At 42.5% G+C, this 144,179-nt stretch overlaps 1 protein-coding gene across 1 annotated transcript; it reads right to left on the bottom strand.

Annotated features, from left to right (window-relative positions):
* Nucleotides 1-60,022: 60,022 nt before the first annotated feature.
* On the bottom strand, nucleotides 60,023-115,222 carry LOC145398676 (histone-lysine N-methyltransferase SETMAR-like). Its single transcript, XM_080271481.1, has 2 exons — nucleotides 115,035-115,222; nucleotides 60,023-60,710 (listed from the first exon to the last, which is right to left on the bottom strand). Exons 1-2 carry the CDS (start codon nucleotides 115,220-115,222, stop codon nucleotides 60,023-60,025), a joined length of 876 nt encoding a protein of 291 aa, XP_080127607.1.
* Nucleotides 115,223-144,179: the final 28,957 nt, after the last annotated feature.

The raw sequence follows: 144,179 nt of genomic DNA, 5'->3' as shown, positions 1-144,179 counted from the left end.
GTTATGATAAGATTTCCTCCGTTGTAATTTAGGTTAGGGACAATGTCACTGATGGCATTCCAAATATGTATGATGATGTATCTTTCTCTCCGTCTTTCTAAGGAGTACAGCTTCAGATGCTTCAACCTCAGCCACTAGTCCATTGCATTAGTGCCACGTATTTTAAATGCGATTGTTCTCTGCAATGCTTCAGATTTTCTTATTTGCTTTTTCGATCTGCCCGATGGTAACAGGGTTCCACAATTGGCTGCAATATTCGATGATGGGTAAAACCATTGCTCTGTTATAGAATCAGTATCGCATCTGGTTCAAAGGTCTTGAATGTACGGAGAATCCAACCTATCCGTTGTCTGGCCTTGGAGACCATTTCATTTATTTCTAGTTCGAATCTGGCATGATTACTCATAATGATTCCTAAATCTTTTGTATTAATGGGACAGCTAATGGTCTCGTTTTCTGGGGTTCTGTACTCGTAGTTGATCACGTCAGCTTTCGGGTGTCGGTACCGAAGCATCTATAATTTGCTGGTGCTGAATTCCATGCTGTTGTTCTTCGCCCATTTAAACATCGACTTAAGATCTTGCATTTTGGTTCAGTGTTGTTCATTCGATATTTTGGCTAACAGTCTAGTGTCATCCGCGAATGAACTTGCTCTGCAGTATTTCATATCCTGATCTATATCAATGACAAATGAGGAAAAACACGGGGCTTATAGCAGAGCCCTTGACCACTCCACTGAGCACTTCAGTACTGTCAGACTGAACTCCTTCTACGATTACTGACTGGCTTCTGTCAGTGAAAAAATTATTAAACCATTCCAGTATCTTTCCTTGGATCCCCATTCGGTAGAGCTTACTTAGCAATGTGTGCTGATTCACATTATATGCCTTGGAGAAATCTAGGTAAATAACATCCACTCTATGTCCGGACTCTAGTTTTATCAGAATTTCTATGTGATGCTGTGAGAGTTGTGAAAGACACGACCGGCCTTGTCGAAGTCCGTGTTGCTGATTGTTATGAAGGGAATTGTTCTCCATAAACGTCGATAGCTTTATAGCTTTAATCCTTTCAAATATTTTTATAAAGTGACGTTAAGTGCACCGGTCTGTAATTCCTCAGGTGCAGTCTGTTACCTCCTATATATATAGATGAGGTGATTCCATGTTTAAGTATAAGAGGTATTTCTCCAGTGTCCAGGGCGCTCACAAATACATTTCAGGAATTCCCTAAACTACAGCTGAACTTTCCCTGGATCACCCTAAAATTCCCAATGTAGAAGTACTTATTATATATATATATATATATATATATATATATATATATATATATATATATATATATATATATATATATATATATATATATATATATATACCTAGGCTGCTTCCCCCAAGGAAAGGGAGGTAGCCGAGACAGGACGACACACTCCCCATTTACTCATCCATTCAAACACATTCATTCGCATCTTAGCCCCAAAGGGGAGAACGGACAGATCTTCACCGCACCACACCGCACAAGGGTCAACTGCGCAATGCAATCAGTGACATCCGCAGCAGGGCCCGACAGCAGAACTGGTTTACCCCTGCCACATCATAACAGACCCATCCCCTTACCCGCACCTGACCTGACTAGCTGATCAGACCAAATACGGGAGCATATCCCCTCAGGGCTGCGTCATCACTTATTCATTCACAATTTCTCTCCATTTATTTCTGTCACGCACAGCCACTCTTCCTTGCTCAACAGACATCCCTCTCGCATCCAGCGCTCTCTTCACACTGCCCATCCATCCTATTCGTGGTCTTCCACTCAGCCTTACACCTCTCACATCAGATCTAGTTATCTTTTTCACCAATCGCTCATTATCTATTCTCTCCATATGCCCAAATATATATATATATATATATATATATATATATATATATATATATATATATATATATATATATATATATATATATATATATATATATATATGTGTGTGTGTGTGTGTGTGTGTGTTTGTGTGTGTGGAGAGAGAGAGAGAGAGAGAGAGAGAGAGAGAGAGAGAGAGAGAGAGAGAGAAGTTTTTGTGAAATAATACGACGATCTTAGTGGCTATATATTTATAAGATATATTCCATCATCACTACACCGAGGATTATTTAAATTGGATTATATATATTTATATCAATCTCTGACTGTTACAAATAAATATAGTTCAGATCACTTTCTGAATAGAGTGAACTTTTCTAAAACACAGCCTGTGTAATAATGAAAATACACCGTTAATATAATTTTAAGATTACATGCATTTATAAATTTCGTGAGTTTTTGAAAATGTTCGTATTTGTATTCAGCAGGGAGCAGGTAGAGTCCCGGAGGATTGGAAGTCAGGTATAATTATTCCCTTGTACAAAGGAAAAGGGGAAAAAGAAGTGTGTGGTAACCATAGGGGCATTTGTCTTCTTAGTATAATAGGAAAAGTGTATGGTAGGACACTTATTGACAGAGTTAGAGAAAGAACAGAGAAATCAGTTGGAGAAGAACAGGGAGGCTTTAGGAAGGGAAGAGGCTGTGTAGATCAGATATTCATTCTTAGATCTTTAGTGGAAAAGTTTCTAGAGAAGGGAAAGAAGTTGTATGCGGCTTTCATGGATTTGGAGAAAGCACATGACAGGGTGGATAGACAAGGATTGTGGAAAGTATTAAGAATATATGGAGTAGACGGGAAGTTGTTGAATGCTGTGAAGAGTATGTACGATGGTGCGAAGGCTGCAGTGCGTGTGGATGGTGAACTAAGTGAATTTTTCTCTTTGAAAGTTGGGTTGAAACAGGGATGTGTCATGTCGCCATGGTTGTTCAATCAGTACATGGATGGGGTAATAAAAGAGGTACAAGGTAGGGTAGTGGATGTTGGAGTGGCCCTGGTGAGATAGGATAGTGTCTGGAAACTCCCTGTACTGTTGTTTGCGATGATACTGAGTTGTTGAGTGAAGACGAAGGGGTGCTGCAAGGCTTGGTGGCTGAGATTGGGAGAGTGTTTAAGAAACGGAATCTAAAGGTAAATGTAGGGAAGAGTAAAGTGATGGTCTTTGAGAGAGGTGAAGGCAGTGAATGTACGGCGAGCTTGGATGGCGAGGAATTGGAAAATGTGAGTACGTTTAAGTACTTGGGTAGTGTGATGATTAAGGATGGAGGTTTGGAGGGTGAAGTGCTTGAAAGGGTACAGCAGGGAAGAAAGGTTGCTGGTTCTTTGAAAGCAGTGATAAGAAACAGGGAAGTGATCATGGAAGTGAAAATGTTACTACATGACAGTATTGTGATACCAACTCTAATGTATGGAAGTGAAGCTTGGACGTTGTTGGAAGTACACAAGTCAAGAGTGAGAGCAGTGGAAATGAGTTATTTAAGGGGAGCCTGTGGAGTCACATGGAGAGACAGGCTGACGAATGAGGATATAAAGGAGCGTTGTGGTGTGGATGTGGATGTGATAGGAAGCGTTATGAGGAACACACTGAGGTGGTTTGGCCATGTGGAGAGGATGGAGGGTGAAAGACTGACGAAGAGAGTGTATGTGAGTAAGGTGGAGGGGGAAGAGGGAGGGGGAGGCCGAGGATGAGATGGAGGGATGGGGTGGAGAGGTATATGAGAGAGGGGGGTGTGAGTTGCGAGCAGGGCAGTGAAATGGCGGGGGACAGGGCGACTTGGAGGCGATTTGTTTGTGGCCACCCCAAACGGGATTGAGGCGTCTGGCAATAGATAGATAGAGATAGATTATTCAAGAATTTAAATCATCAACTCTCCTAACTGAGGAAATATTTTGCATTATATAATTCTGATATATCGTTATAAACAGGGTGGCAAGTAGGAAGAATTTTGTTTTTTTAACAGGATTGCAATTCACTTAATTTGCTTGAAATGGGCGGTGAAAAAATATATTTCCTGGAAATTTTTGTCTTTTTGTTCAATTTACATTACCTAGAATCTGAAGCCATATAATACACCAGTTTATCTTGAATGAACTAGAAAAGATTTAATGTATTTTTGGACTGCTTTGGTTTGACCCCTTGGTTTGACACCCTGGTTATAAGTTCTTACAATTCTCTTGTTCAGTCATTAAGGTTGCATTTTCATTGGTTTAACAACATAAAAATTCACTGCACGATAAAGAAATACAAACAAAGAAACTATAATATTCAATAAAACAAAAAGTATAGGCCTATAGAGTCCTGTGTTTGCTCATAGTCTGATACAGTATTCAATATATCACAGAGTTTTCAGAATTAGTAACTATAATTCAAAAATATGAAGTATCATTTCTGATACTAAAATTTGGGTATAGTTTATAACTTTTTTTCCTGAAACGTGCTTTCAGCAACATAATTAAACTACGTACATTACCAGACAGTAAGACCAATATTTCAGGCTTTCAGAATATATTCATTTTGCATTTCTTAGCTTATGAAAGTAGTTACTCATAGAAAATACAGTTCCATAAAAATAGCATTTGTGATTGGACGTTTGTTCATGTAAACTTTTTTCCAGCAAAATAAACAATTAACTGAAATAATCATTTCTGGTTCAAAAATTTTAAAAATTTTTAAGACACCAGTTTTTCAGCTATGATATCATGAGCCTCAGAGTCTGTAGCATTGCTTTTGACATTTTGCATAAGTTTGAGCAATTTTGGATCATCTTGAACATTTAGTTGATCTGCTGACATCCCAAGTGAGGCCATTCCTTATTTTCCGTGGAGTAGACTTACAATACTTTCTCTCATAAACCTGTTTCTTTGATCTGTCTTGATTAGCTTTAATGTACTAAAGAGTATTGCAACTGGAGCGTTCACAAATGGTAATGACATCATGCACCCTATTACATTACGAAGGTTTCCATACTTCAGCTCGCCACTGATGTTCTTCTGAGTTAGCCTCTCTCTCCAAAACTGCAGATCAGTAAGACTGGGCTTCAAGGTGTGAGGTTCTTCTATAGCCTGTTTTCTCCACTCCATGTCCACCAGATCTAGTTGGGCAACATCTTTCAAAAATTGTAAAGGATTCATACAGTCCAGTCAAAATGGAAGGATAGCATTTCACTGCATTTGATGGCACTAAGAAATCAAGGTGATCACAGCACTCTCTCTTTATTTCCTTAAATCTCCTCCGGATTTGCTCCACCAGCTCCACCATGAAGTTCCTGCAAGCTACTCTAACCTGCCTCACTCCATTTGGGTCTCTTTCACTGCACTCAGAAAGAGTGGCTGTCGCAGCTACACCAACATACACATGATCAATGTCTATTGTGTTCTTGATCTTGTGGATGTCAACTTCAAAAGGATCATGATGTCTAAGAACATCAGTTTTGAGAAAATCACAGAGCACTTCCTTTAGGAGTTTCATGACCTCTCCCTTAGAACGTGAAGAGCTGGTTCTTTACTTTGAAACAGGGTATTGAAGGAGTTAAGTCATTTTAGCTGAAAGCTCATAAGTTCCAGCTGAGCTTTCATGAAGTTGTTATTCAGTGTTTGCAGAATCGGTGTCATTGTATTTGAGGGATCTTTCTTCTCTGCTCGTTCGTGTGTGAAATATAGCTGAAGAGCTGCCCATTGATCTAAAACTCTGTTTACTACGTTTTCCATGGACAGCCAACGTGTTTGTGACAGATTGAGAAGCTTATGAATAGCTGCATTGCAAAATCTTTGAAATTCTTCTAAGCTATGATTTCTTTGGCTCAACCGACTGAAGTGGGCATGTACGTTCCTCAACAAGTCTTCCAGGGATACTGAAATTTTCAAACAGGCATAGAAGCACACAAGTGAATCATATGACAACTGCACCTTATTGTAATGACATGTGGAAGATCTCTCTACAGCAAAGAAATTACACTCTCCTTATCTCCAAACATGACATTGGTAGTATCAGATAAGTAACCAATAAGATTATTCACGGATGCCTTTCTCAAGCAGTGATTGTTTCATTGCATTATATAATCCTTCTGCTGTACAGCTGTTTACTTGAATAACATCAAAGACCTGAGTGACAGTGTCCACTGTTTCATCATTAAAATACATAACAATTATCCCAAGTTGTTTTCCTGTGGACACATCTGTGGTCTCATCTGGTATTATGCTAAATTTTGATTCTCTTAATTTTGCAAATAACTCTTTTGCAAAATATAGTCTAAGTCCATGCCTAACTGTATTCAAACACTTTGTGTCACTAAGTCTAATCTGTATTAAGGTATTTTTTTTCTGCAGCATTTGATGGAGCTCATGACTGAATAAGGTTAACTAATGGGACAGCCAGAGTGAAGGGTAAATTGTGTTCAGCTATGAAAGCAGCTACCTGCAGTTCTGTGTTTTCCTTGTAAATGCAGATGGGATTTTTTTTTTTTTTTTTCAAAAACAACCTTTACTGACGGACTGCTCTGCTTAATTTTCACGTTAGTTATGTGTGTTTGACTCTGTGTTTAAGCAAAGATGATCGATGACTAGGAACAATCTTGTTGCATAACGAAGACCTTGCATCCCTAATGTCCTTTGCTGTTGCTGTCAGCCAGCCTTTGAATTCCTTCTGCTACATCCACTCAGGGCGAAATTTCTGGGCATATGTTTTAGCTTTCTTTGGGGCAGGTTTAGTCTCATCACTAGGTGATGTCTCTTGGACAATTGCCATGATGTCCTTGTTACTACAGCACCTAACGATGATAATTCCAGACAGGTGAGTCCATTAACCTACGTTAAAAGAAACCACAGTATTAAAAAAAAAAAAAAAAAAAAATACAGGTATGTACTTTCTGATCAATAAAAAAAAAAGTTTTCATTTGCCCATGTCACACCACTCCAGAAAACGTCATGAAATTAATTCAGGTACTTTTTGAATCCTGTGTAAAGTTAGAATAATTGGCTTTATTTACAGTCCTCAAACACAACACTCGGGGGAATTTCGTTGCTGAAGGCCATGTACAGTCAACAGAAACAGATAAATGTAATCATACGGTTTTAGTCTCTGCTCACCTCATTTCTATTTACTGTCATAAAATAAAGTAAAAACTAATTATAAAAATATTTGTGAAAACATTTCCACCGAACTTTCGAAAGAACTTCTCCTTGCTATACTTAAGTCATTCTTAGCTACTGTATTGACCGTCATATATTGCTGTAGCCATCATTAAACATTTATATAACTTATATGTTCTTGCATGTACGACCGATAAGGAGCCAGATATCATAAAACATAAAAAAAAAAACGTTCAAATTTATGAACTTACCAGGTATGTGTTACCCACAGGTACAGAGTATAAACACACTGACTCACTGAGGCTCTTGTGGGCTCAGGGCGGAGGGATGTGATTGGTCGAGTTCAAGACAGCTAAACACAGTAGCCAATCAAAATTGTCGATACAGAATATGCCGCCAAAAAACAGCTGATGGGCCTTTTCTTTTGCATGGGTAAGATACTGATTCTAGGTTGATATTTATCTGATACTATTAAACAAATGCATACAAAATCCGCAAGTTTTCACTGAAAACTCTCAGAAATCCCCAGAATTTCCCCCAGAAAGCCAATCTCCCCAGATTATCCCTAGAGTACTTCATAAATCCCAGTCTGGGGACTAAATCCCCAAAAGTGAGAGCGCTGCCCGTGTCTAGAGACCGACGCCAGAGCAGCAGCAATGGCAATGAGATAGCTCCCGCGCACTTCCGCTGTAGGAAAGCAGGTATATTATCAGGGCCCGTTGCTGCATATATGCTGATTTCTGAAATGGCATGCTCTATGTCCACCGATCGAAATCAATGTCCCGTAGTGTATTATCATTATCCCTCTCCTCCTGTTCGTTTGATTTGTTAGCTTGTTCACAATGACTGAACACAGACTTACATAGATCATTCAGGGCATCACCTATCTGTTTCGGCTCGGTGATTAGCTCTCCATTGACTTCTAAAGGGCCAACCCTGCTTTGAGATTTGGCCTTTGATTTGGATAGCACACACACACACACACACACACACACACACACACACACACACACACACACACACACACACACACACACACACACACACACACACACACACACACACACACACACACACACACTGTACAGTCAACATCAGAATTACTGTCGCCTCTCTTGCTTCCAATTCCATGGTCTTTGAAAATTAGTTTGGTGAATCTGCACCAGGTGACACTGAAGCCACCGATCTGTGGTGCAATACATTGATCACAGTATGTTGTGGATTGAATTTACTGATTTTTAAAGCCTGTGGTGGGGAAAGCAGGACAGACGATGGAATTTTTGATGCCGAATGTATACTGTAGGGATATACATATTGTACTGTTCACTCATGCGCCATGGTTTCTCCTTATCGTCATGCTACATTAGGCAGTAGGGAAGTCTCATCCAGGGTTTCACACACAGTAATGACCTATTGCTGAGTGTACGAAACCTTTTATGACTAAGAATAACAGTGCCGTCGCCAGCTATCGTTCGTGTAGTGTAACAAAGCTTTGAACTCCTACCTTAATAGTGAACAAAAGATCGTCATACGTTGTGAAACCATATACATGACCGATGTAAAGCTTAGAACTTGGGCAGCGGTTGGTCAGAAAATCTATGATCTGTGAATTAGTATACATCATAGAAGATATATAAAATATACTGATAATAATGATACAGGTCATATAAACCAAATACCGTGCTCATCATGTATTCAGCTGTCGCATGACTCACTTCAATGGCTTCACACCGAACTAAACTGGTAATTTTATATATTTTTATCGCTGAAATGAAAGGCAGAAGAGACTTGCTGACGAGACAGACTAAGAGAGAAATGTGCATACAGGGAATGATAGACTGAGCGTTAGATTTGCCCGTGATTACGATGACCAAGGTGTCGACAGAATAATAAAACTTGATCGATTTAGAACAGCAGTTCTCAAACTATTTAGTGTGTGAACCTATTGGGAATATCTCAAGGCTTGGCGACCCACAGGGTACAAAAATAAAACAGAGAGAGAGAGAGAGAGAGAAACCAGTAGCCTATATAGCCTATCGTAGTTATTATGAATATTCTAATCGTGTAGTAATGATAATTACGATTTTAATTCCGTAAATAATACACTCCATTAGGCCTATTCTATGTCCCTGCGACCCATCAAAATTCTTCTCGCAATTGAATATTGAATATAATTAAATATTCTGGCGGCGCAACTGCCAGGGTCATATGCCGCGACCCATAGTTTCAGAAACACTGACGTAGAAAGACGTTTATAAAAACGTGTAAAGGGCTAGAGAGACAGAAGTGGAGAGCTGGCTAGATCAACTGCTAGAGAGGAAATGATAGATAAATAGATTGATACGAGTAGATTGTGTGTGTGTGTGTGTGTGTGTGTGTGTGTGTGTGTGTGTGTGTGTGTGTGTGTGTGTGTGTGTGTGTGTGTCAGGTTTCCTTCTCTTGTGTGTGTGTGTGTCAGGTTTCCTTCTCTTGTGTGTGTGTGTGTGTGTGTGTGTGTGTGTGTGTGTGTATGTGTGTGTCTGTCTTCCTGGGTGTGCGTATGTGTGTATGTATGTATGCCTTCTTTCCTGCCAGTGTGTGTGTGTGTGTGTGTGTGTGTGTGTGTGTGTGTGTGTGTGTGTGTGTGTATGTATGTAGTATGTATGCCTTCTTTCCTGCCAGTGTGTGTGTGTGTGTGTGTGTGTGTGTGTGTGTGTGTGTGTGTGTGTATGTATGTATGTATGCCTTCGTTCCTGCCAGTGTGTGTGTGTATGTGTGTGTGTGTGTGTGTGTGTGTGTGTGTGTGTGTGTGTGTGTGTGTGTGTGTGTGTGTGTGTGTGTTTCCTGATTTACTGTACCCTGTAAGTAACGCACCTTTTGAATGCTCCCAGCCGAAATGATGGCCTTGGGAGCTCTGAATCTTGGGGATCAGAGAAAGACAGAAAACGTGGGAGAGGTAGAAAGGATGAGGAAATATAGATGAGGTTACTGAGGACGAGGCCAGGTATAAGAGAGAGTATGAGCAAGAGTTACTGAATACAGAATAGCTGAGAAAGCTAATTATGGTCGTGGGATGTGTGAGAGAGGACTACAACACGTATAGAGAACTATGCGAGGATATGTTTTATATACATGTGTGTATCAAGCACGTGCTGATTTTGTAGGTAAAATTTATTTGTTAATTGGGAAATAAGTGCATGTAAAATGAAACTTCAGTAACGCTTTTGTTAGTCAGACTTGTGGTTTGATTGGTTGACTTCCCATCGAACAGGGATTTGGTCGGTTCGTACATACTGACCTCCGCTCTGTGGTAAGTGAGCTGGTTAGCCTTCTCGCAAGCAACAACTAGGTCAGTTCCGAGTCTGCAGGAAAATATTTGCATAGTGTTATATGTACCATATATTTTTTTAAATATAACGGAGAGCAGTTGCTTGAATTAGCTGGGTTGTCCCCATCACTTAACTACAATGGCCGACATTGAAGACTCTCCCCCACTCTTCAATCTGGCTGTGGTTCATCCCACAACCACATAATTATCACTACGGCATGCTATGTTTCATATTTGAGTGTAGAGGATGCCAATGTGTCTGAAATATGTGCACCAATGAGACTGAGTCGATCCACCAAAACAGCTTCTGTAGTTCTGCCTCAACACAGCTGGCCACCTTGTTCACCACGAACTATCAGGACAGTACTACTACATCTTGACCAGTGGGCTTGCTTTTTATTTTTTTATGTACATATTGTACAGGGTTGTGGATAAAGGTGGTGGTGGAATTTAGTGTTTAGTGTTTACAGGTTAAATTAAAGAGTTATGAAATGTTTGTTTATGCCTCATTTGCGCTTCTCTGACACCCCATAATAAGAATCAGGTATTTAAATGATAACTGAATACAGGCTGGCGTACTGGGGAAGATATAAGGAAAAAAGAGGTACTGAAGCTTTAAGAAAGTGAATTTTGGTGAGGTACGTGAGAAAGCGAGGTAAAGTATCAGGAGAGTATAAAGTAAGGAAGATGAGAAAGTAAGGTAATATGAAGCGAGGTAGCTGAGTGAGAGCAAGGTACAGGCTCAGACACAAGTATCTTCTCAGACTGACGAATACATAACAGAAAAATCGTACCATCTGAAACACGCAACGGTAGTGTAGGGTTTTCACTATATATCTCCAGTTGTAAATTTCGTCAGACGGAGCTGGGAAGAAAATTGTTTCTGTGACTGAACTTTCTGAAGGTTAGTTTATACGAAAAGGTAGAAGAGAAGTATCTGAAGGTTAGGTGCAAAGAATGTCAAGATTAGGAATAAAGAATGCTAATGCTTGGACAGATGAGTGTCAAGGTAAGGGCCACAGTTAGGACCAGAGGATGCCAAAGTTAGGACCAAAGGATGGCAAGGTTATCAACGACAAAAGCCATGTTAGGAACTAAGAAGGCCAAAGTTATGACCGAGAAAGACCAAAATTAGAACAGAAGGATGATTTGGAATGAAGGATGCTAGGGTTAGGACTGAAGGATTGCAAAGGTTAAAACCAAAGAATGCTAAGGTTAGGACTTAAGGATGCCATAATAAGGATTGAGAAATTCCAGTGTTAAGGGCTAGGAATTCCAGGGTTGGGTAAAATGATGCGAAGTTCAGGACCAAATTTTACTAAGGTTAGGGCCATGAGGTGACGAAGGTTCCGACAAAAGGATGCCAAGGTTAAGAATGTGGGATGATCAAGGTTAAGGCCAAAGAATGCCAAGGTTAGGACTATGGGGTGATCAAGGTTAAGGCCAAAGGATGTCAAGATTAGGGATATGGGATGAACAAGGTTAATGTCAAAGGATGCCAAGGTTTGGATCAAAGGTTATTAAGATCATTTTGTCCTTTTATTTCTTTTCAGCTTGAGGACAGTTCACCTGCGAGCATTTACCATGGAACAGTGTGGGTGAATTCATCCCTACATCTGATGATGTATTGAATACTTAATTAATCCTGTCTCCAGACATAATTTGTCGAAGGTCAAGCCACCGGGCAAAGTGATATATTGTGGTAGCGGGTATTAGATTGAGCGTTCCTTTGTGTGTGTGTGTGTGTGTGTGTGTGTGTGTGTGTGTGTCCCATGCGAACTGACTTGTCATGGTGGGAGGCATGAATATCTAGTAAATGTGGTGGGCAGTACCAGACCGGAGAAATCCCTCCCCCTCCCTGCCACAGCAGGAGGACAGGGTAACCATGCTGGAGGGGCCATCAGTCAGAAGTCAAAGTTTTCCCAGGCCCATTGCCTGTTGGATTGCCCTTGGATGGGTTAAGGCTACGGGACTAAACCCCAAACGAAAAACGCTTGAATGGAATCCCACGGAAGGCGGGCCTTGATAGACAGAGTTCTCGGCAGACTTCTGCAACCCTGATCAGTTGATGGTCTTTGTGAATCGTCATGCCACCATCACCTGCTGAGAAGGGCCAAGTCATGTAGTGGTAAGGACTGTGCACTCTCACCATCACAGCAAATCTAATCATTGCACAAGTCCATTGCTATAGTCCCCTCGCATTTCATCCATTCATCAGAATCAAAAGACCTGTGGTGACAGGCTAGGGTGACGGTGACAGGTCATGGATGTGGCTGGAAGTCGCTAGCTCAAGTATTATACATAGGCGGCACTAAACCAGCGGTCACTGGCATGATGGCATTAGAGTATGTCATGCATTTTGCAATATTTTGTGCAACTTACCAGGGGAAGCAGGTGGCAAACTGCCTACCCCTGATGAGGAGCGGTTTAGAAAGGATAACCTAAACATCTGCTGCTCCTCACCACCTGGAAGAAAACCAGGTCTGCCATGGCATTGCACACTGTGGTCAATAATACAAACAATCCCTCTGACTCTTGCTACCTGGAATATAAGAAATTTGCTTGATACTGACCAAGATTCACGATCACGCCGTAGGACTGCCCTTATTGCCCGTAAACTGAAAAAAAATAAAATTGACATTGCTGCTTTATCTGAGATTCACCTCTCAGGAGAGGGCAACTAAATAGAAGAAGGAGAGTATACGTACTCGTATTTCTCAAGGAGATACTCAGACAATGTAAGAGGAAACGGTGATATTGTGTTTTCAGTCTGAAGCAACTTACTGCAGAAGGTCCAGGAATCAACTGTGAATTTATAAGAGACAATAGTGTCATGGTACACACCACTCTCTAAAGGCCAATATGCAACACTCATCAGTGTCTGTGCCCAAGGACTTGACTCTGAGGACATTGTCAAAGATTCCTTTTATGACTCACTGGATGTTACCATTCGCACAATGCTACATAATGACAAACCCATCCTGCTTGGAGATTTTAGTGCATGAGTAGGAAAAGGTAATCACCTCAAGCAAGACATCTTAGGCTGCCATGTTGTTGGTAACATGGAGAACAATGAATGGCCTTTGACTGCTTTCCTTGTGCTTTGAACACAGTCTGATCATCATCATATCATTTTTCAACATAAGAACAAACTTCATATCACATGGATGTCCCCACGATCTAAACATGGCACCTAACTGACTATACCATTATAAGGCCGAGAGAACAGGGAGAAGTTTTTATAACCCAAGCTATGAGTGGTGCTGAGTGCTCAACAGACCATATCTTATAATAACCAAACAGCAACTAGTCATATATCCACAAATGCACTGTAGATCATCCTCCAAGAAACTAGACTGTAGTATTTTTAAGGATGCTGCAACTTTGAACACCTTCTGCAGCACTACTACAGACAAGCTCTTTCAATGACACAAACAACAATGCAACAAACCTAGACGCAGAGTGGCTGAACATTACGATACTGCATCAAAGCACTGCTGAAGAAACCTCTGGCTTCTCCACATGCAGCCATAAGGGCTGGTTTGATGAAAATGCTAAGGACATACATGACTTTCTTGCAATGAATAATAGACACATAACAGCTGGTTGGCTCACATCCCCCCCTCCTTTTTTTTTTAATGTGTCCGACATTGGGCAAAGGCTTCAAGGCCCATCCCAAGGCCCAGAAGTCCTCCTACAGACCTCCACATGTAACACTTCATTGCTGACACCCACTGTCCATTTTGAATACATACTAGGGCTGTCTCATATAGGACTGGTGTGCTGGTGACAGTGGACATCTTTAGATGTCGGCTGGTCCTCTGGTAAATCAGTAAAGTCTGCTTTAATGAAATTCAAATCCTTAAACTATCCCTTGTTCCAGCCGGGATTAGATCCTGGGTCCAGTATGATGGCAGGCTGCCTCACTACCGATTCAGCCAACGTCTTCACTAGTTCCTTAACCCTGAAAATCGAATTCAAGAATTTCAGAAGTGAAACCCAGAGAAAACTGCATTTGATGAAGAACAATTAGCGGACTGGGCATGCAAAAAAGCTGCAAAAACTGGATGATAATAATGATCATCATGGATTCTACATGTCCATTAAAATCATTGCAGGGTCAGCCAAAAGCAACATTGCCCCTATTCAGTCAGCCAAAGGAGAATTCCTGAAAGACAAGCATGCAATCCGAGAAAGAGGGGCGCAGTACTTCAATACCCTGCTGGATTTGTGATTTGAGAGTTAGTGATATTAGACTTTGTAAATGGGTGTTTGAGTGTTAATGAACTGTGAAGTGTTAAATTATCTGCATATGAATGGATGGGATTGTGGGTGACAGATAAGAGATCATTAATATGAACCAGGAACAGGGATGGGTCAGAACCGATCCCTGTGACACTCCGGTGTTAAAAGAGTGGAAATTGGAATATATATACTCATCTACTGTAACTCTTATTTTACTGTTGCTGAGATATGAGTAAAGCAGGGGAACAAGAGACGTTAGTCTATAGCAAGGGAATTTGAACAGCAGAGAACGGTGCCACACTCTGCTAAAAGATTTAGAAATACCAAGGGCTACTGCATGAGTTCCTCCATGTTGGTCGATTGATTGGTGGATGGTATGAGTTAGGAGATTGAGTACGTCAATAATGGATCTTTCGTGACGAAAACCATATTGTCTATCACTAGTTAAGTTGTGGATTCAAGGTGTTTAACTATGAGCTTATTAATCACAATTTCAAATGATTTACCAAGAGAAGATGTGACAGCTATTGGTCTGTAATCAGAGAGGTCAGAGGAACTTCCTTTCTTTGGAATTGGGAGGATACTGGCTTCTTTCCATGAATTAAGGAATGAAGAAGTATGTGTGAATAACCTGAATAATTTAGCTAGAACAGAGGCGAGTTCTGGGGAACACTTTTTCAAAACAATCGTAGGAATTCCATCTGGGCCTGGAGCTTGGCTGGTAAATTGTCTGGGATGGATATTACGTATCTTGTCTGTATTTTAAGTGGAAAGATTTAGGGAGAGTCAAGTTCTAGCACTGGGACGTTTTGGCTGACATCCTCTATGGTAGAAATTCAGGCAAAATTACCGGCAAAGATATATGCTTTCCCACGCGCATCATTTGTAATGTTGCCATCTGAAGATTTTAATGGAGGAATCGATGGTGACTTGTTAAAGTTATTATTGAAAGAATTAAGAGTTGACCAGAATATTCTATTGTCAATAGGGTTGTTAAGTAGTTCTGATGCTTGATTTTGAAGAAAGTTTGATTTAGTAAGATTTATTACATGGTTCCATCAATATTATATTGATAGAGTGATTCAGATGTTTTTTATTTTAAGTAAGATTTATATGCTAATGACTTTTGGGCCGTTGCTCTGGAGAGTTCGATCTTTTAGTGAACTGTTGACTTGGTATGAACAAATCCGTACCAGCTAGTATTACGTCATTAATGTGGGACATGGCAGACGGCCGGCTCTACCATGGGTGGGTAGAGTCGATACCTTTGTGTGGGAAGATGGAGCCGGCACAGACGGCTCAAAAACCATCTGTGCCAGTGTGCAGGAGGATGAGCTTACCCCTAGGCCCGGGACTATTAGCAGTTTATCAGTGCTATATTCACTACTATCATGCAATTCCTGGTGGAGGAAATAACTTTCCACCAGGCCATGTCTGTGTGGTGGCTGGGCGCGGCTGCCAGTGAGAGCATGCACATGCGTGACTGGATACCTGTGGAGGTGGGAGAGATGCTTATGTGAGTAGCCCTTATCACGTTGATGGCGCACATAAGAAAACATGTGCTCCATGATTATTGGTCGGTTGATGAACTCGTGGGAACACCTGTCTTCACTAAGTACATGGCCCATGACAGGTACCTGGCCATCCTAAGGTCCTTTATTTCAATAGAAATTACGAACCTGCAAAGTATGACAGGTGGAGAATAAGACTAATCCTGACAATGCTCACGGAGTCATTTGCCAGGATTTTTCGTCCGTTTCAGAAAGTGGTAATCGACGAGTCGGTGGTATTATTCTGGGGCAGGCTGGCATTTGTTCAGTATGTGTCGTCGAAGTGTCACTGCTTTAGCCTCAAATTCTTTGTCCTTTGTGACTGCAAAACTAGATATGTGCTGGATGTGATATTTTATTCAGCAACTGCTGTGACAATACCCAGTGACGATCCTCATGGTTTCTCGGCATTAGTAGTGAAAGTGCTCATGGAAAGATATTTCAACAGGCACCACATTCTGTATACCGATAATTATTATACTGCCTGGCGTTGACCAAGTATCTGCTTGACCATGGTACTGGGTCCTGTGGAACTGTTAGGGCAAACAGAAAGAATTTCCCAGTATTTCCAGTAAATACTGAGAAAGGAGCCCTTCTGACCAAGAAATGTAGCAACATGTTAGCCCTTCTCTGGCATAACAAGAGATGGGTTAACATGTTGTCTACAGTACATAAGGGTGTGTTTGTGGAAACTGGAGAAACAGATTACAGGACCAGGAAACCCGTGGTAAAGCCCAGTGCTGTCAACGACTATAATATCAACATGCAGCTTGTTGATAAATCGGACTTGCAAATTGGTGAGGTTGGTTGCCTATGTATGTCTTGCAGGTGGTATATGAAGGCGTTTTTACACCTTGATATTGCCGTCCTGAACAAATTCACACTGTTCAAGGAGCTCATCAGGAAACCTCTCTCTCTATGAGAGTTTAAGAGAGAGCTTGCACACAAACTCCTTGAAGAATATTCAATCGCACAAGTGACATGTGCTAGGCGGGGGACAGTGGCTACAGCGGACAGGATAAGCTGCGCCGAGTATTTCTGGTAGGACAGGCTATTAGAGATTGGTCATACGACAGAAGGTCGTCAGACCTACTGGCGGTGCCATGTCTGTCGCACGACCAAACGCCGTCCCCCAGCATGAAAAGAGACCTCATACCGATGTGCAGAGTGCAAGGTCCCCCTATGCCCTAAATGTTTTTCCAAGTATCACTCCAAGTGTGGATACTGAGTAGGTGTTTTTTTTTCTATGTGTCCGATTCTGGGCATAGGCTTCACAGTTTGCTGTCAAGGCCCAGCAGTCCTCCTACATACCATACAACTCTTCATATCACCACTTCGGCGCTAACACCCACAGCCCATATTGACTACATGCTAGGGCTGTCTCAAACAGGACTGGTGTATTGGTATTAGCGGGGGTGTTTTTAATACATGTCGGCGGGTCTTCTGGTAGATCAGTAAAGCCTGATTTAATGAAATTAAAATCCTTAAACTCTTCCCTGCCGCAGCCGGGATTTGAACCTGGGTCCATTAGGACTGCAGGCCACCTCTCTACCGATTGAACCAGGAATGCACAAGTGTGTGTGTTTTTATAAATAAGTGAAATGTTGGATATTATAAGTGATTTATAGTAAGTACTATGTTATAAGTGTTTTATAATAAGTCCTACAAGTGCATTGCAGTAAGTGTTACTGTTTATTGGATACTGGTGAAAAAATTATTGGAAATACCTTGAGTTAGCCTACCTGTTACCTGAAAGAAAACCACTTGTGAGCGTGCCAGGAAGAAAATTACCTGGTTGGCAATAACAAAATTATTTCATTATATACTCAGGCAAATTGTGCTGAGTATGAGCATCAATGTATCCTACCTGTTATCTGAAAGAAAACCACTTGTTAGCTGGCCGGCCAGAATATTACCTGGTTGGCTATAACTAAAATATTTCACTTGATACTCAGGAAAATTGTGATGAATATGAGCATCAGCGTATTTGTGATGGGAAGTACAAATAATGTAAGTTGTGTATGGTATAACATAAGATATTCATGATGCCCCTGATAGTACAAATATGTCCAAATTATAGTACAAGTAATTACCTCATACTCAACGGTACTGCTTGAGACAGCCACAACATTTACTTGTCAAAGAGCAATTACCCATAATCCTGATGTCAAGTGCAATTATATGTATCCTTGTAAAAGAAATTATTATAACTGACGGAGGAAATGAATACAGAAAAACGAAGAGATATTTCCTTTCCCTCACACCTACGGGGCCTAGTGGCGCTATGAAACGGGTGGAAAACCGTTTGGGGAGCCACATGGACAGGGTAATGACTCATCCTTATGGTGGTGAGTAGGGGAAAGTCAAGGAATAAGTAGAATTTTCCACATTCCATCCAAGGACGCCCAGGTAGTGTTACAATCACCACTGTAGACTGTAGCACCAGTCGAGCAGGGCAATACTCCTGAGGTGGATGGAAAGCTGATGACAGGGAGTGCTGGAGCTCCCGTTTCATCAGCCCTCGGGACTAGTTCCTGACCATCCCCCTTTGCTGAACTTTTTCAGTGTCTCAGTTACACAGAGAGTAGGCCATCATGCTCTCCAGTACAAATTTCTCTAACTATCTTCACCAAACTACATGCACAGAACACACTACACTTCCTATTCAAAATTCACCCAAAATGGCGTCAATTCACCCAGCCTCGGAGTCCCCAGGGGGGGGGACCATAAATGCCCCCGCCATCTGCCCCTCTCCCGGTGACGACTCGAGGTGCCTGGAACCACTGTCTAACTCTCTTCTTCTTCATTTCTGCAACATTCGCGGCCTTTCATCTAACTTTCGCTCTGTTGAGCACCACCTCTCCTCCTCTAAACCTCACCTTCTTTTTCTAACGGAGACTTAGCTGTCTGAGGCAACTGACAGCAAACCCTTTTCTGTATCCTCCTACTTTCTCTATATTCATTTCAAAGCCAAAGGTGGCTGTTGTGTATACATGCGCAACGACTTATCTTGCTCTCGTGTTCCTGAACTTGATTCTTCTGAATTCTCCACACTCTGGCTTCGGCTTTCCTGTCATTCTCTGACTAAATATATCTGTGCTGTTTACTTATCCCCTAATTCTACTGACTATCAAAAATTCTTCGACTATCTTACTTCTACGATGGAACACATTCTGTCCATTTCTCCTTTCTCTGAAATCTCCATTTTTGGAGATTTCAATGTTCACCACCACCTTTGGCTCTCCTCTCCTTTCACGGAGCCACCTGGTGAACAAGCCTACATCTTTTCTATCCTTAATGACCTAAAGCAGCTTGTACAGCACCCTACCCGTATCCCTGACCGCCTTGGAGAGAGCTCCAACATACTTGACCTCTTCCTCACAACTAATCCTTCTGCTTACTCTGTTAATCTTTTCTCTCCGTTGGGCTCCTCCGATCACAACCTTATTACCTTAACCTGTCCTATCACTCTGGTACGGCCTGTGGACCCTCCAGGGAAACGTCGTCTGTGGCATTTTGGAGCCGCGGACTGGGAGGCCCTCAAGCAGTACTTCTTTGATTTTCCCTGGAATGATTATTGCTTCCATGGCCATGAGCCATCTGAGTGTGCCTTGCACATTACGGAGGTTATTCTCTCGGGCATGGAAGCATACATTCCTTTCTCATATCCTTTGACTAACGCAAGAAAGCCTTGGTTTAATCACGCTTGTTCTAATGCTGTGCGCAACAAGGAGAAGGCCTACAAAAGGTACCGGAGCCAACCCACCCCTGAATCACATAATCTTTACGTTTCTGCCCGGAATCGTGCTAAGTCTATTCTTCGCTCTACTAAAAATAATTTCATCCATACTAAATGCTCTAAACTCTCCAACTCGAATTCTTCCCGCTCCTTCTGGCACCTTGCCAAAAATCTTTCTAACAACTTTACCTCATCATCCTTCCCTCCTCTTTTCTACTCTGATGGTTCTGTAGCTATTTCTTCTACTGATAAAGCAGATCCCTTCGCACAGACTTTCTCCTCCAATTCCACCTTAGACGATTCCGGTGCTGTTCCTCCATCACTTCCCCCCTCTGACTTCCTCATGGCTGACATTAAAATTTCTTCAGTTGATGTATTTTCTGCCATCACTGGCCTCAGTACTAACAAGGCATATGGGCCTGATGGGGTCCCTCCTATTGTTCTCAAGAACTGTGCTTCTGTGCTTACACCCTGCCTAGGCAAACTATTTCGCCTTTGTCTATCAACTTGTACCTTTCCTTCTTGCTGGAAGTTTGCTCTCATTCAGCCAGTCCCAAAGAAGGGTGACCACTCCCAACCCTCCAACTATCGTCCAATTGCTTTAACGTCCTGTATTTCAAAAGTTTTCGATTCAATTCTTAATAGAAAAATTTTAAGGCATCTTTCCTATCACAACATTCTTTCCGATCGTCAGTATGGGTTCCGTCAGGGACGCTCCACTGGCGATCTTCTCACCTACCTTTCAGACTCCTGGTCATCCTCCTTTCGGGACTTTGGCGAAAGCATCTTCCTATCACAACCTTCTTTCCGATCGTCAGTATGGGTTCCGTCAGGGACGCTCCACTGGCGATCTTCTCACCTACCTTTCAGACTCCTGGTCATCCTCCTTTCGGAAATTTGGCGAAAGCTTTGCCATTGCACTTGACATCTCAAAGGCTTTCGATCGAGTCTGGCATAAATCTTTAATTTCCAAACTGCCCTCCTACAGTTTCTATCCTTCTATCTGTGCCTTCATCGCTAGCTTCCTTTCTGGTCGTTCTATAGCTGCTGTTGTAGACGGCCATCGTTCTTCTCCTAGATCTATCAATAGTGGTGTTCCTCAGGGCTCTGTCCTATCACCAACTCTCTTCCTTTTATTCATCAATGATCTTCTAAGCCGTACATCTAACCCTATCCACTCATACGCTGATGACTCCACCCTTCACCTTTCCATTTGGTTCCCGCAACGCCCATCTCAACAGTTACTTCAAGAAACAAGGGATGAGGCTATGGCACACCTAATGTCTGACTTGGCTCATATCTCTGACTGGGGTAAAAATAATATGGTTGTCTTTAATGCATCTAAGACTTAGTTCTTACACCTATCAACCCGACAAAATCTTCCACAGGTATACCCACTAATGTTTAATAATATTCAGCTTAATCCTGCATCATCCTTGAACATGCTTGGGGTTTCATTTACTCGGGACTTATCTTGGAAAGATCATATTACATCTCTTGTAAAATCTGCTTCCAAGAGATTGGGTGTGCTAAGCCGACTCCGCTCTTTCTTTACCCCTGCACAATTGTTGACTCTATACAGGGGTTTTATCCGCCCCTGTGTGGAGTACAACTCTCATGTGTGAGGGGGTTCCCCACATACAGCTCTTCTCAATAGGGTGGAGTCAAAGGCTTTTCGTCTCATTAACTCTCCTCCTCTTACTGACTCCCTTCAACCTCTGTCTCTTCGCCGCACTGTTGCATCTTTATCTCTTTTCTATCGCTACTTTAATGGTCACTGCTCCTCTGAACTGTCTGCTTGCATTCCTCCACCTCTACGACAGGCGCGTAGCACCCGTCTGGCAGCAAACTCTCATCCCTTTTCTGTCCAACTCTCTAATGCAAGAGTTAACCGTTACTCCCAGTCTTTCATTTATGCAACAGGTCAGCTCTGGAACTGTCTCCCTCTGTCTGTATTTCCTGCTGCCTATGATCTCCAGTCTTTCAAACGTAGTGTGTCCAGGCATCTCAAAATGATCGGATCTTGAATTTGGCTCTCTATTGTATTTTGTTTTTCTCTTGGAGGGAACTGTTACTGCGGGCTCATGGCCTTTGGTTCCTTCTTCCTCGCATAAAAAAAAAAAACTCCAGTCAGTGCTGCCAACGCTAGCCAGTGAGGCCAAGGCCACAGCCAGTGGCGCGCGCTCAGATCCACCCTACCAAATGTGAAAAACCACTCGTCTTCAACTCATCCTTACTCATCGACGGGACCAACTAGAGACCTCAGGATACCTTCATTGGAAAGAGGAAGAGCTGATGTGTCTTATGAGTTTTTATTTGCTTCTCTAGCTGTCACAGTTTGGCAGACATTAGGGTTTGAAGTAAGGGTATTTTTGCCAAAATCTCAGAAATCCCTCATAGGGAGGTGTGTGTGTGACGGCTGGAAACCCCCGGCAGCTAAGGGTTAAAACCTTGGATTTCAAAACTAATTTTTTACCATCTTGAAAAGCTTGCTTGTCAACATGAATGTTCATGCTTCCACAGGCTGGAGCAAATCCAAACCGTTCAGTGTGGAATTTGGAGTAAAGCAAGGATGTATCCAGTTCCTGCCACTTTCAACATCTATCTCACTGTAGTCATCCTTTTAAGTCGCCAACAAAATAATGAACCCTGGTGGTCAAATAATAATCCAATTCCGTCTAGAGTAACTTATTTAATCTTACACATCTTCAAGCACAAACAAAGACTGAAATGGCTCAGTTCCTTAAGCTACAATATACTGATGACTGTGCTGTCCTTACATTTGCCCTAGAAGCCGTATAACAGAGTTTCACCATCGTCTTCACTATATATCATGCACTGAGACTGACCCTAAAACGTGGGGCGTCGCGTTTGCGACGCTCGCCGAAAAGGACATAATGGTGTATCGTCGCATTTGCGATTCGAGTTAATTTTGAATAAACGCGGGCAAGCAGGTTCAAGCTGGTATTGTCTATTTGTACCGCCACCCTTTAGCTACTATTAGCATACTTGACCTTTGTACCACTGACCTCCATTGTTGCCAAGTATCTTTTTTTTTACCCACCCCTCCACCACGGCCCGGCCACCCTCGCTGTGATATATGGCAGCACGCTGACTGCTCAGAAATGTCAATCTGCGCTTTCCTCTCACAAGCAGTTTATGCTAATTGGAAACGCTTGTTTCCCCAGTTGTCACACTAGCTTTTTTTCACGCATTTTGCCCCTGTTTAGCATCAGTTTACCGCAGGCTTTCAAGGTGACATTATGTTGAATTCTAGCTCTTCCGAGTCAGTGCCTTCAAGCCCTCCGAACAAGGGCTTTGTGACCTCTACCCCTTCAAAACCCTTACTAGGGGGTGGAAAGGGCCTGAGTGAGTCTGCTATAGGCCTAGAATTACTGAAAGCCTCTATGGACTATGGTAGTGACGTTGCGGTGTTGTCGAGCCTTGTGGAATCAGACACTTTATCGAGTGCTGAGTCTGAGGTGCAGGAAGAGACAATTGCTGTGCCTAGCACCTCGTCAGGCAAGGCTCCAGTGCAGAAGGGAGTGGCATATGGCAAGGGGGCAAAGAGGAAGCGAAGTGGTGACCCCGGTTCCCAGTCATTGTTCTCCTCAGGCCGGCCATTGTCCCCAGCCTCAGGTCACGCCACCGCCATACCGCCTCACACTCCCAGCCCCATTCTCTCGTCATCATCGTCTGCTGTGCTTTCTCCAGAGTCTTCGGAGTCTTCTTCACCACCTCGGAAGGGAAGTAGGCAGTCTGGTACTCATAGAGGTTTCCGTAGGCCCCGTGTTTGTGCTGGCATGAGTAGAAAAGTGTCTCCTAGTGCTAAAATTAGTGGTAAGGTTTATCGCACTAGGCAACTCACCACCCAGCCTACTGCGAGTGACCTTGAACCTTCTCCCACTCTCCCCACCACCACCACAACTGCACATGCCCGACCTAGCTCACCCACTGCCTCACCGCCTGCTTCACCCACTGCCTCACCGCCTGCTTCACCCACTGCCACACGACCTGCCTCACCCACTGCCTCACCGCCTGCTTCACCCACTGCCACACGGCCTGCCTCACCCTCCGACGTACCCACCCACTCCCAGCCTAGGCAGGGCACTCTGGACGCCTTCGTGTGGTCTGAGGGCTCTGATTTTGTGCCAGAGGATCTGCCCTTTGATTCCACTGGGTGTGGGATCCAGGCTGACTTCCCTGTCCCCGAGGGTGGTGAATGCTTGGACTACCTGTTGGCCTTCCTGGATGACGAAGTAATGCAGCAGATTTGTACCAAGACCAACAGGTACGAAGGACAATGTGCTGCAGTTTGTGAAGGTGAAGGTGCAACGCCATCCACGTCGCGGATGGCAGCATGGGTTCCTGTGACGATCCGGAAACTATTTGTATTCACTGGCTTGATGCTTCTGATGCCACATAATTGGAAGCACAAGCTCGAGGAGTACTGGAGTGCTGACGACCTTTGCCCCACACCCATCTTCAACAAGTACATGACTCGGGATCGTTTCAGGCAACTCATGACGTACCTTCACTTCGCAAACAATGATGAGCCTTCCCAGACTGACCCCCTATGGAAAGTGAGGGAAATCCTGAACATGATCAAGGACAAGTTTATGACGTTCTTTCGGCCCTTCAAGAAAGTAGTGATCGACGAGTCCTTGGTTTTGTTCAGGGGCCGTCTTCGGTTCGTGCAGTATATTCCTAGCAACGCCACCGCTTTGGAATAAAGTTTTTCGTGCTATGCGACTGCAAGACGGGGTTCATCCTAGACTTCGTTATCTACACCGCCAGCAATGTGGACTTGGACAAGACCGACCCCCTTGGATTCTCTGGCTCTGTGGTGAAAGTGCTTCTGGAAAAGTACTTCGGCGGGAATCATGTCCTGTATACGGACAATTATTATACAGCACCCAAACTCGCCAAGTACCTTTCAGAGCACGGCGTCGGCTCCTGTGGCACTGTCAGGAGCAATAGGGCACACTACCTGCCTTCCCCGAGGCTGCAAGATCAAAGCGGGGAGATGTGCACCTGAAGAAATCAGAGAAGATGCTGGCGATACGGTGGCACGACAAGAGGATCGTCAATATGCTCACCACAGTACACAAGGGGGAAATGCAAGCCACAGGGAAGGTCGACAGAAGGACTGGCGATCCTGTGATGAAGCCTGATGCTGTAATTGACTACAACGTCAATATGCAGCTGGTGGACAAGTCTGATATGATGATCGGAGAGATTGACTGCCTGAGTAGGAACTGGCTCTGGTACAGGAAGGTGTTCTTGCACTTGCTGGATATGTGCATGCTGAACGCCTTCATCCTGTATAAGATCAAGAACAGGAAGCCAGCTAACTACTCTCTCAGGCGGTTTTCAAAGACTTGTGTCTACCAGCTGTTTCAGCGTTTTGGGCAGGTACTGCCATCAGGTGCCAGGCGCCACTCACAGACACCTCCAGACCGCCTACAGTGCCAGGACTACCTTCAGCGACACCGCCTGGAGCCACTGCCTAGCACTGCCAAGAGGGGGAAAGCACTGAGGAGGTGCTATGTTTGCAGCCACACAAACCGGCAAGAACGAACTTTTAGACGCACCTCCTTGCAGTGCAAAGGGTGTCAGATTACCCTGTGCGCTTACCCGTGTTTCTTTGATTACCACAGCCTCACGAGATATTGAAAATAAGGGTGGAAATATGTAAATAATACTGAGAGTGACAGTGATACTAGCGTTTAGTTTTCTTGTATGTACTGACAGTGACAGTCAGTTGAGTGTAAATTAGTGTATGTAGTTGTAAAAGCACTGACAGTGACAGTGATTTCAGTGTAAATTATTGTACATAGTAATAATATAAGTATTGAGAGTGACAGTCACTCCAATGTAAGAAGTTGAAAGCATATTTTTCTATTCTACGTTATGACAGTGACAGTTTGGTGTGTAGGAAATATTATATTTATAAGTAATGACAGTGACAGTGATGAATTAGGCACTAAACTGACAGCGAGAGTGAAAGTGAGCGATAAGAATGAAGTGCGAGCGGCCGACAGGAACGAGAATAAAGTGACTGGCGTAAGGCAGAATAAAAGCGCGCCGCGGTGGTCTTTCTCATTCCCGCTTCACAATACTGGCAGTGACAGTGATTTTTATGGCCGTAATAGTGACATGCGAGCCTTTGGGAAGTAGGCTACTATGATGGAAAATAATATAGTATACGTGTTTTTAGCTGTGAAAAGGGAAATGTTTGTTCAGTGACGGGAAGACCGCCGCCGCGCTGCATGTCGGCCGTACGCTCCGTTGATTTTATCTTTATTTTCAGTGCTTATTGTACAAATACGGATTCCAAACGACCTGTACGTTGTAGTAAAAAATGTACTGTGACAGATTGAGGCTGTGGTAGAGGGGAAACCGGGTTGCTGGAGGTGTGAAAGTGAAGATTTTGTTACCCAACTTTGCAAGTGTCCACAAGTCCTTGGGTAGTCCATAAAGGCTCAACATCTGTCTCTGGAGAAAGCTGAATGTAAGTACTATCTGCCATAAAAGTTATAATGTTCTAGGGTTAATCTCTGATTTTTGGCAAATATTTTCCTACAGGTACTCAGACCGCGATACAACTCCGCCATAGGGGGAGGGTCGGCTGTCGATGGCCGCGCTTTTGGGGTTAAAACCTCATTCATAACATAATTGATTGTATGGGGGGAAAACTGCAACATTTCTGCTAGCAAAATACATTAAGAGTACCAGGATATCTTTAAAACTACAACAGCAATGAAACAAATCATTTTAGAAAAAAACTTTGATCCGCTCTCCTGTAAAATCGTTAAAATCGAGTTACGCCACTACGTTTCGATAACGTCGGTTTGTGTATGTATGGATGTACAGGAAAACTATCTTCCCATTTCCGTTCGAAGAAACTTAACACCTGGCGAAATGTAATGAAAACCCTGTCTCTATTGGTGCTTGTTTCAGATGGTTCGATTTTTCCGCTACATATTCGTCAAACTTTGGGAAGATAGTTATGTCTTTGAATGATGGTGTCTATCAGTGTATATATGGTAAAAAAATATCGTGTCTGAGCTTGACCTACTACGAAGCAAAGAAATGCGACCACTTTTTTTTTTTTTCCTCTCTACCGTGACGCGCACAAATACATACTTTGTTCAAGGTTCTGTGAACAAGTGACAAAATATAGATGTAAATGGATCAAAGGTGAAAGGACGCTTGTCAAGGCCAAACTTACCTTGCAGCATTAGCTCATGATTGCCACCAAACTTCGATTAAAATTCACGAATATTATGTCTGTGGGGATAGGAAAAAATTATTAAGTTTTGATGCAGAACAATGATATAAAGTTAAAGCTCAGTCGCCGCGTTCCTCTCTGTCCTCCCTATTTGTAGTTTTTTTTCTTCTTTAATGCGAGGAAGAAGGAACCAAAGGCTAGGAGCCCACAAAACAATTCCTTCCAAGAAAAAAAAAACAATACAAATGAGAGCCAAATTCAAGATCCGTTCATTTCCAGATGCCTGGCCACACTGCGTTTGAGAGACAGGAGACCATAGGAAGTAGGAAATACAGACAGAGGGAGACAGTTCCAGAGATGACCTGATGCATAAATGAAGGACTGGGAGTAACGGTTAACTCTTGCATTAGAGAGTTGGACAGAAAAGAGATGAGAGTTTGCTGCTAGACGGGTGTGGTAGAGGTGAAGGGATGCAAACAGACAGTTCAGAGGAGCAGTGACCCTTGAAGATGCGACAGAAAAGAGATAAAGATACAACAGTGCGGCGAAGAGACAGAGGTTGAAGGGAGCCAGTAGGAGGAGGAGAGTTAAACAGAGGAAAAGCCTTTTGACTCCCCCCTGTTGAGAAGAACTGTATGCGGGGAGCCTCCCCACGTATGAGAGTTGTACTCTACACAGGGGCGAATCAAACCAGTGCATACTCGACGACTGTGCAGGGGTAAAGAAGGTACAGGGTTGGCTTAGTACACGTAATCTCTTGGAAGCAGATTTTACAAGAGATGCAATATGATCTTTCCAAGATAAGTCCCGAGTGAATGAAACCCCAAGCATGTTCAAGGATGATGCAGGACTGAGCTGGATATTATTACACATTAGTGGGTACTCTTGTGGAAGATTTTGTCGGGTTGACAGGTGTAAAAACTGAGACTTTGATGCATTAAAAACAACAAGATTATTATTACCCAAGTCGGAGATACAAGCCAAGTCAGACATTAGGTGTGCCATAGCCTCATCCCTTGTGTGCTGAAGTAACTGCTTAGATGGACGTTGAGGGAACCGAATGGAAAGGTGAAGGGTGAAATCATCAGCGTATGAGTGGATAGGGTTAGATGTACAGCATAGAAGATCACTGATGAATAAAAGGAAGAGAGTTGGTGATAGGACAGAGCCCTGAGGAACACCACTATTGATAGATGTAGGAGAAGAACGATTGCCGTCTGCAACAGCGGCTATAGAATGACCAGAAAGGAAGCTATAGATGAAGGCACAGATAGAAGGATAGAAACCATAAGAGGGCAGTTTGGATATTTAAGATTTATGCCAGATTCGATCGAAAGCCTTTGAGATGTCAAGTGCAATGACAAAGCTTTCGCCAAAGTCTCGAAAGGAGGATGACCAGGAGTCTGAAAGGTAGGTGAGAAGATCGCCAGTGGAGCATCCCTGACAGAACCCATACTGACGATCAGAAAGAAGATTGTGATAGGAAAGATGCATTAAAATTTTTCTGTTAAGAATTGACTAGAAAACTTTTGAGACACAGGATATTAAAGCAATTGGACGATAGTTAGAGGGTTGGGAATGGTCACCCTTCATTGGGACTGGCTGAATGAGAGCAAACTTCCTGCAAGAAGGAAAGGTACAAGTTGATGGACCAAGGCGAAAGAGTTTACCTAGGCAGGGTGTAAGCACAGAAGCACAGTTCTTGAGGACAACAGGAGGGACTCCATCACGCCCATATGCCTCGTTAGTATTGAGGCCAGTGATGGCAGAAAATACATTAGCTGAAGAAATTTTAATGTCAGCCATGAGGAAGTCAGAGGGGGGAAGTGATGGTGGAACAGCACCGGAATCATCTATGGTGGAACTGGAGAAGAAAGTCTGAGCGAAGAGATCTGCTTTATCTGTAGAAGAAATAGTTACAGAGCCATCAGGCTATAAAAGAAGAGGGAAGGATGATGAGGTAAAGTTGTTAGAAAGGTTTCTGGCAAGGTGCCAGAAGGAGTGGGAAGAATTCGAGTTGGAGAGTTGAGAGCATTCATTACGGATGAAATTAGCAGAGCAAAGAACAGACTTAGCACGATTCTGGGCAGAAACAAAAAAAAGATGTGATTCAGGGGTGGGTTTGGTCTGTTACCTTTTATAGGCCCTCTCCTTGTTGCGGACAGCATTAGAACAAGTGTGATTAAAACATGGCTTTCTTGCATTAGTCAAAGGATATGAGAAAGGAATGTATGCTTCCATCCCCAAGAGAATAACCTCCGTAATGCGCAAGGCACTCTCAGATGGCTCCTGCCCATGGAAGCAATAATCATTCCAGGGAAAATCAAAGAAGTACTGCCCGAGGGCCTCCCAATCTGCTGCCAAAAGTGCCACAGTCGACGTTTCTTTGGAGGGTCCACAGGCTGTACTGGAGTGATATGACAGGCTAAGGTAATAAGGTTGTGATTGGAGGAGCCCAACGGAGAGAAAAGTGTAAGCAGATGGATTAGTTGTAAGGATGAGGTTAGGTATGTTGGAACTCTCTCCAAGGCAGTCAGGGATATGGGTAGGGTGCTGTACAAGCTGCTCTAGGTCATTAACTCGCCACATTCCAGCAAATTTTTCATCAATAACCCCCTCCATCCCAACAGATTATTCAAAAGTTGTTTTTTGGCTAAAACCTCCACTTTTTCTGAGAAACATCGAAAATTCAGAAAGAAAGTGCTCAGTTAAGTTTAGAAATACCAATAAAATAACAGTGCCGTCACCTTGGTACCGTGTTCTCTCAGGCCAGGCTCCAGAGGGGTAAGTATACCAAACCACTCATTATATGTAAATATTTATTTATTTGATACGATTTTATATATAATACAAGAATATATTGGTTTTCATACAATAATGTAAATATTTATTCATTTGATACGAATTTATATGTAGTACAAGAGTATATTGATTTTCATGCAGTAATATAGGCAATATAAGTGCTGTTCTCTCACCAAACACATCAACACATGGCATCTTCCTTTACGACATTGCTGCCTCATCACTGCTTGTTTCTTCCTTTGGCTTGTTTCTTCCTTCGGCTTGTTTCTTCCTTTGTCCTCCACCTCGGGAATCACATTCGTTTGAATTTCGTCATTGGAGAGACTGTGGTGCGACATACCTTTACTGGCCAGGTCACTGCTGAGAGGTGAGTTGCTGAGAAAATGGCATGCAGGGGGGGGGGTTCAGGTGGGACCAGGCATTATCCCTGCCTGGCATTGGGTAGAGGAAGGTCTCCCACATAAGTCTACCAAAAATCACCCCTGAAACTTGAAAAATGTGCAAAAGATGGACCTCTCAATTCCAAAATGTATGGATACGTTGTTGGGTGTCACCGTGACAAAACATGGCAACGTATCCATACGTCATCGGGACGCCTTGGGTTAAGGATAGAAAAGATGAAGGCTTGTTCACCAGGTGGTTCAGTGAAACGAGGAAAGAGCCAAAGGTGGTGGTGAACATTGAAATTTCCTAGGATGGAGATTTCAGAGAAAGGAGAAATGGATAGAATATATTCCATCATAGAAGTAACATTGTCAAAGAATTTTTGATAGTAGAGTTAGGGGATAAGTATACAGCAAAGATATATTTAGTTAGAGAATGACAGGAGAGCCAAAACCAGAGACTAGAGAATTCAGAAGAATCAGCTTCAGGAACACGAGAGCAAGATAAGTCGTTGCATACATATGCACAACAGCCACCTTTGGCTTTGAAATGGTTATAGAGAAAGTAGGAGGATACAGAAAAGGGTTTGCCGTCAGTTGCCTCAGACAGCTGAGTCTCATTTAGGAAAAGAAGGTGAGGTATAAAGGAGGAGAGGTGGTGTTCAACAGAGAGAAAGTTAGAGGAAAGGCAGCGAATGTTGCAGAAATGAAGAAGTGAATCAGACAGTGGTTCCAGGCAGCTCGTCGAGTCGTCACCGGGAGAGGGGCGGATGGTGGGGTCATTTATAGTCCCCCCCCGGGGACTCCGAGGCTTGGTTAATGTGCGCTATTTTTCTTTTTAATTTTGAAGAGGCAGTGTAATGTGTACTGTGCATGTAGTTTGGTGTTGCAGGTAGAGAAACTTGTAATGGAGAGCATGCTGGTCTACTCTCAGTGTTACTGAAACACTGATAAAGTTCAGCAAAGGGGGATAGTCAAGAACTGGTCCCGAGGGTTGATGAAATGGGGGCTCCAGCTCTCCCTGTCATCAGCTTTCCATCCACCTTTTTTTTTTTTTTTTTTTTTTTTTATGCGAGGAAGAAGGAACCAACGGCCATGAGCCCGCAGTAACAGTTCCCTCCAAGAGAAAAACAAAATACAATAGAGAGCCAAATTCAAGATCAGATCATTTTGAGATGCCTGGACACACTACGTTTGAAAGACTGGAGATCATAGGCAGAAGGAAATACAGACAGAGGGAGACAGTTCCAGAGCTGACCTGTTGCATAAATGAAAGACTGGGAGTAACGGTTAACTCTTGCATTAGAGAGTTGGACAGAAAAGGGATGAGAGTTTGCTGCCAGACGGGTGCTACGTGCCCGTCGTAGAGGTGGAGGAATGCAAGCAGACAGTTCAGAGAAGCAGTGGTTTTGATGAGAGTACTGCCCTGCTCGACTGGTGCTACAGTCTACTCCTCATCTGTGACTGTGTTGGTAATGATTTTGTGATGATTGTGCTGATGTCGATGATATGGTTCTGATGGTGCTGGTGATGGTGTGATGATTGTGGTAGTTCTGATGGTGCTGGTGATGGTGTGATGATTGTGGTAGTTCTGATGGTGCTGGTGATGGTGTGATGATTGCGGTAGTTCTGATGGTGCTGGTGATGGTGTGATAATTGTGGTAGTTCTGATGGTGCTGGTGATGGTGTGATGATTGTGGTAGTTCTGATGGTGCTGGTGATGGTGTGATAATTGTGGTAGTTCTGATGGTGCTGGTGATGGTGTGATGATTGTGGTAGTTCTGATGGTGCTGGTGGTGATTTGGTGATTGTGGTAGTTCTGATGGTGCTGGTGATGGTGTGATGATTGTGGTAGTTCTGATGGTGCTGGTGGTGATTTGGTGATTGTGGTAGTTCTGATGGTGCTGGTGATGGTGTGATAATTGTGGTAGTTCTGATGGTGCTGGTGATGGTGTGATGATTGTGGCAGTTCTGATGGTGCTGGTGATGGTGTGATGATTGTGGTAGTTCTGATGGTGCTGGTGGTGGTGTCATGATTGTGGTGGTTCTGATGGTGCTGGTGGTGGTGTGGTGATTGTGATAGTTCTGATGGTGCTGGTGGTGGTGTGGTGATTGTGGTAGTTCTGATGGTGCTGGTGGTGGTGTGGTGATTGTGGTAGTTCTGATGGTGCCAGTGCTGGTGTGGTGATTGTGGTAGTTCTGATGGTGCTGGTGATGGTGTAGTTATTGTGGTGTTGTTGGTGGTGATGACGGCATTGTAATTGCTGTAGTTCTGAGGGTGATGTTGTGATGACTCTGGTATTTGTAATGGTATCTGCAGTGGTGTTGTGATGGTTGTGGTACCAGTAGTTCTGATAGTGATGGTGGTGGTGTGATGATGGTAGTTTTGTGATGATGGTGGTTTTGTGATGGTTGTGTTTTTGTGATGGTGGTGGTGTTGTGATGGAAGTGGTGTAATGATGGTGATGGTGTTGTGATGGAGGTGGTGTTATGATGATGGTAGCTTTGATGATTTTGGTGGCGATGTAATGATGGTGGTGGTGTTGTGATGGAGGTGGTGTAAAGATGATGGTTTTGATGATGGTGGTGGTGGTGTGATTATTATGGTAGTTGTGATGGTGGTGGTGGTGTGATGATTGTGGAAGTTGTGATGATTACGCAAGTTGTGATGGTGTTGGTGTGATGATTTTGGACGTCGTGATGTTGGTGGTGGTGCCATTTTTATCGAAGTTGTGAAGATGCTGGTGTGGTGACTGTGGTAACTGTGATATTAGTGGTGTGATGACTGCGGAAGTAGTGATGTTAGTGGTGGTGCCATTTTTATCGAAGTTGTGAAGGTGTTGAAGTGATGATTGTGGTAATTGTGATATTACTGATGTGATGACTGTGAAAGTTCTGATGTTGGTGGTGGTGTCATTATTGTGTGCGGTGTGTTGGTGATGTGATGGTTGTTGTACTGGTAGTGGTGGTTTCAGTGCGGTAGTGAGGGCTTTGTATTGAGCCTGTGTGACTAGTAATGGTGCTATGATCATTGTGTTTGTGGTGTTTATATTATCCTCTGGTAAATTTGGGAATAGTCCACTATGTTTCAGTAATATTCCACTACTGACTCTACTACCACACACCAGCAACCAGACCAGCCTTGCCTGTGTTATTGTCTACACACACAAACAGATCTGAGATAAAGGCCAGACCCACTAATTGTCAAAGTGGTGGTCCCCCTTACCCCCTCCAAAGCACAGCACAATACAACCCTTGGATGTCGTATAACCAGGGGTCGTATTCTCGTTGGTCAAAGAGGCTCCCCAGCACCTCATCCCTACCAGTTTATATTTGTGTCGGATATATATACTCATATGTTATTTATGTAATCTGGGTTTATATAAAAATGATGCAAATAGCCCACAAGGTAACAAATTGTAATATGCAAAGTACATCGTTAAGGAAGAGAGGTGCTAGGAAACCTGTAACACGTTAGCTCACCAGACTATGGGCCAGGTCACCTCTGTTTCTGAAACTTTTCTCATGAATTATACCCGCGATAGAGGCCAAGCCCATGGATTTTCGCGGCCAGCTTCTCCTGAATCATCACAGATGGACTGTATGATAATAACAGGGTCATCTTTGAGTGCAGTTCACTGCACACTGTTAGACTGTAGAAAAAGCACAGTCAGTTAGTTTTAAAACTTTCATCCTGTTAAGCCAACAAATCAGAGATGTCGAAGCTGAAATTTAACTACCGCCTTTTTGTGCTTACTTTTAGTCAGCTGAACCTCTCAGACTCAACGAGATGCCCTGACTGAAAGAATAATAGAATAAAGGTCATCATGCTGTACAGACATATTTTGTAGTTCGATCTTACATTGTTGAAGATAAGGTACGGCTCTATGTCCTATCACTAGGACTTCTTCGTGAATAGTATCATATTCTGTTGGCACAACTCTGCAATTAAAATGGTGGGATTGAAGGGTTAAACCACTTTAAAATACAAAAAAGTCTAACAGCATTGCATTACAACATTGCACATTGCAAACAGACGATTTTAGTAAGGTTTTCTGGAAATTCCAAAGAAAATGAAACTGCAAAACGTGCGATAGTTTGTGAACCATTGAAAGGCAATGCAAATTTTTGATGATGTAAGTACTGACGAAATAGGCGTAAAAGAAAAAAAAACACATTAAATAGAAGGTATATCACTAACACGAAAATGTGAATGGTCGTCAATTCCCGAGGAAAAAATTAAAAAAGAAATAAACACAACAAAACCTTGAAATTTAAAACACGGAGCTGCCCGAAGACTGAGAACCCCCTGCAGGAAAGAACAATAGTGAGCAATTCTGTTGGACAAAAGGGCGCATTTTAGCTCAGAGAGAGAGAGAGAGAGAGAGAGAGAGAGAGAGAGAGAGTTTGCGTTATGGTGCCTTGTATTTGTACGAGTTCCGTATGTAAGAGTTTTTTACCCGTCCCCGCCCCGGATGGGCTCGGGGAGGGGTACTGCTTTCACTCGGTTTGTCTGTTTGTATGTCTGTCTTTCTGTTAACAACTTTGCGCGAAAACTATTAGTGCGATTTTGACTAAAATTACAGAGATGGTGGGCTACGACCTTCTGATCACCTAATTAAGGTTTGGGTCAAATTGGACCAAGGCCCAGGCTGTTGGCCCAAAAAATGTAAAAAAAAAATCGCAATAACTTCTTTCAAATTCGTCATATCGACATGAAAACTAAATTTAAAGGTGCATCTTTCACACTGAGAGACGGAAGTTGAGAGACAGAAGAAAGAGTTATATGTAGAGAGGAAGAGAGAGGTGAAAAGATTAGTAAGAGAGAGTAAAAAGAGAGTGGATGAGGAATTTGGAGGGAATTTGAGTGTAAAGTGGAGGGAATGTAAGCAATAGTTCTGGAAAGAAGTAGAGAGAGACATGGTGGCAGTGAAGTTAGTCGGGAAGTGAAAGATAAAAATTGTAGATTTTTTTTTTTTTTTTATGTGTCCGACTCTGGGCATAGGCTTCACAGCCTGCTATCAAGGCCCAGTAGTCCTCCTACACACCATACACCTGATTACTAGTGGACAAGGGAGAAAAAGTGAACAGATGGAGAAAACACTGTAAGGAATTATTGAACATAGAGAATGAAAGGAATGCGAGTATAAGTGGCTGGGGAATGGCAGGTAGAAGGAGGTATGTGAGACGAGAGGAAGAAATCAGTAGGATGGAAGTTGTGGAAGCAATAAAGACAATTCAAATGGAAAAAGCCCCAGGAATTAATTGAGTGTGTGGTAAAATGCTGAAGCATGGGGGAGAGATAGTAGTAGAATGAATGTGGAAGATGTGCAGATTGGCCTGGGAGGAAGATAGAGTCCCGGAGGATTGGAAGTCAGGTATAATTATTCCCTTGTACAAAGGACAAGGGGAAAAAGAAGTGTGTGGTAATCATAGGAGCATCTGTCTTCTTAATGTAAAAGGAAAGGTATATGGTAGGATGCTTATTGACACAGTTAGGGAAATAACAGTGGAATTAGTTGGAGAAGAACAGGGAGGTTTTAGGAAGGGAAGAAGTTGTGTAGATAAGATATTCATTCTTAGATCTTTAGTGGAAAAGTTTCTAAAGGACGGCAAGAAGTTGTATGTGGCTTTTATGGTTTTGGAGAAGGCATTTAACAGGCTGGATAGACAAGCATTGTGGAAAGTATTAAGAATATATGGAGTCCATGGGAAGTTGCTGAATGCTGTGAAGAGAATGTATGAAGGTGCTAAGGCTGCAGTGCATGTAGATAGTGAACTGAGTGAATTTTCATTTTGAAAGGTTGGATTGAAACAGGGATGTGTCATGTCACCATGGTTGTTCAGTCTGTATATGGATGGTTTTATAAACGAGATACAATGTAGGACAGTGGATGTTGGTGTGGCTCTAATGAGAGAGGGCAGTGTTTGGAAACTCCCTGTTCTGTTGTTTGCAGATGATACTGTATTGTTAAGTGAACACGAAGGAGAGCTGCAAGGCTTTGTGGATGAGTCTGGGAGAGTGTGTAAGAACCGGAATGTAAAGGTGAATGTAGGGATGAGTAAAGTTATGGTCTTCGAGAGAAGTGAAGCCAGTGAAAATATAGTGAGGTTGGATGAGGAGGAAATGGAAAATGTAAGTGCGTTTAAGACCCAGGGTAATGTGATGAGTAAGGATGGAAGTTTGGTGGGTGAAATGCTTGAAAGGGTACAGCAAGGAAGAAAGTTTGCTGGTTCCTTGAAAGCAGTGATAAGAAACTGGGAAGTGAGCATGGAAGTGAAAAAGTTACTACATGTAAGTATTGTGATACCAACTCCAACGTATGGAAGTGAAGCTTGGACCTTGTTGCAGGGACACAAGTCAAGAGTGAGAGCAGTGGAAATGAGTTATTTGAGAGGAGCATATGGAGTCTAATGGAGAGACAGACTGACAAATGAGGATGTGAAGGAGCGTTGTGGTGTGGATGTGGATGTGATAGGAAGCGTTAGGAGAAACATACTGAGGTGGTTTGGCCATATGGAAAAGATGGAGAGTGAGAGACTTGTCATGGGGGGATGAGAATTTAAGAATTAATAATTACTAGATGTTACTTAAAAGTAGAGACAAGGGATTGACTTGTGAAAGTCAAGTAGTAAGTTTTACTTTATTTCGGCTTACTTAGCCAATTCTCTAAAGACGAGAATTTATAAACATTCTCAACAGTACACAGCAGAGACTAATTATTCACGAGTGCTGTTTGTAGGACTGTTAGCCTCGCGGGAAAGTGACTCCACCGCTGACAAGCAATAACTAATGCTAATAATAATAAACAGGTTCTTGCCAATGCATTAACTCCTGGCTGGCACAACAGATTTAAGTCTGATACAAAAGAACTGACCTAAGTACCTGTTATGAATAATGTAAAGGGATTGTGCAAGCTAGGAGCAGCAACTAAAATAAGCTTAATGTGGAGAAATAATTACATTAAGCTCAAAGAAAAGGACTGTGAATTTATTGATTACAATGAAATATATTTACGTTACATGAGTCTCACAAATGAATTCAAAATAACAAGGAGAATACACTCACTCGCTCATTCAAAAGCTAAACACACTTAAGCCCAGAAAAACGGAAAGAAATACTAGTCAGTGGAGGGGAGCCAAACGAGTAGTCTGGGCGACTGTGATGAACATCAAAACGCTGCTATTCGCTAAGCCAGCTTCTCCAATTCACTGTCTAGGTGGAGATTCAGAAACTCGCTGTAGAACGGAGGCGCTGCTCTTCTCTGGGCACAAACGGTCCTATTATCTCGACGACTCAAAGCTGACTAACTTCAAAAAGTTGAAAGGGGGCAAGAGATGGCCGTGTTCGCCGGAAGTAGGGCATGGCCTAAGTCAACGGTCAACGAGAGAGGGTGAACGATATACGCTCACAATAAATCACTCAGTGAAGGCACTAATGTCGTGCATAAGAATGATCACGAGAAACAGTGAGAAATGTTCTGAAAACCATCCCAATCAGAGTGAATACGAGGCCGGTTGAACTGAGTGATGCGCAGTGGGAATTCCACTAGAATTTGTGTTTTTTTCAACGAAGTACAATGTCTCAAATTCATAAATACGCTCGAGCGAATTCGTGACATTACACCCCATCAAAATCAAATTTTTCTTCAGAAAAATTTTTGATATACGTACATATATTTCCTAACTCAGTCACACAAGATTCACACCGTGGTGTGTGTACTATCCTGCTGCAGGAGAAAGTCACAGTCACCCATGAGCGTAAAATCCTCGTATTTACGTTAATAGGAGCAAGCTTGAGGAAAAATCTCCATGATGACGGTGAAAAATCCTGTACTCAGGTCAAACTGAGCAAAAGTTCACTACATTTACATTAACAACTAACTGTTATGTAGAGTGATTTATGTAATACACGGTGTAGGTGTGACAGTTGTGGTGTAACTGTACCTACGTGTAAAATTATATAATACAGATCAATAGTAGAGACGACGAGGCAGAGAAGAGAGGCGGCAGCATGCGACAAAGACGATCAGCTGATCTGCACAACATAATTGCTACACCCACCAGCTGCACCTGCAAGAGCACTGAAGGTGGAGCATCAAAAGTGTCAGTGCAACAAACAATTAAAATTACAATTTCTCTCCCTCTGCCTAGCAGTCAGTACTTATGTTACAAAAAGTACACTATTATTTTGTTAATGGATACATTATTAACCAGGAAACGTAGTCTTTGGATTGCTCAAATCTCTGAGGACCCCTGTAGTTTATTGATTAAACCTACATTATTCAACAAGGAAATGTACTACTCCTTGGACTGCCCAAATCTCTCAGAATGGCAGCTTACTGGTTAAACCTACATTATTAACCAGGGAACGTGGTCCCAGGACAGAATCTCAAAAGACCCAGTTTATTGGTTAAACCATACTCTGCACTTACAATTAACATTGGCAAGCTGAAAATCCCTGCGCAGTCTCGGGCAGGTCACATTTTAACACCCACCATGGGTGTGAACACTCATGTGGATAACGTGCACTCTCCAGGAATCCTCAGAGAGGCGCACAGCTCGAGACACCACAAGGTAATTAATACGCAGCCTCAAATTGTCCTTACGGGGGTCTCGAACTTCCCCTTAACCTAAGGTATACATGTATACACAGTTCCTGGACGTAATGTGTCCTGTGGGACCAACAGGCGAGACGTCAGGTCTTACTGGTACACTTTTAACTGGGAACCAGGCTGGTCCTTGGATTGCATAAAATCTCTGAGGACGCCTGTCTTACGGAACCCAGTTTACAACATTTGCCCGTGTTAGTCATCAGTTAACAGGCGAGACATCAGGTCTACGCCTACATTGTCACTTCCCTTGATGTATCTCACAACAAAGTTAAACTGCCGCAAATACAGTGTCCAGCGTGTCAATCTTGCATTAGCCGTCTTAGTCGTGCTGAGACTAGTGAGTGGCATATGATCAGTTTCCAGAGTGAATGGTGCTCCATATAAATAATAGTAATATTTCTTAACACCATCAACCATGGCCAAGTGTTCCTTCTCAACAGTACTGTAATTCCTCTCAGTGGGTTTTAGCTTACAGCTGTGGTATGCCACTTGGAAGATTCCACCTTCTGTTTCTTGCATTAATACGGCACCTACTCCATCTTCTGAAGCATCAATGTGCAATATGAAAGGTTTGATGGAATCAGGCAACTGCAAGATAGGCCCCTTACACAGCATATTCTTAAGGGCGGCAAAAAATCTCTCTTGCATTTCTCCCCATTCAGTGGTGTTTGGAGCATGTTTCCGAAGCACCTCGTACTATGGTTGGGCAATGAGAGCAAAGTTGGGGATAAAACTCCTGTAATACCCCACTAGGCCAAGGAATGCCCTAACCTGTTTCTTGGTCACGTGTCTCAGGGCTTCCCTAACCTTCCTGATCTTGTCACCCTGACACCTGCAGCGATTGTTGCCAAGAATATGTCCGAGGAACTCCACCTCACTGTGAGCAATTTTACACTTGCTAGGCTTCACAGTCATGTTGAAACTCTGGAGTCTACTGAAGACAATTTCCGAGAGTCTGAGGTGCTCCTCCAACGTGGCAGAATGAATGAGGACATCGTCAACGAACATTTCTACTCCTACAATACCATGGAGCACTTGTCTCATGGCACGATTGAATACTGGTGGGGAATTGGTAAGTCCAATTGGGAGGGCTTTATACTGATACAACCCCCTAGGAGTAGCAAAGACAGTGAACTGACAGCTCTCAGGGTGAAGGGGAATCTGAAAGAATCCCTTTGCCAAATTGAGCTTTGTGAAATATCGTGACCCTACCAGCTTGGAGAAGATGGCAATGTGGTCAACCATTGGCTCAGCATCCACTTTGTTGATTGGATTTTGCCTCCTATAGTAGCCACAAATCATGACTCTACCATCCTTCTTGCGGACTACTACCATTGGACTACAGTAAGGAGATGAGGACTTTTCAGTAATACCCGCAGTGTCCATGTCAGCAATTTCGTTGTCTACTGTGTCCAGTAGTCGCATAAGAATCGGATATGGCTTAACCTTTATGGGAGTATTGCTGGTCGACTCAATTTTGTGACAATCAACCTTTGCGAGTCTAGGTTGGTCAGAAAAGACATCAGCGTACTGACAGAGCAGTGACCTTATGGCATTCTGGTCACCTAATGCTAAGTCATTGTTATGTAAGACATCTCCGACAGTCTCCTCCTGACGGGACTGAACGGTTAAGGGCTCATCATGGTCATCAGCTGGAAACACCGAGGCTGCCCCGGTTTCTTCCAGTGGCTGGTCGCTGTCAGCAGCCACTTGTGGGCCAGTCTCCTCGGGGTTTGACTCATGTTAAGCCTTCTACCTGTTAACGTGGAACCTTTTACGAAGATTCCCTATCTGAATTATGTAGTTGAGATCTGAAATGCATTCTACTATACATCATATGGACCCTTCCACTGTGCCAACGACTTGTTCTGGGCAGTAGGGAGTAACACCAAGCACTTATTGCCTGTACTAATCTTCCGAAGCTTTGCCTTCTTATCATAATAGGCTCTCTGAACTTCGCATGCCTCGATCAATTCTTCCTTAGCTAACTCGCACGTCGACTGGAGGCGGTCAGCTAGATCAAGGACGTAGGTGTAGGTGGTCTTGACTTCAGTGTCAGGTTCTTCATCATCCCATAACTCGTGAAGGACTTGAAGTGGTCCACGGACCGACCTTCCATACATCAGTTCAAAAGGTGAGAACTTCAAGGAATGCTGTGGGGCTTATCGATAAGCAAATAGAAGAGGAGTAATGAACCGCAGCCATTCCTTTGGCTGTTCAGTGGCCATGCACTTTAACATCTTCTTGAGAGTTCCACTGAACCTCTCACACAACCCGTTATATATGGGATGGTAAGGCTTAGTTCGCAGGCCTCGGATGGACAACAACTTGAATGCTTCATTCATCATTGCAGAGGTGAACTGTGAACTCCAGTCACTTAAGACCTCCTTGGGGATACCTACGCGACAGAACACTTCAATCAATGTCTCAGCAACAGTGACAGCCTCTGTATTCTTATGGGCCATGGCTTTAGGCCACTGTGTGCTGAAGTCAATGATGGTGAGGATTTACTTTGATCCATCACTTGCCCTAGGAGAGATTGGCCCAACAATGTCAACTGCTACTCTCTCGAACGGTTCAGAGATTATAGGCATTGGTTTCAGTGGCGCAGAACGGATACGTCCCCAGTCAGTGGTACGCTGACACACATCACAAGAATGCACAAGCCTAGTTATTTCCTGTCCCATTCCTGGCCAGAAAAAGTCAGCATGGATGCGGTAAGAGGTTTTCTTTTGACCCATGTGACCTCCCATCACTGAACAATGACCTAATTCGAACACTGCTTCGTGATACTTTGCAGGAACGATGAACTGCAGTCAAACCTCGCCCTGGGGTGTTTGTGATTCACAGTATAGCCATCCTCACTTACGAAGGAACCTGGCTTGACCTCCCGGTGAATACTTAATCACTTTACCCTCCATCTTCTTATGCACTGAGACAAGTGTCGGGTCAGACTGTTGTTCTTGGACAACATCTTGACTACGAATCAGATCTTGTGGCCTTGTGACAGTCAATGGAATGACACGATTCGGAGCCTTGGCCATGGCTCGTGTTACTGCAACAGCCGAAGTCTGAGTAGCAACATCTACGGTGCAACCATTTTTGATGCCCGGTATGTTGCCGATAATGAGGTCAAACAAAGGTTCTGGCATGACAACAGCAGCTGTCAAGCCAGTTTAGAAAGATGCCACCTGGATACGTACCTCAGGGAACAATCTCACTGATCCATCAATAAGTCTAACTTGGATCTACTTACCTGTGTGCTTGTCAGGCCGAACTAAACTTTGCTTGACGGAGCAACCTGAGGAACCATTATCTCTCAGAACATTCACAGAAACACCTCCCACAAACCCTGGCTGAACAAGAAAGGCAGTGTTACTGGTGGAAGGGTCTGAGGAGGTAGCAGCCAGTCATTGGTGAGACTGCGGAACGAACGATACAGCAAATTTGGTGCCCTGAGAACTAGATGCCTGAGGGGTGGTGCTCGCCATCTTAGTTGGAGCATTGACCTCCTGAGATGGAGAGTTCACTGTCGCTGGGGTACTAGTGAACTGTGGAGAAGTACCTGTACTGGTGGGGTTGGCACCAATGTACGCTTGTTGAGGAATGAAGGCTGCATTTGCCTCCTGCCTCCGATGCACAAAAGTCGATTGTTCTGACTGAGGGTTACGTGGTTTGTCCTTGCCCTGCTGCTGCTTGAAATACTGGTACTACTGCTAGTTAGGGTTCTGCTTGTTGTACTGCTTCCACTCAGATTTCTGGGTATTTTGCCCCTGGTCCTTCTTCTGCGGTTTGTTTGGACCTTGGCCATTATTCTGAGAACGGCCTTGTTGCTGGGGTTCAGTCTGAAACGGTTTCCCAGATTTGTCAGCTTTCCTGTTCCAGGTGTGTTGCTTACGATTTTGATACCTGTACGCAGTGAAGAATGCATCAGCCTTCTCCACCATTTGGCTGGCAGCCCTTACCTGGCAGATCTTCAGCTGTGCCATAAGTTCAGCAGGCCACGACTTTTCTAGCTGGATGCGCAGCATAAGGTCAATTATCCCCTCGTGCGTGGGAGGAGTTTCATCTTTCTCCATCCACTCGCCTAAGTAAGCAGTAAGCCGATCGAGGAACTGAACGGCAGTCTCCTTTTCTTGTAGATACGCCCTCATAAACTGACTCCTGGCATCGTCAACTGTGAGACCATATGCTTTGACGAGTGTGGCCTTCATCATCTCATACGTGAGACTGTCTCCACAAATTCTGTGGAGAATATTGAGAGCAGGGCCCTCAAACAAGCTAAGAAACTGGAGCCGCTTAGCTGCCTCATCCAGGTGGTACAGCTGAGCCATGTCTTCGAAACGAGCTATGAATGGCTCGATTCACTCACCTTCCTTGTACGAAGGAAGCTTGATTAGTGGGGTCGCCCGTACATGTGCAGGGAGAGCGCTTGTGGAGCTTGGGTTAGCTGCACCAGATGTGTCTGAAGCCAAGGAGTCTCACTTGAGATTCAGCATCTCAAGTTCATGTTTCTCACATGCCTCGTGCTTGGCACGTTTGTGTTCTCATTCTCTCTCTCGTTGTTCTCGCTTGTGTTCACGTTGAATTCTATGCTGTTCATGAGCATCATTCTCACGTTGCTGCTCATAACTAAACCGTGAGAGCACGTATTCCTTGATTTGTTCGGGGTCACTAAGCCCCATATCTTTGGCTTCCTGTACATAGATATTAGTAGTCATGATGCTAACTCAACTAAGGCTGAGTGGGCTAAAGACTGGGTACCGACTAATATTTTGCAGAGAAATGCCAATAATCAAGAATAAAGAATATAGGCACAGGTTGGTGGTTACCAGTTTTATCTAGTTAAACTGGTAAAGAGAGAAAATTAAAAAAAAAAAAAAACTTTCTGGGGAAACTATTACGTAAATAAATAAAATGAATCAATAACTACCAGTACGATAGTGCCTTAGACTTTAATGATAAATACCTAGGTGTGGGTGAGTGAGTATTATCTCATTAATAACTTTAGAGCTAGGAGTTAATATCCTGGTGAGGTCGCCAGATGTCACGGGGGGATGAGAATTTAAGAATTAATAATAAGTAGATGTTACATAAAAATAGAGACAGGGGACTGACTTGTGAAAGTCAAGTAGTAAGTTTTACTTTATGCCAGCTTACTTCGCCGATTCTCTAAAGATGAGAATTTATAAACTTTCTCAACAGTACACAGCAGGGACTAATTACTCACTCGTGCTGTTTGTAGTACTGTTAGCCTCTCGAGAAAGTGACTCCATCCCTGACAATCAATAACTAATGCCAATAATAATAAACAGGTTCTTGCCAGTGCATTAACTCCTGGCTGGCACAACAGATTTAAGTTTGATACAAAAGAACTGACATAAGTACCAGTTATGAATAATGTAAAGAGTTTGTGCAAGCTAGGAGCGGCAACTAAAATAAGCTTAATGTGGAGAAACAAAACATGATTCTAATTATATTAAGCTCAAAGAAAAGAACTGTGAATTTATTGATTACAGTGAAATATATTTACGTTACATGAGTCTCAAAAATGAATTCAGAATAACAAGGAGAATATACTCACTTTGCTCATTCAAAAGCTAAGCACACTTAAGCCTAGAAAAACGAAAAGAAATACTGGTCAGTGGAGGGGAGCCGAACGAGTAGTCTGGGCGCCTTTGATGAACATCAAAACGCTGCTATTTGCTAAGCCAGCTTCGCCAATTCACCATCTAGGTGGAGATTCAGGAACTCGCTGTACAACGGAGGCACTGCTCTTCACTGGGCACAAACGGTCCTATTCTCTCGACGACTCAAAGCTGACTAACTTTAAACAGTTGAAAAGGGGCGAGAGATGGCCGTGTTCGCCGGAGTAGGGCGTGGCCTAAGTCAACGGTCAACGAGAGAGGGTGAATGATATATGCTCACAATAAATTACTTAGTGAAGGCACTAATGTCATGCATAAGAATGATCACTTGTGAAACAGTGAGAAATGTTCTGAAAACAATCCGATCGGAGTGAATACGAGGACGGTTGAACTGAGTGATGCGCAGTGGGAATTCCACTGGAGTTTGTGGTTTTCTTAATGACGTACAATGTCACGAATTTATAAATACGCTCGAGCGAATTCGTGACAAGACTGACGAGGTAAGTGTATGTGAGTGAGGTGGGGGGGGGGAGGAAGGGGGAGGCAAAGGATGAGATGGAGGGATGGAGTGGAGAGGCATATGAGAGAGAGGTGTGTGAGCTGGAAGCATGGCAGTGAAATGGCAGGGGACGGGGCGACGTGGAGGCGATTTGTTTGTGGCCACACCTTACGGGATTAGGACGTCTGGCAATGGACAGATAGATAGATGGATCTTTCAGATCTCCGTCTTATAACGTGCCTTATTACATCAGGGGGGGTTATCCCCCAGTTAGTGGTAGAGGGGGGTTAATGCCAGGTGGGTAGGTGCTAAAAATTTCAAATGGGCGTAAAATTTTAACCCGATTTACTCTAAGTTTGATATGTGACATCTTTGACTAGATATCCTGTTGTACTTATACGTCAGTACTAAAATGACTGCCGGGGACGGGTTTCCCGTTCCTTGGCACCACTTTATTTTTTAATGAAATACCTAAAATATGTGCAATCTAGTATGACTGTCGGAGAAATACACTAATTAGCTTCACAATGATTAACTCTTTATTTTCTCTTTTTCTGAATATCGCTCTTGCAATGTTGCTCAACTTATTTTTCGAGCCAGAATGGTCAGTTATACTCTTTAACTGCCACTCATTACATAACATCTCTCAAAAACTGAAGAAATATTACGGTGAAACCTAGAACGAAGTGGAATTGATCCCCTAGGGTGAAGGTGCTAAAAGAGAAGCATTATAATACCAGGATAGAAGGCCAGAGTAAAACCTCATTTTGTTTGCTGCAGAGGTTAGTGAGAAATTTAATTTTCGATGGAGGACCAAGAAACGAGTGGTGTGAACGAAGAAACTGTCTGGGATAGCTGGAATTTGTGTGTGTGTGTGTGTGTGTGTGTGTGTGTGTGTGTGTGTGTGTGTGTGTGTGTGTGTGTGCAGTTACTGATATAAGTAAACCTGAGAGTACGTTCCCTGTGTCCCAGCAGTCCTACGTTAATACCTTCACATGTCACCACGTCGGCCGTAGTACTTCCTGCTCTTATTTGTTATGTACCAGAACTGTCTCATTCTGGGAGTTCTGTTTTTTTTTTTTTTTTTCTACATGTCACTGGGTCTTGCTAAACAACAATAACTCTCTTATAGGGAATTTTATATTGTCAGACGGTTCCCTGCTCTAGCCTGTGATTGAATTCCCGTCCTTTCGAATAGCAGACCATTTCTTAGACAACTTGGGCAGTGGGGCAGGACAGGACCAAGTTTTAGAGAACAGTTCTGTAGACGATGGGCTGGATAAACACGGGCCATGAAGACGAGCGTTGTAAAGGCCGTGTTCTAGTTGACAGTGGATTTTTTGTTGCGCCTCTGAGGTAGTGAATTTATTCGCTACCTTTTTTTTTTTTTTTTTTTATGTGTGTCCTACTCTGGGCAAAGGCTTCACAGCCCGCTCCCAAGGCCCAGTAGTCCTCCTACATGCCATACACCTCTGCTTAGACCCTAACTTTGTATAAAGTTATTTACATCGTTATAATATCGACTATCGTTTGCACTAGTAAAATACTGTACAGTCGATATCAAGGTTTAATGGGCAAAATAAATCGCTAAATAAGAAATGTTATTGATCCTCCAAAACCTCATGGGATGCAACATCATGGGTGTAAGAAAGAAAGCGTTTATATTGTGAAGATTACCTGCAACTGTTCGACGACGGGAGTCAGAAGAAGGATGAAGTGGGTGGAGAGATGAGGACAGGATGGTCTGGGATCGTAGTATGTGGTGTAATAGGACGGGGGAAATACACCCTGAAAAGAGTGCCACTATGCTTCGGAGTGTATGAGTGTGGTCTTGGTATTATTCACCGTTTCCTCTCAGTAAAATAAGGTAAGCACTAGTCTCTCAAATGTGGAGGCTTACGTAGCAAGTAATAAGCCAATATGGCGATGATGATGATGGTGGTGGTGATGATGATGATGATGATGATGATGATGATGATGATGAGAGAGAGAGAGAGAGAGAGAGAGAGGGAGGGAGGGAGGGAGGATTATAGACAACGAGCAGAGGACGGTAAGGTTTACCGAATGAGAAAAAGACTTTCATAAACAATAGACTAGAAGACAAAGGAGAGAGAGAGAGAGAGAGAGAGAGAGAGAGAGAGAGAGAGAGAGAGAGACCATGACAGTGTAAGTCAGACCTATGGCATCAAGAGACGTGTAGGGTGAGTGCAGAAGAGTGGGTGGGATGGGCTAAGCTGATGATGGATGGTGGGGGCAAGAACACCTTGTGAAGATTGGTGCGATGAGGGGCGGTGTGGCAGTGGGTCCAGGCATCTCTTTAATGTTCGATGGTTGGAGGGAATAAAAAAAAGAGAGAAAAAAGTGAGTTGCTAAGAGTCATAGGATATCGTAGTAGGTGTAGGGGCTGGCCTAGGATGTTCGCTTGTGCTGTGGCCCCATGTTAATCTGGAGTGTGAACCCAGTGGCCTGCAAGATTAAGCTGCCTTCCTCCTTCTACCGTCAACAAATCCTCCTTCTTGGGGATAGGGAAGTAATTGAGATACGTTTATATAACCATACAGTGGAGCAGGGCAGTTATATCGGTGCCACCATATGAAGGCATCCTTCCCCAACCTAGACCGGGAACAATACGGCAATGGTTCCTGTGATTATGGGTGCTGTAGGTTGGCCGGCATGGGTGAGACGATGGCTTGATTTAAATTACTAAGCAACAAAAGGGTTAGCCTACGACTGTCATGTACGTGGCCTTTTTGCGACGCAGGAAATAATGCGTCTCTATATTAACCCCTTAAATCCGATAACGTATTCTTGTAAGTTATTCTTGCTGTCCCCAGATGATTTTATTCAACTTTGGACTCGTCTGTGGTAGTGAAGGGGTTAATGAATCATTTATCTAACGCCTCCAGTCAGAACAAGTTTCTCTGGAGTTGGATAGTATCGTCTGGTGGTAGCTATAGCATAATAATGTATTGTACGTACATAGTTGGAGTGAAGGTCAGAAACAGAAATGGAATTTCACGAGCTGTGTACTGCAGTTAATTTAAGTTTCACGGATAACAACCAAAACACACACACACACACACACACACACACACACACACACACACACACACACACAACGAGAATGATAACACCGTCCAGTGGTTTAATTGAGGTCAATGAGTGGAAATAAAATCCAGTAAGCAATAAACAAAGGGATCTCCATCAAACATTCCAGTAAGGACTGGTCACAACACGGTTATTCAGAGGTCTCTTTATTTTTTCTATTTATTTATATTTTTGCAGCTTGAGATGCGTTCAGTTATGAGCACCGTGCGTTGCGCGTGTGTGTGTGTGTGTGGCGGGAGGGGAGGGGATGTTATAATATAACTTCTTCTTTTTTTAGATTTCAGAGGAACTAGGTGGAAGGGCTGAGGAACAGCCCACGAGGAATATGATTGATTTTACTAAAAATGAGTCAAATGTTAAGATCATAGGATAAGGCAGGAATGAAACGAATCAGCCTTGGGAAGAATTAGTCAAAACTGAAGATCGCAGGGCAAGGTCAAAGTTCGACACGTTTGTATGAATTTGTAAATTAAATAACACAAAAAATTTTACTTTGATTTTAGCCAAACTTGATGAATGGTTTAGGATTAGACGTGGACTAAACTCATTGTTTTTTCTAACAATAGGTCAAACGTCAAGAGCATAAGGCAAAGTCTACTTTTAAAATTTTATCCTACTTCGACCAAATTTTATGGAACGGTTGAAGGTTACGAGTGTCCATCCATCTATCTATAGCCCGACGCCCTTATCCCGCAAAGGATGGCCGGAGACAAAACACCTCCAAGTCACTCTGTCACCCACCATTTGACTACCCTTCCCCCAACTCTCCTCCCCCTCCCTCATATACCTCTCAACTCCATTCCTCCACCTCATCCTCGGTCTACCTCTCCCTCTCCCTCCCTCCACCTCACCTACATACACCCTCTTAGTCAGTCTTTCATTCTCCATTCTCTCCACATGTCTAAACCACCTCAGTGTTCTCCTAACTTTCTCTATCACATCCACATCCACCCCATAACGTTCCTTCACTTCTTCATTCGTCAACCTGTCCCTCCATGTCACTCCACATGCTCCTGTCAGGTAATTCATTTTCACTGCTCTCACTCTTGACTTGTTCCCCCTCTAGCAAGGTCCATGCCTCGCTTCCATACGTCAGGGTAGGGATCACAATACTATCATGCAGTGACTTCTTAACTTCCATACTCACCTCCCTGTTTTTCATCACTGCTATCAGTGAACCAACAACCTTCCTTCCCTGCTGTACCCTTTCAAGCACTTCATCCCCCAAAGTTCCATCCTTACTCATCACACTACCCAAGTACTTGAATGCACTCACATTCTCCATATCCTCATCATCCAACCTCATTGTGCATTCAGCGACTTCATTCCTCATAAACACCATAACTTTACTCTTGTTTACATTACCTTTCAAAATCCTCTTCCTATACACTGTCCTAGATTCATTCACCAAACCTTGCAACTCCCATTCATCTTCACTCAACAATACTGTGTCATCAGCAAACAGCAACACTGGAATCTTCCAAATCTCACCCTCATTCATTAGAACCACCCCCACATCCACTGCCCTACCTTGCAACTCCTTTGCAACCCCATCCATGTATATATTAAACAGCCATGGGGACATCACACAACCCTGTTTCAGTCCCACATTTAAATCAAAGAACTCACTCAGCTCACCATCCACTCGTACCGCATCCCTAGCTCCTTCGTACATACTCTTCACAGCACTCAACAATTTCCCCTCCACTCCATATATTCTTAATACCTTCTACATACCTTGCCTATCTATTCTGTCATAAGCTTTTTCCAAGTCCACGAAGGCAGCATACACTTTCTTTCCCTTCTCTAGATACTTCTCCACTAAACATCTTTGAACAAATATCTGATCTACACACCCTTTTCCCTTCCTAAATCTCCCTTGTTCTTCTCCAACTAGCTCCTCTGTTATATGCCTAACCCTGTCAATGAGTATTCTACCATATATTTCACCAGTCACACTAAGAAGGCAAATACCCCTATGGTTACCACATATTTCTCTCTCCCCTTTTCCTTTGTATAACGTAACAATTATACCTGATTTCCAGTCCTCTGGAACCTTCCCTCTTCCCAAGCCTATCAACACAACTTCCATATCCACTCCACAACAATCTCACCCCCATACTTCAGCATTTCACCACACACTCCATCAATTCCTGTGGCCTTTCCCATCTTGATCTTCATTGCTTCCACTACTTCCGCCCTATTGATTTCTTCCTCCCTCCTCACATCTCTACTTCTCCCAGCCATTCCCCAACCACTTATTCTCGCACTGCTTTCACTCTCTACATTCAACAAATCCTCAAAATGCTGCTTCCATCTCCTCAATTTCTCTCTCTTCTCCACCGACAATCTATTATTCCTATCTGTCACTCCCCTACTATTTCCCCTTTCACACTGTCTTACTTTCTTTACCTCCTTCCAAAACAATTTTCTATTCTGCCTCCATTTCACACTCACATTCCTCCCAAACTCTTCATCCACGTTCTTCTTACTCTTCTTCACTAATCTCTTCACCTCCCTTCTCCTGCTCATATATATACCTCTCTCTTCTCTCTCTCATCTTCTCCCATACCTCTGCTCGCTAGCCATTCACTATATTCCTTCTTCTTTTGTTCCACAGCTCGTTTCACCTCATCATTCCACCATGCTGTCCCTTGCAGCACACCCCTGCATCTCCTTCTTACTCCACAAACCACCTCACACGTTGCGCCTATCTCTTCCGTGAATATCTTACATACATCTTCCACCCCTTCCATCTGCTCTAAGTCATACCTTCCCAGTCTTTCTTCCATTATGCTCTTATACGCTGCCATTTTCTCACTATCTTGCAACTTCTCCATTCTTCTCAAAGTAGCTGTTTCCTCCTGTCTTCCCCTTTGTCTCTTCACCCATTTTCTTTGCAGCCTTACCTTGGCCATCGTTAAGCGATGGTCAGAGATTCCATTCCCCCACCCTTTCCACACTCTTGCATCCAACACTTGTCTTCTCATTCGTTCATTCACACACACATAATCTATCATTGCCTTTCGTTCAACAAGTTCACCGTCCATCCTCCTCATGACTGTCCTCGTATACCTGTGGATCATCTTATGCCGAAGGAAGGTGTTGGCTATTACAAACCCCTTACCTGCACAGATGACCATCAAAGCATTACCATTCCTATCTACTTCAGCTGGCACACCCCACTGACCAACCACTCCATCCGCTCCTAAATTCTCAACTTTGCCATTCATGTCTCCAGTCAAAAACACTCTCTTGCTCCTCTCAGACTTGTCCATACATGCTTCTACACTCGCCCAAAAGTCATCTTTCACTCTTGCCACTCGGTCCTCTGTCGGCGCATACACACACACAATCGCCCAAGCTTGTATACCTACTTTCATCCTCACCCATACAATCCTTGCACACTGTTCCATACTCTCTTATATTCTCCTTCCACTTTTTGCTTATCATCAGACATACTCCCTCTCTTGTCCTCTCGTTCTCATTAACTTCCGCACATATTCGTAAAGTGTATTCCCATTCTCTCGCACTTTCACTTCCCCGTTTAGTTTCAGTCAATCCACATACATCCACTCTTGCATCCTCAAGCACCTGAACAATCTCTCTCTCTCTTTCACTTCATCATTCACTCCTCTCACATTCCATGTCCCCACCCTTAGAACGAGTGTACAAGTACTAAAGATTCCATGCTGAGTAGAATCAGACAAAGGGAAAGGTCAGCTCCCAAGCAAGGTCAACTGAAGCATTTCTTATCTGATATTAACCAAACTAGTGCAAGGGTTAAGGGTTATACAAGAAAAGGGGAATTATTTTTGCAAACAATCAGTCAGAGGTGAAGGTCACAAGATAAAGTAAATTTTCGACCCGTTGTCTGTGTGTAAACTTAAAACAAAACAAAACAAAAATACAAATCTTGATTTGGTTTGGCTCAAACTTGATGGGGAAGTTGAGGATCACCTGTTGCTTTTAAGAACAAGAGGCCAAAAACCAAAATGAAAAAGGGGTACTGTAGATTGGTTGGGGATCTGATGCAAAAAATTTATATGCATGAGAAAATGCCGGGCGGGTGGAGAGAGAGTGTATAATTGCCTATCAACAGCGTGAGAAGAGACATCTAGGATTGTACTAATTATTTAGGGATAAAGTTCATGTCGCATACGATGAAAGTTTGGGAGAGTACTACAGAAAGTAGGCTTAGGGATGAGAGAACAATAGGAGAAGAGCAGTTTGGTTTTATGCTGGGTAAAGGGACGACATACACAGAGATGATGGAGAAGCCTTGGGAGAGGCTGAATGGGTTACATCAGATGTTTCTTGACTTGGAGGTGGTCTGAGAAAGAATTCCACGTCAGGAAATCTACTGGTTTATGAGAGAGAAGGGTGTGCTGGAAAAGTATGTGATGATTGCACGGGTTATGTATGGGGGAGCGAGAACCCAAGTCAAAAGGAGATTTGGGTTAAGGATAAAATTTTCAGTCAGAGTTTTTCATCGAGGATTTTGTTCTAAGTCCTTCCGTTTTTAATATGATTATCAAAGTGCTGGCTCGAGGGATAAGAGGTCGGTTCCGCTGGTGTCTGAGCTTTGCTTATGCAGCACCAGGGGAGAGGAGGTGGAGAGAAAATTAGAAGATTGGAGAGGACATATGGAAATCAGAGGGGTGAAGATAAGCAGGATGAGAGAGAGAGAGAGAGAGAGAGAGAGAGAGAGAGAGAGAGAGATTGAAAACAGTAGAGAATAAATACCTACAACAGAAGGTGGCTGAGGCGTTTGACTTGGTGTCGTAAAAAAGACACCGAGTGCAGGTGGGATGAAGGAACTGGATTAAAGTATCGGGGGTGCTGAGTGATGGATGAATCAGCATACAGATTAAGAGTAAGGTATATAAAACAGTAGTAAGACCAACACTGAGGTATGGAGCGTGGGCAGTGAGGAATGTGCACGACGAGGAATTGGATCTGGCGGAGATGAAAATGTTGAGATTGACGTGTGGAATAAAGAAGTCTGATAGGATTAGAAATGAGAGAATAAGAGGGATTGGGAGGGTGAGTGATGTGTCCAGAAAGGTGTACTAAAGAAGACCAAATTGGTACGGGTATGTGATAAAAGGGAATGAAGATTACGTGGGGAGAATAATGGCAATGGAGGTACAAGGAAGAAGAAGGGAAAGCAAAATAGGAGGTGGATGGACTGTGTGAACGAAGATTTGTGAGAGACGGGGCTGACAGGAAAGGAGACGCAGGATCGATTTGTATGTCGAATATTTATCAAATACATCCACCCCCATATAAAAGTGGGAAGATGAAGAAGGTTTGTTAGGTGTTTTTTAAATAATGAAACTTTGAAAGTTGAGCCTCCCAACCCTTCATTTTGTTCTAATGGACACTTAATATAAGATTACTTACTTTTTTTTTTTTTCAAATAAATTTATTTAGGGGTCGTGCAGTAGGGGTAGTTTCAGCATTTCCAAAGTTTCCAATGAAATTTCAATATAACTTCTGAACCAGAAGAGAGAAGTGGCTAGAGTGGATACAGGACAAGGGATCGGTTGAAATAACAATGAATATATTGAGAGCAAGAAGCACATAAAGAGACTAGTGAAGGGCAAAGAGAAGAAGATAAATGATGATCATGGACGAAAATTGACAGAGAATTACTCAGAAAATAGGATGTTTTTTGGAAAGCAGTGCGGAAATGTAGAAGTGACAATGGAAAGAAATGTGAAAATGTGAAGGATGTAAGTGGCAGATTATTAACCCATGGGGATGAAGCAAAGACCAGATGAAAAGAATATTTTGAAATTCTGGTGATTGGGAATGGAGAGAGCAAAGCAACAGTTAACATGATTGGTTTTGAGAGTGTACAGAGAAATAATGCAATGCCAGGAAACGTGACACTAGCAGAAGTGAAGGACGCTGTGAAGCGCTGAAAAATGTGAAAGTAGCTGGGGCTAATGGGGAGTATGGAGAGATAATTAAGTTTAGTAGAGAGAGCTCAATGAAGTGTTTGTTGGTGATATGTATGAAGGCATGAATGATTGAAACTGTGCCACTAGAGTGGAAAAAGCAAGTAACTGTACCCTTGTACAAAAATTAAGGTGAGTGAAATGAGTGCAAGAATTATCGTGGCATATGTCTACTGAGTGTTCATGAGAAGGTATATGAAAGAATTATTACAAAGAAAGTAAGAGAGGTATCAGAAATCCTAATGAGTGACGAACAGGGTGGCTTTAGGAGTGGCAGAGGACGTGTGGATCAAATATTTGCAGTGAGACACATTGTGAAGAAGGCTTGTGAGAAGGATGATAAGGTGTTTATGGCATGTATGGATAAGGAAAAAGAATAAAACAAGGTAGATAAAGAAGGATTGTGGAAGGTGTTGCCCATGTACATTGGAGAGATGGTAAGATGCTAGGTGCCGTCAAGAGTTTTTATGATGGTAGTGAGGCATGTGTATGAGTAACTGGAAATCTAAGTGAATGGTTCACAATCAGCGTGGGCGTGCGACAAGGTTGTGTGGTGTCCTCATGGTTGTTCCATGTGGATGGGGTGATGACAGAATAAAAACACGAGTAATGAAGGGGGGGAAGGCGTTGGTATTGAATGGTGATAGATGGAATATCTCAAATTTGTTGTATGTCGATGATGCAGTGCTACTTGCAAATACCTGACAAAAGCTTCGTAGACTTGCGCAGAGTTTTGCTGATGCCTGTGAGCGCTGTGCCTTGAGAGTAACTGTAGAAAAAAGTAAAGTGATGGTTATTGAGAGAGAAGGTGACTCCCAGTGTGATGTTACAGTGAATGGAGAGAGACTGGTATTGGTGTAAGAGTTCAAATACCTAAGTACAGTGATAGAAAAGAGAGGAAAAATGAGCTAAAGAAGTGGAAAATACAGTAATGCAAAAAAGGAAAGCAGCTGGTGCTATGAAGGCCTTGATAAGAAACAGAGACTTGTGCGTTGTGGCAGCACGAGGATTAAATGAAGGAGTGTTAGTGCCAACTTTAACACACGGATGTGAGACTTTGGTGTCACATGAAAATGAAAAGTCAAGAGTAAGAGCAATGGAGATGGTACTGCTGAGGAATGAATGTGGAGTACAGGGAGTAGATAGGATACGGAATAATGTGATATGTGAAAGATGCGGAGTGAGGAAGTCTGTGGACACCAGAATCAAAGAAAGTGTGATGAGATTGTTTGGCCATGAGGAGAGAATGGGTGACAAAGGAATGGTGAAACGGTATATCTGAGCAAATCTGAAGGAGGAAGGAGGTGTGAGCTAGGAGCAGGGCAGAAAAATGGCGGGGGACAGGGTGACATGGAGGCGATTTGTTTGTGGCAGCCCCTTACGGGATTAAGGCGTCTGGCAATATATATATATATATATATATATATATATATATATATATACCCAGGCTGCTTCCCCCAAGGAAAGGGAGGTAGCCGAGACAGGACGACACACTCCCAATTTACTCATCCACTCAAACACATTCATTCGCATCTTAGCCCCAAAGAGGAGAAGGGACAGATCCTCACTTCACCACACGGAACGAGGTGTGGCAGGTGGAACACAATCTGGCCGCACTATGGGGTGATACTACTACTGTACTCTCCGGCCAGGTTGTGTTAGGAAGAATACTGCCACCGTATTCCCTGCGTGTCATAAAAGGCGACTAAAAGGGGCGGGGTGAGGGGACTAGGGACCCCCTCCTCTCTTTTTTTTTTTTTTTTTTTTTTTTTAAGTTCCTAAAAAGAGACAGGCCAGAGAAAGGGATATATATATATATCTATATATATATATATATATATATATATATATATATATATATATATATATATATATATATATATATATATATATATATATATATATACAGTGGCGTACCCAGAAAGTTGAAAAAGGGAGGGGGGGGGGCTTTTTTCTTATCTTTATAACTGTGTAGCCCATGACTTTGGCGAGCGCAGCGTGCCCGTACAGATCGGGGGTTTGGGACGGGGCTGTAAGCCCCCCCTCCGAGATAATTTTGCATTTGGGCCAATTTTATGATCATTTTGAAGCCTAATGGAATGGGTATACGACGTAAACATAGCATAATCTGAAGTCATTTTTAAGTACTGTATGCCACTGAATTATGATTCAGTTTCTCCAATAACCTTATACTACAAAAAATCAAACGCTCACATTTCGATCAAACAACTATACTACTTTAATAAACTAATAACAAATTATATATATATATATATATATATATATATATATATATATATAGATAGATAGATAGATAGATAGAGAGATAGATAGATAGATATAGATATGTGTGTGTGTGTGTGTGTGTGTGTGTGTGTGTGTGTGTGTCCATCAGCATATACAGACATCTAAATCCCGGAGGGCGAGGCCCAAACTAGTCTCTATGCTATACTTTTCTTCAGAGTCAGGCTGGCCTCACTCCAACTAACTCCAGTCACATTCACATTCCTCTACACCCTGTCCCACCACCTCATCCTCGGTATTCCCTCATCCCTATTCCTTCCATCTGCCTTGCATACATTATTCTGGTTAATCTATCTATCTATCTATAGCCCGACGCCCTAATCCCGCAAACGGTGGCCGCAGACAAAACGCCTCCAAGTCGCTCTGTCACCCACCATTTGACTACCCTCCCCCAACTCACCCCCCCCTCCCTCATATGCCTCTCAACTCCATTCTCCACCTCATCCTCGGTTTACCCCTCCCTCTTCCTCCCTCCACCTCACCTACATACACCCTCTTAGTCAGTCTTTCATTCTCCATTCTCTCCACATGTCCAATCCACCTCAGTGTATTTCTCCTAATCTTCTCTATCACATCCACATCCACCCCACAACTTTCCTTCACTTCTTCATTCGTCAACCTGTTCCTCCATGTCACTCCACATGCTCCTTTCAAGTAACTCATTTCCACTGCTCTCACTCTTGACTTGTTCCCCTCTTAAAAGGTCCACTCCTCGCTTCCATACGTCAGGGTAGGGATCACAATACTATCATGCAGTGATTTCTTAACTCCCTATTTCTCATCACTGCTTTCAGTGAACCAACAACCTTCCTTCCCTGCTGTACCCTTTCACGCACTTCATCCACCAAAGTTCCGTCCTTACTCATCACACTACCCAAGTACTTGAATGCACTCACATTCTCCATATCCTCACCATCCAACCTCACTGTACAATCTGTGACTTCATTCCTCTCAAACACCATAACTTTACTTTTGTTTACATTAACCTTCAACTTCCTCCTCCTACACACTGTCCCAAATTCATTCACCAAACCTTGCAACTCCTATTCATCTTCATTCAACAATACTGTATCATCAGCAAACAGCAACACCGGAATCTTCCAAATCTCACCCTCAATCATTAGAGCAACCCCCACATCCACTGCCCTACCTTGCACCTCCTTTACAACCCCACCCGTGTATATATTAAACAGCCATGGAGACATCATACAACCCTGTTTCAGTCCCAAATTTAGATCAAAGAACTCACTCAGCTCACCATCTATTCGCACCGTAGCCCTAGCTCCTTCGTACATACTCTTCACAGCATTCAACAATTTCCCCTCCACCCCATATATTCTTAATACCTTCCACATACCTTGCCTATCTATTCTGTCATAAGCTTTCTCCAAGTCCATGAAGGCAGCATGCACTTTCTTTCCCTTCTGTAGGTACTTCTACACTAAACATCTTAGAACAAATATCTGATCTACACACCCTTTTCCCTTCCTACATCCCCCTTGTTCTTCTCCAACTAGCTCCTCTGTTATATGCCTAACCCTATCAATGAGTATTCTACCATATATTTTACCAGTCACACTAAGAAGGCAAATACCCCTATGGTTACCACATACTTCTCTCTCCCCTTTTCCTTTGTATAAAGGAACAATTATACTTGATTTCCAGTCCTCTGGAACCCTTCCCTCTTCCCAAGCCTATCTACACAACTTCCATATCCACTCCACAATAATCTCACCCCCATACCTCAGCATTTCACCACACACTCCATCAATTCCTGTTGCCTTTCCCATCTTGATCTTCTTCATTGCTTCCACTACTTCCGCCCTACTGATCTCTTCCTCCTTCCTCTCATGTCTTCCTCTCCCAGCCATTCCCCAACCACTTAAAAAAATAATGACATAAAGTAATTTACATTTACAGTATCAATCAATCAAGAAAGCGCAAACGCCACGAAAGGCTTAGCCTCACCCACGCTCCAACTCCACTCACGCAGATCCCTCTGTGCAATCCTCTATGTAGCGGCTCTTCCACCCTCTAAGTATCTCCCGACAGGAGTGATTAACGTGCTCTAGCCATGAGTTACGTGGCCTTCCCCTTGGCCTCCTCCACCCTGGGTCAGCTCGTTCAGAGATCATACTGCTGGCAGGATCATCCTCAGGAAAGCAGGCCACGTGCCCACATAACTGGAGTTGGCATTGAAGTATTATGTGGGTAAAAGAGCTCGATTCAGTCTCACTGAGAAGTCGCTCGTTACTCACCTGGTTGAACCAGTGATATCCCACGATCTGCAATGACACTTCTTTAGTACCAAAGGAATCAATTCGCCGCTTCAAGTCATTGCTTAGCTTCCATGTCTCACAGCCATAAAATAGGACAGGGAGCACCAGTGCCTTGAAGATGCAAACTTTCGTCCTTCTACACAAATAACGACAGAACCAAATAAACGAACTGAATGAATCCATAACCCGGTAGGCCAAGCCAGTGTGACGAGATATCTCACTCATTGATCTACCATTGTTATGGACCGCACTGCCAGGATGAGTGAATCTTTCTAAGTTCATATTCTCACCACATCCTTAGACAGACTGAACTGCTTCATCCAACAGGCCACCAAATACCTCGGCCTTCATCTTGGCTCAAGAGACCTTTAATCCCAATGGTTTTGCATTCTCGTGCAATTCCTTAACGGCTCTCAGTAATTTCTCTCTCTCTCTCTCTTTCTCTTTCTCTCTCTCTCTATATATATATTGATAGATAGATAGATAGATAGATAGACAGACAGATAGATAGACATAGATATATAAAGTGCCGCATTGTTTGTTTGTTTGTTTGTATGTTTGTTTGCCCTTCAATCACGCCCAAAGCAAGGGCCAGAGACCCATGCATATTCTGAATCAGGGTGACCCAAGGATGGTTTAAGGGGGTCAAAATTCAGATCTAGGTCATTTGGGGTCACCGGTAGAGGGTTCGCCTTTTTGGCCTGGCAATACCGGGTACTCCTGCAGCCTAATTTTTGGCATGGAGACTCACATGACCTCCAGTTCGGACATAGGCTATATGAGGTTGACCTCCGAGGTCATTTGAGGTCACTGGTCAGAGGTCATTTGAGATCACCAGTAAAAGTAAACAAGTGAGCACTAGTACCGTGCGTTAGTCTGCAAAAACTGGAATAGAAAGTTCCTAGACCTCTTATAATTCCTCTTCGAAAGCATTAGAGGTACATGGTCTTTCTGGAGTAGAAAGGAAGATTGAAATAGAATAAAGAGGATTAGAGTGTTCGCTTTTTGGCCCGGCAACGCCTGGTACCCCTGCTAGTATATATATATATATATATATATATATATATATATATATATATATATATATATATATATTATACTCATCTATGGTGGTGAATGGGGGCACCCATCATCCACTCACTCAGTGTAGAGGTGCCTTATGATCTCTAGACTGAGTGACAAGCCAAATGGTTTCCTGTACCCAGGAAACCATCCACGCTGGGTGATATATATGTTTATATATAGAGATAGATAGATAGATAGATAGATACACGAGGTGCATTCCAGAAGTTTTGAGACTTTTTTTGGAGACACATTTATTTATTTTAAAAAGGTACAAAACTCTAATCTCCTTCAAAATAGGACCCTCCAACTTCAATGCACTTGTTGTAGCGCTCCAGCCACTTCTTGAAGGCTCCCTCGTAGTCCTCCAAAGCGAAGGTGTCTAGGACCCTTATCACAGCCTCCTTCATCTCCTCAATGTCTTCAGAACGTCTGCCCCTGAAGTTCTCCTTCAGCTTGAGGAATAACCAGAAGTCGCAGGGGGCAAGGTCTGGACTGTAGAGAGGGTGAAGGACAGTCTTGACGCCCATCTCTGTCATGTAGTTGGGCACCAGGATGGACTTGTGGACTGCTGCATTGTACTGTTGCAGGTGCCAACGACCTGATTTGAAGAGCTCTGGCCTGTTGCGACGAAATCTCTTCCTGAACTCCCTCAAAACCTCCACATAGTATTCTTTGTTGACCGTTTGCCCGGAGGAAACCCAATGGATGTAGATCATGCCCTTGCTGTCGAAGAAGGGGATCATCATGAGCTTCCCAGTGGATTTGCTCTGCCTGGCCTTCTTGGGTCTGGGGGAGTCAAAATGCTTCCATTGGGAACTCTGTCTCTTGGTCTCTGGATCATAACAGTAGATCCAGCTTTCGTCACAGGTCACCAGAGACCCAAGAGCACTCGGATTCGAGGTAATGAGCTCAACTATCTCCCTGCTGTCACCAACAAGTCTTTCCCTCTGTTCGTCACTGAGTACCCTGGGAACAAACCTTGCACAAATTTTGCGCATGTTCAGATCTTCATAAAGAATTTTGTGTACAGTTGCCACACCGACTTCAAACTGTGTAGGCCTACTTATTGTCTGAATAGATACACGACGGTCCTCGTCCAGAAAATTGCGAATTTTCTCAACCAACTCTGGCGTTCTGACGTCCCTCTCCCTCCCTTACCTCTCATCGTCTCTCACCTCCTCTCTGCCGTCCTGGAACCTCTTGTGCCAGCGAAAAACAGATGCTCTGCTCATACAAGTTAATCCATGAGCAGTCTGGATCATTTCATAAGTTTCTGTTGCGTTTTTGCCCAGTTTAACACAAAACTTTATTCCGTAGCGAGCTTCCAAATTGTCTTCACGCCACAACTGCATTCTGCAAACTAGTCAGCTGTGACAAGCTATGTATAGTAGGGTGTGTTTAAAGTGCAGTAACAGCCGTCTCCTTCAACCTGGCAAAAAAAATTGGCATGTTAGCTTATTAGATGTATAGTAATGATATATTAAAGTGACAATAATCAAAGACAGTTAGAAGTGCCTCTCCCAAAAGAGTCTCAAAACTTCTGTAATGCACCTTGTGTATATATATATATATATATATATATATATATATATATATATATATATATATATATATATATATATATATATATATATATATATATATATATATATATATATATATATATATATATATATATGTATATATATATATATATATATATATATATATATATATATATATATATATGTACTTAGGTACAGTGACAGAAAAGAGGATAATGTGCAAAAGACGTTGAAAGTAGATTGACACAAGGAAGAAAACTTGCTGGTGCAAGGAAGGCCTTGATAAGAAACAGAGGCTTGAGTGTTGCAGCTGCACGAGGCTTACATGAGGGAGTGTTCATGTCAACTCTAACTAATGGGTGTGAGACTAGGCTGTGGCATGAAAATGAAAAGTCTAGAGCAAGAGCAGTGGAGATGGGACTGTTGAGGAATGTATGTGGAATACAGAGGGTGGATAGGATACGAAATAGTGTGATTCGTGAAAGGTGTAGAGTGGGGAAGTCGGTGGACACCAGAATCGAGGAGAGTGTCCTGAGATGATATGGTCATGTGGAAAGAATGGATAACAATAGAGTGGTGAAAAAGGTTTACCTGAGAGAATTTGAAGAAGGGAGGAGACGGGGCAGGCCAAGGAGAAGGGGGAGAGATATGGTGGATATATATATATATATATATATATATATATATATATATATATATATATATATATATATATATATATATATATATATATATATATATATATATATATAAATATATATATATATATATATATGGTGATGAATGGGGGCACCCATCATCCACTCACTCAGTGTAGAGATGCCTTATGATCTCTAGACTGAGTGACAAGCCAAATGGTTTCCTGTACCCAGGAAACCATCTATGCTAGGTGGTAACCATATAACCAGGGTTTTTGGCAGGGTTAAGTGTCTCCCAGATTCCCCTATCCAAAATCACTCAATCATAGCAGTTGCTTCAGAGAGCCTCAGAGGCCCAAGTCCTGCCCAGGGCCCCAACCAAATGGGCAAGTTCACATGGCCATGTGGAATGTGAGAGGTGTGAATGAGGAGAACAAGAGGGTGGAAGTGGTGAATTCATACAACAGTGCGAGATATTCCGAGAGGGCACCGTGAAAAACAAAGATAAAAGAGTGTGAATTGGAGGAGTGGAAGGGTGTGAAATGTGTAAGCAAGGGCATGAATGGGCGAGGAAGATGCAAGGAAGGAGTTGCTTTGTTGATGAATGAGATGTAGCAGGGTGGAATGAGAGACTACAAATGTGTCAGCTCGAGGTGTATGTATGTCAACTTCAAGTTTGAGAAAGTGGAAGAGGCGGTGATTGTAGCGTATGCACCGCGTGAGGACGGGAGTACGAGAGAGAAAGACAGTTTTTGGGATGAGCTAGATAAAGTAGTGGGAGAAATGCCCAGGAACTATAATGTGATCATAATAAGTGATATGAATGGAAGAGTAGGCACTTGTCCTGAGGGTAACATAATGGTTTGTAATGGAGTACCTGGAGAAAATGATAATCGGAAGGGACTGAAGGATATGTGTGAGGAGAGGAGGTTGTACATTTGTAACTCGTATTTCAAACAAAAAGATGCACATAAGTATACATCGTATAGAGGGAACAGGGATCGTGTTGAAAGAAGTCTGATTAATTACGTGCTCGTAGATGTCGATGCTGGGAATGGTTGCTGATACGAGGGCCGTGAGAGGACGATGTGGAGGTCTGTCGGATCATATGACTGTCGTATGCAAGATCAAACTGAGAGGAGTGAGGTGGATTAGGAGAGAGAAGAGTAGTCAGAGAGAAAGACTGAAAGTTGAGAAGCTGAGGATTGAAGAAATGGCAGATGATTACAGGACCAACGTAGAGTAGGAGTTGGAATCAGTGACTTGGAATGAAATGGATCTGGGCAGCCTGTGGAATGAATATTGGAATTGCTTAGAAATGCTATAGCAGTGTGTGGTGTGGCAAGAGAAACAACAAAGAAGAAAGGTACGGCATGGTGAGATGATCGGGTTAAGACAGCAGTGGAGGATGAGAGAAAAAAGTGGTTAAAGTGGTTAAGGACAGAGGTTCGGTTGAAATAAGAACTGACTATACTGAGAGGAAGAAGCACATGACGGGACTAGTGAAGAGGAAAAAGAAAGAGGTAAATGATGATCTAGGAAGAAAAATAAATGCAAACTACTCTGAAAATAGGGAGATATTCTGGAAGGAGGTGCAGAAATGTAGAAGTGAAAGTGGAAAGAAATGTGATGGTGTGAAAGATGTAGATGGTAGATTATTAACCCATGGGGATGATGTAAGGACCAGATGGAAAGAATATTTTGAAAGCCTGATGAATGGGAATAGAGAGAGCAAAGCGGCTATAAAAATGATATGTTTTGGGCGTGTGCAGAGAAGGAATGCAGTGGCAGGAGACGTGACAGTCTCACAGGTGACGAGTGCTGTGAAGTGGCTGGAAAATGGGAAAGCAGCTGGGATTGATGAGATGTATGCAGAGATGATTTAGTGTAGTTGGGAGAGTGGAATGAAAGTGCTTGTTGGAGATATGTAAGAAGGCATGGATGAGTGAAACTGTTCCAGCAGGGTGGAAAAAGGCTGTGATTGTACCCCTGGACAAAAAAAAAAAAAAAAAAAAAAAAAAAAAAAAAGTGAGCGGAGCAATGCAAGAATGATCGTAGCATAAGTTTATTGAGTGTGGTAGGGAAGGAATATGGAAGAATTATTATACAGAAAGTAAGAGAGATATCAGAAGTCCTAGTGAGTGATGAACAGGGTGGCTTTAGGAGGGGCAGATGATGTGTGGAGCAAATATTTGCATTGAGACAGATAGCAGAGAAGGCTTGTGAGAAGGACCAAGAGGTGTTTATGGCATTCATGGATCTGGAAAAAGCATACGACAAAGTGGACAGAGAAGGATTGTGGAAAGTTTTGCGTATGCACGGTGTTGATGGTAAGCTGCTAGGTGCTGTCAGGAGTATTTATGATGGTAGTGAAGCATGTATAAGGGTTAATGGACATCTAACTGAATGGTTCATAATCGGTGTGGGCGTGCGACAAGGTTGTGTGATGTCCCCATGGTTGTTTAATAAAAATATGGATGGGGTGATGAGAGAAGTAAAAACACGAGTACTGTAGAGGGGGATGGCGTTGGTAATGAGTGTATGATATATATCAGATTTGTTGCATGGTGATGATGCAGTACTACTTGCAAATAAAGGACAAGAGCTTGGTTGGCTAGAGCCGAGTTTTGCTGATGTCTGTGAGCATCGTGCCTTGAGAGTAAATGTATAAAAGAGTAAAGTGATGGTTACTGAGAGAGAAGACTCCTTGTGCGAAATTACAATGAATGGAGAGAAATTGGAACTGATCAGACAATTCAAATACCTGGGTGCAGTGATAGGAAAGAGAGGAAAATGTGCAAAAGAAGTGGAAAGTAGAGTGACACAAGGAAGAAAAGTAGCTGGTGAAATGAAGGCCTTGATAAGAAACAAAGACTTGAATATTGCAGCTACACAATGCTTACATGAAGAAGTGTTAATGCCAGCTTTAACATATGGATTTGAGACTATGGTGTGGCATGAAAATGAAAAGTCAAGAGTAAGAGAAGTGGAGATGGGACTGCTGAAGAATGTATGTGGAGTACAGAGGGTGGACAGAATACGAAATAATGCGATTCGTGAGGAAGTCTGTGGACACCAGAATCGAAGAAAGTGTACTGAGATGGTGTGGTCATGTGGAGTGAATAGATAACAATAGAGTGGTGAAAAAGGTATATCTGAGCTAATTTGAAGGAGGGAGGAGAAGAGGTAAGCCAAGAAGGTCGAGAAACATGGTTAATGAATATGTGAGGAAGAGTGGGTTGGAAGGCAATGAGGCTAGGGAACTGACAAGAGATCGAGCTGGCTGGATGAATGTTGTGAGAAGAAGTGCATTATCAGGGATTTGGCACCCCTTTTTAACGTGACAGCATCTGGATTGACCCTATCGGATACGTTTATTTGAAGCTACAGAACGTGGTGAATGTTTTTGGCGTATCCGATGGACCCAGGATTCGGGGGGCTTGAATGATGTGTGAATGGAAGCGTGGCCCATTGGACTGGGCAGATTTGGCTGTCTAGACATTGCTCCTCACCCTGCCCTAGGTTGGGAAATGAGGTCCCAATGATAATATATATATATATATATATATATATATATATATATATCGTCATCATCAGCCGTTTGAGTATCCACTGCAGGACCGGCCTATCCCGACCGAAGTCGGGACGATACAGCCAATGTATCTCTACCAAGTGGCTTAGGCTGTCTGGTAGAGGTTGTATGTAGGATGAGAAGTGCTTGTAAGTGTAATTGTAGTGTTGGAATGGTTTTGGATGTGTGTGTAGTCTGTGAACTAAGTGTAATCGGCCCGCGCAAGCCGACTGGGTGCAAGCATACTTTACAGTAAGCGACACTGGTTCAACCACAGCACCCCTTGCGTCCGCCAATGCAGTACGTGGCCGGGTGAACACTCTCAAAGTTTATTACCCTGGCGGGGCGCGAACCCTGGTCCACCCGTGTACGAAACACACACTCTACCAATGTACCACAGAGGCTGCATATATATATATATATATATATATATATATATATATATATATATAGAGATAGAGAGAGAGAGAGAGAGAGAGAGAGAGAGAGAGAGAGAGAGAGAGAGAGAGAGAGAGAGAGAGATTTCAATACATTCGTTTGAATTCTGGGATACTTATTTAGCCAGTAGAAATTAGAGAACATAGGTTCGAGAGTATGTACGCGTGACTGAAAATTATATCATATATAAACTTAATCATATATTTACATGTTTAAGAGGATGTAATTTAATAAACTATAAGGTATTAACGCAATGATAAAAAAAAAAAAAATACTTTATACATTCGTGATTGTAGACATGAAAAAGTGCTTCCAATACATCATTTTCGCGCAGAAATATTTTATATTGTTTTTATTTTAACTTCCTCATCCCAAGGTAGATTTAAATTTATTTTTCATAACAGCCGATTGGTAAGGACGTTAGTGAAGAGTTTGTAAACATCTGGTATTATGCTAATGGGCTGATAGTTACCAAGTTCTTTTCAGTTATTTTTTTGTGTAGGAAAATAATATAACACCATGTTTGGGGATTTTTTCTTCTTTATACACTAGGTAAATAAGTGGGCGAGCCTGTTGTGTACCTCTAACCTTGCATCCGAGAGTAAATCTGCTACTATTTTATCTTCTTCTGGGGTATTTCCTCTTTTCATACTTTTAATAGGAATGTTTACTCTGTGTGGTGTTACTTCAAGTATTTCACTACTGTCAACTGAAATCCTAGCTATTGGTACTCTTCCATTTGATGTATACAGCTTTTTGTAAAATTCGACAGCTCTCTTCACCATCCTATCTCTGCATTTAATGACTTCACCGTTTTTATCTCGCGATAATTTTTTTTTGCTTTCCTAGTGCTATTTTACCTCAGACCTATTTAAGACTTCTTTTTTTTTCTTTTTTGCTGGTTTCTTTGATCTGATCCATGTTTCTCTTTCTTTACTTCACTATCTCATTCATGTTGATAAGCTTATTTAATTCCACTCGTTCTGTTTCATCTTTGTATTTACTTTCATCTCCTTTCTTTTTTTTTCGTGAATTCGAGAATCACTTTTGAAAACTTGTTGGTTCTGGTTGTATTGGCTTTCCTTACTACCTCTGCTGATTCTTTTTGCATTTTTTGTAATCTCTCATTCAAGTTGTCAATGCCACACTCAGCATAATTTAGAGCTTGAAATCTGGTCATTATTTCTAACTGAGCGACTGCTTTGTTTTCGCTTACTTTTATTGAGCATATATATATATATATATATATATATATATATATATATATATATATATATATATATATATATATTTTATGTGTCCGACTCTGGACGAAGGCTTCAGAGCCTGCTCCCAAGGCCCAGTAGTCATCCTACATACCATGCACCTCTACATGTCGCCACTTCGGCGCTAACACCCACCGTCCATACTGAATACATGCTAGGGCTGTCTCATACAGGACTGGTGTATTGGTAATAGCGGGGGTATTTTTACAACATGTCGGCGGGGCTTCTAGTAGATAAGTAAAGCCTGCTTTCACTAAATTCATATCCTTAAACTGTTCCCTGCCCCAGCGGGGATTTGAAACTCGGCCCGGTGGGACTGCAGGCCACGTCTCTACCGACTGAGCTAATTTATTATTAATCAGCTTCTTTCTTCCACTTCTGAAATTGAATCTGGCTGTGCAACCCACCATTCTATGGTCACTTCCTGTATTTACTTTGCTGATAAATTTGACATTAATGATCGTGTTCTTCTTCCTCACTGCTGTAACGAAGTCAGTTTCATTATTTCTCCATCTGGACTTTTCCTGGTCCATTTTCTCCCCCTTCTTTTCTGAAAGAATGTGTTCATTAATCTATATGTTATACATTTCAGCAAAATTTACCACCTTTTCCCCTCTTTCAGTTCTTTCTCCCATTCCAAATTTTTTCACACGTTTCTTAATTTTTAGATTTGCCAACTTTTGCGTTCCTGTCTGCCATGAGTATAGTATATCTGTACTTTTCTTCTTCCTTAATTTGAGAGGTGTTGCTATAGAGAGTTCCTAGTTCTTCACCTGAGCTTTGATAAGTCGGCACATATACATGTTTTGCATTCATGGTGGCTCTTTGGCCTAGTCTGTTTATCATACCAGGCTACTCTCTCAGGTACAGGCTACTCTGTCAGGTACATTGCTGAATTTAACAATATTCTTCGGAAGATTTCTGTGAATTAGAAATCCTGCATCACTAACGCTTTTATTTTCCTTCTTCTGTAGTAATAAAGGTTTTTCTTGTCTTGGAGCTGCATTATATAATTTTTCTTCTTTTCTATGGCTCTTACACAGACCTACAGTACAATATCCTAACTGATGTTTTCTATTTCACTCATCAAGGTATCAAATTTGTAATCTTCCGCAAGCCTTCTTACACTGTATGAGTAGATCTTCATAGATCTCAGTTTGCTTAATGTCCCGGTCTAGGATTTGCCAGAATAGTGCCTACTTTTGGTGGCAACTGAATAAATGGAAGGCAATGATTGATTATGTGTGCGTGTATGAAAGGATGTGTGTAATGGATGCAAGAGTATACAGAGGCAGGGGGAGTGGACTTTCTGACCACCACCAAGTGGTGGTCAGAATCAAGGTCCAAGTAAAATGGAGAAATGGAAGAAGGGGATGACGGGAGCAAGTAGCTTATACAAGGAGAGAGGAAAGGTTACAAGAGAATGGAAAAAAGGCAGAATATAAGAGGGAAGTGGAGGAGTGATTGGGTAATTATGAATTGGAGTAGATGGGGGACGTGGAAGGTGTGTGCAAGATATTCACAGAAGAAATCTGTGCAACATGTGAGGTGGTGTCTGGGGTGAAGAGAAGACGAAAGCAGGTGCAGGGATCAGCATGGTGGAATGAAGAGGTGAGACAGGCTGTGGCACAAGAGAAGAAAATAAAATGAATGGATGAGAAACAGGGGCGTGGTAGAAGTTGAGATACGGAAGAGGGAGTTATATGTAGAGAGGAAGAGAGAGGTGAAAAGATTAGTAAGAGAGAGTAAGAAGAGAGTGGATGAGGAATTTGGAAGGAATTTAAGTGTAAAGTGGAGGCAATGAAATAAAATGTTCTGGAAGGAGGTAACGAGAGTTAGACAGAATGGCAAAGAAGTTAGTTGAGGAGTGAAAGATAAAAATGGTAGATTACTAGTGGGGAAGGGAGAATAGGTGAGCAGATGGAGAGACCACTTTAAGGAATTGTTGAACATAGAGAATGAAAGTAATGCGAGTGTAACTGGCTGGGGTATGGCTGGGAGACGTAGAGACGTCAGAAGAGAGGAAGAAATCAGTAGGATGGAAGTTGTGGAAGCAATGGAGAAAGTTCAAATGGGGAAAGCCCTAAGAATTGATGAAGTGTGTAGTGAAATGCTGAAGCATTGGGGAGAGATAGTGGTGGAGTGAATGTGGAAGATGTACAGATTGGCCTGGGAGGAAAGTTGGGTTCCGAAGGATTGAAAGTCAGATATAATCATTCCCCTGTACAAAGGAAAAGGGGAAAAAGAAGTGTGTGGTAATCATAGGGGCATTTGTCTTCTTAGTGTATTAGGAAAAGTATATGGTAGGATACTTATTGACAGAGTTAGGAGAATAATAGAGGAATTAGTTGGAGAAGAGCAGGGAGGCTTTAGGAAGCGAAGAGGTTGTGCAGATCAGATATTCATTCTTAGATCTTTAGTGGAAAAGTTTCAAGAGAATTGAAAGAATCTGTATGCAGCCTTCATGGATTTGGAGAAAGCATATGACAGGGTGGATAGACAAGGACTGTGGAAAGTATTAAGAATATACGTAATAGATGGGAAGTTCTTGAATGTCGAGAAGAGTATGTATGAAGGTGCTAAGACTGCAGTGAGTGTGTATAGTGAACTGAGTGAATTTTTCTATTTGAAAGTTGGATTGAAACAGGGATGTGTCATGTCTCCGTGGTTGCTCAATCTGTATATGGATGGGATTATAAAAGAGATACAAGGTAGGGCAGTGGATGTGGGAGCGGCTGTAGTGAGAGATTGCAGTGTTTGGAAACTCCCTGCACTGTTGTTTGCAGATGATACTGTGTTGTTAAGTGAAGACGAAAGGGAGCTGCAAGGCTTGATGGACGAGTTTGGGAGAGAGTGCAAGAAACGGAATCAAAAGATGAATGTAGAGAAGAGTAAATTATCGTCTTCGAGAGAAGTGAAGTCAGGGAATGTACAGTGAGGTTGGATGAGGAGGAAATGGAAAATGTAAGTGCGTTTAAGTACTTGGGAAGTGTGATGATTAAGGATGGAAGTTTAGAGGGTGAAGTGCTTGAAAGGGTACAATAAGGAAGAAAGGTTGCTGGTTCCTTGAAAGCAGTGATAACTAACAGAGAAGTGAGCATGGAAGTGATAAAGTTGCTACATGACAGTATTGTGATGCCATCTCTGACATATGGAAGTGAAGCTTGGACATTGTTGGAAGGACAAAGAAGTCAAGAGTAAGAGAAGTGGAAATAAGGTATTTGAAAGGAACATGTGGAGTCACATGGAGAGACAGACTGACATATGAGGAAGCGAAGGAGCGTTGTGGTGTGGATGCGAATGTGATAGGAAGGGTTAGGAGAAACACATTGAGGTGGTTTGGCTATGTGGGGAGGATGGAGAGTGAAAGACTGACGAGGTGAGTGTATGTCAGTGAGGTGTAGGGGGGTAGAGAGAGGGGGCGGCAAAGGATGAGATGAAGGGATGTAGTGGAGAAGTTTATGAGGTAGGGGTGTCTGAGCTGGGAGCAGGGCAGTGAAATGGCGGGGGACAGGGCGACATGGAGGCGATGTGTTTGTGGCCACCCCATAAGTGATTGAGACATCTGGCAATAAATAGATAAATATTCAGCATATTCGGTGGAGTCCTAAGTATCTACACGGGGTCCCATGGTACAGTCCATCTAAGACGGTACCTCATATATCTACAAGGCCTTCCCCTATTCGTCACCCGGGGACGCACCAGGTGCCAGTGGGATTGTTCCCCATATACAGTATATATATTCATATATATATATATACAGTATATATATTCAGTATATATATATATATATATATATATATATATATATATATATATATATATATATATATATATAAAGTATATCTATATATATTATATATATATATATATATATATATATATATATATATATATATATATATATAAAAGTATATCTATATATATATATATATATATATATATATATATATATATATATATATATATATATATATATATATATAAATAAAAGTATATCTATATATTATATATATATATATATATATATATATATATATATATATATATATATATATATATATATGCTCCAGCCATTTCGAGCGAGATAGTCTCACATATTCATGAACTGGTTCCACTCTCGTAATATCCCTCAGTCTTTTTTTTTGTAACTCTGTCTTCTCAATTTACCCCAGGAATGCTTATCAGTATTTTTTTTCTCAAATCCTAATACTTTCTGATCTGTTGCTATTGTACTGTACCATGACTCTTTCCCATAAATTAAAATTGATCTAACCAGGGACTTGTAAATTTTTACTTTGGTATGTACTGAAACCATATTATTATTTTTCGAAACAGATTTCAACATTCCAACAGCTCGCCAAGCCTGTCTAATCCTTTCCTCAATTTCATTGTTTAATGATCCATTAGATGATACAATCGTTCCCAGATATTTTAAATTTTCTACCTTCTTCACCACATTATTCCCAATTACACAATCCATTTGGTTCTCCACGTTCATATTAATAATTTAGTTTCTCCACAATTTATTACCAATCTCACTTTTTCTCCTTCCTCCTCCAGACAATCAAGCACCTTCTGCATCTCGTAAATACCTCCGCAAATCAGTACAGTATCATCAGCATAGTCCATTTTATCAGCCTCTTATTTTCTTTCCAGTTAATTCCTGCACCTGCTCTCCTTACAGCCTTTCTCATAACATAATCCATAACCAAAACCAAACAGCAAAGGCGAAAGAACTCCTTGAATCTCTCCTGACCTAACTTCATATGGACAACTCAAAGAACCACCCACCATTACCTTACAAAAAGTACCTTCATGCAGGCTTCTAATAATATTATAAACTTTTCTGGTATACCATAGAATCTCATAATTTTCAACATAGCTCCACGTGAAACACTATCAAACGCCTTTTCAAAATCCATAGAACACATACTCAGTGGCATTTTCATCTCATTAGCTTGTTGCATTACATGCCTTACAAAAAAAGTCTGATCATTACAATCACGACCCTTTCTAAATCCCGCTTATTCTTCTTTTAAAATGTTATCAATTACTGGCTTTATTCTCTTCAACAGGATTTTGGAAAAGACTTTTGCAACTACATGTGTCAAAGTTATCCCCCTCCAATTTCCACACACACTTAAATCTCCCCTTTTTTTTTGGTATTTTTATAATCACTCCACTTTTCCATTCTTCTGGGATTCCTCCATTATCCCAAGACACATTAATAAGTTTCAAAAGTGCATTCATCAACTCATCATTTTCCACCTTTAGGATTTCAGGAAATATTTCATCCACTCCTGGGGAGAGGATTTTGCTACCTCTTCCAGGGTTATATCCCCTGTTTCTATCTGCAAATCTCTCTCGGCTGGCCAAATGTCCTTTTCAGCTGGGATTTGTCTATTTAGAATAGATTCAAAATGCTCTTTCCACTTTCCTTATATATCCAAGTCTTTAGTCATCAAGTTACCATTTTTATCTCGTACAGGTAATTCCTTCCTTCTCTTTTCAGTCCCAGTTAACCTGAGGCGTCCCATCGACGTATGAATATGTTGAAACATTATGTAATTGCAAGTCCTGTCGACATACTGGTACATCGCGCAATTGCAAGGTGCATAATTTGCACAATTTTCAAAATTCATGCTTGATTTTTGGTACGTAGGGTCGCTCAACCTTCCCCTACCTGCCACCAGGCAGGGACACTCAACGACCCCACGCGACCCGCGCTCACCCTCGGCTTGGTCACTCACCTGTTAGCAGTGGCCCTGGTCAGACATGGCGCATAGAGGCCTCTCAGAGGAGGAAATCCAAGCTGCCCTGGACGCCTTCACAGAAAAAAGTGATTCCCCACTGGACAACGAGGTTGTGGACAAAGATTATGTCCAACCAGAGGAGGTGGAATCCAGCAGCCGTGATGAGGAGGTCCCGTCCCCCAGGAAGAGGCGCTACGTGACTTATCGTGCAGCTAGAGAAGGCCAGCCTGCACAAAAACAACGTGCAACATCCTCTCGGCAGCCCTTTACGTGATGTGGAGCCCGATTTCGAGGACGAGAACAAGGACGAGGAAGGAGCCGTGGGACGTGCGGCCACGTGGTACGGCCGAGAGATTATCATCCATCATTGCCCCGAGTGCACACCACGTTGTACAAGCTGGTATGGGCCTAGTCTTTTGTTTGGGGAGGGCGGAAGTGGCGTGGAGGGAGTGGGGAGTGAAAGGGAAAGTGCAGGGGCGAGTATAGAAAGTGAGAGTGGCGGAAGTGAGTCATCGCTCTCCCGTGGTGGTGTGAGGCAGCGGGGAGTATCAAGTGGGGCAGTGAGGGTGCATGATGACTCACGTGGGGTTGTGATGGAGGGGGAAGGTGAGGAGGAACCACTTCCCAGCACGTCTTATGCTCCCCAACATTCCCAGACATATGGGCGAGTGAGGGTGCGTGATGAATCACGTGGTGTTGTGATGGAGGGGGAAGGTGGGGAGGAACCACTCCCCAGTGTGTGGTAATCATAGGGGCATTTGTCTTCTTAGTATAATAGGAAAAGTGTATGGTAGGATACTTATTGATGGAGTTAGAGAAAGAACAGAGAAATTAGTTGGAGAAGAACAGGGAGGCTTTAGGAAGGGAAGAGGTTGTGTAGATCAGATATTCATCTTAGATCTTTAGTGGAAAAGTTTCTAGAGAAGGGAAAGAAGTTGTATGAGGCTTTCATGGATTTGGAGAAAGCATATGACAGGGTGGATAGACAAGGATTGTGGAAAGTATGAAGAATATATGGAGTAGATGGGAAGTTGTTGAATGCTGTGAAGAGTATGTATGATGGTGCGAAGGCTGCAGTGCGTGTGGATGGTGAACTAAGTGAGTTTTTCTCTCTGAAAGTTAGGTTGAAACAGGGATGTGTCATGTCTCCATGGTTGTTCAATCTGTATATGGATGGGGTAATAAAAGAGGAACAAGGTAGGGTAGTGGATGTTGGAGTGGCCCTGGTGAGAGAGGATAATGTTTGGAAACTCCCTGTACTGTTGTTTGCAGATGATACTGTGTTGTTGAGTGAAGACGAAGGGGAGCTGCAAGGCTTGGTAGATGAGTTTGGTAGAGTGTGTAAGAAACGGAATCTAAAGGTGAATGTAGGGAAGAGCAAAGTGATGGTCTTTGAGAGAGGTGAGGTCAGTGAATGTACAGCGAGGTTGGATGGTGAGGAATTGGAGAATGTGAGTACGTTTAAGTACTTGGGTAGTGTGATGAGTAAGGATGGAGATTTGGAGGGTGAAGTGCTTGAAAGGGTGCAGCATGGAAGAAAGGTTGCTGGTTCTTTGAAAGCAGTGATAAGAAACAGGGAAGTGAGCATGGAAGTGAAAAAGTTACTACATGACAGTATTGTGATACCAACTCTAACGTCTGGAAGTGAAGCTTGGACGTTGTTGGAAGGACACAAGTCAAGAGTGAGAGCAGTGGAAATGAGTTATTTAAGAGGAGCCTGTGGAGTCACATGGAGAGACAGGCTGATGAATGAGGATATAAAGGAGCATTGTGATGTGGATGTGGATGTGATAGGAAGCGTTATGAAGAACACACTGAGGTGGTTTGGCCATGTGGAGAGGATGGAGGGTGAAAGACTGACGAAAAGAGTGTATGTGAGTGAGGTGGAGGGGGAAAGAGGGAGGGGGAGGCCGAGGATGAGATGGAGGGATGGGGTGGAGAGGTATATGAGAGAAGGGGGTGTGAGTTGGGAGCAGGGCAGTGAAATGGCGGGGGACAGGGCAACGTGGAGGCGATTTATTTGTGGCCACCCAAACGGGATTGAGGCGTCTGGCAATATATAGATAGATAGACCAATTTGTTTACATTTCTATTAACATTTTCTACTGTATTTTCAATATTTACACTTCTATTTTACTTACATTATGTTATGCACTGTCATTTGCAGTAACTTATAAAACTATATTACACTGTTCAATCATATTTACATCCATTGCTTTCACATACTATTTGTACATTTTTTACACGTTACACATTATTTACATTTTCCACTTGCACTTTTAGAACTGCTTCAGGCTGTGGTAATCAAAGAAGCATGTTATGCAGAGGGGAACCTGGCACTCAGCACACTGCCAAGAGGTGCGATTGTGCTCAGGTTTGCATCTGGTGGTATGTGCACAGACCTGGCACCTGCAGATAGCAGTCTTCCTCTTCGTTGTGACAGGCAGTTGCACCAGTCTGTGCCGATCCATGTACGCCATCTGCTCAAGTCTGTCAGGAATTCCAACAGAATTGTGCCTTGGAGCTGCTGCTGTCACCCTACCATATCTCTCAAGCAGCTGCTGAACACAAGTCCTGGCAAACAACCTCAACTCAATCACCACCCCTGAACAACTCCAGTTCTCCTTCGCACTTCATCATTTCTCACTCGATCCATTCGTGTCACTCCACACATTCTCCTCAGACACCTCATCTCCATTTCATTGAAACTTTTCCTCTCTGCTACACCCATATTCCGTGTTTCAGCCCCATATAACGCAGTTGGTACCACAACACTTTCTTTATATCCATCCTAAGCTAACAACATCTAAACACTTTTTTCATTCCTCCCAGATCCTTTCCTACCTCATTCATACTAAACTTCACTTCTGTATCTATTCTTTCATCCACAGCAACATGTGACCTTAAATGCTTCACACACTCTATCTCCTCAAGCAACTCACCATTCAAAACTATATTCTACTACCATCTACCAGCCCTGTACACTTCATCACTTTACTCTTATTCTCATTTACTTTCAATTTCCTCCTTTCACACACCCTTCCAAACTCCTCTACCAACTGTCTCAATCTCTACTCTGAATCAGCCAGCAGTGCAGTATCATGCAGCATGATTTATATATATATATATATATATATATATATATATATATATATATATATATATATATACAGAAAGAGAGAGAGAGAGACATATATACATATAAAACCACAAGTCAGGAGGTAAAGGGTTAGTGCCCTTCTCAGTAAAACAACCAGTTCAAAGTTAAAAGACCACCCCTCAAGGGATTATGACAAATAGCTACAGGCACACACACGCGCACACACACACACACACACACACACACACACACACACACACACACACACACACACACACACACACACACACAGTAATACATATATACAGAGAGAGAGAGAGAGAGAGAGATTACTATAAACTATGCTTGCACCCAGTCTGCTTGCGCGGGCCGATTACACTTGGCTCACAGTCTACACACACATCCAGAGCCACTCCAACACTACAATTACACTTTTTTTTTTTTTTTTTTAATGCGAGGAAGAAGGAACCAAAGGCCATGAGCCCGCAGTAACAGTTCCCTCAAAGAGAAAAACAAAATACAAGAGAGAGCCAAATTCAAGATCCGATCATTTTGAGACGCCTGGACACACTGCGTTTGAAAGACTGGAGATCATAGGCAGCAGGAAATACAGACAGAGGGAGACAGTTCCAGAGCTGACCTGTTGCATAAATGAAAGACTGGGAGTAACGGTTAACTCTTGCATTAGAGAGTTGGACAGAAAAGGGATGAGAGTTTGCTGCCAGACGGGTGCTACGCGCCCGTCGTAGAGGTGGAGGAATGCAAGCAGACAGTTCAGAGGAGCAGTGACCATTAAAGTAGCGATAGAAAAGAGATGAAGATGCAACAGTGCGGCGAAGAGACAGAGGTTGAGGGGAGTCAGTAAGAAGAGGAGAGTTGATGAGACGAAAAGCCTTTGACTCCACCCTATTGAGAAGAGCTGTATGTGGGGAGCCTCCCCACACATGAGAGTTGTACTCCACACAGGGGCGGATAAAACCCCTGTATAGAGTCAACAATTGTGCAGGGGTAAAGAAAGAACGGAGTCGGCTTAGCACACCCAATCTCTTGGAAGCAGATTTTACAAGAGATGTAATATGATCTTTCCAAGATAAGTCCCGAGTAAATGAAACCCCAAGAATGTTCAAGGATGATGCAGGATTAAGCTGAGTATTATTAACCTGCCCCGTCCCGACCACTTTTTCACCACTGGTACCCCCCAATCCCGACCATTTTTCGACCCTTTTTTTTTTTTTTTTGCTAAAACTTTCGCTTTTGGTCAGAAACAATGGTCAGTGACAAAGAAATTGTTCCCCGGGGTCCATAATTACCTTAAACAGGTATGCCTTGGTCCCACCTGGCCCCGTGTTCTCCGTAGGTGGTCTGAGCCTCTAACGTTTTCTATGGTATTATAAGTCTGGGACACCAATGAAAGTAAGTAGATATGTATTTATTACAAACATGAAAACATGTGATAAAAGAGTATATTGGATTTTATACAAAAATAGAGCAGAAATAAGCATTGTACCATTGTGCGAAACGAGCAAAATCGGGCAACTTGGTCACGATGAATAGCTAACATTCGAAAATCATGATACATATCATTTTTTTTACTTACATAATACTTCTACAATAACATTATACCATTTTACATTTTATTGAACTGTTTTTACGTATTCACAGGCCTTTTGATAACATTTAGCGTAATGTTAGCGCTTATTTACGTAGTGAGTGAACTCGCTGTGACTGTTGTTTCAACTCGTATTGTGTTTTTTCTACTTACATAATAGTTTTCTAATAACATTATACACTTTTCAACTTTATAGAACTGTTTTGAGATAATTTCAGGCCTTACGTAAATATATAGCGTAATAATAGCGCATAATAACACACATGGTGAAGTCGCTATGGCTACTATTTCAACTTACAACCTATTTTTGTACTTATATAATAATTCTCCACTAACATTGCACATGTTTACACTTGATATAATTGATATCACATAATTTCAGACCTTACGATTCAACTGAGCGTCATATTAGCGCGTACTTACACAGTGAGTGTTATCGCGATATCATTTGTTTCATCTTACACTAGTATTCAACTTATAAATTACCTTACTACTAACATTACAGCAAATTCCACTTTATATAATTCCTATCACATACTTACTGACCAAAATGTTCTACTGAGCATAATATTTTCGCAGATTTACACAGTGGGTGTACTCATGACATCAATTATTACAACTTACACTATTGTTCAACTTATACGTTTTATTCATGCTAACATTACACCCGTTTCCACTTTATATTCTTGCTATCACATATTTACTGACCAGAGTGTTATACTGAGCGTCATATTTTCGCAGATTTATATAGTGGGTGTACTTTTCATATCACTTCGTTCAACTTACACTATTTCTCAACTTATACATTACTTTCCTGAAAACATTACACCCGTTTCAACTTTATATATGACTTAGCACCTACTGACTGGCCTTACCATTATAATGAGCGTCATATCACCATCCCACACAGTTTCAGTAGTGTAGGAAGTTATGGTACTCTCTGAAACATGGCTAAAGGCACAACGCAACATTGGTGGTGGTGGGGGAGGTGGAGAGCGGCGCCTTTCATCACTCGCACTTCTCTTCCCTCTCCCTTTTCCTTTACCCTTTCCCTTCCCTTTCCTTCCTTTCCCCACATCCTGGGGCTGTGTGGAGGAAGTTTGGGAATATTGTATGGCGAAAGACGTGCTGGGGAGTGGCTCCACCTCCTCTCCCCTAGGCCTACGTGCACCACATGCTCGTGCTGCCTCCCTCACACCACTTCCCTTTCACCCCGCACTCCCACCACACCACTTTCGCCTTCCCCAGACAAAACACTAGGCCATACTTTATTTGCCTTCTCGCCCCACCTTCTGATCCTCAGGGTGAGATTTTTTCCTTCCCCAACCACGAGGCAACATCACGTTCTAAGCCGCCGTCATCGTCATCATCCTCGTCCTCATCAGAATCTCTCTCTAGGGGATGGAGAGAGGTCCATGCAGGTGTTTTGGGTGCAGGCTGGCCTTCCCTTGCCTTACGATACGTGACATACCGCTTTTTCCGGGGCGAAGGGACCTCCTCATCACTGCTTGTTATTTCCTCCTCAGGCTGCACATAATCTCGATCCACCACATCATCATCAAGTGGAGAATCACTATCTCCAGTGAAGGCATCCAGGGCAGATTGTATTTCGTCGTCTGAGAGACCTTTATGCGCCATGTCTGACCTGGGTCACTGCTAACAGGTGAGTGACCGAGACAAGGGCGAGCGCAGGTCACGTGGGGTCTGGGACGCTGCCCGCCTGGGGGCAGGTAGGGGAGGCTTGGGTACGTGGGCGAATCGAAAATCTCGCGCGAATTTTGAAAATTGTGGAAATTATGAACCTTGCAATTGCAGGACGTTGAAGTACATCAACGGGATTGGCAGTGACATAAAGTGAGGACGTGGAAGTACGTCGACGGGACGCCGCGAGTTAAACATTAGTGGGTATACCTGTGGAAGATTTTGTCGGGTTGATAGGTGTAAGAACTGAGTCTTAGATGCATTAAAGACAACCATATTATTTTTACCCCAGTCAGAGATACGAGCCAAGTCAGACATTAGGTGTGCCATAGCCTCATCCCTTGTTTGTTGAAGTAACTGTTGAGATGGGCGTTGCGGGAACCGAATGGAAAGGTGAAGGGTGGTCATCAGCGTATGAGTGGATAGGGTTAGATGTACAGCTTAGAAGATCATTGATGAATAAAAGGAAGAGAGTTGGTGATAGGACAGAGCCCTGAGGAACACCACTGTTGATAGATCTAGGAGAAGAACGATGGCCGTCTACAACAGCGGCTATAGAACGACCAGAAAGGAAGCTAGCGATGAAGGCACAGATAGAAGGATAGAAACCGTAGGAGGGCAGTTTGGAAATTAAAGATTTATGCCAGACTCGATCCAAAGCCTTTGAGATGTCAAGTGCAATGGCAAAGCTTTCGCCAAAGTCCCGAAAGGAGGATGACCAGGAGTCTGAAAGGTAGCTGAGAAGATCGCCAGTGGAGCGTCCCTGACGGAACCCATACTGACGATCGGAAAGAAGGTTGTGATAGGAAAGATGTCTTAAAATTTTTCTATTAAGAATTGACTCGAAAACTTTTGAAATACAGGACGTTAAAGCAATTGGACGATAGTTGGAGGGTTGGGAGTGGTCATCCTTCTTTGGGACTGGCTGAATGAGAGCAAACTTCCAGCAAGAAGGAAAGGTACAAGTTGACAGACAAAGGCGAAAGAGTTTGCCTAGGCAGGGTGTAAGCACAGAAGCACAGTTCTTGAGAACAACAGGAGGGACCCCATCAGGCCCATATGCCTTGTTAGTAGTGAGGCCAGTGATGGCAGAAAATACATCAACTGAAGAAATTTTAATGTCAACCATGAGGAAGTCAGAGGGGGGAAGTGATGGAGGAACAGCACCGGAATCGTCTAAGGTGGAATTGGAGGAGAAAGTCTGTGCGAAGAGATCTGCTTTATCAGTAGAAGAAATAGCTACAGAACCATCAGAGTAGAAAAGAGGAGGGAAGGATGATGAGGTAAAGTTGTTAGAAAGATTTTTGGCAAGGTGCCAGAAGGAGCGGGAAGAATTCGAGTTGGAGAGTTGAGAGCATTTAGTATGGATGAAATTATTTTTAGTAGAGCGAAGAACAGACTTAGCACGATTCCGGGCAGAAACGTAAAGATGATGTGATTCAGGGGTGGGTTGGCTCCGGTACCTTTTGTAGGCCTTCTCCTTGTTGCGGACAGCATTAGAACAAGCGTGATTAAACCAAGGCTTTCTTGCGTTAGTCAAAGGATATGAGAAAGGAATGTATGCTTCAATGCCTGAGAGAATAACCTCTGTAATGCGCAAGGCACACTCAGATGGCTCACGGCCATGGAAGCAATAATCATTCCAGGGAAAATCAAAGAAGTACTGCCTGAGGGCAGTACCCTACATTCAATTTCTACCAGACAGCCTAAGCCACTTGGTAGAGATACATTGGCTATTTCATCCCGATTTCGGTCGGAATAGGCCGGTCCTGCAGTGGATACTCAAACGGTTAATGATGATGATGATGATTATATATATATATATATATATATATATATATATATATATATATATATATATATATATATATATATATATATATATATATCATCCAATCCTACATTATACCATGAGGAACGCAGGAGCCCGGGGCTAGGCAGTTGGTCCCGACATTTAAGATGAGAGTGACCAGCCTCACTCATCCCTGAGTGGCATTACATGAGCAGTCAACCCCAACCACCCCTTGGATGTAAACCTTCACCGGCTCAATCCGAGTGGAACGCAACAATTACCCACTAAACCACCAGGCGCCGAAATTTGGTCATATGGCTACCACCCAGCGTCGTAAATGATTTCCTGGTGAACAGGAAACCATTTGGTTTGTCACTTAGAGTCACCCACAGGCAGAAGGAAAAGGAAAGAATGTAGGAAAGAAAGACAGAAGAGGATGAAAGGAAAGAAGTATGAAGGAGAGGAAAGAGCAGATACCTTTTCAGCAGCAGTACATCGAGTGGATATATATATATATATATATATATATATATATATATATATATAGAGAGAGAGAGAGAGAGAGAGAGAGAGAGAGAGAGAGAGAGAGAGAGAGAGATTCGACCACATTAGGTCCAGATTGAGAGGGAGGCTTTGTGAACTGTTTTAAGATTGTATGGACTTGATGGTAAGTTGCTAAGAGGAGTGATAAGTTTTTATGTTAATAGTAAAGCATGTGTAGAAGTGGAAAATACTGTGAGTGATTGGTTTCCCGTGAGAATGCTGCGGCAGGGATGTGTGATGTCGCTGTGGTTGTTTAATATTTATATGGATGGCGTTGTACGGGAGGTAAATGCAAGAGTGTTAAGTGGAGGTTTGAGTGTGGTGAATGCTGATGGTAGAGAGTTGAATCTGAATCAGCTGCTGTTTGCGGATGATACTGCACTGATGGCTGATTCAGAGGAGAGATTGAGACGGGTGTGCGAAAAGAGGAAAGTGAGAGCAAATGAGAATAAGAGTAAAGTGATGACGTGTACGAGGTTGGTAGATGGTAGGAGGAGGATTATAATATTGAATGGTGTGTTGCTTGAGGAGGTAGAATGTTATAAGTATTTGAGGTCACATGTTGCTGTGGATGGAAGAATAGATGCAGAGGTGAAGTTTAAAATGAATGTAGTAGGAAAGGTGCTCGGAGGAATAAAACAATTGTTTAGATGTCATCCACTTAGAATGGATGTAAAGAGAAGGCTACATGAGGGTGCTGTGGTACCGACTGCGTTATATGGGGCTGAAACGTAGAATATGGGTGTACCAGGGAGGAAAAGTTTGAATGTAATGGAGATGAGGTGTCTGAGGAGTATATATGTGTGGAACGATGCGTACGGATCAAGTGAGAAATGATGAAGTCTGAAGGAGAACTGGAGTTGTTCGGGAGATGGCTGATCGAGTTGAGCAGAGGGTGTTGCGATGGTTTGGGCACAGGGAGAGAATGGATGACAAGCAATTGGTGGAAAAGATAACTGGACTGGATGTGAGAGGTGTAAGGCTGAGAGGAAGACTACGAATAGGATGGATGGACAGTGTGAATATAGAGGGATGTCTGTTGAACATGGAAGAGTGGCTGCGTGTGATAGAAATGATTGGAGAGAAATTATGAATGAATAAATGATGACGCAGCCCTGAGGGGATATTCTCCCTCATTTGGTCTGATCAGCTGATCAGGTCAAGTGTGGGTAAGGGGATGGGTACATTATAATGTGCCATGGGCAAACCAGCTCTGCTGCCGGGCCCTGCTGCGGATGTCGCTGATTGCACTGCGCAGTTGACCCTTGTGCGGTGTGGTGCGGTGAGGATTTGTCCCATCTTCCCTTGGGACTACGATGAGAATGAGTGTGTGTGTGTGTGTGTGTGTGTGTGTGTGTGTGTGTGTGTGTGTGTGTGTGTGTGTGTGTGTGGATGAGTGAATTGGGTGTGTGTCATCCTGTCTCGGCTACCTCCCTTTCTTTGGGGGAAGCAGCCTAGGTATATATATATATATATATATATATATATATATATATGTGTGTGTGTGTGTGTGTATGTATATGTGTGTGTGTGTGTGTGTGTGTGTGTGTGTGTGTGTGTGTGTGTGTGTACATACAGATAAACATCCTCCCCCGCTTCCCTCTTCTTAATATTGTATTCTTTTTGCGTTTAGATAGTTTCAATCATGTATGGAAAGAAACTTTAAAGTGAAACAATTTAATAACAATTCACTAACACCAGAGTTATCCTGTCACGTTATTTTTTTTTTTTTTACTCCAGATTGTGTCATAATAAAATAGGAGACTCGTAAGTATACCCGAAAAGTGAGAGGATAATGGTAAAACTATTAACCATCTTTTCAGTGCACAAAAGTATGCCATGAAAGATGAAAGGATGGGATTACATGTCATTTTCCCGGTCTCGGCTTTGTTCTTTTGTGTGTGTGTGTGTGTGTGTGTGTGTGTGTGTGTGTGTGTGTGTGTGTGTGTGTGTGTGTGTGTGTGTGTGTACACTGCCACCCCTACGTCTTAGTATGTTTCAGTAAATATTTTTTTCTCAATACTTGTTGGCATCATACTTGTCTTCACTAATATGGGGACGAATTGAGTGATTTGAATGATGCAAAAGTGCAATAAGACCACGTCATCAAACTGAAAGGTTCAGCCACTCCATTTTTCCTTCTCTGATATTTGGGTGAGGAAGGTGAGAAGGTGAAGTGATGGAACTGGGAGAAGAGGAATAGGAGGAGAATGTAGATAAAAACTTTGGTGCAGTTAGAGGCGGGAGAAGAGGAAGAAGAGGAGAAGGAGCAAGGAGGGCCGTTTGATGCAGTTAGAGGTGTGAGAGGAGGAAGGAAAAGAGGAATAGGAGGAAGTAAAGAACGAAGTTTGGGTGCATGTAGAAGTGGAAGAAAAGGATGAGAAAGTGTACAGGAAAGTTATGGTGCAGTTAGATATGGGATAAGTGTAAGAGAACGAGAAGAAGGAAGCGGCGGCCGGAATTAAGAAGAGAATGATGATGACTGAGCCAGCTCTGTGTTAGGTTGAACAGCAAACATGCAAGTGAGGCACGACGGGGATGCCGTGGCTCTTGCTCTGCCTTTGTTGCCCGTTTACTTTAGCCTGATAAAGATTTTAAACTCCTTTCAGGTCAAATGATGGTGAAGTGTAGTGAAATTGGAGGGTAAATTTGGCTAGTCAAGGAAACTCATTCCTACTTCATAATTCTATCTATCTATCTATTGCCAGACGCCTCAATCCCGTTTGGGGTGGCCACAAACAAATCGACTCCAAGTCGCCCTGTCCCCAGCCATTTCACTGCCCTGCTCCCAACTCACACCCTCCTCTCTCATATACCTCTCCACCCCATCCCTCCATCTCATCCTCGGCCTCCTCCTCCCTCTTCCCCCCTCCACCTCACTCACATACACTCTCTTCGTCAGTCTTTCACCCTCCATCCTCTCCACATGGCCAAACCACCTCAGTGTGTTCCTCATAACGCTTCCTATCACATCCACATCCACATCACAACGCTCCTTTATATCCTCATTCGTCAGCCTGTCTCTCCATGTGACTCCACAGGCTCCTCTTAAATAACTCATTTCCACTGCTCTCACTCTTGACTTGTGTCCTTTCAACAACGTCCAAGCTTCACTTCCAGACGTTAGAGTTGGTATCACAATACTGTCATCTAGTAACTTTTTCACTTCCATGCTCACTTCCCTGTTTCTTATCACTGCTTTCAAAGAACCAGCAACCTTTCTTCCCTGCTGTACCCTTTCAAGCACTTCACCATCCAAACCTCCATCCTTACTGATCACACTACCCAAGTACTTAAACATACTCACATTTTCCCAATTCCTCACCATCCAACCTCGCTGTACATTCACTGACTTCACCTCTCTCAAAGACCATCACTGTACTCTTCCCTACATTCACTTTAGATTCCGTTTCTTACACACTCTCCCAAACTCATCCACCAAGCCTTGCAGCTCCCCTTCGTCTTCACTCAATAACACTATCATCTGCAAACAACAGTACAGGGAGTTTCCAAACACTATCCTCTTTCACCAGGGTCACTCCAACATCCACTACCCTACCTTGTACCTCTTTTATTAACCCATCCATGTACGGATTGAACAACCATGGAGACATGACACATCCCTGTTTCAACCCAACTTTCAAAGAGAAAAATTCACTTAGTTCACCATCCACACGCACTGCAGCCTTCGCACCATCGTACATACTCTTCACAGCATTCAACAACTTCCCATCTACTCCATATATTCTTAACACTTTCCACAGTCCTTGTCTATCCACCTTGTCATTTGCTTTCTCCAAAGCCATGAAAGCCGCATACAACTTCTTTCCCTTCTCTAGAAACTTTTCCACTAAAGATCTAAGAATGAATATCTGATCTACACAACCTCTTCCCTTCCTAAAGCCTCCCTGTTCTTCTCCAACTAATTTCTCTGTTCTTTCTCTAACTCTGTCAATAAGTATCCTACCATACACTTTTCCTATTGTACTAAGAAGACAAATGCCCCTGTGATTACCACACACTTCTTTTTCCCCTTTTCCTTTGTACAAGGGAATAATTATACCTGACTTCTAATCCTCCGGGACTCTACCTTCCTCCCAGGCCAATCTGCACATCTTCCACATCCATTCTACTACTATCTCTCCACCGTGCTTCAGCATTTCACCACACACTCCATCAATTCCTGGGGCTTTCCCCGATTTAACTTTCTTCATTGCTTCCACAACTTCTATCCTACTGATTTCTTCCTGTCTTCTCACCTCCCTCCTTCTCCCAGCCATTCCCCAGCCACTTATACTCGCATTACTTCCATCCTGTATGTTCAACAATTCCTTAAAGTGTTCTCTCCATCCGCTCACTTTTCCTCCCTTCTCCACTAGTAATCTACCATTTTTATCTTTCACTCCCCTGCTAACTTCACTTCCACCCTATCTTACTCTTTTCACCTCTTTCCAGAACATTTTCTTACAGTCCTTCCACTTTACACTCAAATTCCTTCCAAATTCCTCATCCACTCTCTTCTTACTCTCTCTTACTAATTTTTCACCTCTCTCTTTCTTTCTACATATAACTCTCTCTTCCGCCTCTCAACTTCTTCCACGCCCCTATTTCTCATTCATTCATTGTATGCTTTTTTCTTTTGTGTCACAGCCTGTTTCACCTCTTCAGTCCACCACGCTGTTCCTTGCACCCCCCTCCGTCTTCTCTTCCTTCCATACACCACATCACACGCTGCACATATTTCTTCTGTAAATATCCTACACACACCTTCCACGTCTCCCATCTGCTTCAGTTCATATTTGCCCAATCGTTCCTCCACTTCTCTCTTATACTCTGCCTTTTTCTCATCCTCTTGTAACCTTTCCACTCTCTTTGCAACTACTCCTTCCTCTCGTCTTTCCCTTCTTCTATTCCTCCGTCTTTCTTGAATTCTAATTCTGGCCACCACCAAGTAGTGGTCAGAAAGTCCACTCCCCCAACCGCCATAAACTCTTGCATCCATTACACATCTTCGCATCCTTTCATCCACACACACATAATCAATCATTGCCTTCCTTTCATTCAGTTCACCACCCACCCTTCTCATCAATTGCCATGTATACCTGTGGATCATTTCATGCCTGAAGAGGGTATTGGCTATCACCTACCCCCTCCTAGCACAATGTCCACTAACGCACTCCCATTCTCATCTATCTCAGCAGGCACACCCCGCTCACCAACTATTCCATCCACCTTCACATTCCCAACTTTACCATTCATATCACCAATCAAAAACAGTCTCTCATTCCTTCCAAACTTTTCCATGCACACGTCTACATTTGTCCAGAACTCTTCTCTCACTCTTCTAGCACGATCTTGCGTTGGTGCATAAACATACACAATCGCCCACATTTGTATTCCAACTTTCAACTTTACCCACACAATCCTTGACCCAACTGATCCATACTGTCTTATGCTCCTCTTGCATCTTTTACTCACAACTATACATACTCCTTCCTTTGCCCTCTCATTCTCACCTACTCCTGCACATATACCCCATCCATACTCCCATTCTCTCACACTTTCTCCTCTCCATTTTGTTTCAGTTATTCCACATACATCCACTTTCGCACCCTCAAGCACCTGGACAATCTCTCTCTCTTTCACCTCATCATTCGCTCCCCTTACATTCCACGTTCCGATAACCATGTCCTTTGTCCAGTCCTTGGTCATCATCGTTTGGTCAGTCCTTGTCCGAGGCTTATTGTTTGTTTTTTATAGTTAGTTGTTTTCCGGGGAGGGGCACTAACCCTCCGCCAACCCTTTTAGTCACCTTTTACGACAAGCAGGGATACTGGGGGAGAATTCTTGAAAAAAAAACCCTACCCCCAGGGGTAAATTTTGTGCAGAAATTACTTAGTATTCACGGTGTTCCATTGCGTAAAAACATAAGGAACCATTGTCATAATAAACGTAGGAACATATAATTCAAAATTGTGGTGGATGAGGGCGTCTGCCATCCGCTCATTCCATGCAGTGCAGCATTTGAGTGAATCTTAACAACGTAAGATGCCAAATGGTTGTCTGTATTTTAGGGAAAAAAAAATCACTACGTTGTGTGTAGCAAATGGGTGCCTGGTGTTGGATTAAAGAGCTCCAACATAACATTGCCAAAAAGGAATTAAGACTGCTCAAGAGATGATTGCGATTTGTTTCTTGCAATCTGAAATGCCACTCAGGAGCGAGTGACAAGTCACTGGCATAAATTTCTGGACTGAATAACCTAACCTCAGGTCCATTAGATCTTGATAATAAAAGAAAGGTTAATGCGGTTAGAAACTGTAAATAGCTTAGACAAGGAATGTTAATATCGGTACAAATACTTAGGATCCTATTAGTCACCATCATCTGAATAAAACCAGTAAAGTGCACTTTGTGAGCTCGTGACGAGGAAGAAGGAACCAAAGGCCATGAGCCCGCAGTAACATTTCCCTCCAAGAGAAAAACAAAATACAACAGAGAGCCAAATTCAAGATCCGATCATATTGAGATGCCTGGACACACTGCGTTTGAAAGACTGGAGATCATAGGCAGCAGGAAATACAGACAAAGGGAGACAGTTCCAGAGTTGACCTGTTGCATAAATGAAAGACTGGGAGTAACGGTTAACTCTTGCATTAGAGAGTTGGACAGAAAAGGGATGAGAGTTTGCTGCCAGACGGGTGCTACGCGCCGGTCGTAGAGGTGGAGGAATGCAAGCAGACAGTTCAGAGGAGCAGTGACCATTAAAGTAGCGATAGAAAAGAGATGAAGATGCAACAGTGTGGCGAAGAGACAGAGGTTGAAGGGAGCCAGTAAGAGGAGGAGAGTTAATGAGATGAAAAGCCTTTGACTCCACCCTATTGAGAAGAGCTGTATGTGGGGAGCCTCCCCACACATGAGAGTTGTACTCCACACAGGGGCGGATAAAACCCCTGTATAGAGTCAACAATTGTGTAGGGGTAAAGAAAGAGTGGAGTCGGCTTAGCACACCCAATCTCTTGGAAGCAGATTTTACAAGAGATGTAATATGATCTTTCCAAGATAAGTCCCGAGTAAATGAAACCCCAAGCATGTTCAAGGATGATGCAGGATTAAGCTGAATATTATTAAACATTAGTGGGTATACCTGTGGAAGATTTTGTCGGGTTGATAGGTGTAAGAACTGAGTCCTAGATGCATTAAAAACAACCATATTATTTTTACCCCAGTCCGAGATACGAGCCAAGTCAGACATTAGGTGTGCCATAGCCTCATCCCTTGCTTGTTGAAGTAACTGCTGAGATGGGCGTTGCGGGAACCGAATGGAAAGGTGAAAGGTGGAGTCATCAGTGTATGAGTGGATAGGGTTAGATGTACAGCTTAGAAGATCATTGATGAATAAAAGGAAGAGAGTTGGTGATAGGACAGAGCCCTGAGGAGCACCAGTGTTGATAGATCTAGGAGAAGAACGATGGCCGTCTACAACAGAAGCTATAGAATGACAAGAAAGGAAGCTAGCGATGAAGGCACAGAGAGAAGGATGGAAACCGTAGGAGGGCAGTTTGGAAATTAAAGATTTATGCCAGACTCGATCAAAAGCCTTTGAGATATCAAGTGCAATGGCAAAGCTTTCGCCAAAGTCCCGAAAGGAGGATGACCAGGAGTCTGAAAGGTAGGTGAGAAGATCGCCAGTGGAGCGTCCCTGACGGAACCCGTATTGACGATCGGAAAGAAGGTTGTGATAGGAAAGATGCCTTAAAATTTTTCTATTGAGAATTGACTCGAAAACTTTTGAAATACAGGACGTTAAAGCAATTGGACGATAGTTGGAGGGTTGGGAGTGGTCACCCTTCTTTGGGACTGGCTGAATGAGAGCAAACTTCCAGCAAGAAGGAAAGGTACAAGTTGACAGACAAAGGCGAAAGAGGTTGCCTAGGCAGGGTGTAAGCACAGAAGCACAGTTCTTGAGAACAACAAGAGGGACCCCATCAGGCCCATATGCCTTGTTAGTACTGAGGCCAGTGATGGCAGAAAATACATCAGCTGAAGAAATTTTAATGTCAACCATGAGGAAGTCAGAGGGGGGAAGTGATGGAGGAACAGCACCGGAATCGTCTAGGGTGGAATTGGAGGAGAAAGACTGTGCGAAGAGATCTGCTTTATCAGTAGAAGAAATAGCTACAGAACCATCAGAGTAGAAAAGAGGAGGGAAGGATGATGAGGTAAAGCTGTTAGAAAGGTTTTTGGCAAGGTGCCAGAGGAAGCGGGAAGAATTCGAGTTGGAGAGTTGAGAGCATTTAGTACGGATGAAATTATTTTTAGCAAAGCGAAGAACAGACTTAGCACGATTCCGGGCAGAAACGTAAAGATGATGTGATTCAGTGGTGGGTTGGCTCCGGTACCTTTTGTAGGCCCTCTCCTTGTTGCGGACAGCATTAGAACAAGCGTGATTAAACCAAGGCTTTCTTGCATTAGTCAAAGGATATGAGAAAGGAATGTATGCTTCCATGCCCGAGAGAATAACCTCCGTAATGCGCAAGGCACACTCAGATGGCTCACGGCCATGGAAGCAATAATCATTCCAGGGAAAATCAAAGAAGTACTGCCTCCCAGTCCGTGGCTCCAAAATACCACAGACGACGTTTCCCTGGAGGGTCCACAGGCCGTACTGGAGTGATAGGACAGGTTAAGGTGATAAGGTTGTGATCGGAGTAGCCCAACGAAGAGAAAAGATTAACAGAGTAAGCAGAAGGATTAGTTGTGAGGAAGAGGTCAAGTATGTTGGAGCTCTCTCCAAGGCGGTCAGGGATACGGGTAGGGTGCTGTACAAGCTGCTCTAGGTCATTAAGGATAGAAAAGATGTAGGCTTGTTCACCAGGTGGATCAGTGAAAGGAGAGTAGAGCCAAAGGTGGTGGTGAACATTGAAATCTCCTAGAATGGAGATTTCTGAGAAAGGAGAAATGGATAGAATGTGTTCCATTGTATAAGTAAGATAGTCGAAGAATATTTGATAGTCAGTAGAATTAGGGGATAAGTAAACAGCACAGATATATTTAGTCAGAGAATGACAGGAAAGCCGAAGCCAGAATGTAGAGAATTCAGAAGAATCGAGTTCAGGAACACAAGAGTTGCGTAGATATACACAACAGCCACCTTTGGCTTTGAAATGAGTATAGAGAAAGTAGGAGGATACAGAAAAGGGTTTTCTGTCAGTTGCCTCAGACAGCTGAGTCTCAGTTAGAAAAAGAAGGTGAGGTTTAGAGGAGGAGAGATGGTGCTGAACAGAGCGAAAGTTAGAGGAAAGGCCGCGAATGTTGCAGAAATGAAGAAGAAGTGAGTTTGACAGTGGTTCCAGGCACCTCGAGTCGTCACCGGGAGAGGGGCGGATGGTGGGGGCATTTATGGTCCCCTCCCCCTGGGGACTCTGAGGCTTGAAGAGACGCCATAATTTTTTGCATTTTGGAAAGGGAAGTGATAGTGCGTACTGTGCATGTAGTTTGGTGTAGATAGTTAGAGAAATTTGTACTGGAGAGCATGCTGGCCTACTCTCTGTGTAACTGAGGTACTGAAAAAGTTCAGCAAAGGGGGATGGTCAGGAACTAGTCCTGAGGGTTGATGAAACGGAAGCTCCAGCACTCCCTGTCATCAGCTTTCCATCCACCTCGGGAGTACTGCCCTGCTCGACTGATGCTACAGTCTACTGCCTCCTTATACACATTATCATACACACATTATCATAATTTCATTTTGGTGAATATACGGAGTAGATGGGAAGTTGCTGAATACTGTGAAGAGTATATATGATGGTGCTAAGGCTGCAGTGCATGTGGATGGTGACCTGAGTGAATTTTTCTCTTTGAAGGTTGGGCTGAAACAGGGATGTCTCATGTCTCCATGGTTGTTCAATCTGTACATGGATGGGGTAATAAAAGAGGTACAAGGTAGGGTAGTGGATGTTGGAGTGGCCCTGGTGAGAGTGGATAGTGTTTGGAAACTCCCTGTACTGTTGTTTGCAGATGATACTGTGTTGTTGAGTGAAGACGAAGGGGAGCTGCAGGGCTTGGTGGATGAGTTTGGGAGAGTGTGTAAGAAACGGAATCTAAAGGTGAATGTAGGGAAGAGTAAAGTGATGGTCTTTGAGAAAGGTGAAGTCAGTGAATGTACAGCGGGGTTGGATGGTGAGGAATTGGAAAATGTGAGTACGTTGAAGTACTTGGGTAGTGTGATGAGTAAGAATGGAGGTTTGGAGGGTGAAGTGCTTGAAAGGGTTCAGCAGGGAAGAAAGGTCGCTGGTTCTTTGAAAGCAGTGATAAGAAGCAGGGAAGTGAGCATGGAAGTGAAAAAGTTACTACATGACAGTATTGTGATACCAACTCTAACGTACGGAAGTGAAGCTTGGACGTTGTTGGAAAGACACAAGTCAAGAGTGAGAGCAGTGGAAATGAGTTATTTAAGAGGTGCCTGTGGAGTCACTTGAAGAGACAGGCTGACAAATGAGGATATAAAGGAGCGTTGTGGTGTGGATGTGGATGTGATAGGAAGCGTTAGGAAATATACACTGAGGTGGTTTGGCCATGTGGAGAGGATGGAGGGTGAAAGACTGACGAGGAGAGTGTATGTGAGTGAGGTGGAGGGGGGACGAGGGAGGGGGAGGCCGAGGATGAGATGGAGGGATGGGGTGGAGAGGTATATGAGAGAGGGGGGTGTGAGTTGGGAGCAGGGCAGTGAAGTAGCGATGGACAGGGCGACTTGGAGGCGATTTGTTTGTGGCCACCCGAAACGGGATTGAGGCGTTTGGCAATAGATAGATAGATAGATAGTAAACTTTCAATTTTGAAAGTTTACCCCAAGATTAAATTATGAGTTTAAATATTAACTGTCTTACTTTTTCTCTCAGGATGTGCATATAGCGAGGCGCCGTAGCATTTATCAAACGCCTAATGTTCAGTTCTCTCCCGACTTGCCGTGTCAATGAACTGCGTCGGTAAACGCTTGGTTATTGAACGAATGATAAAACCCAGATATGGGGTGAATACACTTGATGATTTAACCCCCTAAACATAGAAAAACGACGTTCATGTAAAATTATGAGTGTGGTATCCGATATTTGACTGTTAGAATTCATGAAAGAAAACAGGTGTTACAAGAGGAAACACTTTTAAATTCGATTTTATAGTAGACCATGCCAATTGAAGCCCTCGGTACATTCCCTTGAAAAGCTGCCATTCTAAGGGGTTTCTTTGGTCTCATGAGTAAATATGTACGGTAGCTAAAAACAAAATGTGCTGAATGTATGTGCTACCTGCTGAAAGAATTTCTTCTCTGTCTCACATAGTACAATAGTTATTAACCTCTGAAAACCAAAGCGGTCGGGTCGTATCGCGTTGGGCTGCACATTTCTCAGCTGAATGTAAACATCACTTAGCTCACTGCTCTCACTAGCTCGTAATAATCAGGTAATAGATAAAGTAGAGGAGTAGATTTATCCCAACAAGGAGAAATTTAATGATGGCCGTATTTATACCCTTAGACTCTTCTACTCGCTATCAGCTAATACAAACCTCAGATGCTACCTGGAATAGGCTTCTCGAGATGTCCCCTCCATCAGCGAGTTACTGGCGGCCGTATAAGCTGTCAGGCTGCTGCGACTCAATCTCAACTGAATAGAACCGTTAGGTATTACTTGTCACGACCTAGATACTTAATGGTAACAGTATTAGCACATTCAGGCGACTCACTCTCAGGTGAATACAAGTATCTGGCATAAGATGGAATACAGTACTAGAATTTCCCGACCGTGAAAGGGTTAGTGATGAAGTCATTAACACTTACACTCCTATTTTTCCCAGCAGAAAAAAAAAAAAAAAACTTTTTTATTATTACCTGAAAGAGAATACGGCACTGGAGCAGAATTGTCCCAACTTTGACAATGTTCATGGTAACAGTCAGAACACATTATGCAGATTCAAGGACACAAGAACGTGAAATTCGTCGCGTGTCGTGTAGCTAACTTCATTCCCTTCACACTTCGGCACCATTCCTCCCAGCACGCTCCCCAGCAACTCAGTGTCGCAAACTTGCCTCTCAAATTCCTCCTTCTCCAACACTCCCTCCCATCCAAGCCTTCAAAGTGTAAAGGATTAACCTAATGAGTTGGCATCAAGTTGGGAGCCAGAAGAGAATGGCACTGGAATCTCCACAAGCGCTGTCGGGCTCATTAGCGAACATGGGGTCTGGAATCTGCTTGCTTGTTAACGAAGAGGCTTAAGGACTTTTGACCAGGGGAACTGAATCAAATTTTGCATGCATATGATTATATGACTCAGGTTTTACGTAGTTTAATTTCACATTTTTTATGTTTTTAACTCCTACAAATATGATATCATCCGTTTTCCTTCATTCCTGCCATCTGCAGACTGTTTTGCTCAATTCAGGAGAGTTCTCTTTTTTGTTTGTTTTCTTAGTATGTGGTTGTCAGATATAACTTTGATTATCGTCATCATTAACAGATGTATTCCTGAGTAAAATTGTCCGGAATAAACTTTAAACAGACGTCATCGTGCTGAAAGGATCAGGAGACAAAGGACCAGAAACTTGGGGCGTGTTAAAAAGGAGGTTTAAGAGTCTAATTAGATTTGGGAGATGCGCAATACTCTCTCTCTCTCTCTCTCTCTCTCTCTCTTTCTCTCGTGCCCATCTCCCTATTTATCTGACTCTTGCTACTCTGCCCCCTCCCTCAAACCATCGGTCTTTTTGGTTTTAAAACCTTCCTTACGTCATTGACCAAAATGACGAACACTCCAGTCCTATTATTTTCTTCTAGTTCAAGCTTTCTTTCTACTCCAGAAAGACCACGTACATCTCATGCTTCTGAGGAGGGATTATAAGAGGTCCAGGAACTTTCTATTTAAGCTTTGACAGACTAACCCACAGTATTTGTGCGTACTTGTTTACTATCACCGGTGACCTAAAATGACCTCCAACCAGTGACCTCAAATGACCTTGGAGTCAATCTCACATAGGCTATGTCCGAACTGGAGGTCATGTGAGTCTCCATGTCAAAAATTAGGCTGCAGGGGCACCCGGCGTTGCCCGAACCAAAAACGCGAACACTCAACCGGTGACCTCAAATGACCCAGATCCGAAGTTTGACCCCCATAAAATCATCCTTGGGTAATAAAGATTCCAAATATGTAGGTTAAGGTCAGGAAAAATGAAAATTGAGGGAGTAGCTCGTGAACAAACATGCAGGCAGACAGAAACTGCTCTTTATGTTGTAGATGTATGAGCCGAGTTGTTTGTTTGTTTGTTTTGTTTGTCCGTCAGTCACGCTAAAACCAAGGGCCAACGACCTCTAGACCCACATACATTCTGAATCAGGGTGACCCAAGGATGGTTTTAGGTGGGCCAAAATTCGGATATGGGTAATTTGAGGTCAGCGGTAGCGTGTTTCAGTGTTCGCCTTTTTGGCCAGGGCAACGCCGGGTGCAGCCCAATTTTTGGCATGGAGTCTTACCTGACCTCCATTTCGGACACAGGCTATTTGAGGTTTGCCTCCGAGGTCATTTGAGGTCACAAGTCGGAGGTCGAGGTCACCGGTAATACACACTCGAATATTTAGACCCAGGAGCCCAATTTTTGGCATGGAGACTCGCTTGACTTCCAGTTTGGACATAGGCCACGTGAGGTTGACATCGAAGGTCATTTAAGGTCACCGGTCAGGGATCAATTGGTGTTAGCGATAGTAGTAAACAAGTGCGAACAAATGTTGTGCGTAAGTCTGGAAAAAGCTGAAATAAAAGGTTCCTGGACTTCATATAATCCCTCTTCAAAAGCATAAGAGGTACAGGGCCTTTCTGGAGTAGAAAGAAAGACTGAACTAGAACAAATAGGTTTAGAGTGTTCTCCTTTTTGGTCTGGGCAACGCCAAGTACCCTTGCTATTGTATATATATATATATATATACCATCATCATGTGGACCTCCTTTCCCTCATTAGGGAATGGTGAGGAGTACCAATGTCCAGACAGCCCAATCCAATGGGCCAAGCTTCCATTCGCTGATCATTCGAGCCCCCGGAATCCTGGCTCTGTCTGATATGCCAAAAACGTTCATCACTCTCTGTAGCTTCACATAAAAGTATTAGACAGAGTAAGTCCGGACGCTGTCAGGTAAAAAAGGGGTACGAAATCTCTGATCATGCGCTTCTCCTCGTAATATTAATCCAGCCAGCTCGATCTCTTGTCAGTTCCCTAGCCTCACCGACTTCCAAACCACTCTTCCTCACACACTCATCCACCATACCCCCCCATCTTTTCCTTGGCCTATATCGCCCCCTTCCTCCTTCAGATTTGCTCATATATACATTTTTCGCCACTCTATTGTTATCCATTCTCTCCACTTGACCATACCATCTCAATACACTGTCTTCGATTCTGGTGTCCACAGACTTCCTCATTCCACATCTTTCATGAATCACGTTATTTCGTATCCTATCCACTCTCTGTACTCCACATACATTCCTCAGCAGTACCATCTCCACTGCTCTTACTCTTGACTTTTCATTTTCATGCCACACCATAGTCTCACATCCATATATTTAAGTTGGCACTAACATTCCTTCATGCAAACCTCGTGCAGCTGCAACTCTCAAGCCTCTGTTTCTTATCAAGGCCATCATTGCACCAGCTACTTTCCTTCCTTGTGTCACTCTACTTTCCACTTCTTTTGCACATTTTCCTCTCTTTTCTATCACTGTCCCCAGGTATTTGGACTTTCTCCATTCACTGTAACATCGCACTGGGAGTCACCTTCACTCAATAACCATCACTTTACTCTTTTCTACATTTACTCTCAAGGCATGATGCTCACAGACATGAGCAAAACTCTGCACTAGTCTACCAAGTTCTTGTTCGGTACTTGCAAGTAGTACTGCATCATCATTTTTTTTTTTTTAAATAACAGTACAGGTTAAGGAAAAATAAACGAATAAAAAAATAATCCATACACCAGATTACTGGCATGCTGTATTCATAAAATATCTGTATCAGTTGGATTTCAACAGCTCTGGGTTGAAGTTTGAGGTGAAACAACTCCGAAGAAGCGAGTTCCAGAGAAATGCAGTTCGGGGGAAAAAAAATCTGACAGGCAGAAGTTCTGCAATATGGCTGTGTGACATGCCAGTCATGAGCGTTACCAGATGCCCGTGTGGCATGAGGGAAGGCATGGAGAGGTGGCACAATGGACCCAACTTCATCTGAGCATTTGCCATAAAAATATCTGTAAAATAATGTAAGGGAGGCAATATTCCTTACTTGTAAGAGAGGTAGTGTATTCATAATTGTAGGGTTATTAATAATTCCAACAGCTTTGTTCTGAATTTTGTCTAGTTGTTTTAATGCAACCTCTCCACATCTATTCCACATGGGTGAGCAGTACTGAAGCTGAGAGTGCACATGACTCTTATGAATTATAGCTAACTGCTCGTCAGTGAAGAAATTACCGACTCTGTACAATAATCCATGTTTCTTTGAGGCGGTTTTAGCAAGTGATTTTACATGAAAGGTCCAGCTGAGGGCATTTTGAGTGAGACACCGAGAACTTCAATACTTTTGGAAATGTGAATAATAATAGCATTGAAGTAATACTGTCTACGAATCTGGCAATATCTGTCTATTAGTAAACTGTATATATTTGGTTTTACTAGCATTGAGACAAGGTTGTTTTGTCCCCATTCACTGATCATAGATTAGTCTTGAATCATGGAGATGGCTGTACTAAGTTGAGAGTTAGAGATATTAGACTTTGTAAATGGATGGTTGAGTGTGAATGAACTGTGAAATGTTGAGCCATCTGCATATGAATGGATGGGATTGCGGGTGACAGATAAGAGATCATTAATATGAACCAGGAACAGAGTTGGCAACAGAACTGATCCCTGTGGCATGCAGCAAATTTGAGATACTCCATTTATCACCATTCATTACCAAGGCTATCCCTTCTCCATTACTAATATATTTACTTTTCTCACCACCCCATCTATATATATATATATATATATATATATACTGAACAACCATGGAACCATGGGGACATCGCACAACCTTGTCACACGCCCACACCGATCGTGAACCATTAACTTAGATGTTCATTAACCGTTACGCATGCTTCACTACCATCATAAAAAATTTTAACGGACCTAGCAGCTTAACATCTACACCGTACAGTACATGCGCAGAACCATCCACAATCCTTCTCTGTCTACTTTGTCGTATGCTTTTTCCAGATCCATGAATGCCATAAACACCTTGTAGTCCTTCTCACAATCCATCTCCACTATCTGTCTCACTGCAAATATTTGCTCCACACATCCTCTGCCACGCCTAAAGCCAATGAAATGAAATGAATCTGAACAGCCTGTGGAATGCATATAGGGATTGCTTAGTTAGAAATGCTAAAGTGGTGTGTGGTGTGGTAAGAGTAACAAAGAAGAAGAAAGGTACGGCTTGGTGGGATGAAGAGGTTAAGAGAGCAGGGGAGGAAAAGAGGAAGAAGTGGCTAGAGTGGTTACAGGATAAGGGTTCAGTTTAAATAAGAATTGAATATATTGACAGCAAGAAGCATGTAAAGTGACTGGTGAAGAGGAAAAAGAAAGAGGAATATTATGATCTAGGAAGAAAAATTAATACAAACGACTCTGAAAATAGGAAGTTATTCTGGAAAGAGGTGTGGAAATGTAGAAATGAAAGTGGAAAGAAATGTGAAGAAGTGAAGGATGTAGGTGGTATGTTATTAACCCACGGGGATGAAGTAAGGACCAGATGGAAAGAATATTTTGAGAGCCTAATGAATGAGAATAGAGAGAGCAGAGCCACTGTAAACATGGTTGGTTTGGGGGATGTGCAGAGAAGGAGTGTAGTGCCAGGAAACATGACCCTCGCACAGGTGAAGGGCTCTGTGAAGCGGCTGAAAAATTGGAAAGCAGCTGGGGTTGATGAGGTGTATGCAGAGATGATTAAATGTTGTTGAGAGAGCGAATGACGTGCTTGTTAGAAATATGTAAGAAGGCATGGATGAGTGAAACTGTGCCAGCAGAGTGGAAAAATGCTGTGATTGTACCCCTGTACAAAAATAAAGATGAGCGAGGTGAGAGCAAAAATTATCATGGCATAATTTTATTGCGTATTGCAGGGAAGGTATATTGAAGAATTATTACAGAACAAGTAAGACAGATATATATATATATATATATATATATATATATATATATATATATATATACACCAGGGGCAGGATCCCACTGCCACCTGGCACGTCCCCAGGTGACGGATAGAAGAAGGCCTTGTAGGTATACAAGGTACCGTCTTAGACAGCGCTGACCATGGGATCCTCTATAGATATCTTGGAGTCCTCGGAATATGATGAATCAGGTGGCACAAAAATTACATCTCAACTGAAACTATGTGACAAGGAGGTGAGATAATCTGCCACAATCCTCTCAACGAAACTTGAGATTTGATGGGCGTTTGTGTTGGATCATTGTCTACTAAAGGTCCAACTGCACTGCCTCCTATGCGTACAGACAGTGTGCCATGGAAAGCAAGTAGGCACTGTTTTGGCAAGTTAGAGACTGGGATGTTAAACAAACTTAAATCCAGGAAGATCTATGCATACAATTTAAGAAGCCTTGCAGAAGATTACAATCTTCATAACTTAACCCGCGGCGTCCCGTCGACGTACTTCCACGTCCTCACGTTATGTCACTGCCAATCCCGTTGACGTACTTCAACGTCCTGCAATTGCAAGGTTCATAATTTCCACAATTTTCAAAATTCGTGCGAGATTTTCGATTCGCCCACGTACCCAAGCCTCCCCTACCTGTCCCCAGGCGGGCAGCGTCCCAGACCCCGCGTGACCTGTGCTCGCCCTTGTCTCGGTCACTCACCTGTTAGCAGTGACCTAGGTCAGACATGGCGCATAAAGGTCTCTCAGACGACGAAATACAATCCGCCCTGGATGCCTTCACTGGAGATAGTGATTCTCCACTTGATGATGATGTGGTGGATCGAGATTATGTGCAGCCTGAGGAGGAAATAACAAGCAGTGATGAGGAGGTCCCTTCGCCCCGGAAAAAGCGGTATGTCACGTATCGTAAGGCAAGGGAAGGCCAGCCTGCACCCAAAACACCTGCATGGACCTCTCTCCATCCCCTAGAGAGAGAGATTCTGATGAGGACGAGGATGAGGACGATGACGATGACGGCGGCTTAGGACGTGATGTTGCCTCGTGGTTGGGGAAGGAAAAAATCTCACCCCGAGGATCAGAAGGTGGGGCGAGAAGGCAAATAAAGTATGGCCTAGTGTTTTGTCTGGGGAAGGCGAAAGTGGTGTGGTGGGAGTGCGGGGTGAAAGGGAAGTGGTGTGAGGGAGGCAGCACGAGCACGTGGTGCACGTAGGCCTAGGGGAGAGGAGGTGGAGCCACTCCCCAGCACGTCTTTCGCCATACAATATTCCCAAACTTCCTCCACACAGCCCCAGGATGTGGGGAAAGGAAGGAAAGGGAAGGGAAAGGGTAAAGGAAAAGGGAGAGGGAAGAGAAGTGCGAGTGATGAAAGGCGCCGCTCTCCACCTCCCCCACCACCACCAATGTTGCGTTGTGCCTTCAGCCATGTTTCAGAGAGTACCATAACTTCCTACACTACTGAAACTGTGTGGGATGGCGATATGACGCTCAGTATAATGGTAAGGCCAGTCAGTATGTGCCAAGTCTTATATAAACTTGAAACGGGTGTAATGTTTGCAGGAAAGTAATGTATAAGTTGAGAAATAGTGTAAGTTGAACGAAGTGATATGAAAACTACACCCACTGTATAAATCTGCGAAAATATGACGCTCAGTATAACACTCTGGTCAGTAAATATGTGATAGCAAGAATATAAAGTGGAAACGGGTGTAATGTTAGCATGAATAAAACGTATAAGTTGAACAATAGTGTAAGTTGTAATAATTGATGTCACGAGTACACCCACATTCTGGTCAGTAAGTATGTGATAGGAATTATATAAAGTGGAATTTGTTGTAATGTTAGTAGTAAGGTATTTTATAAGTTGAATACTAGTGTAAGATGAAACAAATGATATCGCGATAACACTCCCTGTGTAAGTATGCGCTAATATGACGCTCAGTTGCATCGTAAGTTCTGAAATTATGTGATATCAATTATATCAAGTGTAAACATGTGCAATGTTAGTGGAGAATTATTGTATAAGTACAAAAATAGGTTGTAAGTTGAAATAGTAGTCATAGCGACTTCACCGTGTGTGTTATTATGCGCTATTATTACGCTATATATTTACGTAAGGCCTGACATTATCTCAAAACAGTTCTATAAAGTTGAAAAGTGTATAATGTTATTAGAAAAGTATTATGTAAGTAGAAAAAACACAATACGAGTTGAAACAACAGTCACAGCGAGTTCACTCACTACGTAAATAAGCGCTAACATTACGCTAAATGTTATCAAAAGGCCTGTGAATACGTAAAAACAGTTCAATAAAATGTAAAATGGTATAATGTTATTGTAGAAGTATTATGTAAGTAAAAAAAATGATATGTATCATGATTTTCGAATGTTAGCGATTCATCGTGACCAAGTTGCCCGATTTTGCTCGTTTCGCACGATGGTACAATGCTTATTTCTGCTCTATTTTTGTATAAAATCCAATATACTTTTTTATCACATGTTTTTATGTTTGTAATAAATACATATCTACTTACTTTCATTGGTTTCCCAGACTTATAATACCATAGAAAACGTTAGAGGCTCAGACCGCCTACGGAGAACACGGGGCCAGGTGGGACCAAGGCATACCTGTTTAAGGTAATTATGGACCCCGGGGAACAATTTCTTTGTCACTGACCATTGTTTCTGACCAAAAGCGAAAGTTTTAGCAAAAAAAAAAAAAAAGGTCGAAAAATGGTCGGGATTGGGGGGTACCAGTGGTGAAAAAGTGGTCGGGACGGGGCGGGTTAATGACTGAACTGGAAAACATTAGTTGGAATATTATAGGTAAGAGTGAGACCCACAAAAAAGAAGAAAAAGCAATTCAACTTGATGACAGCAACCTCCTATTTACTACAAAGGAAGGCAAAATGAAAGAGTTAGTGATGTAGGATTTCTAATTAGCAGAAATCTTGCAGACAACATTGTTTAATTCAGCACTGTATTTGACAGTGCAGGTTTGGTTGTAATTAGACTATGCAAAAACTATACCCTGAAAGTAATACAAGTATATGCACCAACTTCTCAAAACTCAGATGAATATATAGAAACATTCTATGATGACATCTCCCAGATTATGGAAAAGACCACATATACTATACTCATGGGAGACTTTAATGCAAAAGTTGGGAAATTAAAAGCAGGAGAAGCATGTATGGGAAAATTTGGAGTATGAGAAAGGATTGAAAGAGGAGAAATGGTGGTAAACTTTGCTGAAATGTATAACATGAGAATTATGAACATATTCTTTCACAAAAGAACAGGGAGAAAGTGGAGCTGGAGAAGCCCAAATGGATAAACAAAGAATGAAATCGACTTCATTATAGGAGATTAAAAAAAACACACACACGATCACAAATGTCACGGTTATCAACAAAGTAAATAAAGGAAGTGGCCATTGAATGGTGGGTTGCACAGCCAAATTCAATTTCAGAAGTGAAAGAAAGAAGATGATTAAAGATAAAAAGATATGCCCCCAAAAAGTAAACAAAAACGAAGCAGCCTTTCAGCTGGAAATAAGGAACAAATTTCAGGCTCTGAGTAATGCCGAATGTGGCATTAATGAGCAGAATGACAAACTAACAAAAGTGCTTAGAGAATCAGAGGAGGTAGTAGGAAAACCTAATACAACCAAAATCAAGAAGTGTTCAGAAAAGACACTCAAGCTTAGGAAAAAAAGAAAGGAAAGGAAAGGAAAAACAAAGAAATATTAAATAGAGCGGAATTAAATAAGATTATCAAGAGACGAATAGAAGAAAAAAGAAAGAGAAGCATGGATCAGATCAAAGACGCCATGAAAAAATGAAAAAGTCTGAAGCAGGTCCGAAGTAAAATGGCACTAGGAAAGTAACAAATTGCATCATTGAAAGACAATAACGATGAAGTCTAAGTGCAGAAATAAGATGCCGAAGAGAGCTGAAGAATATTACACAGAACTGTATGCATCAAAGACAGTAGAACCAATAGCTAATTTATCAGTTGACACAAGTGAAATACCTGAGGTAACACCAGACGAAGTAAAAATTTTTTTTTCTTAAAAATATGAAAAGAGGGAAGGCTCTGGGAGAAGATGGAATAGTAACAGATTTACTGTTGAATGCAGGAGTAGAAGTACAAGACAGGCTTGCTCATTTATTTACTCAATGTATAAAAACGAAGAAAATCCTAAAAACACTGTGTAATGCAATAGTTATTTACTTTACAAAAAAGGTGAGTCAAAAGATCTTAAAAACTATCGACCCATTAGCTTATTATCAGTCATTTACAAACTCTTCACTAAAGTTCTTAAGAACAAAATAACAAATACGAAGGAAAACCAACCTCGTGAACAGGCAGGATTCCGAAGTAATATTCGACTACTGATCATCTACACACAATAAAGTAGCTATTTGAGAAACCTAGACTGGGAAAACAAAGAAGTGAACATAGATGGAGAAAAGCTAACCCATTTAAGATTTGCAGATGACATTGTCCTAATCTCAGAAACAGCAGAGACATTACAAGAAGTGTTAAATGACCTGAACAGAGAAAGTCTCATAGTAGGGCTAAAGATGAACCGGAGTAAAACGAATGTTTAATCCACAAACACCAAAGAGCATCATCAGAATACGCGAAGAAATTCTTGAAGAACTCGAAGAGTACAGTTACTTGGGGCAAATACTAAAATTAACGAGAGATCATGAGAGTGAAATAAAAGACGCATTGAAATTGGATGGAAAGCTTTCGGCAAACATAGAGACATTATGAAAAGTAGCTTGCCAGTTTGTATGAAACGAAAAGTATATAAGGAATGTATAATTCCAGCTATGACGTCTGGTTGTGAGACCTGGAAACTGACAAAATCAGTGGGAAATAAATTATTCCGTTCTGAGAGAGCAATGGAAACGCCAGTGTTGGGAATATCTTTAAGATACAGGAAAAGATCAACTTGGGTGAGAGAGCAGACTAAAGTCAAAGATATAATAGAAGTTATAAAAGAACAGAAATGGAAATGGGCAGGCCATGTAGCAAGAATAAGGGATAACCGATATAGCAAGAGGCTGACTAACTGGACACCAAGAGATTGTAAGCATAGCAGAAAAAGGCGAGGAAGGGGGTGGAAAGATGAGACAATGAAATTTGCTAGGAAAACGTGGCAAAGATTGGCTCAGTCAAGGAATTCATGGAGAAAGTTGGGGAAGCCTTTGTTCTGTAGTGGACTTGTAATGGCTGATATATATATATATATATATATATATATATATATATATATATATATATATATATATATATATATATATATATATATACACAGAATATATATATATATATATATATAGATAGATAGATAGATAGATAGATAGATAGACAGATAGACAGACAGATTGATATAGCCTGATGAATGGGAATAGAGAGAGCAGAGCCACTGTAAAAATGAGTGGTTTTGGGGGTCGCAGAGAAGGAACGTAGTGCCAGGAAACATGACCCTCGCACAGGTGAAGGGCACTGTGAAGCGACTGAAAAATGGGAAAGGAGCTGGAGTTGATGAGGTGTATGCAGAGATGATTAAGTGTTGTGAAGAGAGCGGAATGAAGTAATTGCTGGAAATGTGTAAGAAGGCATGGGCAAGTGAAACTGTGCCAGCAGAGTGGAAAAAGGCTGTGATTGTACCCCTGTACAAAAGTAAAGACAAGCGAAGTGAGTACAAGAAGTATCATGGCATAAGTTGATTGTGTGTTGCAGGGAAGGCATATTGGAGAATTATTATTATTTTATATACTGCATAGATAGATAGATAGATAGATAGATAGATATGTGTGTGTGTGTGTGTGTGTGTGTGTGTGTGTGTGTGTGTGTGTGTGTGTGTGTGTGTGTGTGTGTGTGTGTGTGTGCGTGTATCTACAGGGAAAAATTGAAACCTGAAGTGTCCACAAAACTTTCATGTACTCATATCTTCATATCATATTTCCGTTTCTGTGTTTATATGACAGCATATGTATGAATCTCGTGTAACCACGTCCTACATTTGCACGTGAAGATATCGACGTCTGCTCTTAAAAGTGTGGATTGTGTTGGGGCGAGAAACTTCTTCTTTTTTTTTTTTTACGCGCCTGACTCTGGGCAAAGGCTTCAGTGCCTATTCCCAAATCCCAGTAGTCCTCCTTGGGGCCCAGTAGTCCTACATCTCCACATGTCACCAATTCGGTGCTAACACCCACCGTCCATACTGAATACATGTCTCATACAAAGCTGGTGTACTGATATTAGCGGGGGTATTTTTATGACATGTCGGCGGGCCGTTCGGTAGACCAGAAAAGTCTGATTTTATTTTTAATGAATTTCAAATCCTTAAACTGCTCCATGTCCCAGCCGGGATTCGAACCTGGGTTCATTAGAACTGCAGGCAGCCTCTCTACCAAATCTGCCACCGCCCCCTCTAATGTAATTCAACGGCTTTCTTTTATGTAGGTAGGTAGGTTGTAGCTTCCGTAATTTCCAAGGTTACCTAGTATTAGTACTCAGTTGATGAGCTTTGGCTTTTTAAGATAATAGTACAGTATGCTGACAGATTTGGAGAAAAGAGACGTACCGGTAAGTGACACTCATAACTTATTGCAGATGGTTTGAAAAGATGCGAATCGATCCGCAGTAACTAATGATTTACGATATAACTGAGTTTTAGTGCCTAAAGTAGGATTTATTTTTTTCTTTTGCGGTTTTGTTGCAAAATTTGAGAAATGTCACCGGCAGCTCATATTACTTTCCCATTAGCTCTCCAGTGATATGCATGGATCTACTGCAGGTTCAATAGTTTTCAAAATTCCTCGGTTTTGGTGTTAGTTTGGTGCATTTTAGCTTTATTTAGCAAAAAGGTGGCGAATTTAGTGGGTAAAATGAGCCAGGAAAGAATCAACTATTTTAAAAGCAAGCTTTCCGGTGATATGCATAGGTTACTGTATCTTGAGTAATTGCAGAGATAGTGCTGCAGTCCACCATCCAATAAAATGTCTGTAATATTATTATTCTCTCTCACTTTTTTCCTCAAGCAACTTAACAGTAGACAGTGATGTAAAAGAAGAGTGGCTATAAAGGAAATCCTGCAGAGGTGAGTGAGGATACACCCTTCAGCTTCCAGTCTTATACAGAAACCTGGAACATCAAAGTACTCAGCAAATGCTGCAGATGCCTTTTAGGCCAGGCATGGCGAAAGATGCAAAATCTGGGCTTGGCCGCGGAATATAGAGAAAGCAACAGTGAAAGAGTACAGTGCCTGAATCTGTTCTTTCACTGAGCCTGCAGATGTCGAAGATAAACTTGCTGATGTTGGTTACTGTATTATTGATAATGTGCTGTTTTCCACGAAACGACCTTATGATTTTATCCTGCGTCATAATCCTTATTCTATCTTCCCGTGGTTAACAGGGGGCAACAGATGTTACTGTTAGGGACGCGGAAGAGATACTTGAAAAAACAAGCTTTTAATAGAAAATCCAGCCGATCTTTTGATATAAATATACCAGTGTTCTCGTAAGAAGAAGAATCATGCTTATTGTATGTGGATCCACGCTTTCGTAAAACGCCTCTCTATATCATCATGTATTGTGTTATACTCATTGACCCCACCATCATCATCATCCCGGCATTTTGCACGTAAGGATGAGGTACTTCGTAAGGTAGTTTTCAGAGAGCACTAAAAGAGAATATCACGGTAAGGGGAGAACTAATCAGCAACATGCCCAGAGAAATGGTTCATATACTCGTTCACTTACCAGTGAAATTTCCAAAATCCAGACTACGTCACAGGCATCACCTTCTTCACACTTTTTTTTTCCCTTGAAAAATGTGCGTCATATTGCCTGGCCTGTCATCATTGACAACCTGAAATAGTCCACTGCAGAACAGACTCTTCCTACCACTTGCCTTTAATCTTAGGTTGTTTGTTCTCCAGAACTTGGCCCAGGTTTTGTGTCCTTTTGCTTTTTTTTTTTCCTGTAGTTCATTAACAAATTATGACAATACCACGGCCATGCATCGTTTCCATAACACTTTTACGTGACTAGTACCTCATTCATGTGTTAATCTCTTGTTTTGGCTCAGGATTCAGGATATACGGCAATATTAGAGAAATTAAAATGAAAAGCGAAGGCTTTAGCCGGTTCTTCTCAGTCGCAGCACGCCTTCGAGTATCATCCGGTAAAGCGGTAATAATTATATCCATGCAATAACTGTAACTCATCAAAAAGCCAGGTAGCCGTAATGGTGCTAGTATTCCAGAATTATCTATGCCATATTCATATCAAGTGGGAACGATACTGCAGTGATATCAGTCACGGCGTACAGTGCAATGACTGTTTTCCGCTTGGCCAAGGACGCTGCTCATCTGGACGCAGCTGTCAGATATGTGCCGAAATTCCTGACAACAAACTATATCCATTTGTGCTGTATATTGGAATTGCGTTTTATATTAGGAGTTCCCGGGACTTTAATGAAATGTCCTTATGTCTTATATACAGTATATATATATATATATATATATATATATATATATATATATATATATATATATATATATATATATATATATATGTGTGTGTGTGTGTGTGTATGTATGTGTTTACTGTTTGTGTGTGTGTGTGTGTGTGTGTGTGTTTGTGTATGTATGTATGTATGTGTTTACTGTTTGTGTGTGTGTGTGTGTGTGTGTGTGTGTGTGTGTGTGTGTGTGTGTGTGTGCCCGCGCGCGGGAGTGTGCGGGTGTATTGTTTCATTACCTCCTATCAATCTGACAATTTTTCTATTAGTTTTACCTCTCTCTCTCTCTCTCTCTCTCTCTCTCTCTTTCTCTCTCAAAGACACACACACACACACACACACACACACACACACACTGGTCTAGCAGAATACGGTCATTGTTCACACAAGGAAAGAGAAAACATCTTTGATAAACGCACCCATCCAGTCGTCCAGCAACTCAGCACATCCCAAAAGGTGGATACACAGCTAAGTTACAGCTCAGACACACCCTAAATGCACACCACATGCACTACACTCAAACACCATATGCATACCACATACATCTCAGACACACTCCAAAGATGACCCGGACCAACACCAGACACACCACTGATACCCACCACCCCTAAACAGACCCATACATTTGGTGTTGATATAACTCTGTGGATAAACGTTGCCAGATCTCGTATTTCATAATGGCTTCTGAGTGAGTGAATGAGTAAAAGCTTGAGTTAGCGGCACAGTTAGTGACACACGCTAAATTTAATGTCGTCTGGTGCTGCATCAAAACTGGAAAAACATGGCAGCATGTCAGACTACAACTAAGCATTCACTGCCTCTCCTCTGTACAGCTATGGCTACAACTACCAACATCACCTGTCATTATCGTAATGATCATCATCACCTTTTTCATAGCCACCACTATCATCACCATCATCGATGACGTCAGTAATAGCAGCATAACCCACCATCATCATAATCATCATCATCATCATCATCATCCCGTTCCCTCGCACTAGAAACAGAATAGGCAGGATAACAAAAACAGGGATATGGAACACGCTCAAAAGAAAGGGCATTTTCATGTGAAGGATACATGTAAAACTTCATCACGTTCAATAGGACTGCGGGACCTTAGGAAAGGGACTGTGAACTCTATGCCAGGGTCCCAAAAATATGTATGTATATGTATGTATGTATCTGTCTATCTATCTACCCCTCTATCTTTATCTATCTATATTTCAGGTATTCATTTATATAAGCACTCCCCCATACCCTCCCCGCTTCGTCAACGAAATCATCTCCACGACCATCATACTCATCCCGACAACTTTCATTCTGTTCTTCCCTCTACCCCTCCTTCTCCCATCCCTCCCACTCAACCACCCCTCTTCCACTCTCCTTCCCCTCTCCTTCATCTGCCTCCATCTCTTCCTTCCCCTTTCATTTTTCTCTCCTTCTCTGATTTCCTTTCCTCCATGTCCCTTCTCGCCATCTGGTCAATTCACTAGTACACTGGCCTCTGATTCCAATGCTGAACCTTCCCCTCTCTCTCTCTCTCTCTCTCTCTCTCTCTCTCTCTCTCTCTCTTTTCTTGCGAATTATGGCTGTGTTGCAAATGAAAAAGAGGCAATTAAACCAGTGGTAGGCTCCATTAACTAAACAATATTATTGTTTTACGTGATGCAAGCGAACCATTAATATATATATATTTTTTTTAATACAGCAATAGCTGTGTCCCACGACACACACACACACACACACACACACACACACACACACACACACACACACACACACACACACAAATGGAATTCAATGTGGACAAGTGTCATGTAATCAAGTTTGGTAAAAGTGGAAAAAGACCTGATTGGGATTATAAGTTAGGAAATAAAACCCTATACACATCAGAAAGAGAGAAAGACCTAGGAGTGATTATCAATAACAGACTATCTCCGGCTGACCACATCAGCGAGATGGTACGGAACATGTATACACTGCTTGCAAATATGAGAATAGCATTCACATACATAAATGAAGACATGCTAAGAAGGATAATAACATCATTCATTAGACCAACCCTGGAATATGCATCAGTAGTCTGGAGTCCTCATCTCAAAAAGCACATAGACAATATTGAAAAAGTTCAAAGGGCCGCTACAAGATGGATACCAAGCTTAAGGGACCTAAGCTACGAAGAAAGACTAAATAAACTGAATTTACCAACACTACAGGAGAGAAGGAAAAGAGGTGACATGATAATGCTATATAAGTGCATATCAGGGAAGGAGAAAATAGACATAAATGATTACTTAACATATGGAGAAGCATCAGCAAGAGGACACTGCAAAAAACTGCATAAGAAGAGAGGTGATAAAGACGTAAGGAAATTCAGTTTCCCAAACAGAGCAATTGATCAATGGAATGCACTACCGAATGAAATAGTGTGCCAAAACAATTCACAAATTTAAGGATATGTGCGATAAATATGGTTTAAGACACGGGACAGTACGAGCTTGACTCATTCCTGTAAAGATACAATTAGGTAAGAACAATTAGGTAAGAACACACACACACACACACACACACACACACACACACACACACACACACACACACACACACACACACACACACACACACACACACACACCAGTCTTACATAAATCAGAAATACACTTTTCTGGCTCATAATTTCAACAACTTCCAATATTTCTTACAGAAATTACTTTACTTTTTAGCTTTGCATTTGTTCAGAAAAAATCGATTAAGGGAGCTGATGGGCGAATACAGAGGAAAAGACCGAGAGATAGGTGGAAGAATAATTAGAACATCATCATCATTATCATCATCATCATCATCATCATCATCATTACACCACTTCTAACCTAGGTATGAAGTGAGGTAGGGTCCAGAGAGCAAGAAAAAGCATGACAGAAAGAACTATCAATAGTCGACCCAGTTAAATGGATGCAATTCTCATTCCCTCAATATTCAAGCCCCATAAATCCTGGCTCCGTCCCACAGGCATAAACAGTCGACAGAATAAGTATCAGAAGAACTGAGTAGCTGTATTTTGTATTGTACATTGTTGGGTTTGTCATCATTGTAAGGTTGGTGTATCAGTTCTTGGTTTGATTATACCTGGCGGAACTGAAACACTCTCACAACTCGGCCGGTAAGTCACGGTTGCATGAAATTCAATAAGCATTAGGTATAAGGTAGGAATCTGTTCCTTTGGCTACTACACAAATCTGACAGTACTTGGTCCTAACCTGAGCTGAAAGGGGTTTGGGGTTTTTGTTGGGTTAGAAAACGACACACAACAATGGCACGGTATGAGTAGTACGAGTATATACAATACTATCTATCTACCTATTGCCAGACGCCTCAATCCCGTTTGGGGTGGCCACAAACAAATCGCCTCCAAGTCGCCCTGTCCCCCGCCATTTCACTGCCCTGCTCCCAACTCACACACCCCTCTCTCATATACCTCTCCACCCCATCCCTCCATCTCATCCTCGGCCTCCCCCTCCCTCTTCTTCCCTCCACCTCACTCACATACACTCTCTTCGTCAGTCTTTCACCCTCCATCCTCTCCACATGGCCAAACCACCTCAGTGTGTTCCTCATAACGCTTCCTATCACATCCACATCTACACCACAATGCTCCTTTATATCCTCATTCGTCAGCCTGTCTCTCCATGTGACTCCACAGGCTCCTCTTAAATAACTCATTTCCACTGCTCTCACTCTTGACTTGTGTCCTTCCAACAACGTCCAAGCTTCACTTCTGTCATGTAGTAACTTTTTCACTTTCATGCTCACTTCCCTGTTTCTTATCACTGCTTTCAAGGAACCATCAACCTTTCTTTCCTGCTGTACCCTTTCAAGCACTTCACCCTCCAAACCTCAATCCTTACTCATCACACTACCCAAGTACTTAAACGTACTCACATTTTTCAATTCCTCATCATCCAACCTCGCTGTACATTCACTGACTTCACCTCTCTCAAAGACCATCACTTTACTCTTCACTACATTCACCTTTAGATTCCGTTTCTTACACACTCTCCCAAACTCATCCACCAAGCCTTGCAGCTCCCCTTCGTCTTCACTCAATAACACAGTATCATCTGCAAACAACAGTATACAATACACTGTATATATTCCTTTACCACACTTGAACTACTCAAAATGACCAGATCACCTAAGCACACATTCATCTACCCTTTGACCAAATTTTAGTCATCCACATCTTCCATAACTTTATAAATACGAACATAAATTAATAAAAATAAAACAAACTGCTATAGACGAATTTTTAGCCCGTCACATCCCGACTGATTTCGCACCTCCGATACCCCCCAATCCCGAGCTATTTTGGAAAAAAAAAAAAAAAATTGGCTAAAACCTCCGGTTTTGTTGAGAAACAAAGGAAAATCACCAAGAAAGGGCTTACCGGGGTTCATAAGTGGTTGAAACAGGTGAGGTGAGGTCCCCCGCACCAGGTATCGTATTCTGTCACTGACGTGTGAGGCGCTCACGTTTTCTACGGTAGGTAATTTTAGGAGAAACAACAAAGAACACACCTACATTTATTGATTTGAACTAATAAACAATAACAACAACAATATAATTGTTTTCAGTGATATATATATATATATATATATATATATATATATATATATATATATATATATATATATATATATATATATATATATATATATATATATATATCTAAGTTTCTTGTTTCAGTAAACATATTTTTTCTACTTGCATAGTACTGTGTCAGTGCCATTTTACCATTTTTTACAGTAGGTAAATGTTTTCAGTTGTTTTCATTCATTATGATGACATTTAGCATAAGTATTGCGCACATCTGCTTACTCAGCGCAGTCGCTATGACTCTTCTATCAACATACCTTATCATTTTTCCACTTTCATATATTGTTTTTTTTTTTACATTGAACCTTTTAGGAACCAATGTAAGTGTTTTCACTTATATATATTCCTTTCGAGGGTATTTAGCGAAATGTTAGCGCATATTCACGTAGCAATCACACTCGCTACCACTCGATTTCAACTTCTACTTTATTTCTTCACTCCCAATATACTTCCCCACTTACATTACACCCGTTTTCACCTTATACTACTATTTACAAAATAAAGTGCCTTATTTATTCCACTGAGCATCAAAATATTGCATCAAAATACCCTCGCTAGGAATGTTTCGACTTACGTAATATTTATACACTTACATAATAACTTTCCACTTACATTATACCCGTTTCCACTTGACACAACTATTTACATATTTACGGGCCTTATTTATTCCACTGAGCGTCAGAATCTGGCATCTATATACACTTGCTTGGAATGTTTTCACTTGGAAAATATTTATTCACTTACATAATAATTTTCCGCTTATATTACACCCGTTTCCACTTCCATACTACTATTTACATATCTACCGGCCTTATAATTACACTGTGCGTCTGTATGTCGCATTTATTCCTGAGTATGAGCGTCATATCGCATGCACACCTGATCAGAACTGCATCAAGGTGTGATACTCACTGAAACAAGGGTGAATGCAGAGACCCACGTCACACTCTAAGCACTCATAGCGGGTGTCTTTTCTCTGAGTGGTGGGTCTCACCCGGGAATTACTACACACATGACACCTGCGTTGGGGCCTAGGTCTATTTGGCTGGGGAGGTATAGGAGTGGGGAAATGGCGGGCGGATATTCTCCGGGGAGTTTGGACGGCAGGGGCAGTGCGTGTGCGTTGCTGGGGCCTCTCGACCGCATACCTCGCAAAAATCTCACATGTAACCTCCCTCACAAACCCTTCAAAGGATTCCTGCATTCCTGTAGTCATGGCATGCAGGTGGTGGCAATTTAGGGCAGTTATATCTAGCAGATGAAAGAATAGCTTTTTGTACCACTTCATCGTGGCCCTGGCACACTCGACAGTGGATATCATGGAGTCTGACTGGTCCACCAGGCACATGTTGATGTTGTAATCAAAGACACACTCAGGTTTCCAGATGTGGCGCCTCCTCTCGCTGTGGTAATCTACGGACTCTGTACAATGCATCAAGGGGCGGTGAACCGTGGACAATAGGCTGGCTTCTCTGTTGTGGTTCCACAGTGTTGCTAGGATATTGTTAGCCTGGAAGAATACCACCTCATTTTTCTCTATTTTCTGCCCCACCTTTACCATGTGACACCGGTTCACCTTGACGGTACCACAGATTCCCGTGTCATGCCTGTGTAGATAACGAGCGAGAAGAGGGCTAGTGTACCAGTTTTCCAAGTAAAGGACGTGACCACGATGAAGTAGTCTTGAATCATTGTCTTTACCACTTCTCCAGACAGTCCAATACTCCGATCCTATATTATGTCTGTCTGTGCTCTGGTGTACAAGACTATGTCTTGCACATAACAAGTCCTACAGTACAGTCACACATAACAAAGATCTTGAACTCAAAACGGTGCCTTTTGCTGGGTATGTACTGCCGAAAGGAAATATTGCCTCGCCACAAGACGAGACTCTCGTTTATGACAAGGTCTCTATAGGGATAAGATGAGGAATGGAAGGTTTGCCTTAGGTGATCAAAAACCAACCTAATTCGCCTCATCTTATCTGTGTCATTTGCATTTGCAAGATCATCAGGATCGTAAAAGTGGAGGCGACTTAGAATTTGCTGAAACTGATTACGGCTCATAATTTTGCCAAATATTTGTGTCTGCATGATAGGATCCCTTGTCCAGAGTGCCGGAATTTTGTTTTTTCGTACAATACCCATCAAAAGTACCAGGGCAAAAAACAAAAACATTTCTGCAAGGGACACAGGGTAATCATAAATGATGGAATGCCTGCTCCTTGTGCCAAGTCTTTCACTCTCACGCCGCTGGCTGCTAGCAAAATGGTTGATTTGTTCCACTATTTGCTCCACAAAACCCTCACTGAAAAACAGGTGGAAAAAATCCAGCCTAGTGGAACTACAGTGAATTCCTGGAGCCGTGCAGCCAGCGTGCCCCTGCTCAGTGAAGGGGTGAATGATCATGGAAAAATCACTGCCATCCTCCCAGTTCCAATTCACATAACCCTTGCTCCCATCGTCCCCATCGTCGCCTTCATTGGGGTGGGAAGGAGATGCTGGTGGGGGAGGTTGGGGAGGAGCAGTGTGGAGGGCTTCCCTATTCATACTCCTCCTCCCTTGGCCTTTACCCATCCCCTTTCCCTTACCCTTATGGCCTTGGAGAAAATCAGGGGGCCGTCGGGAGGAAGTCTGGGAATATTGGGGAGCATAAGACATGCTGGGGAGTGGTTCCTCCTCACCTTCCCCCTCCATCACCACACCACATGATTCATCACGCACCCTCACTGTCCCACGTGATACGCCCAGCCGCCTCACACCACCATGGGAGAGCGATGAATCACTCCAGCCACTCTCACTTTCAATTGCTGTCCCCGAACTTTTGATTTCACTCCCCACCCCCTCCACACCACTTCCGCCTTCCCCAAACAAAAGACTAGGCCCATACCTGCTAGGACAACGTGCTGTGCTCTCGGGGCCGCGATGGGTGATTATTTCGCCACTGTACCAAGTGGTAGCACGTCCCACGGCTCCATCCTCGTCATCGAAATTGGGCTCCACATCATGTAGGGGCTGCCTGGAGGTGGTTGCACGCTGCTTTGGTGCAGGCTGGCCCTCTCTAGCAGCACGATACATTATGTAGCGCCACTTCCTGGGGGACGGGACCTCCTCATCACTGCTGCTTGTTTCCTCCTCCTCTGGTTGGACATAATCTTTGTCCACCACCTCGTCATCGAGTGGCGAATCACTGTCGCCTGTGAAGGCGTCCAGGGCGGCTTGGATTTCCTCCTCCGAGAGACCTTTGTGCGCCATGTCTGACCTGGGTCACTGCTAACAGGTGAGTGACCAAGCCAAAGGTAAGTGCGGGTTGCGCGGGGTCGCCGAGTGTCCCTGCCTGGTGGCAGGTAGGAGAAGGTCGAACGACCCTACGTACCAAAAATCAAGCGAGAGATTTGAAAATTGTGAAAATTATGAACCATGCAATTGCACAATGTACCAGTACGTTGATGGGACTGGCAAATACATAATGTTGCAATGTAGTGGTACATTGATGGGACGCCTTGTGTTAAGGAAGCCATACCAGTTTCATACTGGACAGTCTTCACACACAAGGCGGACACTTTTCTCCGATTCAGGAATCATCTAAACACAGCCAACTGTTCACAATCACGTAATATAGGACGAGAGCGCGCGCGTGCACACACACACACACACACACACACATATATATATATATATATATATATATATATATATATATATATATATATATATATATATATATATATATACAGTATATATATATAGATAGATAGATAGATAGATAGATAGATATATGAAAAATTGTAATCATTTTTCAATGCCGCACAAATCACTTAGTAAGGAATGTGGGGAGCGTGAGGTCTTGGCGGGCGAAAATGAAATGACAGGAAACATTTCACTCAGGGCGGCCAGGCGTAAAGAACGACTATTGTTAGTCCGTATGCCATTAAAAAATTTCTAGTATAGCTAGAAGTGTCATTTTTTTTACGAAATGGATCGGAGGTAAATGCTCTACAATATTCTATGATCATTGCCGAAATGTTTATATATCTGTGAGTAAATGAGCATTGAATAAATAAGTGAATGATACAATATGGTAATTCCATTATTTTTTACATTTTTGTTCCATTCACTAGGAAAACTATTCATTAATTTATAACATAAACCAGTTTCAAAACAATACAGTTATAATAAGGGTGGGGGAATGAAATTATTGAAATCAGTTTTTCATACCGCACGAATCGCTGGGTGAGGCGTGTGGGGAGCGTGAGGTCTGGGCTGGCCAAGAGACTGTCACTCAGCACTTGCAAGTGGTTGGACTCCGGTTGCGTCGAAAGAGTGCGAGAGGGATAATAATAATAATAATGATAATAATAATAATTTGTCATTCTGTCTCTCCATGTACAGTTACGTCCACTTCTAACGAGTACACCGGGTGGTGTGCTTGGTGAAATGTGGCACCACAGTGTTTGTTTACATCGTAGTAACAGCAAGTGAATGGGCAGACCAGCTACAGTTTCTAGTAACCACACAAAAACAATGTTCTATCATGTCATTCTCAGTCTACAAATGCAAGTGTTTGCAACGTATGTATAGTGGAAGGTAGAAAAACAAATAGTAATGCCATTGGCTCCCATTGTTTCTCTGACAGGAGATGACTGGGAGGTGAAGTGAAACGGAGGGGAGAGGGCAGGTGGTGGGGGCGCATGTATCGAAACTTTGACCTGTTTCGTTTAGAAAGATGAAGGATGTGATTATACAAATGTTCTGAGGTGATCTGTAACTCCGTATGTAATAACCTGTATTGGATGAATGTTGGAGTCTTAATGCTCATCATACAATGTGGTGAACAACTGTAGCTGTGCATCAATGTTAGGTGTGACGTCTGGTGTCTCGAAACGTGGTTCACCTGAGTCTAGTGAGTGTGCAGCTCAACTGCTGTAACATTATTGTTGCTGAATCAGGGAGGCCACAAATGATTCATGATAGTGCACGTAACACAACGGTCATGCTATGTTGTGCTTCATGCAGTCTGTTTTATTGTGAGGAAAAACAATCATTATTTTTGCAAACCATGGTATAAGTAGATGTCCTCTTGCATAAGGTTATAGCTACTTTGAGTGTTGGACAACTATTGGCTTAGTGGGTGAAAATGTTTTGCAGTCATCATGCTGATGGATCACGCGGAGGTAATGAGATACTGTATTTGCATAATGAATGCATATCTTGTAATATAATAATTGAAATAACGGTGTTACAGATATTCAGGCCAGAAATGATGTCGCTTTCTTCGAGGTGCTGTTTCATTAGTCTGGATAGCTGTGACACAACATCCACAAACACTGATCAACGTATATAATACTCTCTTTAAAATATTCATACATTAGTTTTCATACAAGTATTGCACATTCAGGCCCACATTAGCTTCAGACGCATGATACTATTTAATCGTGAGTCTACACTCACACACTGTTCATCCAGAGGGACGAATATTCCCATTAACATGCATGTCTGTCCGTTGTCTGCCATTATAACACAAGGTTTTAGTGTGTGGCCACGGCTACACAAAATATATCAGTGGCGTGGTGCTGCTGGGAGTGCCCATTATTGCATAATTGTAGTCTACGAGTGTTTGTGCAGGGAGTTTGGTTATACACTTCACCGACTTATTCACACTCATGCCAACCTAGCAGCCAAAGTCGCGGTTTTTGTGACTATACTGTCTGACCATTGAACACACTTTCACCTCCCAGCAGTCTGAATGAGGTCCTGTTTTCAGCCAATAGAAACATTAAATAATACAGTGAAGAACGCAGTATTAAATGTAAAGTAATGAGTGTTTTAAGCTCCGTGTCATCACGCGCTATAGGCATAATACCCCCGGGTTCTGAACCTACCCCACGTCATCCAGTGGATTTACACAAGGTCATTGATAAGGCAGCATTCTCGCCGTAGTGATGCGATATGATAAGGAACTCAGTATCAGCTCTGATTACCCATTAAACGAGAAAGGGGCCGGAATTTTGTGAAGAGAGAGAGAGAGAGGGAGAGTAGAGCGTCTCTCTCTTTCCTTTTGTTTCATATATATATATATATATATATATATATATATATATATATATATATATATATATATATATATATATATATATATATATATATTTAAGGAAAGAGAGAGAGAGAGACAGAGACAGAGGCCTCTCTCTGTCTCTCTCTCTCTCTCTCTCTCTCTCTCTCTCTTTCTCTTTTAAATAGCCTGTAAACAAGGAGTCTTGTTATGCTCACACTACACAGGTGGGTGATAAGAGGCTACCGCCATTGCAGATGGACACCCAGGGAGACAAGGGCCACCCTATCCTTCCCTGGGTCAATTATGTCGTATAGTAGCAACTTGTAATGACATCATGAATGGACCTCTCTCTCTCTCTCTCTCTCTCTCTCTCCACAAAATTCCGACCCTTTCTTGTTTAATGGGTAACGAGTCCTGATACTGACTGACATATCATATCGCATCACCACGACGAGAATGCTGCCTTATCAATGACCTTGTGTAAATCCACTGGATGACGTGGGGTAGGTTCAGAACCCGGGGGTATTATGCCTAAAGCGCGGTGGTTGGGTTTTACCATGCTGGTGCTGGTGCATCAGTGTTAGTTACATTTACTTGGACGCTCCAGCAGCACTCAACCTTTATCCTACCGTAGGTCCAGCTTATCCTTGGCTGTGATATACTGTATAAGCCTCTATGATGACACGGTGCTTAAAATACTCATTACTTTACATATAAATTGCATTGTTTACGTCATTAATTAATGTTGCTATTAGATGAAAAAAGGACTTCATTCAGACTGTTGAGAGGTGAAAGTGTGTTCAATGGTCTGTCAGTAAAGACAACATAACCGCGACTTTGGCTGCTATCTTGGCATGAGTGTGAAATGAGTCGTTGAAATGTATAACCAGACTTCCTGCACAACACACGTAGACTATACGCAATTTTACACTATCTCAGCAGCACCACGCCATTTTTTGTAGCTGTGGCTACATACTAAAACCTTGTGTTATAATGGTAGACAACGGACAGACATGCATAGAGTGGCTAGTGTTTCAGTTCGTTATATGTCCGTTTATCACACACAATCGTTGCAGACGTATCTACTGTGTTAACCTGGATCTGGACTGGCCAGTTGCATTACTGGACTCCTACACAAACAAGGCTAGACTATGCAATTTTCCTAGCAAAACGACACCACCGAAATGTCTCTGTGACGGAGAATACTGGCCCGAAACTATCCTTGCAATTTCATGACAATGAACTCACGTAGTATATCAATCGTTGGAAAAGGAGAAGCAGGATCTAAAATATCATGATGTGTAATGAGTACCGGGGACTGTGGTGGTGGTGATTGTTGATGGGAAGCAAAACGTCGTTATGGTATAGTTGTTTAGAGCCATCAAACGAGATTCATAGTAACCTCAAGTTCGACAATAGATTTTGATATTACGGATATCTGTGATGCTGTGTCCCATGACGCTGAACAGTGAAAACGATATTCCCAAGACAGTTAGATATAGATCAAAACATTTGGTAGGTGGGGGGGATTTAGGAGAGGTTGGTCAGTGGGACGGAGTATTAGAAGAGGAATGAAATATAGCAGGAATGGAGCGGGGGTGGAGGGTGGAATTGGCCACCCTGCGTGATGGCAAGGTCTGTGTGTGGAAGTGGATTGTTGTGGAGTAGGAGCGTGTGAGGAAGTGGGCAGGTAGGAGTTGGGTCATAACCAACATAATATTATGTGATTTTTGATGTTCATAAGATAAATATTGGTCCCTCTGGATGAACAATGTGTGACTGTAGACACACGATTAAATAGTATAATGCGTCTGGAGAGAGAGAGAGAGAGAGAGAGAGAGAGAGAGAGAGAGAGAAAGAGAGAGAGAGAGTCTTACTCTCTTTCGTTTTATATATATATATATATATATATATATATATATATATATATATATATATATATATAATGTATATATATATATATATAGAGAGAGAGAGAGAGAGAGAGAAAGAAAAAGACACCCTCTCTCTCTCTCTTTCTCTCTCACTCTCACACAAAATTCCGGCCCTTTCTCGTTTAATGGGTAATCAGAGCTGATACTGACTTCCTTATCATATCGCATCACTATGACGAGATTGCTGCCTTATCAATTACCTTGTGTAATTCCACTGGATGACGTGGGGTAGGTTCAGAACCCGGAGGTATTATGCCTATAGCGCGTGATGACACGGTGCTTAAAACACTCATTACTTTACATTTAATACTGCGTTCTTCACTGTATTATTTAATGTTTCTATTGGCTGAAAACAGGACCTCATTCAGACTGCTGGGAGGTGAAAGTGTGTTCAATGGTCAGACAGTATAGTCACAAAAACCGCGACTTTGGCTGCTAGCTTGGCATGAGTGTGAATAAGTCGGTGAAGTGTATAACCAAACTCCCTGCACAAACACTCGTAGACTACAATTATGCAATAATGGGCACTCCCAGCAGCACCACGCCACTGATATATTTTGTGTAGCCGTGGCCACACACTAAAACCTTGTGTTATAATGGCAGACAACGGACAGACATGCATGTTAATGGGAATATTCGTCCCTCTGGATGAACAGTGTGTGAGTGTAGACTCACGATTAAATAGTATCATGCGTCTGAAGCTAAGGTGGGCCTGAATGTGCAATACTTGTATGAAAACTAATGTATGAATATTTTAAAGAGAGTATTATATACGTCGATCAGTGTTTGTGGATGTTGTGTCACAGCTATCCAGACTAATGAAATAGCACTTCGAAGAAAGCGACATCATTTTTGGGCTGAATATCTGTAACACCGTTATTTCAATTATTATATTACAAGATATGCATTCATTATGCAAATACAGTATCTCATTACCTCCGCGTGATCCATCAGTATGATGACTGCAAAACATTTTCACCCAATAAGCCAATAGTTGTCCAACACTCAAAGTAGCTATAACCTTATGCAAGAGGACATCTACTTATACCATGGTTTGCAAAAATAATGATTGTTTTTCCTCACAATAAAACAGACTGCATGAAGTACAACATAGCATGACCGTTGTGTTACGTGCACTATCATGAATCATTTGTGGCCTCCCTGATTCAGCAACAATAATGTTACAGCAGTTGAGCTGCACACTCACTAGATTCAGGTGAACCACGTTTCGAGACACCAGACGTCACACCTAACATTGATGCACAGCTACAGTTGTTCACCACATTGTATGATGAACATTAAGACTCCAACATTCATCCAATACAGGTTATTACATACGGAGTTAGAGATCACCTCAGAACATTTGTATAATCACATCCTTCATCTTTCTAAACGAAATAGGACAAAGTTTCGATACATGCGCTCCCACCACCTGCCCCCTCCCCTCCGTTCCACCTCGCCTCACAGTCATCTTTCAGAGAATCAATGGGAGCTAATGGCATTACTATTTGCTTTTCTCTTTACCTTCCACTATACATACGTGGCAGACACTTGCTCTTGTAGACAGAGTATGACTTGATAGGACATTGTTTCTGTGGGTACTAGATACTGTAACGGAGGGGAAGCTTTGGCGGGTCTGCCCATTCACTTACTAATACTACGATGTAAACAAACACAGTGGTGCCACATTTCATCAAGCACACCACCCGGTGTACTCGTTAGAAGTGGAGGTAACTGTACCTCCATATGCTCCTCTCAAATAACTAATTTCCACAGCTTTCACTCTTAACTTGTGCCCTTCCAACAAGGCCCAAGCTTCACCTCCATATGTTAGAGTTGATATCACAATACTCTCATTCAGCAGGTGTTTTACTTCCATGCTCACTTCCCCATTTCTTATCAATGTTTCAAAGAACCATCAACCTACCTTCCTTGTTGTACCTTTCAAGAACTTCATCCTTCAAACTTCCATCCTTACTCATCACACTACCCAAGAACTTAAATGCACTCAAATTTTCCATTTCCTCATCATCCAATGTCACTGTACTTTCAGTAACTTAATTTCTTTCTATGACCATAACTTTATTCTTCTGTACATTCACCTTTAGATTCCATTTAATACACACTCTCCCAGACTCATTCACAAAGCCATGCAGTTCCCCTTCGTCTTCACTTAACCCTCTCAGGCACAGTCACGCGATTTGTGTTCCATGTGGATTGTTACAAAGAAGCACAGTCATACAAATCGTGTTCCTAAGAACAAAAAAAATGCCAAAAATTAAGTTTCTGGGCGATTTGCATCAAATTTTGATCTGTTCTAGCGAGCGCGTTGGTTTCCCGCAGTAAGTCATTGGCAACAATGAGGTCCTTCATGGGGCCCAGCACATAGTGATAACCCTCAGTTTCTTCTAAGCAGCCAGGCAGTAGGGCTGCGTCGCGTGTCCTGTCCCTTTAAACTCCTACTAATTCTCTCCCTCCCCCCCGAGCTGAAGCCCCTATGGTCTCAGTGTGATAATCTATTATTTGTGAGCATATTTGTATGTGATATTGTTGATGGAAAATAGATATATGTCACAAAAAGGAATTGTGCCCATTATCATTCATTAGGCTTAGAGGCAATACGCGTGTTCACTGTAGCAGGATTTCGCCTCTCACGCTCCCCTATGCCCTATGGCATGAGTACATATATATATATATATATATATATATATATATATATATATATATATATATATATATATATATATATATATATATAATGAAGCCAATGCCTAAACTGTATTTTGTGTGAAAGATATTGTGGCTGGCTTGGTGAAATTATGGAACTAGTTAGCGTTACGGACGCCATAAACCATAGTGTGGAATGGGGCAGGCATCATATACGCATTATAGTCGAGAAGGGATAATTAGAAGTGTTTAGGGATGGAACTATTGTGATTCTTATAGTGAAAATGCATATGGAATTGTGTGAAATATACCTCAAACATGCTGCGAGTATTTGTGAAGGAGTGTGGTGTGTGCCAATGCAATAGTGTTGCATCATACTCTCCCGATGAAGGATGCTGCATCACAGTTACGTTGAACCATAGTAAGGAAGGAAATAATTACAGAGGTTGGGGTGGAATCATTAAGGTAGACATGTTTTTGTGTATGATATAGTATGCAGTGTAAGTGAAATGTGCCACATATCCTCGTGCGGCATAAGTTACGGTGCGTAGCGTAGGTTAGCAATACCTTAGTGGCAGGTGTCCTCAGGAGATAGGGATGCCTAGGAACGACGGACGTCATTGAACAGGTACTGTACCTTGGGCTGACATTTACTGATAATTTATAATTTATGTAAAATATACATGAACTATGCCGCAAGTGGTAGTTTAGGTGGTAGCATAGGTGAGCGATACTTTAGCATCAGGTGTGCTGGGAAAGGTAACGATGCCAAGGAATGGAGGACGTCAATGAACAGGTACTGCACCTTGGTCTGACATTTAGTGATAACTTATACTTTATGTAAAATATATGTGAACCGTGCCGTGAGTGTTCGTTTAGGTGCGTAGCGTAGGTGAGCAATACTTTAGCGTCAGGTGTGCTGGGAAAGGTAACGATGGCAAGGAACGACGGACGTCACTGAACAGGTACTGTACCTTGGTCTGACAATTAGTGACAACTTGTACTTTATGTAAAATATACGTGAACTGTGCCGCAAGTGTTCATTTAGGTGCGTCACTAACACTTACACACACACACACTAACACACTTGCACACACTAACACAGACACTCGCACGCACACTCACACACACTCACAAACACACACACTCACACTCACACACACACTAACACACTTACACACATACTACCACAGACACTCACACACACACACACACACACACACACACACACACACACACACACACATCCTTAAATTTGTGAATTGTGTGCCAAAACAATTCACAAATTTAAGGATATGTACGGTACATTAATATGGTTTATGACATGGGACAGTACGAGCTTGACTCATTCCTGTAAAGATACAATTAGGTAAGAACAATTAGGTAAGAACACACACACACACACACACACACACACACACACACACACACACACACACACACACACACACACACACACTCACACACACACACTCACACACACGCACAAATACACACACTAACACACTTACCCACACACACACACACACACACACACACACACACACACACACACACATACACACACACACACACACACACACACACACACACACACACACACACACACACTCACACACACTACATAATTCCTCATCATCCAATCCCAGAAGGTCCTACAACTCCATCAACAACCCTGGAGGAAGTGAATTCTCCGAAATTTGTTGATATGTATATTGACCTATTATCATACCTCTATAATTTTCGGGCAAATAACCTTCTCCTACACATTACACACATGACAGAAAGTACAGCTTCAGTAGCAGTAACTTGGAAATGGTGGTGTTAATGTGTAGTAGGTTACACCCATGAAGAAAAAACAACACTGGAAGATTTTACAGTCTGTACATAAAAAAAAAAAAAAAAAAAAAAAAAAGCTTTGGGAGCATAGTCTTTTGGCAAAGGGGGAGAAAACACTTTTTTTTTTGCTTGCAGTAAAAGTAGGTAGCAACCGGAAGAGTAATCTAGCTTTGTCGTCCTATTACTCGAGAACTATTGAACGTATCGATTTCCTGTAAGAACCATGATAAAGAGCAGTAAATTCTACGTATGTTCATTTGAGAATATAAGCCTTTGGGAACATTTTCTGTTGGAAAAGTTGGGGGAACAGACTTTGTTTTTTTCCTTGCTAGCGGCAAAGTCAAAAGCGCTCGGAGGAGTAATCTCAATTTGTCGGCCAATTACTCGAAAACTATTGGACGTATCGATTTCCTGTAAGAACCATGATTAAGAGCAGTAAATTCTACGTATGTACAAGAGATAATAATGTAATGTCAATGATAAGAATTCGTTGTTACGTAGGCTGGAATATAGAGAAACCTGTGAGAGCATCATGAAAGTGACGCACGGACGTGAGTTCCCAGTCGTTTTTGGTGATTTACTCGAAAACTATGAGGCGTATCGAAACCATCTGTGCTCATTAGAAAGCTCGTGAAATTCTGCATAATACTATGCAATAAAAACATATGGTGTGCGAGAAAAGCTCAGAATGAGAGCTCATTGATTTTTTTCAAAAATGGCTTTACAGTTTTTGGCTATTTTCTAGAAAACTACAAATCGTATCACAACCAGATTTGTCTCTTTAGAAAGCTGATGAAATTTCTCTATCAAAACTCCTAATAACATTTTCCTGTATGATGGAAAACATTCGAATGGAGAAGTTGGAAAGTGAAAGTGACAGCGAAATGTTTATTCACAGCCGCCTAATGTTGTTTTATTCATGTTCTCTTGTTTTTTTTTTTTTTTTGTGGTGCTTATCAGCTAGAACAAACATCGACGAATAAGACGACATAGGTTTCATGGCAGTATATTGCTGTTTGGGTGGCGAAAATAAGGCGAGAATATGTGGTATTTGCCGCGCGCGGACAGCCGAGCCAGGCGGCCAGGCAGATAAAATCGTGCGCAGGAAACCTTACCAAAACTTATCGTGCACGAGAGGGTCAATACAGTATCACCTGCAAACAAGAGTACAGGAAGTTCCCAAACACTGCCCTCTCTTATTCGGGCTACCCGAACATCCACTGATCTACCCTCTATCTGTTTTATAAACCCATCCATATACAACTTGAACAGCCATGAAGACGTGACACATCCCTGTCTCGATCCAACCTTCAGATAGAAATATTCACTCATTCCATGATCTACACTTGCTGCAACCTTAGCACCCTCATACATACTCTTCACGGCACTCAACAACTGCCCATTCACTCCACATATCCTTAATTTTTCCAGATTCCTTGTCTATTCACTCTGTCCTATGCTTTCCCAAAATCCATGAAGGCCATATGCAACTTCTTTACCTTCTCTAGAAAATTTTCTAATAAATACTTGAGGATGAATATCTGATCTACACAACATCTTCCCTTCCCCAAACCTCCCTGTTCTTCATCAACTAATTCCTCTGTTATTTCTCTACATCGGGACTCCACCTTCCTCCAAGGCCAATCTGCACGCCGTCCACATCCATTCTACTACTATCTCTCCCCAGTGCTTCAGTATTTCACCACACACTACATCAATTCCTTGGGTTTTCCCTGTTTTGCCTTTCTTCATTGGTTCCACTCCTTCTATCCTACTGATCTCTTTTTTACTTCTTACCACCCTCCTTCTCCCAGCCATTCCTCAACCTCCTGTACTTGCAGTACTTTCATTCTCCATGTTTAACTTTTTTTTTTTTTTTTTTGAAGAGTTCCGTTCATCTGCTCACTTCTTCTTCCCTCTCCACAATCAGTCTACCACTTTCATCTTATACCACTTTCATCTCTGCCTACTAACTTCTTTATCACCCTGTCCAATTTTCTTATCTCCCTCCAGAACATTGTCTTACATGCCCCCCACTTTACTCTCAGATTCCTTCCTAATTCCTCATCCACTCATTTCTCACTCACTCTTACTAATCTTTTCACCTCCCTCTTCTTCTCAACATAAAACTCTCTTCCATCTCTCAACTTCCTCCATGCCTCTGCTTCCCATCCACTCACTATATGGTACCTTCTTTTGCACCACAGCTTGCCTCACCTCTGCACACCACCATGTTTTTGCATCCATCCCCTTTCGTCATCTCTTCACTCCACACCCCACCTCACATGCTGCACAGATTTCTTCTGTTAAAATCTTGCACACTCCTTCTGTTCTGCTAGATGTTTTAAGGTCGACTTCTCGTTACTTAGAGCACCTGGCGATTGAGCTGGGGTCCTCTTTCTAGACCGGAGCTAAAATACACGAGAAGAGCAAGACACAAAAACTCTAGGCAACAACATTACAAGTCACAAACTTTATACAATACAAATGAGAATGACACACAATACACTATTTATAATTATTTGGCCTGGATAGACTATAGGGTCCTGACTGGTTAATGAGTATCACGCAGGATACTGGGCGAACACTGTATAGTACAGGATATTCACTATATGTAATGGGTTAGTTAGGTTGGAGTATCAGTGTGAGTGTCTTATAAGGTACATCACAGTGACCCAGGTACTAATGTAACACTGTCTTACGCCTGGGCACAAGAATTATACTATAGTCACTTTTAGGAGCAGTCACTGTTACACTGAGCCGGGCGAGGGACTCTGGTTGTGTTATGGGGACCAGGTGAGTCCCAAATGTCGGCCAGGTGTTGGTGGGTCCTTGTCAGGTGTCCCTTCACTCGAGGGCCACGGGATGACTCTCAATGGTGATGTCGTTGGTTGGGGGCTATGGTCGGGTGTGGAGAGGGGCCCTTTACTCGAGGGGCCTGTCAGAGTGGTCTGGTCCTCCAAGCTGGAACCAAACAGGCTGAGCAGGCACTCTTGCCTGTGCCTACTCTAGGGAGAGGGTTGCCTGGAGTTGGAGAGGGCGCACCCTGGGGGAGTTGGAGGGCGCCATGGGGTGTCTGGCATCTGCGGTCTCCCTTCTGCTAGGCCGCCGTCAGGGTAGGACTGCGGCGTCGCCTCGGGCAGGAGTCCGTCAGGGGGTTGTCGTCCTCGGGCGCCGACTGAATGGCACACGCTCCCAGGGGCAGCACGGGGCGATGCCACACTGTCTCCGGGCCGAAGGGATCCTTCTGAAGGCTGCCTTGGGGGAGGAGAGCAGGGGGAGGACAGCTAGAGGCTGTTCCTCTCCTGCAGGCATGGCTGGAGACCGTCGTCGCCGGTGCCCTGCAAGGGGAGTGACGTGCAGGCGGAGGCCGTCACTGGTGTCTTACTCCCGTTGGCAGCTACAGGAGGAGAGGAGACCCAGGCGTGGCTGGAGGCCGTTGCTGGTTCCTGTAGGAGGGAAGGGGGGCGCAGCAGCACCCGAGCGGCTGGAGGCCGTCTCTGGTTTGGAGCGGCTGAGGCTGTCTCCTTTTAATGTGAGGCTGAGTCCATCTCTTTTTGTGTGAGCAGCTGAGGCCATCTCTACTTGTGAGTGGTGGAGGCTGTCTCCCTCTTATGAGTGGCTGAGGCCGTCTTTTTTTTTTGGTGTGCAGCTGAGGTCGTCACATGGGTGTTGCTCAGGACTGAAGGTTTAGTCCCACCCCGAACCTGTCGAGGGCTAGTCCAGTTCGGAGGTAGTTCTCCCGGACTGAAACTTTCTCGCTGGGTCTGTTGCGGGCAATACGGGCGCGGGGCCATAGGGGATGTATGTCCCTCTAGCCGGGACGATCCGTGCTCCTTACCAGCCCCTCCGTAGTCTCCTCCTGGGGTGGGGATTGCGACGTCTGGATGGTGGGTTGCCACGGCAGGTATTTCACCTTCCACATCCCCCATCTGCTCCAAATCATATTTACACAATCACTCCTTCACTTCTCTCATATCCAGCTTTTTTTCTCACCCTTTTGCAACCTTTCTACACCCCTTGTATACACTACTTCCTCCTGTCCTTCCCACCTTCTATTTCTCCATTTCACTTGAACGTTGACATCACCACCATCAAGAAGCCAGCTCCCCAGCCTCTGTATGTTCATGCATCAATTACATACCGTCTCACTCTGTCATCCACAAACACATAATCAGTGACTGCCTTCCGTTTACTCAGTTCAACACCCACCCTTCTCATCATTCGCCATGTATACCTGTGGATCATTTTGTGCCTAAAGAGGGTATAGGCTACCACTAACCCCTTCCTCGCACAAATATCCAATAGAGCACTGCCATTTGCATCCGCGTCTGCAGGCACACCCCCCTCACCAACTACTCCGTCCACATTCAAATTCCCTACTTATCTATCCATATCTCCAATAAAAAACGCCCTCTCATTCCTCTCTAACTTTTTCATGGACGCTTCCACATTTTCCCAGAAGTCATCTTTCACTCTGCTTGCATGATCTTGTGTTGGGACACACACACACACACACACACACACACACACACACACACACACACACACACACACACACACACACACACACACAATCGTTCATGTTTGTATTCCCACTTTCAGTCTTACCAACACAATCCTTGAACCAACTGATCCATACTTTCCTATATTCTCCTTTCATCTCTTGCACACAACAATACATACACCGTATTTGCCCTCTAATTCTGATCTACTCCTGCACATATACCCCATACATACTCCTACTCTCTCACACTCTAACCTCACCATTTAGTCTCAGTTAATCCACACATGTTCACTTCTGCACCCTCAAACACCTGGACAATCTCTCTCTCTTTTACCTTATCATTCGCACCCCAAATATTCCTTGTTGCAATCCATGCCATATCCTTTGTCACCTGTTGGTCAGTGCTAATCCAAGGCTTCTTGCCTGTATTTTTAGTTAGTTGTTTTCAGGGGAGACGCACTAACCTTCCGCCAACCCACTTGTTGACACGTAGTGAACACTTGTTGGTTGGTTATCAGGTTACCACCCAGCGTATTAAATTATTTCCTGGTTTACAGGATATCATTTGGCTTGTCACTCAGTGTTGAGTTACCTGAAATAAAGAACCACTACACTGAGTGAGTGAATGATGAGCTCCCCCACCGACCACAATAATAATAAATATAATAATAATAAAAATTGCACTAGCAACAGCAACAACATCAACAACAACAATAATAATAACAATAATAATAATAATAATAATAATAATAATAATAGTACATCTGATATAAATAATGAAAATAATAATAATAACAATAATAAAAATAATAATAATAATAATAATAATAATAATAATAATAAAATAATAACAATAATAATGTAACCTCTCAGTTATCGTTCGTTGTGACATCCGGTCCAACACAATATCCGGTATTGCTGGCTCGGCTCTATTAAAACAATATTGAGTGAAATAATGCAACATTCGGCTACAAAACGGGATGTAATCAGTGGTTTTATGCAGTTTCCGGCATTGAGGTGTGCCAACCGGCTAGTAAGTGGCAGATAAGCAGTGCCTAGGAAAACCACGAAATGCACCAGCCAGTGAGAATACTTGCTACACACCAGCCAATCAGAATCCATTGCAGGAGCAATTCGGCCGGCGCACCGAGCATACCCTGTGCTCCCATTCTCGTCTGTGGATCTTGAGAAGACGTGTCTGTGTGCTCCACTCATCTTACTATGCAGTCACGAAATCTCTAGTCCTGTGACTAATTCTCTGGCGTCCAATGCTCGTTGGTGTCGCAAAGCTTGTGACCTGTCAGTGCTTGCATCCTAGTGCTCTATTGTGTTCCTGAAATTACGACTGTATGTGGTGCAGTAGAGTGCTGTACTGCATGGTGTACAACTCTACCCTCCATCGATGCCAGCACGTGGTGGGTACATACAGAACAACACTTTGTACTGTATTACTGTATTGTATCATTACTGTATTGTACTTTATGCTTAGTTTTTGTCTTTTACTCTTGGGGAAAGATTTTAGAACAGAGGGCTGAGATGGATAGGAACATACTATCCGGCTCAATGCCGAATGTTGAACTGATGGGGGGGTACAATGCAATATCCGGTGTTCCACTTTGTTCAGCATAGGGCCTGGCTGAATTACAACCAGTAATTGAGAGAGAGAGAGAGAGAGAGAGAGAGAGAGAGAGAGAGAGAGAGAGAGAGATTCAGAAGGGTAAGGAAAAACGAGAAGGACAGTTTCAATAACAGAATATGTAGTATTACGGTCAATAGTTCTTTTACACTGTCTCTTACTGTCAAATGCTTGTAAGATCGTTCTGGACTAAACAGTAATATTCATGCACGTTGGAAGGCTTGTACTTTCACTGTAGGACTTTGTAACCCTACTCCTGCAAAACCTAATGAAGTCATGCATAAATATGAATGAAATAAGGACTGTTGATCTGACTACTGTATTTTATAGTTTACGGCAATTCTGAGACCTGGCAAAAACTGAATGCCTCTCTTACTGATCACCGTGTAGTCAATAGGCAATATTTTGTCTTAAACTGAATGATATTCGAACTACTTGGAAGGGTTATAATATCGCTTCATTACTCAGTTCTCCAGACATGTTATTGTTGTTTCTGTGGCTCCAAGCTTCTGTAGATGTGTGCCCAGTAGAGTGTAGGCTGAAAATGCCCTAATTATGCTGCCCATCATACCTTTCTCAAGGGACAGGGAGGAAGTTGAAGGACATTTGTATATCCAGCTGCCCGGTTACTGCATAATGGTGGCACCACATCAAGGTGTCCCCTTCTAGCATCCCCCAAATATGCAGAAGACTTAGGGCGGTAGTATAGCGACAAAATGCCAAAACTGACGAAAATAACGGTCTGACTTTCCTGTCCTTCATACCATTTGGCTGAATCGGTAGAGAGGCGGCCTGCAGTCCTGATGGACCCAGGTTCGAATCCCGGCTGGGGCAGGGAACAGTTTAAGGATTTGAATTTAATAAAAGCAGACTTTCCTGATCTACCAGATGACCCGCCGACATGTCATAAAAGTACCCCCGCTAATACCAATACACCAGTCCTGTATGAGACAGCCCTAGCATGTATTCAATATGGACGGTGGGTGTTAGCGCCGAAGTGGTGACATGTGGAGGTGTAGGAGGACTACTGGGCCTTGGGATAGGCTACTGCCCCCGAGATATAGGCCCTGAAGCCTTTGCCCAGAGTCGGACACATAAAAAAAAAAAATAAAAAAAAAAATAAAAAAAAGAGATTTATTGTTCAAGCCTGTCGCTCGTCACTGGTTATGGCGTATAATACTATTGGAATGTGACAGGAGGATAAACGCCACCAGAGACCCATCTTTTGTGAAGCTATCTATCTATCTATCTATCTATCTATTGCCAGACGCCTTAATCCAGTAAGGGGTGGCCGCACACAAATCCCTCCATGTCGCCCTGTCCCCGCCATTTCATTGCCCTGCTCCCAGTTCACACCCCCCTCTTTCATATACCTCTCCACTTCATCCCTTCATCTCATCCTTGGCCTCCCCCTCCCTCTCCCCCCCTCCACCTTACTCACATACACTCTCCTCGTCAGTCTCTCATTCTCCATCCCTCATCATGGCCAATCCACCTAAATGTGTTTCTCCTAACGCTTCCTATCACATCCACATCCACACCACGATGCTCCTTCACTTTCTTATTTATTAGTCTGTCTCTCCATGTAACTCCACAGGCTCATCTCAAATAACTCACTTCCACTGCTCTCCTTCTTGATTTCTGTCCCTCCAACAAGCTCCAAGCTTCACTTCCATACGTTAGAGCTGGCATCACAATACTGTCATGTAGTAACTTTTTCACTTCCACACTCATTTCCCCGTTTCTTATCGCTGCTGTCAAGGAACCAGCAGCCTTTCTTCCTCGTTGTACCCTTTCAAGCACGTCACCCTCTAAACTTCCATCCTTACTCATCACACTACCAAAGTACTTAATCGCACTCACATTTTCCATTTCCTTCTCTTCCAACCTCATTGTACATTCACTGACTTCACTTCTCTCGAAGACCATAACTTTACTCTTCCCTACATTCACCTTTAGATTTGCTTCTTACACACTTTCCCAAACTCATCCATCAAGCCTTGCAGCTCCCCTTCGTCTCCACTCAGCAACACAGTATCATCTGCAAACAACAGTACAGGGAGTTTCCAAACACTGCTTTCTCTCACTAGAGCCGCTCCAGCATTCACTGCCCTACCTTGTTTTTCGTTTATAACCCCATCCAAAAACAGATTGAACAACCAGGGAGACATGACACATCCCTGTTTCAATCCAACATTCAAAATATATCAAGCAGAATTGGATGAAGGTACTGTAGGAATGGAATGATTTATCGGAAAAGTAAAACTTATCTGGTAGACTGAGATTGAAAAGGAGATATTGTACCAGGTAACTTAGTGCGCACTATTTGAAAGGAAAGGTAATAATCAAGAATGTGAATACGGGAGTAGTATAATTGGAGCTAAACTGGAAATTTCCTAATAATAACTGAGACAGGGAAGGTGGCAATACTATCGGGATGAAAATATAGCCAGATATATAGAAACTAAATGAACAACTGTGACAGAATACATGTATGATAATTTTTCAACATGGTGTGCTTGTCATGTCTGGATCATGAGTATGGAATGAAATTGCTGAAAAATATGGAAGACTGTTACTACATCCCTCATACGTTGGTGCTCCAAAGAATGTCACCATTCAACAAGCTTTGTAAAAAAAGCAAAGCAGTCTCCATGCTAAAAACAATTCTGTAATAAGTATGTATTTACATCTTGTTATATAATTTCTGGAACATGGGATGTTCTGCTACGTGAGGTGCACATAATCTGGATTTACTGCTGTATAGATAGTTCGTGATTGGTGGGCTTGCAGGAAACATACCATGTTAGTCTATGATGCATGCAATAACACATTCATTTTGTTCGTGTAAATTCAGATCTAGATATCTTCAATAATAATCTCATGCAACTAAAGGCATAAGTAGGCAATATCATAATTTATGCTTAGCCTATTCAGTATTCTGTATCTTGCTACTAAATTCATCCTCATTATGCGGTTTACCGTAATTTTTTTACAGTTCTAGCACATATATACATATGTCCTACGTAAAAATAACAAGTTAGAATTGGTTAGCGATGTTTCTGTATTTTTTTTTTTTTTTTTTACCAGTGAAGAAACATTCAAAATTAGCGCGCTGTTACGGTCTTGCAGCACATTCTCGCCCAGTCTAGCGGCATTCGCGGCATTGAAACTCCTGAACTGGGTTTCGCCAAGACAGACGGTCTAGTTTTTTTAATAGCAAGAGTGACTGACGCTCAGGAACGTCTGACGACTAAACGTCGCTGTTCAACCGCCTGAACTCTTGTTTTTTATAGTACGGCCCTTATTGACCCCAAGCAATCCATAAGGCTGAGGAAAGCCACTTCTGTCGCTGGAGAAATGATCCTCCCCCACCCTCTGCTTCACGCAAGGGATTTCGTGTTTTTAGTTTATTTTTTTCTATTTCCAGACGATACTGTTCAATTTTGCAAAGGCGTCTCGCAGTGATGAGTGTTCATGAATGCTGTATCTAACTTACACAGATCCAAATGCCAGTCATAAGAGTCAACAAAATCGTCTGGACACTGCATAACTACAACACAGAATACCCCACGGGATTCACGAGACTACCCCTCAGATGCCGGGAGAACGCACTCGAGCTACTGGACGAAATGATAAGGATGTAGTGCTTGGTTTTACTGAGTTTCCTTGAATATAATTTGTAATTTATTTCTGGTCAACCATAGGCGTTACCGGTTTGAGAAGAACTTTCGGAACTTCATTAACACCTCCACAGCAAGAGGTCCTTCCAACAGTAAGTCAAACAACTCTGTTTGACGTAAAAACATGATAACAAAAAATAATTACCTGAAATCGCTGGCTGAAGTTGTACAAAAATAGACTGAGAATAGTTGAGAGCAAAATGAACAAGTATTAAAACACCAGATGCGGGAGCATCAGGGGCCCTTCGGTTAATGGCTTCTGTTTAGTTTTGTGTAGCGTAGTGTGAGAGGGGGGTTTAAACTACTGGGGTGTGGTGTGAGAAGGTGGTGTAATGTACTGTGATGTGATGTGGTGTGGTGTGGTTCAATGTTCAGTGGTGTGGTGTGCGTAGGTGGTTAAATGTACAGTGGTGTGGTGCGGTGTGGTGTGAGAGGGTGGTTTAATGTACAGTGGTGTGGTGTGAGAAGGTGGTTTAATGTACAGTGGTGTGATGTGAGAAGATGCTTTAATGTACAGTGGTGTGGTGTGTGTGAGAGAGTGGTTTAATGTACAGTGGTGTGGTGTGGTGTAGTGTGAGAGGATGGTATAATGTACAGTGGTGTGGTGTGTGGTGTGAGAGGGTAGTTTAATGTACAGTACTGTACAGTAGTCTGGTGTGGTGTGAGAGGATGGTTTTATGTACAGTAGTATGGTATTGTGTATTGTTGTGAGTAACAGATGGAAGGAGAATATAAGAGATTATGGATCAATTGGCTCAAGGATTGTGAAAGCAAGATTGATAGCTGGACCACAAATGTGGACGATTGTGTGCGTGTATGCACCAACGCAAGATCGTGCAAGCAGAGTGAGAGAAGAGTTCTGGACAAATGTGGAAGTGTGCATGGAAAAGTCTGAAAGGAATGAGAGAGTGTTTTTGGTGATATGAATAGTATGGTAGGGAATGTGAGGGTGGATGGAGTAGTTGGTGAGTGGGGTGTGCCTGCTGAGATAGATGAGAATGGCAGTGCTTTAGTGGACATTTGTGCTGAGAGGGGGTTGGTGATAGCCAATACCCTCCTCAGGCACAAGATTATCTACAGGTATACATGGCGAGTGATGAGAAGGGTGGGTGGTGAACTGGATGAAAGGAAGGCCGTGACTGATTATGTGTGTGTGGATAAAAGGATGCGTAGGTGTGTAATGGATGCAACAGCATATAGAGGTTGGGGGAGTGGACTTTCTGACCACCACCAAGTGGCGGTCAGAATCAAGGTCCAATTAAAATGGAGAATTAGAAAACAGGAAGGACGGGAAGAAGGAGTAGATGCAAGGAGAGTGGAAATGTTACAAGAGGATGAGAAAAAGGCAGAATATAAGAGAGAAGTGGAGGATGATTGGGTAAATATGAACCAGAGCAGATGGGGAACGTGGAAGGTGTGTGCAAGATATTCACAGAAAAAATATGTGAAGTATGTGAAGGAAGAGCATGGTGGAATGAAGAGGTGAGACAGGCTGTGGCACAAAAGAAGAAAGCATATGATGAGTGGATGAGAAATAGGGGGATGGAAGAAGTTGAGAGATGGAAGAGAGAGAAGTGAAAAGATTAGTAAGAGAGTAAGAAAAGAGTGGATGAGGAATTTGGAAGGAATTTTAGTGTCAAGTGGAGGGAATGTAAGTAAACGTTCTGGAAAGAGGCAAAGAGAGTTAGACAGGGTGACAAAGAAGTTAGTAGAGGAGTGGAAGATAAAAATGGTAGATTACTAGTGGAGAAGGGAGAAAAAGTGAGCAGATGGAGAGAACACTTTAAGGAATTATTGTTGAACATAGAGAATGAAAGTAATGCGAGTACAGTAGAAGTGGCTAGGGAATGGCTGGTAAAAGGAGGGAGGTGAGATGACAGGAAGAAATCAGTAGGATGGAAGTTGTGGAAGCAATAAAGGAAGTCAAAAAGGGGAAAGCCCCAGGAATTGATGAAGGGTGTGGTGAAACGCTGAAGAATGGAGGAGTGAGAGTAATAGAATGGATTTGGAAGATGTGCAGATTGGCTTGGGAGGAAGGTAGAGTCCCGGAGGATTGGAAGTCAGGTATAATTACTCCCTTGTACAATGGGAAAGGGGGAAAAAAAGTGTGGTAATCATAGGGACATTTGTCTTCTTAGTATAATAGGAAAAATATATGGTAGGATCCTTATTGACAGAGTTAGGGAAATAACAGAGGAATTAGTTGGAGAAGAACAGGGAAGCTTTAGGAAGGGAAGAGGTTGTGTAGATCAGATATTCATTCTTTAGTGGAAAAGTTTCTAGGGAAGGGAAAGAAGTTGTATGCGGCCGTCATGGATTTGGAGAATGCATATGACAGGGTGGATAGACAAGGATTGTGGAAAGTATTGAGAATACATGGCGTTGATGGGAAGTTGTTGAATGCTGTGAAGAGTATGTATGAGGGTGCTAAGGCTGCAGTGCGTGTGGATAGTGAACTGAGTGAAATTTTCTATTTGAAGGTTGGACTGAAACAGGTATGTGTCATGTCTCCAAGGTTGTTCAATCTGAACATGGATGGAGTTACAAAAGAGATACAAGGAAGAGCAGTGGATGTTGGAGAGGCCCTTGTAAGAGAGGGCAGTGTTTGGAAACTCTCTGTACTGTTGTTTGCAGATGATACTGTGTTGTTAAGTGAGGACGAAGGGGAACCGCAAGGCTTGATGGATGAGTTTGGGAGAGTGTGAAAGAAACGGAATCTAAATGTGAATGTAGAGGAGAGTAAAGTTATGGTCTTTGAGCGAAGTGAAGTCAATGAATGTACAGTGAGGTTGGATGAGGAGGAAATGGAAAATGTGAGTACGTTTAAGTAACTGGGAAATGTGATGAGTAAGGATGGAAGTTTGGAGGGTGAAGTACTTGAAAGGGTAAAACAAGGATGAAAGGTTGCCGGTTCCTTGAAAGCAGTGATAAACAGGGAAGTGAACATGGAAGTGAAAAAGTTACTACACGACAGTAATGTGATACAAACTCTAACTTATGGAAATGAAGCTTGGACATTGTTGGAAGGACACAAGTCAAAAGTGAGAGCAGTGGAAATGAGTTATTGAGAGGAGCCTGTGGAGTCACATGGAGAGACAGACTGACAAATGAGGAAGTGAAGGAGCGTTGTGGTGTGGATGTGGATGTGATAGGAAGCGTTAGGAGAAACACATTAAGGTGGTTTGGCCATGTGGAGAGGATGGACAATGAGAGACTGACGAGGAGAGTGTATGTGAGTGAGGTGGAGGGGGAGAGAGGAAGGGGAAGGCCAAGGATGAGATGGAGGGATGGAGTGGAGAGGTGTATGAGAGGGGGGGTTGGGGTGTGAATTGGGAGCAGGGCAGTGAAATGGAAGGATACTGGGTGTCGTGGAGGCGATTTGTTTGTGGCTACCCCGTATGGGATTAAGACGTCTGGCAATACATAGAGATAAATAGTATGGTATGGTGTGGTGTGGTGTAGTGTGAGGGGGGTGGTATAATACACAGTAATGTGCTGTGGTGTGACTTCGCTAAAGCCGATGGAAGTGAAGAATCTCGCGTCCATGAAATCATTTGTGAGAGACAGATGGACAGCGTCGCACGTAGAGATTTTCCCGCATCTTAAAGTAAGCCGTCAAGATGAAAGACTGAACTCTTCTAAATGGAGACGTATATTCCATTTTACTGTTGCTTCCTGTAGACAATTCTGATACGCTCTGGAAAGAACATTTGAAGTGGGGGAGTTACAGTCACAATGAACCCCTTCATTGCCTGATGTCTCCCCCTAAGCTGAACACAGTCGGCTGGAAGCAGCGAGGATAAAATGAAAAAAAGAATAAAGGTCTTTTGGACGGGAAAAAAAAAAAAACTGTTTCCAACACTCACTTTTTTAAGCTCAAATAAAGCTTGAATTCAAGTTCCAGCACTAAAGTTTTAATTCTTATTGGTTTGGTGGAACGTTTTATGGAAGTTCAAGACGCTTTTATCTGATAGTCATAATAAAACTTGCATTCAGTTTTGGAAGAGTTAAAACTCATTGAGGAACTCTCTAGTCTCATTTTTTTCGTATCGTCACATGTTCGAGCCCTTGATGCAGTAATGCATATGGAATGAGGTATGTTTTGGCAAGAGTTTGATCACCAGTGCATTCTGTTAGAGAGTAGGCGCTTTTAATACGGAAATTGCCAATAATAATAATAATAATAATAATGATAATAATAATGATGATGATAACAATATATTATTATTATTATTATTATTATTATTATTATTATATGATTACTAATATTATTATTATTAGTATATTATTATTATTATTATTATTATTATTATTATTATTATTATATGATTACTAATATTATTATTAGTAGTATATTATTATTATTATTATTATTATTATTATTATTGTTAATGTTGTTGTTGTTGTTGTTATTATTGTTGTTATTATTTTTAATACACGTCATAAATCCCTTCATTTGGAGAGAGTCTAAAGTGAATAAAATTGGTGGGTGCAAGAGTAAAATGGATATGACGTCATTCTGTTGATGGTATTAAATGGTTTTGGTAACTTCCGTCGCTATCAAAATTCCTTCGTAAGTTAACTATTTGAATTACTTCTGTTCATATCATTATTCTTGCATCTTATAACTGTCTTTGTTCATCTTGGGAGAGCACCCCAATACAAACAGGGATTATACAGGATGTATCCCTTAGCTACGATAGTTAGAAAAGTAACTCCTTAGCTGAATAATGTTGTCCGGAGACAGCAAGCGAGTAATGAAAAATGACCTCACCTAACTGAACAGGTTGTATAGAATGGTTTGACGACAGCGACAGCGACAATATTAAAAGAAAGGTAATTATACTAACGTCCTCTGCACCGTGTTCTTGCTTCCTCCAGACGATTTTAATCAGTATAAGTGCGCGTCCACACGTGTGCTGAAACAAGTGCTGGCAACGTGTAAACAACACAACAACGAACAAGCTGCAAACATGCTGGGAACAGCAGCGTCCAGATCATGTTGGCAACACCATGATGAAGTCTCAGCCGCCTCGTATGGACACACATACCCCTTCACCTCTGCTTCCAGGAGGTTTGACGCTGCACTGTAACATGTTTGCATACATCTGTCCAAATACTGATGCATACATGTACCCAAACATGTTGCCAGTTGTGTTGTCAATACATATTCGAGTACACGTGTGGACGCCCTCTAAGAGAGACTTTTCACACTACAGGATTAGTTAGAGAATATAGTAGATTTCACTGACAACCCCTTTACTACAAAATGTTCCATACTTGATAAATTCAGTTGTCTGGAAGTACTTAAAATTAACTAGTAGATTATGTCACCTGGTTCAGGGGTTAAAAGATTTTGTTTATACACGTAACTCATTCACCGAAGGGCAGTAAACTTAATGTTCATGGCTACCCTTTGATCCCGACTTATCTCCCCCCCCCCCACACACACATACAAATTCACACTTACTCACATACGCTCGCTCGCACGCAGGAATGCACGAGCGAATACACAAGCACGCACGCACGCACGCACACACGCCTCCATACTGGCACGCATACGCGGTCGCGAACACACACACACACACACACACACACACACACACACACACGCGCACACACACACACACACACACACACACACACACACACACACACACACACACACACACACACACACACTAAAAATCAAGCCAGTGAGTACGACTCCACCATAAAAAAAAATAAAAGTCATGTGGTAATACAAAGAAGTGGCCAGCCTGAAGTGAGGATCCACTTGCAGGAGAACGGAGGCTGAGGAAACTCACAGTCGGTTTTTTTTTCTTTTCCCCTCTGTCGTTTGGCTCATTTGATATTCTTCCAGGTTATCAGAGATCATCATGATCATCATCATCATCATCATCATCATCATCATCATCATCATCATCATCATCATCATCATCATCGCCATCACTGTGGACTAATGATAATAATAATAATAAACAAAAAAGTCTTGAAACCAACTAGAAATCAAGTCGGGGCTGGGGTAACTTGGGCTCTGCCTTTGCACCACTTTGTATAGTTAATGCTGAAACTGGAAGCCTTCTCTGTGGGCTTTATTTTAGATGGCCTAAGTTTCTTTGTAACATCTGTTCCTCAGCGATTTGATTAGCGTATAACACCATAACGATCTATTGTTTGTTTTTTATATCGACTTAGCATGCATCATTAACATAACAAAACTTGTTGGTGTGTAATGTGTAGAATAACTCGTTAATAAAGAAGCGTTTTGAAATGTTCATTGTGAGTTAAGATACGAACTAATGGCCGACACTCCTGGAAGAGACAGACAACAGTATCGCTCTGCGCGACGCCCTTCTTAGGTCGCCTACTCCTCGTTCTCCAACGCAAGCGACTCAGCTCTGATTTCAATATATTTTTCTCATCTTCCAATGCAGTTAGAGATACTGACGAGAGTAGAAAGATTAGCATTGAGCTTGGAATACGCGGGACCTAATAACGAAATAGCTATCTCATGAGACGCCCATTTTGAAAGCAGAACAGACTGTGGGAGCCTCATCAGAGGAATCTCTCCTGACCCACGCCAACTGCATACTGGGAGTAGACGATGGACCAAGCCACAACACAACTACTTCCATGGATGTTCATTTTGGTCCAGGACAACTGTTGGTCCTCCAGCAGAACCTTTCCAGACAACTCCAGCTATGTATTTGGAGCAGACGATCCTCTGGCCTGATCACCGGTAGTCAGAACCCTGATATTTATTATGAGCCACCTGATGCCTTACATAACAGCCAATGGGTTACAATGCAACGTGTTTCTCTATTGGGCATCTAATGTATAGCAATGCCTGGTCTTTTCTTACAGTAAACTAATCTGTTGCTGTTAATGGAACTTAAGGAAAAACTGCATGACTGAGTGGCTTTAGTCAGACATGGCAGGGTCTGAAGTATGGACATCGCGCTAATTATTTTTATGTTTAGTACTTCGCTGTATCACTTCAGTTCCAACCTGACGAAAATCCATAACATATTTCAGCTCAGCTGATAGATACTGTTCAAGTTATGGGAGTGACCAGATCTCGTCAGGTAAAAAAAAAATCGGCTCAACTGGAATTCTCATATATTTGATCCTCTTGATGTGAATGTTATGAGCATAAAATAAAGTGTTTACCAGTACAACAATTTCCGCTTCATCCAGTTAAACTGCGACCAACAATGAGTTTCAATGCATAGCTGAGGCCCGTGTGTGTGGGTAAAACACACTCGAAACAGTATATATCACGTTTTCATGCCTATTACGTGAACCCAGGAATGTTGACTTATAAAATCATCTGCCCATAAAAATAACGAAATACTAAATGTCATCGGCTTGATATGATAAACATAATTCTCCTCTCATTAGCATGCTTTTTCCAAATGACGAAAGAAGAAGAAGAATATCATACCAGCAAAAAAAAAAAAAAAAAAAAAAATGCCTTGAACTTTTTTAAGTGGTAGATCTGGCATTCACTATTCACGCTGTAAGTTTAAGGCTCTCCTCATGTATATATATCTATAGCCCGAAGCCCTAATCCTGCAAATGATGGCCGCAAACAAAACGCCTCTAAGTCGCTCTGTCATCCATCACTTGACTGCCCTCCCCCCAACTCACTCCTCCCTTTCTCATATACCTCTCAACTCCATCCCTCCACCTCATCCGCGGTCTTCCCCTCTTTCTCCCTCCCTCCATTTCACCCACATATACCCTCTTAGTCAGTCATTCATTCTCCATTCTCTCCACATGTCCAAACCACCACAGTGTATTTCTCCTAATTTTCTCAACCACATCCACATCCACCACACAACGTTCCTTCACTTCTTCAACCTGTCCCTCCATGTCTCTCCACATGCTCCTCTCAAGTAAATTATTTCCACTGCTCTCAGTTTTGACTTATTCTCCTCTAGCAAGGTCCATGCCTCGTTTCCATAGGTCAGGGTAGGGATCACAATACCATCATGCAGTGACTTTTTAACTTCCATACTCACCTCCCTGTTTTTCATCGCTGCTTTCAGTGAACCAACAACCTTCCTTCCCTGCTGTACCCTTTGAAGCACTTCATCCCCCAAAGTTCCATCCTTACTCATCACACTACCCACGTACTTGAATGCACTCACATTCTCCATATCCTCAACCATCCAACCTCACTGTGCATTCTGTGACTTCATTCCTTTCAAACACCATAACTTTACACATTCTCTTTCAGATTCCTCTTCCTACACTCTGTCCCAAATTCATTCACCAAACCTTCCAACTCCCATTCATCTTCACACAACAATACTGTATCATCAGCAAACAGCAACACCGGAATCTTCCAAATCTCACCCTCATTCATTAGAGCCATCCCCACATCCACTGCCCTACCTTGCACCTCCTTTACAACCCCATCCGTGTATTTATTGAAGAACAATGGAGACATCACACATCCCTGTTTCAGTATCATATCTAGATCAAAGAACTCACTCAGCTCACCATCCACTCGCATCGTAGCCCTAGCTTCTACGTACATACTCTTCACAGCACTCAACAATTTCCTTTCCACTTCATATATTCTTAATACCTTCCACATACCTTGCCTATCTATTCTGTCATAAACTTTCTCCAAGTCCATGAAGGGAGCATACACTTTCTTTCCCATCTCTAGATACCTCTCCACTAAACATCATAGAACAAATATCTGATCTACACACCCTTTTCCCTTCCTAAATCCCCCTTGTTCTTCTCCAACTATATGCCTAACCCTATCAATGAGAATTCTACCATATATTTTTCCAGTCACGCTAAAAAGGCAAATACCCCTATGATTACGACATACTTCTCTCTCCCCTTTTCCTTTGTATAAAGGAACAATTATACCTGATTTCCAGTCCTCTCGAACCCTTCCCTCTTCCCAAGCCAATCTACAGTAAACAACTTCCATATCCACTCCACAACAATCTCACCCCCATACTTCAGCATATCACCACACACTCCATCAATTCCTGGGTCCTTTCCCGTCTTGATCTTCTTCATTGCTTCCACTACTTACGTCCTACTGATTTCTTCCTCCCTCCTCTCATCTCTTCTTCTCCCAGCCATTTCCCAACCACTTATACTCGCACTGCTCTCACTCTCTACATTCAACAAATCTTCAAGGTGCTACTTCCATCTCCTCAATTTCTCCGCTTCTCCACCAACAATCTATTATTCCCATCTCTCACTCCCCTACTATTTCCCCTTTCACACTGTCTTACTTTCCTTATCTCCTCCCAAAACAATTCCCTTCTCTCCCTCCATTTTACACTCAGGTTACTAGCAAACTATTCATCCACTTTCTTCTTACTTTCCTTCAACAATCTCTTCACCTTTCTTTTCCTGCTTACTTGTACCTCTCTCTTTTCTCTCATCTTCTCCCCTATCTCTACTCGCTAGCCATTCACTATATGTCTTCTTCTTTTGTTCCACAGCTCGTTTCACCTCATCATTCCACCATGCTGTCCCTTGCACACTCTTGCATCTCCTCCTCACTCCACAAACCACCTCATACGTTGCACCTATCTCTTCCATGAATATCTTATATACATACTCTACCCCTTCCATCTGGTCTAACTCATACCTTCACATTCTTTCTTCCACTATGCTCTTATACTCTGCCATTTTCTCACTATCTTGCAGCTTCTCCACTCATCGTACAGG

Source organism: Coenobita brevimanus, chromosome 46 (assembly GCF_032717465.1).
Source record: "Coenobita brevimanus isolate Jiangsu-jjx chromosome 46, ASM3271746v2, whole genome shotgun sequence".
Lineage (NCBI taxonomy): Eukaryota > Metazoa > Arthropoda > Malacostraca > Decapoda > Coenobitidae > Coenobita > Coenobita brevimanus.
The sequence above is the reverse complement of the archived record's forward strand: the minus strand, read 5'-3'. Positions and strand labels throughout refer to the sequence as shown.

What these genes read in the sequence shown, in the direction of transcription:
- LOC145398676 (XM_080271481.1), bottom strand. Translation starts at nt 115,222, where the DNA reads ATGTATCGTGCTGCTAGAGAGGGCCAGCCTGCACCAAAGCAGCGTGCA. An exon ending in ACAGCACGTTGTCCTAGCAG is followed by an intron (nt 60,711 to 115,034) that starts GTATGGGCCTAG and finishes GTTTGTTCCCAG; the next exon opens with GGTACTCAGTGACGAACAGA.